Raw genomic sequence first — 144,179 nt, forward strand, 5'->3', positions numbered from 1 at the left:
GATAACAGGGGTTACATACCAGATAATAACACAGGGGTTACACACACAAGATAACAACACAGGAGTTACACACATGAAATAACATGGGTTACACACACGAGATAACAAGGACTCGAACTAAACTAGAACCTAGTTCTAGTTTGTTTAGAAAACAAAAGCAAAGAAGTGATTGACAGATGGAGAGGGGCTAAATGTGACACTGGGGTCTGTATCAAATTTGAATATACAAAATAGTTTAAAAATAAGAACTTCAAACAAAGTAGTGGCAGATTGCTTAATGAGATTAAATTCATTCAGATAAATGTCATTGTGTATTAGTATATATCACAGTTTGACACTGTGTCTGTGAAGCTGAATGTGTTTTTTAAAATTACTTAATTTCTGATTGAGTACATTACATAATACATACATAATTTGAATTAAGCACACCTACTATTATTATATTAGTGGTAGAAGAGACATTATTCTTTAGCACACCTATTAGTATTGGTGTTGTTGTTGTAATTATTATTATATTAGTATTAGTATTATTTTTTAGCACACCTATTGCTGTTTCTCACTGAGGTACGCAAGGCCATGAATGACGAGACACAGGATGAATGGAAGTCTCTCAAACTCCCGTCTTATAACTGCCCACAGTTTTCCATCTTCAGTCTTCAGTACAACATTGGATGAGCTGAACAGCTGCTCCACCCTCCTGAGCAGGTCCTCACTCTGCAGGGGAGCAGGCAGGTGTGTGAGGAGGAGGGGCTGGGAGTGGTGTGTTAGGAGGGTTACCTGACCAGAGCACAAACACATAAACATCACTTCATTAAGGGTGTCTATGAAGGACAATCCTCTGAATCACTTTACAATCACAAGAACAGTAAAAACCTTAGACTGCACACAATGTCTGCTGTCTAATCCACAAGGAACTAAAGATCAAAACATTTCCAAGGAAAACTGACATTAGAGACTTGGGGCCGGGAGATGGAGTACTGCAGCAAACAAAGGTGAACACAGACGGCTCACAAAAACAAACAAAAAGCACAAGTACTTTGGCAGGCCTGCCCTCTGATGGCCAGGTGCATTGCAGCATCTACAGGGAGAGCTCTGAAAAACATGCGGCCTTAGAATATGGTGTCCAAGAGACATGAGACTTACTATGTAGTTTAACTTATTGAATTCTTGTGAAGAGCAGAAGCCTTCTAGTAAGAGGAGTCCATCATCTGTCAAACCTAATCATCAAACACACAAGAATAATACATCACGGACTGTGTGATGACACAACTGTCAATAATACAAGGACAGAGCAGTGTTAATTTTGTTGACAAATAATTTGTCATAATTTTTGTCAACGCACATTTTTTAATGCCGAAAACGAAACTATAATTAAATAAAAACTACAAACCTTGGCAAAAAGTATGGAATCACCAGTCTGGAATGAGCACTCATTCAGACATTTTATTCTGTAGAACAAACTCACATCAAAAACATGATGCAATAATAAGGTCATTCCAAAGTGGCTTTCAGAAACAAAAAAATAATTAAAAAAACATTGCAGAAACAAAGTAAATGTTTCTTTTATTGAGCAAGCACAGGGAAAGAAAATATGGAATAACTCAATTCTGAGGAAAAAAAATGAAATATTTGAAAAACAGATAAACAAAAGAACATTCAAAATACATCACTAGTATTTAGTTGCACCACCTTTGGCTTTTATAATGGCTCACAGTCTCTGAGGCATGGACTTGTTGAGTGACAAACAGTATTCTTTATCAATTTGGTGCCAACTCTCTTTGATAGCAGTTGCCAGATCAGCTTTGCAGGTCAGAGCCTATGGACCATTTTTTTCAATTTCCACCACAGGTTTTCAATTGGGTTGAGAGCTGGACTATTTGCAGAACATGACATTGACTGAATGTGTTTTTCTCCAAGAAATGCCTTCACTGTTTTGTCCTATGGCATTGTCATCTTGGAAAATTATTTCATTATCTCCAAACATCGGTTCAATTGAAGGGATGAGAAAACTGTCCAAAATGTCAATGTAAACTTGTGTATTGATAGAAGAATTAACTATAGTCATCTTCCCAGTGCAGCACCATATCAAGGACTGTGGAAATTTGGTTGTTGTCTTCAGGCAGTCCTCTTTATAAATCTCACTGGAACGGCACCAAACAAAAGTTCCAGCATTATCACCTTGTCCAATGCAGATTCTTGACTCATCACTGAAGATACACTCCTGATCAAAATCTTAAGACCAGCTAAAAATTGGAAGAATTTGCATTTTGCACCACTGGATCTTAAGAAGGTTGTAAGTAGAGGTTGTAAGTAGAGCTTAATTCAATGCTAAAAGAAGAAATGGGACCAAGAGCCAAAACATTTTGAGCAGCCAATTTCTTGTAGACTGCATTTACACTCAAACGTGTTTTTCAGCTGATCAAAAGTTTAAGACCACAGCCTTTAAAAGCCAAAATCTGCCAAAGATTTTGAATCCATGTCATTTTTTGTCAAGTATTCCTACTGTCAAGACCTCCTGATGGCAAAAGCTAAAAAACTCACTGACTTTGAGCGTGGTAGGATTGTTGAGCTGCATAAGCAAGGCCTCTCACAACGTGCCATCGCTGCTAAGGTTGGACACAGTAAAACTGTAATTTTGCATTTTTTAAAAGATCCTGAGGGATATGGAACAAAAATGTCAAGTGGTAGACCCAAAAAAATTTCACCAGCGCTGAGCCGCAGGATCCGACTAGCTGTGCGTAAAGACACGGGACAATCCTCGACACAGGTCAAGGCCATTACTGGAGCTGACTGCAGCCCAATAACCATCAGACGGCATCTGCGAGAGATGGGCTTCAGAAACAAAAAACGTCTTCAAAGGCCACGTCTCATTCAACGACACAAAACTGCCCGTTTGGACTTTGCAAGGGAGCACCAAACATGGGACACTGAAAGGTGGAAGAAAGTTTTATTCTCTGATTGTTACGCGCGTTGGTATAGACGTGATTAGGACTCAAACGCTACCCACTAAAAGCAAAACGGCAAAAAACAGCCAACTGAAACCTCCACGACTGCGGGAAAACGAAAACAAAAACCCAGAGGGAAAACAGCAGAACGACACGGAGTAAACAAACAAAAAACACGCGGAAAAGAAATCAACACGTCACTGAAGAAAAGGCAGGGAAAACGAAAATCACACGGAGAATGGCTCAACATGTCAAAAAGGGAAAATAATAGAGATGACGCTCAGGTGGCAAGACCTAAAGCTTCTACCAGGATACCTGTCAGCCTGTCCACCAGAACACTGGTAGACAAACCAACATAGAACAGAGAGGGAAAAAATTACAGAATGCAAGAAAGACAAAACCTGAGAACACTCAGGGGGGAAAATGGAAAAACAAGAGAAATGAAGTCACTGCACGAGGGCAAGAGTAACTGGCTTAGGCTGCGAGTGAAACAACAACTAACAACTTCAGCAATGGGTTGCTGAAGTCACTCGTCTTAAATAGGCTGCCGACAGCTGCAGCCTATTGGGCTTGATTGCCCCTGGGTCTAGCTCGCGTGCTCCGCCTAGTGGCAGCAGGAGGCACGTGCCTGGGTCTAACCCTGACAGAACCCCCCCCTCTAGGCCCGAGACCTCGCGGGCCCAGGGCAACAGCCCTGTCACGATAAAAGGAAGTGATCAGGGAACGATCCAGGATGCGTGCCCTGGGGACCCAAGACCGCTCCTCAGGCCCGTAACCCTCCCAATCTACCAGGAACTGGTCCCGCCCCCGGACCCGACGGACGTCCAAAAGGCGTCTCACCGTATAAACCGGACCCCCACCAACCATACGTGGCGCAGGAGGAGCCGGGGCGGGAGAAGAACCACACAAGAATGGCCGGAGATGGGACACGTGAAACACCGGGTGGACACGCATGGACGGAGGGAGAACCAAACGGTAGGTGACCGGGTTGATGCGACGGTCGATCTTGAAAGGGCCCAGAAAGCGAGGAGCCAGCTTCTTGGTGCCACCCCGAACAGGTAAGTTACCCGCCGCCAACCACACCCGCTGACCAGGACAGAAGGACAGCGCAGGGAGACGGTGTTTGTTGGCGCTGCGGCAATAGGCAGAGGAGGCCTTCAACAGGGCCGAGCGGGCACGCGACCAAGCCTTGTGGCAGCGCCGGAACTGAGCCATAGCGGAAGGCACAGCCACGGCCTGCTCGTGGTCAGCAAACAGCGGAGGGGCATACCCGAACAAGCACTCAAAGGCCGACATTCCCAGAGCCGAATGCCACAGCGTGTTGTGGGCGTACTCAGCCCACAACAGGTGGTCGGCCCAGGACGCAGGGTTAGTGGACGCCAGGCACCTGAGGGTCTGCTCCAGGTCCTGGTTAACACGCTCGGTCTGTCCGTTAGACTGGGGGTGGAAACCTGACGACAGGCTAACGGAGGCACCGAGGAGGGTCAGGAAAGCCTTCCAGAAGCTGCTAGTGAACTGGGGTCCTCTATCGGACACCACGTCTTGAGGAAACCCGTAGTTGCAGACGATATGACCCAGCAAGAGGGACGCAGTCTCCCGGGCGGAGGGCAGCTTGGGCAAGCCGATGAACTTGCTAAATTTGGAAAACCTGTCGACAACCACTAGAATGGTGGTCAACCCTTTAGAGGACGGAAGCCGGGTGACGAAGTCTAGGGAGATGTGAGACCACGGTCTGGAGGGTGTGGGTAATGGACGCAACAACCCTCTGGGCTTACTACGAGGCGCCTTGCTGTGGTTGCACACCTCGCAGGAGGCCACGAAGTCGCGGATCTCCTGATCAATCGCGGGCCACCAACCTCCTCTTTATGAGCTCGGCGGTCCGCCTAGCACCGGGGTGTGCCGCATAACATTCGGTGTGTCCCCACAAGAGGACCTTACGCCGGGCGGTTGAGGGAACATAGAGACAGCCAGGAGGAACACCGCTAGGGCCGGGTTCGTTGGCGAGTTCATCCTGCACTGTCTTTTCGATTCCCCACCGGATAGGTGCAACAACAACTCCCAGGGGAAGCACAGTTTCAGGCGGACTGTCAACGAGAGGTGGCTCCCACTGACGAGATAAAGCGTCGGGCTTCGTGTTCTTAGAGCCAGGACGGTATGACAAAGTAAAATCAAAGCGACTAAAAAACAGAGCCCATCTGGCCTGTCTGGCGTTGAGACGCTTGGCCTGCTGGAGATACGTCAGGTTTTTGTTGTCCGACCAGACCAGGAAAGGGTGGCGGGCTCCCTCCAGCCAGTGCCGCCACTCCTCTAAGGCCATTTTAATGGCCAGGAGGTCTTTGTTCCCTACGTTGTACCGCCTTTCCGTAGGGATGAACCGGTGCGAAAAATAGGTGCAGGGATGCAGCTTAGGTGGTTCCCCGACCCTATGCGAGAGAACAGCCCCAACGCCTAGATCAGAGGCGTCTTTTTCGACAATGAAAGGGAGCTCAGGGTCAGGGACCCGCAGTACCGGAGCACTGGTGAAGAGACCCTTCAGCGTCTCAAACACTTTCTGGGCTTCCGGGGTCCACGTGAACTTCCCCAGTTTTTTGCTGGTGAGGGCAGAGAGCGGAGCAGCAAGGGAGCCAAAATCCCTGATAAACCGCCTGTAAAATTGGCAAATCCCAGGAAGCGTTGGACTAAATGAACGGACGTGGGCACGGGCCATTGAGTTACGGCTTTGATCTTGGTGGGGTCCATTGCCAGTTGACCCTTAGCAACGATGCACCCCAAGAAGGCCACCTCGGAGACGTGGAACAGGGACTTCTCCAGTTTTACGTAGAGGTGGTTCTCTAGTAACAACTGGAGGACGCGGCGTACATGTTGCTGGTGCTCTTGGACGGTACGGCTATATATTAAAATGTCGTCAAGGTAGACGTAGGCGTAGTCGTCCAGAGCCTCCCTAAGGACGCCATTTACAAACCGCTGGAAAGCAGCGGGTGCGTTCATGAGTCCAAAGGGCATAACTAAGTACTCGTAATGCCCAGAGGGCGTATTGAAGGTGGTTTTCCACTCGTTGCCTTCTCTCACACGCAACAGATTGTACGCACTTCTGAGATCTAACTTAGTGAAGACCGTTGCCCGTTGAAGGGCCTCGAAGGCGGAGGACATAAGTGGCAAGGGGTGACGGTCTTTGATGGTGATCTTGTTAAGTCCCCTGTAATTTATGCAAGGGCGGAGACCCCCATCTTTCTTCCCCACAAAGAAAAACCCAGCACCTGCGGGAGAGGTAGAGGGACGGATAGTACCAGCAGCGAGCGCCTCCTGAATGTAGGACTCCATTGCCTTGCGTTCAGGCAATGCTAAGGAAAACAAATGTCCCCTAGGGGGAGTAGTACCGGGTAATAGGTTGATAGCAATGTCACAGGCTCTATGCGGGGGTAGGAAGCCTGCTTTGCGCTTGCTGAAAACGTCTTTAAGGTCGTGGTAGACAGCAGGGACTTTCTCTAGGCCTGCTATTTTTTCTTGGCTTTCCCCGGATTTACTGCAGCGGGGCGCCAAGCACGACTGTTCACAAACTCTGCTCCATCGGTTGATGGACAGATTGAGCCAATCTATGTCAGGGTTGTGGGGTTGGAGCCAGGGAAACCCCAAGATCAGCTGCAGTTTGGGCGCCGCGATGACATAAGGGGTGAGGGTTTCATGATGGTTCCCTATAGTCACGGTCAGAGGGACAGTTTGGTGGGTTATATCCCCGGAAGTGAGCAACCTGCCGTCCACAGCGGACACCGAGAGGGGTTTTTCTAGGGGAACCAGAGGTACAGAGAGAGAGGCTACGAGGGTGGAGTCAATGAAATTGCCAGTAGCCCCTGAGTCAATGAGAGCCAAAACCCGGTGTTTGTCTGAACCCCTCCATGAGACCACTAAGTGGGGCATCAGACCGCAGGCGGGGAAATAAGCGCCATGACCCGTCGGTGCAACCCCATTCACCGACGGGTCTGCCCTTTTCCCTGTAACTCGGGACACTCGGCGATTCTATGGTCAGCCCTGCCGCAATAAAGACATTTGCCCTCCCGTAAGCGGGTTTGTCTTTCCTGACGGGAGAGGCGGGTGTGCCCTAACTGCATGGGCTGTTCTGACGCTTCGCCTTCCCTGTGAGTGGTCTTGCACACAGGAGACACCGACTTAGCACTGGGTGGAGCGAACAAACAGCGGTGTTGTTTGCGGTCCCTTAACTGATCATTTAACCTAATGTTGAGTTCTATGGCATCGTCCAGACCGCTGGGTGGCTCTCTGAGGGACAGTTTGTCCTTTATCTCTTCACTCAATCCTTCTAAGTAATTAGCCCCCAACGCCTCTGAACCCCAATCACTCTCTGCCGCCAGTGTGCGGAAGTCTAGGGAGTACTCTGCCACAGTCGATCTGCCCTGTCGTAAACGCAACAGTTTTGAAGCGACCATACCCCCAGAAGCCAGATGAAAAAACGACTGCCGCATAGCCCGAGAAAACCGCTCAAAAGAGGAACAGAGTTCCGGTTGGTTTTCCCACACCGGTGTAGCCCACCGTAATGCTTTTCCCGAAAGCAACGCCATGACATAGGCCACCTTAGCGCGCTCAGTGGGAAAATGGGATGGCTGCTGCTCAAAGATCAGGGACCACTGCAATAAAAACCCCCTGCACTCGTTGGGATCCCCACTGTAACGCGCCGGAGCGGGCAATATGGGCTCAGCACGGGAGTCGGCAGGCAGCCCAACAGCCCCGGAGGAAACCAGAGGGCTGGGAGCCGCATTAGGCGGATCGGGCTTTTGAACCGCGAGGGCGATAGCCTGGAGCTGGGTATGTATTTCCTGTAATGCCTGCTCATGCCTGCCGCTAGCCTGCCCTTGTATGGCAAGGGCATTTCACATCTCATCGGCGGCTGGGTTAGCTGAGTCCATAACTGGCTGAAGTTGTTCTGTTACGCGCCGCCTCCGGTCACGGCGGTGACGCGTTGGTATAGACGTGATTAGGACTCAAACGCTACCCACTAAAAGCAAAACGGCAAAAAACAGCCAACTGAAACCTCCGCGACTGCAAAAACCCAGAGGGAAAACAGCAGAACGACACGGAGGAACTCGACATGCGTTAAAAACCCAGGTAAGTAAACAAACAAAAAACACGCGGAAAAGAAATCAACGCGTCACTGAAGAAAAGGCAGGGAAAACAAAAACCACACGGAGAATGGCTCAACATGTCAAAAAGGGAAAATAATAGAGATGAAGCTCAGGTGGCAAGACCTAAAGCTTCTACCAGGATACCTGTCAGCCTGTCCACCAGAACACTGGTAGACAAACCAACATAGAACAGAGAGGGAAAAAATTACAGAACGCAAGAGAGACAAAACCTGAGAACACTCAGGGGGGAAACGGAAAAACAAGAGAAACGAAGTCACTGCACAAGGGCAAGAGTAACTGGCTTAGGCTGCGAGTGAAAAAACAACTAACAACTTCAGCAATGGGTTGCTGAAGCAGAGGTGGGGACTCGAGTTTTTGATCTGAGTTTGTTCTACAGAATAAAATGTCTAAATGAGTGCTCATCCCAGACTGGTGATTGCATACTTTTTACCAGGGTTTGTATACAAAAGGATAAAAATGATGACAAAATTAATGGATATTTTCAAATAAAAACAAGACGATAATATTGGCCAGGGATGATATCCAATCAGACCTGATTTAGTTTTGTTTAGCTAAGAGACCATAGCTACTTTAGCGTACACGGAGAGGCAGGACAACCCGTGTAACCGTACAATCAGTACTAATTTCTTCACATTGCACAGAACCCAGGAAAACCATACTAGCCTGTGAACTGTGGTTACTCATGAAATTCAAATCGAAGTGACACCCTTTATATTTTAGATGAGTATAGGGTGACCATATTTTTGTTTGGGAAAACCAGGACATGGGAGGGCGGGTGGCGAACGTAAGTTGTCGAGCGGGGGGAGGTGGCGAACGTAAGTTGTCGGGGGGGGGGGGTGGGGGGGGGGGGGTGGGTGGCGAACGTAAGTTGTTGGTTCTCCGCCAGGTGAGTATGATGAGGCTCAACTGATGAGGCTCAGGGATTCCGTGTCATACAGCGCCGTGCTCAGGGTCCTAGTGCCTGTAGAATTAATGGCCCGATTAACGTAATTTAAAAACCAGGACATTTCCACAGTTTTAAAAAATATCCCGGGACGCCCGGGACAGGACGTGAAATACGGACATGTCCCGGGAAATACGGACGTTTGGTCACCCTAGATGAGTACATTTTTTGATAATTAGTCTACTAAATTCTAAACCTAAATGAAATTTTAGTCAAAAGACTAAGACTAAAACTAAACAAAAAATTGTCAAAATTAACAGTGGGCCAGAGTGTAAGTTTAGGTCCACCTACCCATAGCTGCACTCACGAGGTTGTACATGGCAACCAGGACTGGCTGATTTTGCTTGGACAACCTCATTGAAGCTCCAGGATTGGTGGATTCTGTGGACAGACTAGTTTCACTGGTTGTGTCAGACTGTATCAGCAGATCCAAGAACGTGTCAATAATCTGATGAGGAGAGTGAGAGCAGCTGCTGTGGTAAAGGCAGGGAGCATCATCATAGACCATCTCCTCCAGTCTGTCCTCCAAAACAGACAAATGTTCACGGTCCAGTAGAATCTGTCGGAGCTGCAGTAGCAGAGGGGAGCGAGACTGATGTGACAGACCAGCCAACACACACAAGAGAGACTTTACTTCCTCCAAATCTGCAGCAGAGAGAACACACACACACACACACACACACACACACACACACACACACACACACACACACACACATACAAAAGAGAGACTTTACTTCCTCCAACTCTGCAGCTGTCAGGGCTGGCTCGGATGCCGTTCCTCCAGCCGCCACTAGAGGCTCCCGAGTCAGTCCCAGACTTAATAAGCCTAATCAGTCTCCCTGGCTACTTAATTAAGGAAGCTTGTTGTGACGGATCACTGCTGAAATGTTTTGGTCATGCCGATACGTTTTCTGCCTTTCCCTGCTTTCTCGGTTGTTGACATTTGTTACAAGGTGTCTCACCACCTTTTTCTCTCTTATAAATCTTTCACTTATTCAAGTCTCTTTCTCCTGCATCGCTTCCTGATCCATCACAAGTTTTCCCACACCTGTTTTACTTCCTATCCATTATACCTTTATTTTGGGAAGGGTTTTGTTTTGCTGCGGCATTTTTGCCTGTTGCCAGTTACTTCCCCTGGCGTCATTGGTTTCATTTTACGCATTGTATTTTGTATTCTGCGTCCTTTTTAGTTGTCTTTGTTATTTTGTTTCTTTCTCCCATCTCTCTGCAGTTGAGCTTTGTTTTACAAGTGTTGAGTTTTCTGCGTTGTTTTGCGTTGGTTAGTCTGTGCTGTGATACGCGTTTCCTTCTCACACTAGCATTGGCTCTGCCAAACTTACTGTCAGCGTGAGCCGGTACTTGAGTCCACCATTCTCTCTGTTTCTATACGCGGTGTGTACATTCCTGTACTCACCGCATTACAGCAGAAGAGAGAACACACACACATGCATACACAAAGATACACACACACACACACACACACACACACATACACATACACACACACACACACGCATACACACAGATACACATACACACACTGGACACATTAATGTAAATCTTGGTCATGTGTGTTATACAGAAAGATACTTCATGAATGACATCAACTGGAAAGCACTGAGAGGAGAAGATGAGTCATTGGCCCATGACATAATATTCTGCTGTTCACACACACACACACACACACACACACACACACACACACACACACACACACACACACACACACACAGAAACAAATGTGCACATACACACCTTTCATCAGAGTACTTAGGAGGAATTCCTCCTGTCTTTCTAATTCTTCAATGAGAGACTTGTTCTGAAATACATCAATGTCTGAAAACAAAAACAGTTTGTGTATCTATATATATACATGTGTATGTATCTATTCTTTACTATAATACATATAAAAATATTTAAATTGTGAAAAAAAAACAGACACTCACAGAGGTGATCGTCAGTTTCGATGCACAGCTCTTTAACACTGTAAGCTACAACAGTGTTGGGTGGAATCTCCATAATAACATTTGTATGTACACGTCCACTCATCTGAAGGAACATATACAATATAAAATACACTAACTAGCCACTTTATTAGGTACACCTGTGTAACTGCTCATTAACGCAAATGCAACTTGATGCATTTAGGCATGTAGACATGCCCAAGATGATCTTCTGCAGTTCAAGTATCAGAATGGGGGAAAAAGGTGATTTAAGTGACTTTGAACATGGAATGGTTGGTGCCAGACGGACTGGTCTGAGTATTTAGGAAACTGCTGATCTACTGGGATTTTCATGCACAACCATCTCTAGGATTGACAGAGAATGGTCTGAAAAAGAGAAAATTTGTTGATGCCAGAGGTCAGAGAAGAAAAGCCAGACTAGTTCTAGCTGATAGAATGGCAACAGTAACTCAAATAACCAGTCGTTACAATTAAGGCATGCAGAAGAGCATCTCTGAATGCATAATAAGTTGAACCTTGAGGTGGATGGGCTAGCAGCAGAAGACCACACCTGGTGCCACTCCTGTTAGCTAAGAACAGGAAACTGAGGCTACAATTTGCACAGGCTCATCAAAATTGGACAGTAGACACCCCTTCACAGACCCACTCTGTTCATATACACATCCATACACAGACCCACCGTTGCCTTAGCTGTCTCAAATAATTTTTGCCCGATGTCACAGGTGCCTTTCATCAGACTACTGCAGTCGATTCTGCATTGAGAGGTGGTGAAAATACTGTCCAGCACCACAAAGAGCTTCCATTTGGGATTATTCTTCCACTCTTTGAGCTGAAACTTCTTAAGGTCCACTGTCCTGTAGGACCCGTCAAAACAAGGAATCACACAGCTACTACAAGCCAAGCAGTGGAAACAACTCACACACAGGCATGTTTGCAGTAACCACTGAGTTAAAGGTGATGTTGTGCGTTTGCATTGTACATTGACATCATCAGTACTGTTTCATTCTGAGTTCACTGGACTGGATTACAGAACCTCAGCAATAAAACCTTCCAAGTACAAACTTCCATTTTGACTAAAATTCATGATACTATACACTTTACTGGGACACATTATACACGTCAGTGTGTGTATTTCTTTCTGACCTGTCGTTGAACTGTAGAAGTGTGCTCATGTTCACAGATTCTTTACGAAGTGTCCCTAAAGAGACGGAATGAGCAGACCCTCCACTGCCCTCTACAGACACACTGAGAGCACTCAGTCCTGCCTCCAGAGATCCAGACATGTTGCCTTGGTGTGTCTCCTGGTACGTCACCAGCTCAGTTTCATACAGCTCTGATAACAAAAGACACACAGAGAAACACAATAACTGTCCGACTATTGGTTCTGCAAATAATTCCCGTATTAAGGGCAGATGGTCAGTGCTGGGGCATTTATTGGTGGGCTGTGTCCTCTACTGGTTCACTAATATGTACTAAAATAAATACACAAGTGCACTTGAAAAACTACAACATTCAGGTATGAAGCACATCAGATATTGTAAAATCATGAAAGTTGATTAACTAGATGTGTGTGGTTATATATTAACAGTATGAATTAAAAGTATTCATGTTGTTTTGTGGTCTCCCTGATGTTATCAAGCAGGCTTAAGAGATTGAAACCTGAACACTGGAACTGAGATTAATGCTCTTCCTTCACTCTTCCATACATACCTCATTGATATTAATTACTTAATGTACGGTATGAAGTCTTCCTATGCTGTTCTGCCTCTGTGCCATCCCACAACATAGTTAAATGTTAACTTGGCTAATAGGCTACTTGGTTACACTGAAGTTGACCAGAAACACAATTTTTAAACTAATTTTCCTCAAAGATTTCTGGGCGTCCTACAGCTGTGGAGCTGTGTGAACTGAATGTGATTTCTTCACCAACTGCATAGTGGTGCCACTGTGACAGAGAGAGAGAGGGGAGGGGCAGGGAGTGGGCAGAGCCACAGCAGAATTCCCATTATACTATGTGTCTCCCCACTGCTTCCCAGTGTATCTCGCAGTTGCTTCAAAATTATCTGAATTGAATGGGTGGCTTGGTGGGTGGGTACCTGGCTGAATAGGATCCCCTTGTAGCAGGTCATTGAGGGTGAGTCCTGTGGGTCTGTATTTCGTCTTCTGCCATTTTAGCCACATAGATGGACTCTTGATTATCACAGCCAGTGGCTTCAGATTTGCTGAATCGTTTAAGCTGGAAACAGCAATCAGGTCACTATTTGGAGCGATCTGGTGAACAAGCCTCTTTGTAACCTTCTTAAACATGTCTCCCCACAGTGTGACCTGCAAATGATGAAGTGGTTGAGTATATTTACAAATGAAACATAAACAAGTATATGCAGTGTGTCATTCCGAATGGTTATAAAGTAAAGTTTACATTGTTTCTGATCCTCTATCCAATAACCCTATACCCTAGACCAGTGGTTCTCAAACTTTTTAGACAAAGTACCACCAATTGTCAAACTAAAACCTCCACGTACCACCACCTGGTGGACGGGTGGTAGCGAACATAAATTGGTATGGGGGGGGGGGGGGTGGTGTAAAATGGACACAAATTAAGTGTTATATCTCGATCGATCACCAGTGGTTGGCGCCAGAGCGAACTAGTAACTCATTGAATCATAGATATGGTTTTTTTTTTCTCAGCGTGAGAAATTGGATGTGTGGCGTGAGAGCGTGTGAAGACAGTAAAATGCGTGTGTCTCACGCTCAATGCGCGAGAGTTGGCAACCTTGCTCATTACACACATATGTTATAATGTAGTTCTCCTGTAGTTCATGTTGTTAGTGGTTTACAGAACAAAAAGTCTTCGTGCGACATGCCCTCATACTCATCGCACGTAAATGAGCAAGTTTGCTAAATCTGCAAAATCTATGCATTCATCTAACTGCAGTGAGAAGCATTTACTCATTTTAATTCTCTCTGTCAATGTTTGTCTGACGTTGTGCGCCATTTCATCAATTCTGCAAGTGACTGTGTCATTTGAAAGAGGCACCTGGTCGAGCTGTTTAGCTACATTTTCTCCGCACATAATACGAGTCATCTCTTTTGCCAACGGTAAACAAAGTTCCTCACCAATTGTGTGGGGCTTACCCGCTTTGGCAATCCGCAAACTAGCACGGTAGGAGGCTTCCTGTGCCTTGGAGACTGGGCTCGCTGTATTCTTTATTGTGGATTTGCGCTGTTTCAGATCTTTTAGTTTCTGAATTTCAGGACTTGTCATAATTCTGTTTAAAAAAAAATAATAATTGTGTAAAAAAAAAAAAAACTCAAAGCATTTTCCGAGCTCACCGAGCTCACCACATCACCGAGCTCATTTTCCGAGCTCACCACAGTTTGAGAACCACTGCCCTAGACTACTGAATCAGACCCATGTGTTCATTCATGCTCACTTCTGACAACTGAATGTATTATTCAGAACAAATATTATTCTCTTAAAATAAAATATATTCTCTTTAATTGTTTTTATAGTGACTGGCGTCGTCCAGAGGAGGATGAGTTCCCCCCACTGAGTCTTGGTTCCTCTCAAGGTTTCTTTGTAACGCGTGGAGGAGGAGGCACGACGACGAATAATGTAGTCAAACACAGAACGTTTATTAAACAAAAAGACTAGGGGTGGGCATAGATTAATTTTTTTAATCTAGATTAATCTCACTGAAATCTTGAAATTAATCTAGATTAATCTAGATTAAAATGGCTCATATGCATGCTACCCAAGTAATGACTAAAAGTCCGTTTTTGAGATAGGGTTTCTTAATACAGAGGGTGCATTAGACCAGGGGCTCATCTCCTGTTTCAAAAATGCATCACCATCCAAACCTTTCGAAAAAATAATGCGCAATTTCCAAGTTTCGGCAGAAAAAAATGCGAATTAAGCCTTGTATCCATTCATTACAGTTATGCAAATAAACTTTAGATCACGTGAGAGGACGCCAAACTATAGTGGTTTTACGTCCATCTGGCAGTTACGCATTTTTGCACGTTGAGGTTTTGAAACATTTTTTTTTTCTTTTCTATACATGGAGAAGTTAAATTCAATTTGCTCTCTCCAGAACTGTTTTTGTATGCATTTGCCATCTTTACATCGCGATCATGTACAGAACCACATGACTTGAGGCATGATACGTCATCGTTTATGCGAAAAACCCTTTTCCATCCAGTTTTTCCGAATTTTGGCGATGCGATAGTCTAACTTCTCCACCTCCTCCTAGCGTAAAAATCTTTTTGCGATATTTGGGGCTTTTTTCAAATTTTGGTCTTTTTCCATTCAGTTTTTTTCATGCGCATTTTCAAAATGCGCAAAAACTCGGTGGATGGAAAACCCTCTAATGACTGCTTGAGGAAGCTGTTCTACTTTGATACTTGAAGAAAAAAAACATGCTCAATAAAATGTAGGTTAGTCGTGTTCAACGGTTTATTCAGTTAAACATGAATTTGTAAGCCTACATACTGTACATCAGGGGTGCTCATTACGTCGATCGCGATCGACCGGTCGATCGCGAAGGAAGTGTCGGTCGATCGCGAAGGAATGTGCGTAGATCGCGTCACATAAAATAGTAGTAGATGAATCGCACATCTGCACTGATGGTTGTATTTTGATTGACATTCACGGTAGCCAATCTGCAATCCACTCAACAAATTACGTTCGCCACCCCCCCCACTCAACATATTAACATATTACGTTCGCCCCCCCCCCCCCCCCCCCCGCTCAACAAATTACGTTCGCCGCCACCCCCGGTAGATCTTTCTGACTGGGTCATCTTATAAGTAGCTCGCAAGCTGAAAACTGTGGGCACCCCTGCTGTACATTAAAAGGAGTTGATAACATGTTTATTCAGCTAAACATGATATTTGAAATGTAAGCCGACATTTAGTACATTTAACACTAGAAGTCCCTGAAATTTCAACCACCCCCCTGAAGTCCCTAAAGAGGGTCCAAAGAACCTTAGTCCAAACTGACACCTCTGGTGGCTCCAATTAACATCCATTCATTTGCAAAAGTGCCCATTGCCTGAGGAATCAGCAGGGGGGAGAAGAGCTGAACTTGCCTCCAGTGTTATGTAAATGAGGCGTGTGTCAGGTATGGGTGGTTGCTGCTGAAAGCTTGCACCTCCTTGGCTACCATATGAGACTGTGCAAGATCTCTTGCAAGAAGTCTCCTCATCTACAGAACCATATGTTTGAGATTTGATTTGTGAAAGGTTGAAATAATGTGAAATTGACACAAACATAATATTTGAATTATAATGGCATATAAGTGGCATATTGATTAGTCAAAATGGCTCTGATATTTTTAACCTTATTTTAAGTAGTTTTGTCTTTTGAAAAACTGCTAATAGGTATAAATGTTTTTACATAAATGTATACAAAAAACCCTCAGCTACTTAAAATAGAATAATATTATTGAGCAATTTTAACTTATCAAGATCAAGATTTTGCAGTGTGTCTCTTCCAAATACAGCCATAACCAGCAAACAAAAATAGGAAATTTAGGAAATCTTACCAAAAGAGATTTCACTACTACAGATTTTCACTACTCTCTGAAAACTAACAATGTGTTGTGTGTGACGTTTGTGACCCTAGGCTTTAAAATTGCTTCATATGGGCTTTTCAAACTTTTTTTTTGGCCCACCTCCACCCTTTCACCTTTGAAGGACAACTTTGTTTTCATGTAAGGATCAAAAGAAAACAATTTTGTATAATACAGTACAATAGTGATAAAAACAATTGGGGTTAGGTGAACCATACAGGACAGGAGAGAAAACAGGAGGAGAGAAAAGAAGGGGAGAGAAAGTAAAAAGGGAAAAGACAGAAGAGCAGAAAAAACAGCTCAAATGACCACTGCAATGATTCACCAACTGCTGCTACTAAATGAAGAGCAGAAAGTAAGACATACAGCACAAATGACTGATGTATGTGTGTGTGAGTGTGTGTGGTTATGTAAGTGCAACATAGGATAAATGTACATAATGTACTTATTAGCAAGGCCCCAGAGGCCAGAGGCAGGCAGAGAAAGACCAGGGAACCCCACCCGCCCACGGCCCCTCCAGGATCATGTCCAAAGCCTGCTGTGTACTGGAAACCTTTGCTATCCTTGCTTCTCAGTCAACAGAGTAAGTGAAATGTGTGGTGACATGGATTTTCATCCACATGTAGGTGGCTACAGTCATCTTTCTCTTTATTATAAAACTGACAGACATTATTTGAACTATAATTCCAAAACATATCAAGTCTACCTCCTTTGTACTAATTTTGGATTTTTTTCTCACTGCAAAAGGTGACAAGATTATTGGTCAAAATAGCTAAAGTTCAGATTTCTCTGAAAGGGTCTTTTCTTCTCCGTCTGAGTCAATGGATCAACATAGCTCACACTATCACCCATCCCCCCGTCTACCTAGAAATGGCTGCATGACAAAGGATGGCCTCATGGGATGCAAAATACCTCAGCACTGGCTTTGGCAGGCTCAGGTAGAAATGTAGTAATGTTAGTAATGTTTTTCTTCTAAAAAACATAAGTGGGTTCAAAATAACAATTTTTGAAAAAAATGACCAAATTAATTGTGATGATCCACCTCAAAAAAGGTCATGCAAAAGTCTGTAAGCTGGTCCTGAGTGTGTCTGCCCATCCCCCAGCTGCATTGTTGTGCAGGGGACATGCATAAGGTGAGAGAGGCAGTCAGAGGGCCTGGCTGAGAGCAGCAGCTACAGAGGACATGATGTAAGTTTAGAAATATATACAATAAAGTTGAAATGTTCTCAACAGAGCACTCACATACAATTATCCACTCAGTCCGCCACTCCCTCATTTGGGGAGAAAGCTACACTATTGTGGCTATTCCCCACTTTAGACAATTTAGACAATTTTTAATCATGGAGGGGTCTGAAATTTTCGTCTTAGGTGCATGTCCTCACTGTATTGGAGTATTTTATTGTCTGAGTGAAAGAGAAACAAAATGGGGTCACTAAAGTGGGAATAGCCACAATACTGTAGCTTTCTCCCCAAATGAGGGACTGGCAGACTGGGTAGATAGTTGTACAGTATGTGAATGCTCTGATGAGAACACTCATGAACAATTGTGCAAATGTGAGATGTGTCGACTGCTACAGATACACGTGTGGCAAATGTACCAGGGAGATACCCTGGCAGTGCCAGGCATGTTCTGACAGACTGCTGAGTGACTGCTGAAGTGCTAGTCACACAAGAAGGACATGCCACTCACACACACACACACACACACACACACACACACACACACACACACACACACACACACACACACACACACACACACACACACACACACACACACACACACACACACACACACAGAGCCCTGCACTGCAGCCTATTGTAAATATGTGTGGAATTGTTTTATTCCTTGAATTTTTTGTATAATTTTATGGCAATAATAAAAAGCATGGAACATAAAAAAGCATGGAAACATAACAGTTGTTCTTTTGTATGTTTCTCATGCTGAAATTTCAGTCCTCCTGACTTAGACACAAATGCTTCTGGTCATTACTCACATGTACCCACGGACGTAGTTTTGGGGGGGGGGACGGGGGGGACATGTCCCCCCCACTTTTTCAAAAGCCGGTTTTGGTCCCCCCCAGTTTTTACAGTTAAAACCAAATATTTAAGTAGTGACAAAGTCATGTCCCCCCCACTTTTTAACGGTAAAAAAACCAATATCCAAATAGCGACAAATCTAGCACTAGGATCATGCAGCACCCCCCCCCCCCCCCCCGCTTAACAGTTCGCCACCCCAGGTTGTGTCCCCCCCACTTGTGAAATCAAAACTACGTCCATGCATGTACCTGGCTATAAAATTTCTAATTTTCTATTTAAAATATAAAAAAATAATTTATTGTTTGTGCTTTGTTGCTCAGATAAAACTAAACTAAATACAATATATAACCTTTATATTATAAAATACAATAAACTAAATAGAACTAACTAGAAACTAAATGGCTAAACTCAATGGAAAACAACAATTAGTTGTGAGCTGAAGCATGCCCCCTCCTGTGGTGCGCCAGTAATGGCCTTATTTACAGGACAAAAGTGCCTGCTTACAGCTGATAATAGGGTGTTAGCTAAAATCCTTCAGTTCTCTCGACCCTTCTCTGGGTTCCGATGGTAGAAGTGTTGAAAGACCCTTCTCTGGGACTTCTAGTGTTAACCTCACGGACGTAATTTGGGGGGGACTTTTTCAAAAGCCGGTTTTGGTCCTCTGCAGTTTTAACGGTTAAAAAGAAATATTTAAATAGCGACGAATCTAGCGCTAGGACCATGCAGAAAACGACCGCTCCAACCTCCGCTCCGTTAACACTTTACGTTCCTAAAAATGAATTTTCCATGAAGCAAACCTGGCGACTTCGTGGCCATGTAATCACACGAACGATTTGTAATTCACGTTTGAAAACTCGTTCTCGCCCCTACTGTGCAATTTGGTTAGGAATACAGCCGAGCTAAATTATCAAGTTGAAAGTCATCATAGTTTGATTACCTATTTGACCCAGTTCCCAACCCAACTTTAAGAATAGATTAACGGCGATAATTTTTATATCGCCCGATAAGAGTATCAAATTAACGACCGCCGTTAACGCCATTAACGGCCCACCACTGAAAAAGACGTTAAGTTTTACCCTCGTGATCTCGAGACAAGGCACAGGTGAGACTACGAACACACTCACAGACGACCCACACCCACGGAACTACAAACATGGACATAACGGCACGCAGACAACGTAGTGACATGCCCACAAGGAGGGGTCCGGAGCTGTCACCGTGACATTCTTCCTCATGTTCTTAGGGAGTTTTTCCTTGCCACTGTTGCCCTTGGATTGCTCACTGGGGGCTTGGACTCAGACACTTGTAAAGCTGCTTTGTGACAACAACTATTGTAAAAAGTGCTATATAAATACATTTTGATTGATTGATATTAACAGGGGAGGCACGGTGGTGTGGTGGTTAGCACTGTCGCCTCACAGCAAGGCGGTCTGGGTTCGATTCTCTGGGCTGTTCTGTGTGGAGTTTGCATGTTCTCCCTGTGCCTGTGTGGGTTTCCTCCGGGTACTCCGGTTTCCTCCCACAGTCCAAAGACATGCGTGTTAGGTTGATTGATCACTCTAAAATTGCCCGTAGGCGTGCGTGCGTGCGTGTGTGTTGGCCATGCGGTGGACTGGCCCATGGTGTACCCTGCCTTCGCCCGGAGATGCTGGGATTGGCTCCAGCCCCTCCGTGACCCCGACTAGCGGGATTAAGCGGTTCAGATAATGGATGGATGATATTAACAGAACTCTTCCAGTTCATCCAGCACTTCTGCCCCTTAAACACTGTTGTGATGCTGAAAACATCAAGTAACAGTAACACATAAAAATTATGTGATATATGACATATTATGTGGCTCAAAATAAATAAGCAAAATACAAAATTAAAAATCCTCTGATAATAATAAACAAAATGTTATTCACCAAAAGCACTGAAATGAACTGATGATGGCAGAATGCTTTATGGAGAAACAATTGCTGAAAAGTGTTAATACATTTACGGCATTTTGGCAGATGCCCTTATCCAGAGCGACTTACATTTTTATCTCATTTTTTATACAAGTGAGCAATTGAGGGTTAAGGGCCTTGCTCAGGGGCACCTCAGTCATGGCCTCAGGTCTGGGAATTGAACCCACGACCCTCTGGTTACAAGACCAGTTCCCTAACCACCAGGCCATGACTGCCTGTTAATATTTTACCTGCCTGATCCACCCCAGGTACATTACGTACATAATGTATAATAAATAGTTATTGAGAACTGTCACAATATATCGTACAATTGTGACAGCTGTAGATTTGCTTATTAGAGTTTAGGGAGCCAGTAACAGTTCAGTAGTTCAATAAGAGGAGTAGGGCGTGAGGTTTTAGTTGGGATAAACTCTCCTTCAGCAGTAACACAAACTTTCATCCTGTTTAATTTGCTCCCTTGTGTGATGGTCGGAGGAGGCAGGCACGACGAAGAAGTTTGTGGTGAACATATACCTTTAATCGACACAAAAACAGTAAAGTTCAGTGTGGAATGCGCAAGCACTCTCATTCACTGCTTACACTGGCACGAACTTTAGACAAAGACGAGGATGAGACATTGCGCAAACGCACATTAAATAGGTGAATAACAAGTTCCCCAGTGATCATGAGACAAGGCACAGGTGAAAGCAATGAACACTCTCACGAACTACCCACACCCACGGAACTACAAACATGGACATAACTAGACACAGACGACGTAGCAACACACCCACAAGGAGGGGTTCGGAGCTGAACTGTGACATCTTGACATTTAGCACATTGTCTATATCTATGTCTGTATGTGAAATAGTCTAGTACATACTGTAAACTGTAGTCTGCACTAAGTATGTACTGTATATAATGTACACAGCATTAAAAACAGTACATACTGTACACTGCATATTGGTTCCTGAAGTAATACATATAATAGTATTGTAGGGAAGTATATGGAGTAGATGGACTGTATATTAATCTAAATAGGTTGCACTGTTCTGTTTGTCATCGAACACAACCAAGGAATGCCGGTCAGAGCATTACTGATAGCGTGAAGATGGTGAATGGGAGTTTAAATGCAAATAACGACGCCAGACAGGTTGAAGTAGAACTTGGTTTCTTCTATTAAACTTTGCAGTTACATTTCACAGGGTACTGATCAACATTCATGCATTTGTGCGTGTGTTAGGAGTTGGGTGAGGTCGTATGTCGTGTCGTGTGATCGTTGCTCATTAATGCACACAGAACACTGAAACGGTTAAGGATGACTGTGCGAACTCTCAAAAAACAACAAAGTCGAGGCGTACGTAGTTACGTCTCGTGAGCCTACAATATCAAATAAAAGCTCTCAGGTTAAACGTAACGGGTACGTCAAACGAAGAACCACTCGCTAAACATACAAGTCCGTAGTCTTTTCTACAAGTATCCAATATGCAGTAACACAAACCATATACACAATAAAATAAACATATGATAGTTCGGCTCACTCATGATAACTGAACATTGGTTTGTTTTAATTTTCATAACTTATTTTAAACACTGAGTTAAATAGCTGCTAAGCTCCTCTCTTTACCTGAGTGTCCAAGACACATACACACAAATCCAATTATATAAACTGTGTCCTGCAAACATGCCAGGTGCACTTAAGTACACCTTTGGCAAGAAGGTTTGGCAAGCATTAATCAAAGCCAACTACCAGGGAAAAACAAGGTCTGGAGCTACCCATCATGCCTAGCTCCGCCCCTTCTGTCACTCCAGTTTGGTTCCCTTTAGCTCCGCCCAGCCTTTTCCTTAGCACTTCCTTATTTGTTTCCTGTCAGTCCCTCCTACTAATATGTGTCTCATGATCATCCTTCCCACCTGTTTCTTGTTAGTTTCATTGTCTGCGTTATTTAAGCTATGTTTCTTCCTCTGTTCAAAACTGGTCTGTGTTAGTGGTCTACAATTTGTGAGTGTTTTTGGATATTCCTGGTTCTTTGCATTTGTGTTTTTTGTCAGGTAACATTTTGTACTCTTTTTGTTATTTTTTATAATTTGTCTGTTAAATCCCTTCATCTTGGTTTTGTTTCTTTGTCTGACTCCCCTGGTATGACTTTGCATCTGCCTTTTTGCTCCCCCTCACCCCCAGTCAGAGGGCCCCGGAATTGGACATGAAACTCCCGGGCTGAAAAAGTGGCCCACTCCGGCCCTGCCCCCAGTGTTACATTAACAATTTACACTGTACAGGAGGCTGTGGCCACTGGAAATTTGTGAGATCTGCTCATCTGGCGCAAGTGGAAGGAAAAGCCAACTAATCCATCCAAAAGTGTTTGAGGTTGCCACGGTGCCCCTCCTGAACCTCCTTCCACGTGGCAAAATGGGCAAGTCTTGTCCCCTGTAGGGAGTGACCTTGACTAGTCACAATAGTGTGTTAAAGAAGGAAAATATCTTTCTTGTTATTGTCTTTACAAATATAAAAAGTACAGTGCCCGTTTTACATTTATGTACATAAAAATATTGCTTAGATTAAAAATCCAGATTTTTAACTGAGATTATATATAAAACCCATTTTATAAATTTTATTTGTATTCGACCAATACAAATAGACCAATTTGTATGACTAATAATCCCATTTGGAGTTACGGCCAATCTGTTTGGAGTTGGTCCAATTTGCAGGAATACACATCAAGATGCCTTATATGGTGATGAGTAATCAGCAGGTGTTCAAGCTGCCTTCAGTTTCACACACGCTAACCTCTTGCTGCTCCATACTTCAGCCATTTCTGTTTCATGCATATGGAGGTCTGAAACACTTTTGTCTTTTACCACTGTGCCAATTGTCCTCCATTACAGCATATCTGACTTTAACACATCAGATACAGAATACAGTATTAACATTAGATTCATATTAGCAAGCAACAAATTGAACCAATAAAGCTGGGGACATAAAATGCATGTAAATGCATGAGTAAAATGTGGTGGCATATTTGTTCTATACAATTATGTACAGTTTTACATTTATGTACAATCCTACTACAGTTCCTACACGTATGCATACTGTGCATCATGTGGCTTTTTCAACATGTATATTTTGAACAGATCGAAAACAGTTTTAGCAGAACTCAGACTGTAACAGGAACAGGAGACTGTAAAACATTACATTTTGGATTTTTACAGTCCAAAATTCTTAAAATTCTTACAATCTTACAAGTTTTTTCACTTATTTTTACTATTTTCACTTATTTATTTTTGTCTAGCATGTTTGAATGTTTCACCAATTCTATTTGGATTTGAGCAATGTACATTAAATATTTGTTTTTATTGAATGTCCTAATGACAGCATAGTTAATGTACATGTATTGTTTACCTTTAACCTTTTGTTCAGAATCTGCCGTTGAGCGAAAAATTACACTTCAAAACAGAAGAGGGCAAATCAGGAGCTCCAGCAATGTATCCAGTAAACAACTCAGTTCTCTTCTCTACAGAATGCAAGACCTTCTTATGACGTGGCGGAATGGTTGTAACTTTATTCAGTGAAGCTATGAACAAAAGAAAGTTGATGCATCAAAACTTTAAAAATTCCAATACCCCTGTTCTCCCCCCCATGCATTGTACAGAGCCATATACCAACTTTTTCATTATAAGGTAAATCTCTGTGACCCTTTATCCTTGACCAAAAACAAACAACGGCATGGTGAAGTTATAGCACTCACCGACAGGGTGTATGTGTTTACTCAGCATAAACCATCTCTACAGAAGGACGTCCAGACATAAACTTTTAAAGGACCTAACATGGGTGTTTTCACCCTTCATTGGTCACCAGAGATGAAGAAGGTTTCTCCTATTGGACACAAAAGTGAAAAATGATCCACCACTTCAGCACAGTTATAGGTGGTTGCTTCCTGCTTCCTTCAGTTGCTATCAAAGTTTGTGTTATCTCTGGTCCAAAGATCTCTTTTAAAGGTTTTTTAAACCAGATTAATTATTAAAACAAAGTTTAATACTGGGTGCTCACACCTTATGGACAGGTCACTGTGATAAAAACATAAAAACTCTTTATAACACTCAAGATAAGACAGCTGAAAACATTTTCTTTCAACAATTCTGCCCTGCCTACCACCACAGTGCAGAGTGCTGAACATTTGTAACTTGTTGATTATGAGGCGTCAATCTTAGGTAGTGTGCTAAGTGACTGGATGTGACAAAACCCCAGGAACCGTTGGAGCTGACGATGCCTCTGTGGTATAGTCCATCTGATCACAACCTCCACCTTGCCTGGCTGCAGGGTGGTGGATGATAGGCAGTATGTTACAGGTAGGTTGTTCTGAGTGTTGCTGAACAGATAAACAGACAGTTTATCGGGACAGTAGAGATGCCTGGCTCACACCTGCTTGTGTCCTCAGGTACTCCTTCCCACTTCCATCACCCAACACCCATCAGGGTTGAATCATTTCGATATTTCCATGTCTAGTCACCAGCTCTCAGGGCCAGTTTGTATTGATTTAAATGGAGTATTCCTTTGTGCAGCAGTCTTAGACTCTGAAGCGGTGGGAACCTTCCCAGATAAGAACTTGGCTGAGAGTCCTCTGTGTGCCCTTGTCTAACAGGCTTAATATCCATATTGTTAATATCAAACCAGTAAACCTTCCCCTTATGGAAGCATATGTTCTGAATAGACAACCAATAACATAAAAATGAACAAAAACAAAAAAGAATACGTTTTTACTGGCATAGAGGCACAAAGGTACAGAGGATACAACTAATTCATTCCACTCTCAACTGTTAAAACATAAAACATTGTGTTTTCTAGGTACACAAAATACATTTTCTCAGTAAACAGGGATGCAGGCAGAGGGACAGGATGGAGCTTGTGTTTTTTATGAGATTTATTGAATATGTGAAATTTATTTATATAGTAACTAGGGGTGGGCAATATGGGCAAAAAAAAATCTCAATATTTTTTATGATTTTCTGTGACGCTGGAAGGAGGAGGCACGATGAGCATCGAACAGTGCAACATGAAACGTTTAATATGAACAACAACACGTGAGGCTCCGTGCGGAGGGCAAGCATACACAGATAACACTCGCACAGGCACGAAACTTTAGACAAAGACGAGCACAAGACATTGCGCGAACACACATTATATAGGTGATTAACACATACCCTCGAGCTTACCCGCAGGCAGAGTGTGTGGAACCTTGCAATGCGCACACACCGCGCAGGACGCCACCTGCTGCAGTACGTCCCTGTGCAGCCCCGGCCACCAGTAGCGAGCTCCCAGCAACTGAGCCATTTTCGACACCCCTGGGTATGAGTCCAGCTGATGAGGGCGCTACGATGCGCGGGGGGACGTACTTACGGTGTGGCGGGTAACCGGGATGCGGGTTCGGTGCCTCTATCTCCCGATCTTCCACTCCAATGCTCCCACGAAGCACTCAGGTGTTAGCACAGGCTCCTCGCTCGTGGACTCCGTACTGCCAGGAAAGGACCTGGACAGCGCATCCGCACGCTGAGGGAGCTATGCTTCTTCGGTCGCTGGGAAAGCACCGCACCTACTCCCACGTTAGAGGCGTCCACCTCCACTAAAGAGGGACGGTTAGGATCCGTTTGATGTAAAACCGGCGCCTCGACAAATGCTTGCTTCAGCTGGTTTAATGTTCTCGTAGATCTCTCTGTCCAGTGAAGCTTGGTACCTCCCCCTCGCAGCATATCGGTAAGGGGCTCTGCGATCTGGCTATACGCGCGTATGGACCGCCTATAGAAATTCGCAAAGCCCAGAAACCTCTGTAGCTCACGTCATGTGTGAGGCTGCATGCATTTCACGACCGCCTCCACCTTCCCAGGCTGCATGTGCATGGAACCTGGCCTGATGGTGTAACCCAGGAAGTTCACCTCGCTGAGATGGAACTCGCACTTCTCCAGCTTGCAATACAAACGATTGCGCAAGAGCGTGCCCAGGACAGCCCGTACATCACGCACATGTTGGTCTAAGGAGGGTGAACAGATCAGGATGTCGTCGATATAAGCGACCACGCATCTATTCAGATACTCCCTTAAGACCTCATTAATGAACGCCTGAAAGAACAAAGGAGCAGAGGCCAAGCCATAAGGCAAGACACGATACTCATAGTGACCATAGGTACTAAACACTGTCTTCTTGGGCAGTCATGGCCTGGTGGTTAGGGAACTGGTCTTGTGACCGGAGGATCGGGGGTTCAATTCCCAGACCTGAGGCCATGACTGAGGTGCCCCTGAGCAAGGCCCTTAACCCTCAATTGCTCACTTGTATAAAAAATGAGATAAAAAATGTAAGTCACTCTGGATAAGGGCGTCTGCCAAATGCCATAAATGTAAATGTAAATGTCTTCCATTCATCACCCTCGCATACGCGAATAAGGTTGTAGGCGCTGCGTAGATCTAGTTTAGTGAAGACTTTAGCCGACTTCAACTGCTCCAGTGCCGAAGGCACTAGCGGCAGCGGGTAGGCAAAGTTCATTAAGAGGGAATTGAGCCCCCGATAATCCACGCATGGCCTCAGACCCCCGTCCTTTTTTACAAAGAAGACGCTGGCTGAGGCGGGAGAGGTGGAGGGAGTTATATAGCCCTGAGCGAGAGCCTCCTTTATATATTGACTCATAACCCGCTCTTCTTCCTGAGACAGTGGATAGACTTGGCCACACGGTGGCGTCGTACCTGAGTTGAGGGTGATGTGACAGTCCCAGGGTCAGTGTGGTGGTAGCTGGGTGGCCTTGGCAGCACTGAACATCTCCGCTAGATCTTGATACGGGGCCGGAATAACCGGAGTGGTACTGATGTTGGGGCTCTCTACGCTGGTGGACTGCGCGAACACACGGGGGGGGCGACCGAGAGCCCTGAAGGGGCGCTACCCACTTCAGCAGCCTACCTGTGGACCAGTCGATGACGGGGTTGTGAAGCTTGAATGAAGGAAGACCTAACGTGAGAGGATAACATGTGGAAGGGAGGACATAAAAACTAATTTGTTCCCTTCAGCCCTGAACATGTAAGGTGACTGGTGCAGTGCGGTGATAAATAAAACCCCCGCCCACAGGCCGCCCGTCCAGTGCTTGCACGCGTTGTGGCTCCTCCAGACGTATCAGGGGCACCCTCAGCTCCTCTGCGACACTTCTTCTCATTATGTTCCCCGAGGCTCCCGAGTCCACTAGGGCAAACACGGATAAAGACATTGCCCCGTAAAATAGACACCTCCCACGTCAGCAGTTGTCCCATCAGAGAGATACTTACCCTAGCCCGCCCCCTCCTTGGACCGGAGGTCTGAGTGAGGGGGGGGGGTGGCACCCATCTCCATGGGCTCAGCTGTAGTGGTCTCACAGGGCGGCGTGTGTACGGGAGCCTGCGGGGTAGTAGGGAGCGCCGCTCCTCCTCTTCGCTCCTGCAGCAACCTGTCTAGGGTTATTGCCTGGTGAACCACCTGGTTAAAATTCTGCCGATCGGGGCGACAGGTCAGTTCTGCCTTCAGGTCAGGATTCAGTCCCGCCAGGAAGACGTCTGTCAGCACGGCTTCACCCCATCCGGTCCTGGTGACCAGAGTCCTGAACTCCAAGGCGTAATCGGCGGTGCTACGGCATCTCTGCCGTAGCTGTAACAAACTCTGGCCGCAGAATCTCCCGCAGCTAGGGTGGTTGAAAACCGCCCTCAACTCGCGGACGAACAGCTCGTACCCTCGATTGCACGGGGTCTCTCCGCTGACCTGGGCCGCTCCCCAGTCCAGTGCCTTACCCTACAGGCGATTTACCATGAACGAGATCTTCTGTCTCTCCTCGAGATGAGGCATGCTGTCAAAATACAGCTGGCACTGCACCAGGAAGCCCTCGCAGCGCTCTGGGTCCCCTCCATAGGATTTGGGGAGAGGAATCGGTGTCCGCGGTGTCGGAGGTTGTGCAGACGCCTGCACCGTCAGAGCCTGTATGCAGGACGTTAACGTGGTCACCAGCGCACGGAGTTCCTGGAGCGCCTGCTGCTGTTTTCTCAGGACGATTCCCTGGTGAGCCAGTACCTCCAGAGGTGAGGCTCCCTCGCCTCAGGCTGCTCCAGGCTGCACATTCTGTGACGCCAAAGGCGTTGGGACAGAGGGAGCCGGAGATGTGGGTGAAACAGAAGAGAGTTTATTCTCCATGACTCAAACAACAATACCAAAGTAATACTCGTAGCGCATTCACAGGAAGTTGATCTCTTGAGGAATGCTCGCTGGATACAGAGACGCTCGTAGCGGCAATGTGCAGCACTGGACCGGACGACCTGCGGGCTTAAAAAGAGCAATGTAATAGAAAACAGGTGCATCAGTATTCTGGTGATTGTGATGGTGGGAGTGGTTGCGTGCTCGGGGGTGTGTGCTGGGATCGGCTGCTGGCAGGGATGCGCGGCCTCCTGTGGCGACCCAGCCCCCTCACCGTGACATATTTTATATAGTACAGCAGGCATATTGTTTGTCAGTACCCTGCTCAACACATCTTAATAATAATAATAATAATAATAAATTTAAAGGTACAAATATAAAAATGCATTATAGTATATTTCCATTTTCGTTGACACTCAGAATTAATTAAATGCACTAATCATTTGAACTCACCGATTGCGATATGAAGCCGGTGCCCAAAGCCTCTTCCAGTTGTTAATTCGGAGTGCGCTGACTACGTTGGCTCTGCTGTCTGTGGTCATGCACACGATGGCCTCTTCTTTCATTGACCAGGATGCGAGGGCATCTTTCAGCCCAAGAGCAATTATCTCGCTTGTGTGGCACTCTGGGAAATAAGACATTTGCAAGCAGTAGCTCCGAAGTCGGCAAAATTCGTCAATGAAATGGATAATCAGTGAGAGATATGGCTCCGATTTTTGGTGATTTTTTTCCGATATTTGGTGATTTTATTGCGGAATATTTGTTCTTGGGCTGAACCCAGGACCCTGCACAGTCTAGGAATGCCCTGCTTACCTAAACCACATGTAGCTGCTAATTTCCCCAAAGATCTCCTCTTGCAGAAGATGACCAATCCTGAAGTTAAAGCTGTCACAAAGCTCTTTGCTTTTGGTTTGCCCCAGATTAAATGTAGGTTACTTGGTTTTTTTTTATAACAAAATCATAAAAAAAATCTGCAATGCTTTTCAGACACTAAAATTCTGAAGTAATTCAGATACAGCATTTGTATTAATATGAAATGGACACATTTACTTAAATATGTTTATTGGACAAGAAGTGGATTACTTCTATAACATAACTAGGGTCCTTTAGTATTATACAAGGCATTAATATTTCACATAACTATTACTGGATCTCACTCAGGTACACTAGGCCATGAATGACATAGTAGTACATAGTAGGTAGGGGAGGACTTCACTACTGCATGTAATCTCTGTCCAGTTTTCCATCTTCAGTCTTCAGTACAACATTGGATGAGCTGAACAGCTGCTCCACCCTCCTGAGCAGGTCCTCACTCTGCAGGGGAGCAGGCAGGTGTGTGAGGAGCAGGGGCTGGGAGTGGTGTGTTAGGAGGGTTACCTGACCATGCAGAGCACAAACACACAAACATCACTTCATTAAGGACATCTATGAAGGACAATCCTCTGAATCACTTTAGAATCACAGGAACAGTAAAAACCATGAAGTCATCACAATGCTTGCTGACTAATCCACAAGGAACTAAAGATCCAGACTTTTCCAAGGAAACAGTGTAACTGACATTAAAGACTTGGGGTCAGGAGATCCATTCACACATTTTATGAAGAATGTAAGACATGGGCGTAGTTAGCAAGTGTGTAATCAACAAGGGTGTAGTCGGCAAGGGTGTATTCAGTAACGGTGTAGTCAGACAAAGCAAACAGGTCAGGTCCCAAGGGACAGTCCAAGCTTACATGCAAAAGACCAATAAATAGATAAAATACCAATAGGAAATAGTACAGTACTATAAAACAGACCCAAGGTGGCAGCACTTTCCAAAGCACTCAGGTAGAGCATTGTAGATATTAAATGGAAAGCTCTGATGGCCCTACAGTGAAGAATGCAAGAGACATGAGACTTACTAATTCATTTAACTCATTGAGTTCTTGTGAGGAGCAGAAGCTTTCTAGTAAGAGGAGTCCATCATCTGTCAAACCTAATCGCCAAACACACAAGAATAATACATCAAGAATAATACATCAACGACTGTGTGATGACACAACTGTCATACATACAAGGCCAGACCACGGTACTTTTTCTGCACTTTATTTCACACTGCACTCCTGCACAGTTGGATTATTGGACTTTATCATGCCGACCCAAGACAATACTCTACCCCTGCGCTTCCACAAACTCATTCTATACCTTGCACTGACATTACTCTAGAATCATACTCACTGTGATACTGCCACCTCTACACAGCATTGTAATACCCATAGTTTTACACTCATCTTACATTCTCTGTGCAATATCACACGTCTAAAGATATCTAAAATGTGTAACAATACAATCTATTTTTATGGTTACAAAGTAAGTTTTTATATGTACATACACTAATTAAATTGTTTGTAATTTATACATCTTATTGTAAATATTGTCGCTGCAAATTGTGTGACTCGCACACAAGTTTTTCATTCACTGGTGTCCCTGTAATCTGGTGATGTGACAATAGGCCCTTTTCACACTTCCGCATTTTTTCTTCCGGAAGCTCTCGTTGCAGGGTAAAGTTACTTCCGTTACACATTAAACAATGGCAGAGTCTAATAACAAGAGCTTTTGCAGTGCACCAGGGTGCTCGATCTCGAAGCAAAAACAGTCGTATCTCAGTTTCTACGGTTTTCCGGCTGACGACGAGCAGAAATGAAAATTGGTTTGTGCAATTAGGAGGGATGAAGGGGAAAACTTTGTGATACGGAGCATCTTTGTGTGTAGCCAGCATTTCACTGCTGCAGACTACATAGCAGGAAGCTCGCGGCTAAAAGTTGGTGCTGTTCCCTGTTACTGTCCCCAGTACTGTTACTGTTCCCAGTACTGTTACTGTTCCCAGCCGGTTTCAGTGGAACAGTTGCTGTCCGCGTTTGAAAGATCAAGCTCTCGGCTGGGAGTACACGTACGTCCGCTAGCATCTAGCCCCGGTCCAATAGCATCTAGCCCCGGTCCGATAGCATCTAGCCCCAGTTCGCTAGCATCTAGCTCCAGTTCGCTAGCATCTAGCTCCGGTTCGCTAGCATCTAGCTCCGGTTCGCTAGCTTTTAGCCCCGGTTCGCTAGCTTTTAGCCCCGGTTCGCTAGCTTTTAGCCCCGGTTCGCTAGCTTCTAGTCCCGGTTCGCTAGCTTCTAGCCCCGGTTCGCTAGCTTCTAGCCCTGGTTCGCTAGCATCTAGCCCCGGTTCGCTAGCTTCTAGTCCCGGTTCGCTAGCTTCTAGCCCCGGTTCGCTAGCTTCTAGCCCCGGTTCCTTCTAGCCCCGGTTCGCTAGCTTCTAGCCCCAGTTCGCTAGCTTCTAGCCCCGGTTCGCTAGCTTTTAGCCGTGATCCGATAGCATCTAGCTAGAAAAGAGCAAGCTCTCGGCTGGCAGTACACCACGAACATCTACTAGTCGAGAGTTTGCTCTTTCAAATGCGGACAGCAACTGTTCCACTGAAACGGCTCTGAAACTAGCTGTGATCCGCTAGCATCCAGCTCTGCTCGGTAGCATCCAGCTCTGACCATCACTTTGCTGTCGACTATATTGGACACTGAATAAACAATAACACGTAATAACTTGGTGTGTGTCATGAACTTTATTGATACTGATGTAAACCAAACAATCAATAGCTGACGTCCCTTGGCTTGCTAAAGCTGGGCGTACACTGTATGATATTTTAAATCGTGTACTCGGCTCCAGCTCAAACTGTACGACTAAATCGCCGGGAGAGTCGGCTCGTGGAGCTGCTTCAACAGTGCGATACTCTCACGAGAAGCGATTTGAATTTCAAACATGTTTGATATTCTTGCGACGCTGCAATTTCTGATGGGGAGTTGGTCGTGAGCAGTGATGTCAGTAACGCGTTACTTAGTAACGCGTTACTCTAATCTTACCACTTTTTTCAGTAACAAGTAATATAACGCGCTACTATTTCCAGTCCAGTAATCAGATTAAAGTTACTTATCCAAATAACTGTGCGTTACTATTTTTATTTTCCCTAGTAAAAATATATATTTTTGCTTTCTTCTTGGCTCAGTTCTACTTTTGCGTCTGACCATAGTGCTCGACTCCGCACGCTGCGCGCGACCCTGTGAGAGCGCGAGCCCGTTTTACAAGTCATTTTTTGCAGCGCCCTCCCGTAACGATGTGTGGTAGTATAAAGAAACACCCCTCAAAAACAGGGGAAGGAACATTTACCTGAAGAATTTTAATGTTGCACTGTGTTCCACTTTTGAAAAGTGCTGGAATTTTGACTAACGTCGCCTACTTTAAAATACTTGAAATTGTAATGGTATTTAGTTTCACAAGCTGTCTGACTGAACAGGGGTGGGTTTCCCGAAACGTTCGTAGCGCTAAGTACTTCTTAACCTTGTACGTTTCATACGAGGTTACGAAGTACTTGGCGCTATGAACGTTTTGGGAAACCCACCCCAGTTCGCTTGTGTTACGTTTACAAATAAATTTACAAATAATACCGCGCAGCTACACAAATGTAATGTCAGGAGATACTGTAGCGACTACTACTCCTCACGGCGAGTCTCGCCCTTTAAGTAACACTGGGGGAGGGGGGGGGGGGGGGGGGGGTTCTGCATCGGTTACCGAACCTGCTTCAATACATTGTTACTGTTAAAAATGCACTTCCAATAAAGTGAGTATTGGAAAAATTTATTTTGCTGCTGAATGTAACTACTAAAGTAACTTGTAATCTAACATAGTTACTTTTAAAATCAAGTAATATGTAACGTAACTAAGTTACTTTTAAAAGGAGTAATCAGTAATCAGTAATCGGATTACTTTCTCAAGGTAACTTAGCCATCGCTGGTCGTGAGGTGTGAATCGCTCCTCGTTTACCTGTGTAAACTATACGATGCACGACACGCGATTGAGCCGAAACTCGGCCCGATCACAAAAATAGTAGCACGAGTGAAAAATCGGCTGAAAATGGGCCAAAAATCGCACAGTGTACGCCCAGCTTAACCTAGCTAGATATTGTTAACTAAAGCTGTCAGTATCATTTGAAATATTATAATGTATATCATAATAATATAGACTGTTTTACCACTCCGTAGGATGACTAATGGACCCAGCTATACGTTGTATAATAGTTAGTTACCTAGCTAGTGCTAGCTGGTGTTAGCTTACCCTGGTATAAGTGAATAAATAATTCTACAAACAATTTGTAGCCTCTATTTAACTTGGAACCGTTCGTTGTTGAATGTTCTCCAACGATACTGGAAACGTATTTAAAATTCAGTCTCGGCAGCGACGACAGGGATGAAGTAAACACACGCTCCATGCTGAGGTGAATTGACAACAACTATCTTCTGCGAGTACCGGAACTTGTTTTACCCGGCGGTGACGTATTTCCGCTTTGTTGTGAAAAGGGCCTATAAATCTGATTTGATTTGATTTGATTGCGAAACACCAGAGGGCGCTAGTGAGAGTGTACTCATAAAGCGGTGGTGAATGGAGCTAAACGGCCAATAACTAAAAATATTTCTCACGATATAGCCAGGATCGAACTTTAATGTTGGAAAGTAGAAGAATGTATTACATAAAATAGCAAAGAAATGTTTGCTTTTAATGTGTCATTATAGGAAATAAAGAATTACAAACTCAGATTATCACCGTTTCTTTTTTTCATTTTCGCTTAAAACACAAGCATCAGACGGGACCAGCTCCAAATGGGAGGTTTGTTTATATTAAAAGTGTTTTATTCATTTGCTTGAATACAAAACCCCGCGCCGCCTTTGCCACAATGTCTGGCTCCGAGCACTTCGCGCGCGCAGCTCCGCGGACTCCCCGGTCATGGGAAACCGACCATCGACTTCCTAGCCCACGTGACCTTGCACGTGGCTAGTGTTAATTTTCCTACTTATTTGGATGCATGTCATTTCTCTGTTTGTATTCTATGCTATTTTGCATAAGTACACTAAAATATGGGTAATTAAACGGACAGAATGAATGATTTGATCAACATCCTAGTCTTACGTAATTACTTCATTTTTATGTTTCATGTCAACTGTCAACAGACAAATCAAGACACAGGATGTTCTGTTATAGGAGATAAGGCGCTTGAAGTAAGATATGCTGATCTCATGTGGGGTCAGCAGAAGGGACCATTAAAAATATCTTACAACACTCAACTCAATATTTACAATATGAGGAACTTAGAATATTGCCGAAGCCATCTGTAGAATGTGCAAAATGATTCCATATTTGGTATTAAAAAGATTGTACACAGCATCGAGTGGCACATGTGATATCAACAATTGATGAACTAACCCGACCGTGCACCAATTTTGACCATTCGATTGTGTTCAATGTACAGATGTTACCGTAATTCGGGTCTGTACTCTGTCGGAACAGAGGCTACCAGAGGTATGTCATCGCCAGAATTTGAGTGAATCGCTACTCAGCTGTAGTACATTTTCCCAGACTGCATTCCTTATATTACAGACTCTAGGAACGTCTAGAGTCTGCCAACTCTTTAGAGAGCATATCGTTCCGCCTTCTGTTTGGACCTCTGCTTGGATGGTTTTGGAATTCTCTGGTTCAGACCCTGGATTGTGTTCCTCACCCTGATTCCTGCCTTTCCCCTCTGGACCTCTGCCTATTGACCTAGACCACATATGTAAAAGTCAAGACCCGCGGGTCAGATCCGGCCCGCGAATTGATTATGGCCCCCTGGATGATATTTATTTACTATTAGAACCGGCCCGCAGGCCACAGCCACCCGCTGGTGTTTTGCACGCACAAACACTACATTCCTCACAATGCAACGGTAGCCCATGGCAAAAATTACGTAATTGCAGTGGCTCCGCCCGTGCGCGAGGGCCTCGCGCGCTGTCGATTTGCGGCACGCGCGCCACGCCTCAGCGCAATGAAGAAAGTCATGTTTGCAGTAGTGATGGGATTTTCGGCTCTATTTTGAGATGCGGCTCTAATGGCTCTTCTTACTGTGGAGAGCCGGCTCTTTTCGGCTCCCAAACGGCTCCCCATATATATTTTTTACATTATTAATTAATTAATAGCTTAAACCTAATTTTATAACATTTTGTTTCATTACTGACATTGTTAAGCAATTGTGATCAGTAAAAATGCTGCATAACAATGCTTTATAAATGAAACTTTTATTATAACCAATTATTAAATTATCACAAAATAGCACCAAAATAGAACGCAATACAGCTTGGCCAATTGCCTGCCGTTTCCACAAAAAAAGTGGAAATAACTTTTTTTTTCAGTGTTTTCCCACCACATTATTAACTGAAAGCTTCGTGTGATTGGTCAGATGTGTGGAGCACACGCTTGACATGCGGGCAGTGGAGATATTCTTTGCAGTGTTGTCCGAAACAATATGTGGTAGTATAAAGAAACACCCCTCAAAACAGGGGAAGGAACATTTACCTGACGAATTTTAATGTTGCTTTGAGACCTCGGGTCCTCACGCAGGGGCGGAGCCACCGCGATTGCATCATTTTCGGCGCACGGACCCCCACGCTGGTCGCAACGCGCCAAGTAGTATAAACTTAGCTTAGGCACCGACTGAGGAAATAAACTCTCCGCTCTCTACCACTGGCAGAAGCAGAGGAGGGAGAGGGAGAGAGCGAGGCACCGAAGGACAAATAAAAACGATGTTGGAAAAAAACTGTGGCACTTGCAGAGCACAAGCGCAATACTGAAGGAAAAAGCGGCTCCCAAATAGGATCCTAAAACGGCTCCCATTGTGGAGCCGGTTCCAATCGTTCACTTCAAAGAGCCGGCTCTTAGAGCCGGATCGTTCGCGAACGACACATCACTACTGCTAAGCTCCTCTCTTTACCTGAGTGTCCAAGACACATACACACAAATCCAATTATATAAACTGTGTCCTGCAAACATGCCAGGTGCACTTAAGTACACCTTTGGCAAGAAGGTTTGGCAAGCATTGATCAAAGCCAACTACCAGGGAAAAACAAGGTCTGGAGCTACCCATCATGCCTAGCTCCGCCCCTTCTGTCACTCCAGTTTGGTTCCCTTTAGCTCCGCCCAGCCTTTTCCTTAGCACTTCCTTATTTGTTTCCTGTCAGTCCCTCCTACTAATAAAATAAAAACGATGTTGGAAATAAAAACGATGTTGGAAAAAAACTGTGGCACTTGCAGAGCACAAGTGCAATACTGAAGGAAAAAGCAGCTCCCAAATAGGATCCTAAAACGGCTCCCATTGTGGAGCCGGTTCCAATCGTTCACTTCAAAGAGCCGGCTCTTAGAGCCGGATCGTTCGCGAACGACACATCACTAGTTTGCAGGGTTCATACACCTTTATAAGGTGGAATTCAAGCACTTGTACGTCACTTTCAAGGTCCATTTCAATATTTCCCATCACGTTACATTATTTAATGGTGGTTTATTTTCAAAACCCCAATCTTAACGTCTTCACGTTCTCTCATGTTTCGCCCTGGAATTACAAGAGGCTCGTATTTATTAACATAATACAAGAGAACAGGGGAGTATTCCACAAACTTAACTGAGTTAAGTTTGTCAAAATGCAAACGAAAATAAGTTTCAAATAACCAATTATATTAAAAATATATACTTTTGATATATTTTTTTCTGTTTTGCATTCATAACATATACTTTCTGCTCTTGGATTTACTTTTGCTTTTGTGGAACTATTGAAACAAAAATCAACACCATACGAACCTCTCCTTCCATCTGACTTTGGCGCCGCAGAGCAGAGATGACGTAACCGCTTAAGAAACGTGTAGCCAAAAAATAAGAATGAATAAATATAACCTACGTTCCCCCGAAATGCAGAAATAGTAACGCACGATGTTTTAGATAAGTACCTTTAATCTGACTACTAGTTTTTAAATAGTGGCAGTACTGAAAAAAGTAGTCCGACTACAGTAACGCGTTACTAAGCATCACTGTATATATATATATATATATATATATATATATATATATATATATATATATATATTTAAATAGTGAAAACAAACACACACTACAAAAGTGTTGGATGGAATCTCCTTAATAACATAATAACATTAGTATTTACACGTCCTCTCATTTGAAGGAACATATACAGTATAGAATGATATAATACAATTATCTTACAAATGCAAAATTCCATTTACAGGGCCAACCATTCATTGAACAGTCAATACACAGACCCAGTCTGTTCATATACACATACACACACACACACACACACACACACACACACACGGACCCACACTGGTCATATATACACCCACACACAGTCCCACTCTGTTCATATATACATCCACACACAGATCCACTCTGGTCATATACACAAGGGCAGTCATGGCCTGGTGGTAGGGAACTGGTCTTGTGACTGGAGGGTTGTGGGTTCGATTCCCAGACCTGAGGCCATGACTGAGGTGCCCCTGAGCAAGGCCCTTATCCCTCAATTGCTCACTTGTATAAAAATGAGATAAAAATGTAAGTCACTCTGGATAAGGGCGTCTGCCATAAATGTAAATGTAAATACACCCACATACAGACCCACTCTGTTCATATATACACCCACACACAGAACCACTCTGTTCATATACACACTCCCACACAGACCCACTCTGTTCATATACACAGACCCACCGTTGCCTTAGCTGTCTCAAACAATTTTTCCCAATGCCACAGATGCCTTTCATAAGACTACTGGAGTCAATTCTGCATTGAGAGGTGGTGCAATTGGAGGTGCAATTGGTAGAGCAAAATGTAATGACAATGAATTTGTGAAACATTCCTCAGGAATTAGAGGACGCTCTGTCAGTCCCTACGTCTAGCAGTTTATTCGGGTCTTCTCACCCCTGTGCTGCTCTCTTTGGCCTAGCTCAACTTTTCATTTGCTATTTGTTCCTTGTTTAGTTTTTGGTTGTTAATTTTTCTCTCTTTTGAGAGCCAGATACGTCCCCTGGTGTCCTTAATTCGTTTTCTGGGATTTGTTTCTCACCTTGAGTTTTTCGCAATACTTACGTTGCTTCTCTGTTTTTCTGGTAGCAAGTTCGGCATTTTGGTTGTGTCACGGTGACAGCTCCGGACCCCTCCTTGTGGGCGTGTCGCTACGTTGTCTGCATGCCGTTATGTCCTGTGTGGGTCGTCTGTGAGCGTGTTCGTAGTCTCACCTGTGCCTTGTCTCGTGATCACGAGGGTATGCGTTAATCACCTATTTAATGTGCGTTCGCGCAATGTCTTGTGCTCGTCTTTGGCTAAAGTTTTGTGCCTGTATGAGCGGCGAATGTATGTGTTTGCGCTCCGCACTGAGCTTAACGTGTTTTTAGGTTATTAAAGTTGTATGTTGCACCGTTCCTACGCTCGTCGTGCCTCCTCCTTCGAGCATCACAGGTTGGTATCTTTTCCTGCATTGTTTTGCCGGAGGTATTGGTTGTCTGTTCTTTGTGGTTCGGCTCTTGGGTTTGTCTGTTAAGATTAAAACCTCACAGCAGTTTTCTGTGCAACCGTGTTACAGCCAAGATGAAGATGAGGGAGTTTTGGTGAATCTATCTGACCTACAAGAAGAAGATGAGTCATCTAAAGAGAAAACTTGGATGAGTGTATTAACGAGGCTTTACAATAACGTCTTAGTCAGCTCTTCTATCCACATTTTTTTTTTGTATGGAGAAACTCTCTAAAAATATATGGACCACTACTACCTTAGTGGATGTAACGATTCACACTTAAAACAATGTGTTTAAAGCAGTTTTAATAGTGAATAGAGACAGCCAATACAAGAAATATAAGCCAAAACTAAAAAGAATAATTTTTTATGGGTGAAAAAGGTACAGAGGATAAAACGAATTCATTCCACTCTCCATTGTTAAAACATCCTGTTTTCATATGTGCAAAAAATACATTTTCTCAGTAAGCAGGGGGACAGGATGGAGCTCACAGCAGAACATGTTGGTGTGCTGCTTGTGTTTTCACATATTCAATAAATCTCATTAAAAAATGCTTATAGTACATATAGTTATAGTAACCCATAAAACCCCTTAAAAGAAAGATCTGATCAAATTCTGGGTTTGACCTCAGGAACACTTGGTAAAGATTGCTTTGAATGTTTGTTCTTGGGCTGAACCCCAGGGCCCTGCACAGTCTAGGAATGCCATGAACCACAAAACCACATGTACCTAAACCTTACCTTACCTAAAACCACATGTAGCTGCTAATTTCCCCAAAGATCTCCTTTTGCAGAAGATCACCAATCCTGAAGATAAAGCTCTCACAAGGTTCTTTACTTTTGGTTTGCTCCAAATTAAATGTAGGTTGCATGGTTTTTATAACATTAAAAAATCTGCAATGCTTTTCAGACACTTTGCTGAAATTCAGAATTAATTCAGATACAGCATTTGTATTAATATCAAATAAAGACACATTTAGCTAAATATGTTTCTTGGACAGGAAGTGGATTAACTGTACTACATAACTACTAGGGTGCTTTAATATTGTACAAGGCATTATTCTTCAGCACAACGATTACTGGATCTCACTCAGGTACGCAAGGCCATGAATGACAATGCATAGTAGGTAGGGGAGGACTTCACTACTGCATGTAATCTCTGTCCACAGTTTTCCATCTTCAGTCTTCAGTACAATATTGGATGAGCTGAACAGCTGCTCCACCCTCCTGAGCAGGTCCTCACTCTGCAGGGGAGCAGGCAGGTCTGTGAGGAGGAGGGGCTGGGAGTGGTGTGTTAGGAGGGTTACCTGACCATGCAGAGCACAAACAAAAACATCACTTCATTAAGGACATCTATGAAGGACAATCTTCTGAATCACTTTAAATTCACAGAAACAGTAAAACCATGGACTGCACACAATACCTGCTGTCTAATCCACAAGGAACTAAAGATCCAAACATTTCCAAGGAAAATAGTATAACTGACATTAGAGACTTGGGGTCAGGAGATGGATTCATTCACACATTTTATGAAGTTTAAGACACAGGTGTAGTGAGCAAGGGTGTAGTCAACAGGTGTGTATACAGTCAAAGCAAACGGGTCAAATCCCAAGGGGCAATCCAAGCTTACATGCAAAAGATGTACATAGGATCCCCCAATAAATAAACAAAATACCAATATCAAATAGTACAGTACAGTAAGACAGACACAAGGTGGCAGCACTTTCCAGAGATCTCAGGTAGAGTGTTGTAGATATTAGATGGAGAGCTATGGTGGCCATACAGTGAAGAAACCAAGATACATGAGACTTACTAATTCATTTAACTCATTGAGTTCTTGTGAAGAGCAGAAGCTTTCAAGTAAGAGAAGTCCATCATCTGTCAAATCTAATCACCAAACACACAAGAATAATACATCACCGATTGCGTGAGGACACAAATGTCATAAATACAAGGCCAGAGTGTAAGTTTAGGTTCACCCACCCATAGCTGAACTCACGAGGTTGTACATGGCAACCAGGACTTTCTGATTCTGCTTGGACAACCTCATGGAAGCTCCAGGATTGGTGGATTCCGTGGACAGACTAGTTTCACTGGTTGTGTCAGACTGTATCAGCAGATCCAAGAACGTGTCAATAAGCTGATGAGGAGAGTGAGAGTAGCTGCTGTGGTAAAGGCAGGGAGCATCATCATAGACCAGCTCCTCCAGTCTGTCCTCCAAAACAGACAAATGTTCAGGGAACATTAGAATCTGTCGGAGCTGCAGTAGCAGAGGGGAGCGAGACTGATGTGGCAGACCAGTCAACACACACAAGACAGACTTTACTTCCTCCAACTCTGCAGCAGAGAACACACACACACACACACACACACACATACAGTCAGAGCCACTCAACACATTAATGTAAATCTTTGTGTTAAACAGAAAGAGATACTTTCACACACACACACACACACACACACACACACACATACACACACACCTGAACTGAGCACGCTCAGTGAGGACCCTTCTTGTATTTCTGGTGCTGCCAGTAAGCCATCCACTTCATCATCACTATAAGACTCTGTAAATTCATCCGCATCTAAGCCCTCAGGGTACATGCTGATATCTGAAAACACACACACACACACACAATCTACATATAGTTCAATAGTAGTCTGTATATAATAATAATAATAATAATATTTATTTGTATAGCACCTTTCATACATACATGCAACTCAAATGTAATGGTTAGTCTAGAGCAGGTTAGACGCAAATGCGGGAGAGGTGGGTTTATTTAAACATATGCTAATATAACACAAGTAGGGACACGAAAATGCAGTAATGAGGTACAAATACAACGAGAGACTAACAAAATAACCTTAACCTAGAACAAGGATGCAGGGTTAGCGGAGGGAACAAAGAATAACCAAAACATGCAAGCATAGGGGAGATGGACCTGAACAAAATACCTGAGAGCAAAGTAGCGACACCAATCAGGAAAAACAAATAATATTTACAGAATAAATAAAAAGAAACATTAAAAGGAAGCAAAGATAAGACAAAAGAAAATGTTAAAAGAAATTAAAGATAAAAAGGAAACAAACATAATAAAATAATGACAAATTATAAAATAATAATAATAATGTAATAAAATAAATATTAAAATAACAAAATGTAACTAAATAAAATAATGTAAAAAAGTAAAGTGAATAAGAATAATAATCTGGAAAACTATTAAAATAATTAGAACCGAGTTAGAGTTTCTTAACTAAAAGCACATCTAAACAGGAATGTTTTGAGTCTCTTCTTGAAGCTGTGCAGGGATGAAATGCCTCTGAGCTCCTCAGGAAGAGAGTTTGAGAGCTTTGGGCCATAGTGGCTAAAATCACCCTCACCAATCTTTAATTGGCTTTTAGGAATCACCAGTAGATTACTGTTTGAAGACCTGAGAGACCTGATTGGAACATATCTAATCATCATTTCACTGAGGTAAAAAGGAGCAAGACCATGAAGACATTTAAGAACCATCACTAGAACCTTAAAATCTATTCTAAAGCTGACAGGTAACCAGTGTAGTGAGTGGAGTGAAGGTGTAATATGATCTCTCTTTCTCCTGCGGGTCAGAACCCTTGCAGCCGCGTTCTGAACTCACTGTAGGTCAGGGGTGGCCACAGTTTTCAGCTTGCGAGCTACTTATAAGATGACCAAGTCAGAAAGATCTACCGGAGTGGCGGCGAACGTAATTTGTTGAGCGGGGGGGGGGGGGGGGGGGGGGGGGGGGGACGTAATTTGTTGAATGGATTGCAGATTGGCTACCGTGAATGTCAATCAAAATACAACCGTCAGTGCAGATGTGCGATTCATCTACTACTATTTTATGTGACGCGATCTACGCACATTCCTTCGCGATCGACCGACACTTCCTTCGCGATCGACCGGTCGATCGCGATCGACGTAATGAGCACCCCTGCTGTAGGTGATAAATAGAGCTCTTTGGAAGAGCAGATAGAATAGTGTTACAATAATCTAGCCTTGATGTGATAAATGCATGGACAAGTTTTTCACTGTCAGCAGGACAGAGCAAATCTCGGACCTTAGCAATGTTTTCGAAGCAATGTGTCTTGCATGTAGTCATGATGTGTGATTTGAAGCTGAGCTCATTATCAAAGGTGACACCCAGGTTCTTACAGTTTTTCTCAGTCGATTCGGTTCATTTCTCAGATCAGAATTGAAATTCTCAAAACAGTTCATTCAGTCACCACATCTCCTTGTCACTTGTGCACATCATAATTGCATTTCTCCTTGTGTTTAACATTTTGCAAATGCTTTTGTACATATTGCAAATTGACATGGACAGTTGTCTGTTGTTTTTTACATTATCAGTTGCTTATGACATGTTTATCAAAATATTTGTATGGATTGTCTGTTGAATTGTCTTGCCCTCCCACACATTTAGTCTTTAGGTCATCACCTAGGTCATTATATGCAAAAGTGCTGAACATGTTGTCATAATCTCTAAGGCATCATTTTACATTTATTTATTTAGTTTATTTTTTTGTTACATTTTGGTAATTTATCCTAATTTGATTAAATTGTTTGCAAGTGAACATTCAGTTACAGTAAGAAAGGGAATTGGTGAAGGCTTAGTTCAACCAATGGTCTCAACCATAGGTCAGGGGTGCGTCTCATGAACCTTTACTGTAATTGGCAAACATTTATAGATGCTAAACATGGCAGTATCACAAAGTCTCATAATGGAAAGACAAGGCCATGTATAGGGTGAACAGCCAATAGGAGAAGTAAAACTGTGTGGTGTAGAGGGGTAAGACTGTGTGGTGTAGAGGGGTAAGACTGTGGTGTAGAGAGGTAAGACTGTGTGGTGTAGAGAGGTAAGACTGTGTGGTGTAGAGGAGTAAGACTGTGTGGTGTAAGGCTGAGGGGACAAAACAGTGAAATACAGTAAGGGCAAGAATTGTGGACCATGTTTTACATCTAAGTCATGGTCTCACAATGGCTGAAGCTGGTTGCAGCTGAATATTGGAAGAACTGTGTCTTCAATCGTTCAAAAATTTCATAATGAAAACATGTAGCCTATGTAATTCAGAAATGTGCTCTCTGCAGTAATGCTGCACATTGACATACATTCTGACATGTTACGTATTCAATTTATTTTTATTTTTGGATTCTTATACCATATAGGATATCAAGACTAGCTCATAGGGGGAGGGGCAGAGGTTCCATTTTCACACAGCAAGAGGAGGCTGTATGTGCTCAGGTTGTTTTGAATGTGTAGAATAAGTTTCTAATTTTGCAGTTTTTCCAGTCAGTCTTTTCTGAATTTCAATCAGATTTGTTTTTGTCAGCAAATTGCAGTGCAAACAATACAGTCAAACAATATTGCTGCACAAATTTGATTACAGTCCAATTCCTTGCTATCAGTCTCCCACATACAGTCATGTGTAACTTTGTGTTCCATGTAAGTTTGTATGTGTGTACCATGTTGTAACGTTTCAAGGGGGGCGGGTGACGCAAACGCAAGTTATTCAAATAATTTATTAAAGAAAGGAAACAAACACTAAACAAAAGCCAACAAGTAAGGAGGTGAGAGGACCGGGGAGAACAAGCAAAAGACTAGACAGAAAAACAACTAAACCTACTGAGACTGACTATACCCATACTACGACAAGACTGATGATGACGTGAACACAATACAAACAGGATAAAGATTACTGAATAAATATACAACTAACTAGTACAAGAATAAAGCACAAAAACCAGAACCGTTTAAGACGCTATAGCAAAACAATACGGAGCAACGACAGAACATGGACTAAAACACGCAGATGTAAAACACTAACCAAGGAGACAGAGAGGGAACCACTAAGGAGAAACAAAACTAACCGGGGAGACACGTAGGAAGGAATAACTAAACGAACAGCTAAGAGAAGTGAGTTAGAAAACCAGAAAGACAAAACGGGACAAACCGGAACAGCGCGCGGAAGGAGTCACAGGGAGGAGCAGACAACTGAACGAGGAACCAGCATGGGGCAAAAGGAACACGTAGAAACACAAAGACCGACACAGGGGAGTAAAACTGAGGGGAATATATACTGTGAACAGGAAGGAGAAACGAGACGCAGGTGAAACCATTTGGGCAGGGGTGTGACAAACAGAATGGAAAACAAGGTAACAGGGCGGGGCTAGGGCAGACAACACAGGACTGGGAAGGAGGGCGGAGCTGGACCTGACACATGTATTTGATATACCACAGAATATGCAGCATTCTTGAAATCAAAAGCTTAGCTATTTTCCATCAGAATATACAGTCTACACTGACTGTGACTTATAGTTGCACTGACAACATGACTAATTATTTTGACTGCCTTGTTCATAGGCAATGGCATACAGACTAGATACTCTGATGGCGCTGACAAATTGACTGACCTAAATATTTGATTTTGGGGCAAAAACAAATAATTTTGAGTGAAGTATCTGCTTTTGTAGGTATTTCATTGAGTTTTGCTGTTTGCACTAACTGTTTTGAGAAAAGCACTAGTTGTGATGCCAATGTAAAGCATGATGTGAGAAATGAACCAAACCCATAGTTTGGCATTCAGCTTAATTTGATTTAAATAAGTCTGGAAATCATTCCTTGGTGAATCACTACCAAGAACAAGAACCTCTGTCTTCTCTTTATTTACAGTTTTTGGCGACTGCTAACATGCGTTTCCCAATACTTGTGATACATTGTCAAAACTCTAAACACAGCAACACATTGACCTCACACAAATAGCTAAATAGTTAATATAGTGTTCAAAAGCACATTTTCTTAACTAAATAACAACTCTGCATTTCACAACGCAAACAAAGTTTTCTCTTTATACACCAACTTTGTTAAAACACAGCAAACCTGGTTCAGTATCCAATCATTCTTTCAAACACTAGCACATATTCTCTATTTGAGATTAACATAGTTAATCACTGCACAACCACTGTAAAAAAAACAGTGGTAATTTGATGGCAATACAGAAACAGTATTACATGTAATATTTTACTCTCTCCCAGCAAACAACAGACATTTTACAGTAACATCTGTTGTTTTCTAAGTCAGTTCATTTTTACTGTAATCCGCTTCATTTGGACTTTTTTTTTCAAATGTGTGCATTTTTGGCAACATACTGTCTACACAATGAGTGATATTTACTGTTAGGTACTATATGGAATGTAGATTAGACAAAAAAGGAGTCAGTAAGTTTTGCAGTAACGGGTATATTTTACTGTATTAGGGACATTACTGTAAATTGGGGACTAAGCCAAAAAATTATTACCATAATTGTAAACATAATTAGCTATGGTCCCATATGTGTAAAAATACACATATACAAAAAAACCACACAAGGGGGAAAAACAGGATACAAAACTGAACAGTCTTGTTACGTGTAATCTAAATGGACTTCAGCAGTTGGCCACATGTTTTCATCCTCATCACATCTGATGTTGGCCCTTGCCATGCACCTGGAATAGAAAAGCTTGGTATGCCTTATTCACCCCTGGCAGTCTTCAGTCTGCAGCCGGGATCCATTGCATCCAGGAGGGACATTTGGTCATGGGGCCGATGATCATACACCTTCCACCTTCAGACTGAAAAAAGTTCCTTAGTGGGGTTGAGGAAAGGTGAGATGGGCGGGAGGAAAAGGGACATCACTCTTGGATGGTCTATAAACCAGTTTGTGATGACATGAGAATGACAGAATGCTACATTGTCACATCACAAATGTCCTTGTGTTTCCTCCCAACTGTTCCCTTTCTGCTTCTGGAACCAGTTGTTGGTAGAGTTAATTCAAAAACGAACGAAGGAGGTCACTTTTATAAGGACCAAGCTGGCATTTGTGAAGGACCAAACCAGCACTTGAGATTGCAGGACAAATTGTTATATTTGCTCCTCTCTGACCTGGTACATCATTTTATTTCATTGATCTATATGTGCAAAAAAATTATTACAGTAATAGCTTTTCAGCTGCCTTTGTTTTTGCAGAACTTTGCATTTTATACAGTATTTAAGGTTTGGAACCTTAGGTTTTCATTTTTGAAATGCTGTGTGCAAGCAATTGTAAATAAGGCAAAAATGATCCAGAATTTTGTTATTGGAAAACCTTGTGTGTATAGAAAATTTAAGCATTATAAAAACATGTAAAATGACTGCATTTTGTGCCATAACAACATGAATTGAACTAATAGTATAGCCACTGAAGACTGATGTTGTGTTCAATGTGTTTAGAGTTTTGAAAATGTGACTACAGATTGGACAAACGCACATTAGCAGTCGTCAAAAACTGTAATTGCAGAAAATTGTCAGACATCCATGTCTGTATATCATCTATGCAGTCAAACAGTGAGCAAATTGATTTTAGGGCTTGAGGTTCTAGAGAAATGTAAAGTTGAGAGTCATCTGCATATTAATGATAACTAATACCATGTTTGTTAATGATATGTGGTAACGGAAGCATATATAGGTTGAACAGTAACGGCCCAAGAATTGATCCTTGGGGGACGCCAGAAGTTATTATATGTTCAGATATGTTTAAATGATACACACTCAAACAGAATTACACACACCCTAAAGTACACACTAAAGTACACACTAACCATAGTGGCTGTCGTTTTGGATGTTCAGCTCTCTGACACCATAAGCCAAAACAGTATGGCTTGGTATCTCCATGATAACATCAGTATCAACATCTAGAGATCCACTCTGTTTGAAGCTCAACACCATCTGCACACACAGTATTCATCATGTAAATGCAAAAAAACCTTTGCAGGTCCACTCCATATTTACATATATATAGGCAGCCATAAAGAGTCCCACCTCTCCCAAGAGGGAGTTCAGCGCCTTCAGGTGGTTCAGGCTGATTTTGGAGCTCCCTTTTCTTATACTGTTGTACTTGATTGTGCAATTTGAGGTGGTGAAAACACGCTCCAGCACTACAGTGAGCTTCAGCTTAGGTAGGTTTGTCTTCTGCTTGAGCAGAGGATGGTGAAGATCTACTGTCCTGTAGAACCCACCAAAACAAGGAGATACACAAACACTACAATAATAAACTCAGGCACAGGCATGTTTCCTGATGGTGTAGCAAAGCTGAACACTATCAGAGTTGTGAAATAATTAGTAATGAAGTAGTTGTGAAGTCCAAAAATCCCTGTCAAATTTAGTAGCATATTAGGGGTGTGGACAAAACGGAAGCACATGAGAAATAAACCTCTGAAACAGAGTTTCCATTAACAAATGTTTCTGGTTCCACAGTGTTCGTTTTTAAGTCCCAAACAGAGAGCAACAGTTCAGGTCAGTGCTTCTCTACGCTGGGTTTAAAGTAATGACTCAGTTAAAGTTTGGACTGTTAGTCTTCACTGGAGCTCTGGTGCATCCATGCAGTGTAAATAATGTAGAGAACTAAAAAGAGGACAAAAAATATTCCTGTGAATCAGTGACCATTATTTCATACTTGAATTGAATAAGATTGAGTGGATTTTAGATTCATGTGGAGGTTCTGCTCTCTAGGAATATAGTTGAATCTAAACTCTAGATGTGAGGTTGATTCAAGAGTTTGGTTGATTTTGTATAGGTGCAGAAATGTCTCTTGGTTTTGCATAAAAGAAAAGTTAACAGCAGTGCCATTGTAAATACAACCTTTCTTTGGAGTCCTTAACGAGTTTTGATAAACTGACGTTTTCTTTACGAAGTGTCCCGAGAGGGGAGTTTAGAGCAGACTCGTCACTGCCCGATGCAGAAATGGTAAATGCATCTCTTCCTGCCTCCACAGATCCAGACATGCTGCCTTTATGTTTCTCCTGGTACGCCACCAGCTCAGAGTTCTCCAGCTCTGATACACACACACACACACACACACACACACACACACACACACACACACACACACACACACACACACACACACACCCACACACACACACCACAATCACACACACACACACACACCCACACACACACACCACAATCACACACACACACCACACTCCCCCAACACACACACCACAAACACACACACACACACACACACACACACACACACACACACACACACCACACACCCCCCCACACACACACCACAATCACACACACACACACCACACTCCCCCAACACACACACCACAAACACACACACACACACACACACACACACACAAATCCACTGTTTTAAATATGAAACACAAGTAACCGCCTGAATGAAGATTCTGTAAATTGTTCCTGTATTAAGAGCAGATAGTCAGTGTTGGGGCATTTATTGGTGGACTGTGTTCTGTACTGGTCCACGTGTAGTAAAATAAATATGCAAACCCTGGAAAAACTGAAACAGACATAAATGTATAGAGCACTTTGTATATTGTTAAAGAGAGATGATTAACTAGATGTGTGTGGGTATATAGTAACAGTATGAATCCACATTGTCTTCTGGTCTCTCTGGGGTTACCAAGCAACCTGAAGAGGATGTATGTGTGGTATACTCTTTCTATCCTAAGCCTAAACTGTGTGTGTGTGTGTGTGTGTGTGTGTGTGTGTGTGTGTGTGTGTGTGTGTGTGTGTGTGTGTGTGTGTGTGTGAGAGAGAGACTACCTGGCTGAACAGGCTCCTCCTGTAGCAGGTCATTGAGTGTGAGTCCTATGGGTCTGTATTTTGTCTTCTGCCAAATCAATCTAGATGGACGCTTTATTACCACAGCCAGTGGCTTCAGATTTGCTGACTGTGGCAGGCTGGAAACAGCGATCAAATCACCATCTGGATCAATGCTTTTAAGAAGCTTGTGTGTAACCTTGGCAAACATGTCTCCCCACAGTGTGACCTGCAAGTGATGAAGTGGTTGAAAATATTAAAAAATTTGCAGTGTGTTCTTTTGAATGGTTAAATAGTTCAGTAATGTTTACACTGTTTCTGATCCTCTCCCCCCTAGACTACTGTATCACACCCATGTGCTCATTCCTGCTCACCTCTGATAACTGAATGTATTACAGTTTTTGACGACTGCTAACATGCGTTTCCCAATACTTGTGATACATTGTCAAAACTCTAAACACAGCAACACATTGACCCCACACAAATAGCCAAATAGTTAATATCATGTTCAAAAGCGCATTTTCCTACCTAAATAACAACTCTGCATTTCACAACGCAAACAAAGTTTTCTCTTTATACACTAACTTTGTTAAAACACAGCAAACCTGGTTCAGTATCCAATCATTCTTTCAAACACTAGCACAGATTCTCTATTCGAGATGAACATAGTCAATCACTGCACAACCACTGTAAAAAAAACTAACATTTGATGGCAGTACAGAAACACCATCACATGTAATATTTTACTCTCTCCAAGCAAACAACAGATATTTTACAGTAACACCTGTTGTTTTCTTAGTGAGTTCATTTTTACTGTAATCCAATTCATTTGGACTTTTTTTTCAAATGTGTGCATTTTTGGAAACATACTGTATACACAATGAGTGATATTTACTGTTAGGTACTATATGGAATGTAGATTAGACAAAAAAGGAGTCAGTAAGTTTTGCAGTAACGGGTATATTTTACTGTTTTAGGGACATTACTGTAAATTGTGGCCTAACCCAAAAAATAATTACCGTAATTGTAAACATAATTAGCCATGGTCCCCATGGTAAAAATACACATACACAAAAAAAGCCACACAAGGGGGAAAAAACAGAATACAAAACTGAACAGTCTTGTTATGTGTAATGTAAGTGGTCTTCAGCAGTTGGCCACATGTTTTCATCCTCATTACATCTGATGTTAGCCCTTGCCATGCACCTGGGAAAGAAAAGCTTGGTATGCCTTATTCACCCCTGGCAGTCTTCAGCTGAAATGTCTCTGCAGCTGGGATCCATTGCATCCAGGAGGGACATTTGGTCATGGGGCCGATGATCATACACCTTCAACCTCCAGACTGAAAAAAGTTCCATAGTGTGGTTGAGGAAAGGTGAGATGGGCGGGAGGAAAAGGGACATCACTCTTGGATGGTCTATAAACCAGTTTGTGATGACATGAGAACGACAAAATGCTACATTGTCCTATCAAAAATATCCTCGTGTTTCCTCACAACTGTTCCCTTTCTGTTTCTGGAACCAGTTGTTGGTAGAGTTCATTCAAAAACGAAAGAAGGAGGTCACTGTTATAGACCAATCTGGCATTTGTGAAGGACCAAACCAGCACTTGAGATGCAGGACAAATTGTTATATTTGCTCCTCTCTGACCCAGTACATTACTGTTCTTCATTTTATTTCATTGATCTATATGTGCAAAAAAATTATTACAGTAATAGCTTTTCACCTGCCTTTGTTTTTGCAGAACTTTGCATGTTATACAGTATTTAAGGTTTTGAACCTTAGGTTTTCATTTTTGACATGCTGTGTGCAAGCAATTGTAAATAAGGCAAAAATGATCCAGAATTTTGTTATTGGATAACCTTGTGTGTATAGAAAATTTAAGCATTATAAAAACATGTAAAATGACTGCATTTTGTGCCATAACAACATGAATTGAACTAATAGTACAGCCACTGAAGACTGATGTTGTGTTCAATGTGTTTAGAGTTTTGAAAATGTATCACAAGTATTGGGAAACGCACAGTAGCAGTCATCAAAAACTGTAATATTGTGAACAAGAATCAACAAAAATCTACGAAGGAATCAGTGCAGCAGTTGTGTCCCCTTGTGTCTCTACTGGGATTCACGAAGGGAATCAAACCAGTAGAAAATGCTCAGTATGCTGTAAACAGCAAACCTAATCAGCATATCCGAGAAAGCTTCAGACAGGATGAATAAGAGGGGCGTGGCTTGTTGGTTGATGGGTTTTGTCGATAAAGGGACATGAGAGGTTTGTATGTGTGATGGATGGCTGAAAATTAACTAAAAGAATAAATTTAAAATGTTCAGTTTTGTATATAATATCATAAATATTAATCACCTGTAGTATGCAACACCCGTAGTATTCTAATATTGGCAGTTTGTCTATATGGAACAACAATTGCTCTGAAAAGAATTTTGAACTTTAGAACATAGTCACTGTACATTCTTCAGATTTTGTTGTTTGAAGCTGACAAGTTTTTCCTTTTAACCACTTGGTGTGTATCACACAAACACGTGGGGTTGGTTGGTCCTGGTTGGTCTTGGTCGGTCTTGGTCACATGTCGGTGGATTTGGTGCTTGTTCTTGTTCACTCAGCCATTCTGATTGTGTAGTTTCGCTGGATGAATGTCCAACTCCAGTCGAAATTATGGGAAGGCTGTTAATTTTAGACTAATTCATGTTCAGCTTGTTCTTTATAAAGAAAGATTAAATCTCTACATGTAATGTCTGAAATGTAAGAACTGCTGTCTGAGACAGGAGGGTGGCAGCTGTTATCATAATGAAATGTTTCCATACAAATCCTATTGAACACAGTACACTGCCGTACATTTCCCATAACGAACAGTGATTTAGTGAGAGGGGCTTTACCAGAGCTGCGCTAAGAGGAGACTGGCCACCCCCTATTTCTCCTTATATGAAAATTGATTGCGAAACACCAGAGGGCGCTAGTGAGAGTGTCCTCGTAAAGCGGTGGTGAATGGAGCTAAACGGCTAAAAACTAAAAATAATTCTCACGATATAGCCAGGATCGAACTTTATAATGTTGGAAAGTAGAAGAATGTATTACATAAAATAGCAAAGAAATGTTTGTTTTTTAATAAGAATTGCAAAATCAGATTATCGTCGTTTTTTTTTCATTTTCGCTTAAAACACGTATTCTGCTATTACTTCCTACTGGAAGAGCTCCAAATGGGAGGTTTCTTTCTATTAAGTGTTTTATTAATTTGCTTGTATACAAAACCCCACGCTGCCATCGTCACCACGTCTGGCTCCGAACATTCTATGCTACTTTGCATAAGTACACTAAAATATGGGTAATTAAATGGACAGAATGAAGATTTGATCGACTTGATCAAAAGATTTGATCGAAGATTTGATCCTAGTCTTACGTAATTACTTCATTTTTAAGTTTCATGTCAACTGTCAACAGACAAATTGCATCAAAACACAGGATGTTCTGTTCTATGAGATAAGGCGCTTGAAGTAAGATATGCTGATCTTATGTGGGGTCAGCAGAAGGGACCACATTTGGGCGTCGGCTATCTGTTTGTTGTTGCCATAGAGGCAATCGTCTTGAGATCGCGGTGCGCGATTTCAAAATAAGAACGGATAGCGCGATTGAAAAAAAAAAATCATTAAAAAAACACTTTTCAAAAAAACAGCTCGCGGGCCAAAAATAGATGATTTGAGTATGGGGGGGGGGGGATCTAGAGTGTGCCAACTCTTTTGAGAGCATATCGTTCCGCCTTTTATTTTGGACCTCTGCTTGGATGGTTTTGGAATTCTCTGTTTTTTTTCTCTGGAATTCTCTGGTCCCTGGATTGTGTTCCTCACCCTGATTCCTGCCTTTCCCCTCTGGACCTCTGCCTGCATTTCAGATTGCTCTCTGACTTGACCTAGACTGTGCCTCGTGCCATTCGTCTCCTCTCTCTGTTCTATTCAAATATATATTATCTATCTCAGCCTGCGAATCTTCACTCAGTCTGCGCCTCTGTCGCGTCAAGCATTTGTGAACTATCATATAATCTACTGCATCTGGTATTTAAGCAAGACGAGTGTTCTTCACCGTTGCTCCTTGGTAAGAGTATGTTCGAATAACGACTACGACACACTTAAAATGTGTGGGCTATAGTGAACGTTTAATCTTCAGCTGTATCGAACTAATCTGGCTACAGAATAAAATTGAAGATTTAATAGTCAAATATTCTACATTTATGTTTACAACGAATTTCTTAATTAATTAACTTTTTTGTTAATTAATACTAACAAACGGATTACATAATCTTCTTACCTTTAATTAGATGGACGTTCAAAATCTACTGTCGAGCAACAAATACGGCATGAAACAGAAAGGAGTGAATCAAGAGATGTGTCCGACGAACTTTCTCTTCTAGAACAAATGCGTCCTCAACACGCCATAGTGTTGTGAACACAAGTCAAAATCTTCGCGTCAAAACTAAAAATTCCAACGTCTGTCTTTTTTGCAGACTGCTGAGCACCCATTGGCTGTTTAAGCTGCCTATCAAACTGAGGATACGGGTTCTTAAATTACGAATCGGAACCAAACCTCTCACGCAATCTAAAAATCTCTGATTTCATATATACTGTATCAAGACGTGGACCTTTATACCCAGTACACGGATAAACACTACTTTGACCTCAGCATCGTTACTCCACGAAGCTTTGGACGGGTTTTTTCGGAACCACGAGGGTCATGTTAGATAGGTCTAAGTTAGAATAATATTAATTACTCACGACTGGTATTCGAATGCTTGTATTATAATAGCAACGATTAGATGGTGTAAATGTCTCACTACCACACTTCACAAAACCAGATAAAAATAAAAACTCCTGTGGTTTGACTTTTTTATTAACATTCTAATGTATCTTTAACTATATGTGCAGAAAATCTTAATGTTCAAACCCACCAGGAGTTCATTCTACTTCAGACACATTCAGTGTTTCATATTTTTATGTCTCTGCCACTAAACTGATTGTACTTCTCATTTGCATGAAGCTGAGAGATTCCTTTGACATACCATAGTCCTCTGTGCACAACCACCACATCTCTCTATAGAGCTCAACAGAAGCAGATGAAAAGTAACCCTGTCTTTGCTGCGTACATGTACTGTCACATGTAGTCATGCCACAGGCTGAAATCAGATCTGTGACAGTATGGAGTGGAGAAGAAGCAACGCTGTGTCAGGTTATGAATGCTATATGAATGCATAGATGTATATTTAATTACATATTTAATAATGAATAAGTTGTCAGAAATAGCTGGTGATCCTGGATAGATAACAATGGTTTGTGTTTGTAGTGATGTCCCCAAAGTGGTCAGCAGGAGGTGATGTAAAATCACCATTAACACATTGTGGTTACTCTGAATTGATTGCTGTCTGTTTTTTATTGCACTGTGGAGAAATGTGGTTGAAAATGTCACTCGCTGCCTCTTCTACGTGAATGTTTCTGAGGATGTGCAAATCAAATGTACACTACACTGTACTGAGCACAGGCACTGTAGGAAAAACCCCATTATAAAAACAAGCATAGAAATGCAGAGTGTAATTTGAGTTACTGTTGCATTAATGAGGCTTTACAATAAGGTCTTAGCCAGCTCTTCTATCCATATGTTTTTTGTATGGAGAAACTTTCTCTGAAAATGTATGGACCACTAATAGGTCCACTACTACCTTAGTGGATGTAATGATTCACACTTAAAACAACGTGTTTAAAGCAGTTTTAATAGTGAATAGAGACAGCCAATACAAGAAATATAAACCAAAACTAAAAAGAATAAAATTTTATGGGCAAAAAGGTACAGAGGAAACAACTAATTCATTCCACTCTCCATTGTTAAAACATCCAATTTTATAGGTGCACAAAAAGACATTTTCTCAGTAAGCAGGGATGCAGGCAGAGGGACAGGATGGAGCTCACAGCAGAACATGTTGGTGTGCTGCTTGTGTTTTCACATATTCAATAAATCTCATAAAAAAATACTTATATAGTAACCCATAAAACCCCTTATAAGAAAGATCTGATCGAATTCTGGGTTTGACCTCAGGAACACTTGGTAAAGATTGTATTGAATATTTGTTCTTGGGATGAACCCCAGGGCCCTGCACAGTCTAGGAATGCCCTAGCTGATAATTATTATCTAGCTGCTAATTTCCCCAAAGATCTCCTCTTGCAGAAGATGACCATTCCTGAAGATAAAGCTCTCACAAAGTTCTTTACTTTTGGTTTGCTCCAGATTAAATGTAGGTTGCATGGTTTTGATAACATTAAAAAATCTGCAATGCTTTTCAGACACTTTGCTGAAATTCAGAATTAATTCAGATACAGCATTTGTATTAATATCAAATAAAGACACATTTAGCTAAATATGGATTAACTGTACTACATAACTCTACTAGCGTGCTTTTGTATTGTACAAGGCATTATACTTCAGCACAACTATTACTGGATCTCACTCAGGTACGCAAGGCCATGAATGACAATGCATAGTAGGTAGGGGAGGACTTCACTACTGCATGTAATCTCTGTCCACAGTTTTCCATCTTCAGTCTTCAGTACAATATTGGATGAGCTGAACAGCTGCTCCACCCTCCTGAGCAGGTCCTCACTCTGCAGGGGAGCAGGCAGGTCTGTGAGGAGGAGGGGCTGGGAGTGGTGTGTTAGGAGGGTTACCTGACCAGAGCACAAACACACAAACATCACTTCATTAAGGACGTCTATATAGGACAATCCTCTAAATCACTTTACAATCACAGAACAGTAAAACCATGGACTGCACACAATGCCTGCTGTCTAATCCACAAGGAACTAAAGATCCAGATATTTCCAAGGAAACAGAGACTTGGGGTCAGGAGATGAATCCATTCACACATTTTATGAAGAGTGTAAGACACGGGTGTAGTCACCAAGGGTGTAGTTAGGCAAAGCAAACAGGTCAGTTCCCAAGGGGCAGTCCAAGCTTACATGCAAAAGATGTACATAGGATCCCCCAATAAATAAATAACCAATAAGAAATAGTACAGTACAGTAAGACAGACCCAAGGTGGCAGCACTTTCCAGAGAACTCAGGTAGAGCGTTGTAGATATTAGACGGAGAGCACTGATGACCCTACAGTGAAGAATCCAAGAGACATGAGACTTACTAATTCATTTAACTCATTGAGTTCTTGTGAAGAGCAGAAGCTTTCTAGTAAGAGGAGTCCATCATCTGTCAAACCTAATCACCAAACACACAAGAATAATACATCACAGATTGTGTGATGACACAACTGTCATACATACAAGGCCAGAGTGTAAGTTTAGGTCCACCCACCCATAGCTGCACACACAAGGTTGTACATGGCAACCAGGACTTTCTGATTCTGCTTGGACAACCTCATGGAAGCTCCAGGATTGGTAGAGTCTGTGGACAGACTCGTTTCACTGGTTGTGTCGGACTGTATCAGCAGATTCAAGAACGTGTCAATAATCTGATGAGGAGAGTGAGAGCAGCTAGTGTGATAAAAGCTGGGAGCATCATCATAGACCAGCTCCTCCAGTCTGTCCTCCAAAACAGACAAATGTTCAGGGTCCAGTATAATCTGTCGGAGCTGCAGTAGCAGAGGGGAGCGAGACTGATGTGACAGACCAGCCAACACACACAAGACAGACTTTACTTCCTCCAACTCTGCAGCGGAGAGAACAAACACACACACACACACACACACACACACACACACACACACACACACACACACACACACACACACACACACACACACACAGTCAAAGCCACTCAACACATTTATGTAAATCTTTGTGTTAAACAGAAAGAGATACTTTCACACTCACACTTACACTCACACACACGCACACATACTTGGAGCTCATCAGATCAACAAGTGTGTTGTGTTCTCTCCTGGAGTGTGTTTGGTTAAGGTGAGATCTGACTTTAATGATTTTTGCCCAAGATTCTGTTCAATTAAAGAATTCTTGTCAGGAACTGGTTGCTTGTTAGCTGAAAGTACTCACTGCTGGTCTTGGCTTGGTCTCTTAATTGGACTAAGGACACAGTACTTAACTGAACACTCTTGGCACTTTTTTTTCGAAGTCTCAGCATTATCTTGCAGTATCCTAGTTCAGTGCTACCTGGGCCTCTAACCTCTTTTACTGGCTAAAATTCACTTTTATGGTGACACTATTTTGTAAGTTGCTCTAGAAAATGCAGCTGCCAATTGCCATAAATGTAAATCTCTGTTATGTGCATTACACAGAAAGACATTATAGAATTCACTTTTGATTGGCGAGGGTGCTTTTAGCCACTATGGTCGAAAACTCTGGAACTCTCTTCCTGTGGAGCTCAAAGGAATTTCATCCCTGTACAGCTTCAAGAAGAGTCTCAAAACCTTCCTGTTCAGATCTGCTTTTAGTTAAGAAATTCTAACTCTGTTCTTATTATCTTTTAATAGTTTTCCATCTTATTTACTTTTTTTTTAGTTCCATTTCAGGTCTGTTCTATTATTTTAATAATTTAGCCATCTTATATACTTACATAATTTTATTATGTTTCTTTCCATTTTATCTTTAATTTATTTTAATATTTTCTTTTTGTCTTCTTATCTTTGCTTCCTTTTAATATATTTTTTTTATTCTGTAAAGCACTTTGAGTTGCATGTATGTATGAATGGTGCTATACAAATAAAGATTATTATTGTTGTTGTTGTTGTTGTTGTTGTTGTTGTTATAAATTGTGGATCCTACAAAGCCCGACAGTAATGAAAAGGGAAGAGCAGTCATGGGTCCATTTAGTTCTTCTGTTTTCTGATTAACTGAACATTCTTGGCACTTGTAGTTTTTTTCAAGGTCTCAGCATTAACTCCTTTATCTGGCAGTATCCTAGTTCAGTGCCACCTGGGCCTCTAACCTCTTTTACTGGCTAGAATTCATTCTGCTATATGTCATAAATGTAATTTTTTGTGATGTGCATTACATAGAAAGACGTTATAAATGATGCGGATCCTACAAAGCCTGATGGTAATGAAAAGGGAAGAGCAGTCACAGGTCCATTTAGTTCTTCTGTTTTCTACTTATACACACACACACACACACACACACACACACACACACACACACACACACACACACACACCCGAACTGAGCGTGCTCAATGAGGACCCTTCTTGTATTTCTGGTGCTGCCAGTAAGCCATCCACTTCATCATCACTATAAGACTCTGTAAAGTCATCCGCCTCCAAGCCCTCAGGATACATGCTGATATCTGAAAACACACACACACACACACACACACACACACACACACACACACACACACACACACACACACACACACACACTATATAGTTCAATAGTAGTCTTTATATTCAGATATGTTTAAATGATACACACTCAAACAGATTCACACAAACACACTTAAGTAAACAATAAAGTACACACTAACCATAGTGGCTGTCGTTTTGGATGTTCAGCTGTCTGACACCATAAGCCAAAACTGTGTGGCTTGGTATCTCCATGATAACATCTGTATCAACATCTAAAGATCCACTGTGTTCGAAGCTCAACACCGCCTGCACACACAGTATTCATTGTGTAAATGCAAAAACACCTTTACATGTCCACTCCATATTTACATATATATACAGTGGGGAAAATAAGTATTTAGTCAGTCACCAATTGTGCAAGTTCTCCCACTTGATGAAAGATGAGAGAGGCCTGTAATTGACATCATAGGTAGACCTCAACTATGAGAGACAAAATGTGAAAAAAAATTGAGAAAATCATTTTGTCTGACTTTTAAAGAATTTATTTGCAAATAATGGTGGAAAATAAGTATTTGGTCACCTACAAACCAGCAAGATTTCTGGCTGTCACAGACCTGTAACTTCTTTTTTAAGAGGCTCCTCTTTCCCCCACTCATTACCTGTATTAATGGCACCTGTTTGAAGTCGTTAACAGTATAAAAGACACCTGCCCACAACCTCAAACAGTCACACTCCAAACTCCACTATGGTGAAGACGAAAGAGCTGTCGGAGGACACCAGAAACCGAATTGTAGACCTGCACCAGGCTGGGAAGACTGAATCTGCAATAGGCAAGCAGCTTGGTGTGAAGAAATCTACTGTGGGAGCAATAATCAGAAAATGGAAGACCTACAAGACCACTACTAATCTCCCTCGATCTGGGGCTCCACGCAAGATCTCAGCCCGTGGGGTCAAAATGATCACTGGGAAAAATCCCAGAACCACAAAGGAGGATCTAGTGAATGACCTGCAGAAAGCTGGGACCAATGTTACAAAGGCTACCATCAGCAACACACTACGACGCCAGGGACTCAGATCTTGCAGTGCCAGACGTGTCCCCCTGCTTAAGCCAGTCCATATCCAGGCACGTCTGAAGTTTGCTAGAGAGCATTTGGATGTTCCAGAAGAGTATTGGGAGAATGTCATATGGTCAGATGAAACCAAAGTAGAACTATTTGGTAAAAACACAACTCGTCGTGTTTGGAGGACAGTGAATGCTGAGTTGCATCCAAAGAACACTATACCAACTGTCAAGCATGGGGGTGGCAACCTCATGCTTTGGGGCTGTTTCTCTGCAAAGGGACCAGGACGACTGGTCCATGTACATGAAAGAATGAATGGGGCCATGTATTGTGAGATTTTGGGTGCAAACCTCCTTCCATCAGCAAGGGCAATGAAGATGAAACGTGGCTGGGTCTTTCAGCATGACAATGATCCCAAGCACACTGCCAGGGCAACAAAGGAGTGGCTTCGTAAGAAACATTTCAAAGTCCTGGAGTGGCCTAGCCAGTCTCCCGATCTCAACCCCATCGAAAACCTTTGGAGGGAGTTAAAAGTCCATGTTGCCCGCCGACAGCCCCAAAACATCATTGCTCTAGAGGAGATCTGCATGGAGGAATGGGCCAACATACCAGCAACAGTGTGTGCCAACCTTGTGAAGACTTACAGAAAACGTTTGACCTCTGTTATTGCCAACAGAGGATATACAACAAAGTAGAGATGAACTTTTGTTATTGACCAAATACTTATTTTACACCATTATTTGCGAATAAATTATTTAAAAGTCAGACAAAATGATTTTCTCAATTTTTTTTTTTCACATTGTCTCTCGTAGTTGAGGTCTACCTATGATGTCAATTACCGGCCTCTCTCATCTTTTTAAGTGGGAGAACTTGCACAATTGGTGACTGACTAAATACTTATTTTCCCCACTGTATATAAGCAACTATACAGAGTCCCACCTCTCCCATCAGGGGGTTCAGCGACTTCAGGGGGTTCAGGTTAGATTTGGAGCTGCCTTTTCTTATACTGTTGTACTTGATTGTGCAGTTTGAGGTGGTGAAAACACGCTCCAGCACTACAGTGAGCTTCAGCTTAGATTTGTCAGTCTTCTGCTTGAACAGAGGATGGTGAAGATCTACTGTCCTGTAGAACCCACCAAAACAAGGAGATACACAAACACTACAATAATAAACTCAGGCACAGGCATGTTTCCTGATGGCGTAGCAAAGCTGAACACTATCAGAGTTGTGAAATAATTAGTAATGAAGTAGTTGTGAAGTCCAAAAATCCCTGTCAAATATTGTAGCATATTAGGGGTGTGGACAAAACGGAAGCACATGAGAAATAAACCTCTGAAACAGAGTTTCCATTAACAAATGTTTCTGGTTCCACAATGTTCGTTTTTAAGTCCCAAACAGAGAGCAACAGTTCAGGTCAGTGCTTCTCTACGCTGGGTTTAAAGTAATGACTCAGTTAAAGTTTGGACTGTTAGTCTTCACTGGAGCTCTGGTGCATCCATGCAGTGTAAATAATGTAGAGAACTAAAAAGAGGACAAAAAATATTCCTGTGAATCAGTGACCATTATTTCATACTTGAATTGAATAAGATTGAGTGGATTTTAGATTCATGTGGAGGTTCTGTTCTCTAGGAATATAGTTGAATCTAAACTCTAGATGTGAGGTTGATTCAAGAGTTTGGTTGATTTTGTATAGGTGCAGAAATGTCTCTTGGTTTTGCATAAAAGAAAAGTTAACAGCAGTGCCATTGTAAATACAACCTTTCTTTGGAGTCCTTAACGAGTTTTGATAAACTGACGTTTTCTTTACGAAGTGTCCCGAGAGGGGAGTTTAGAGCAGACTCGTCACTGCCCGATGCAGAAATGGTAAATGCATCTCTTCCTGCCTCCACAGATCCAGACTTGGTGCCTTTATGTTTCTCCTGGTACACCACTAGCTCAGAGTTCTCCAGCTCTGATACACACACACATACACACATACACACACACACACACACACACACACACAAATCCACTGTTTAAAATAAGAAACACAAGTAATTTTCTGAATGAAGATTCTGTAAATTGTTCCTGTATTAAGAGCAGATGGTCAGTGTTGGGGCATTTATTGGTGGGCTGTGTCCTCTACTGGTCCACGTGTAGTAAAATAAATATGCAAATACAGGAAAAAACTTAAACAGATGTATAGAGCACTTTGTATATTGTTAAAGAGAGATGATTAACTAGATGTGTGTGGGTATATAGTAACAGTATGAATCCACATTGTCTTCTGGTCTCTCTGGGGTTACCAAGCAACCTGAAGAGGATGTATGTGTGGTATACTCTTTCTATCCTAAGCCAACTGAAATTTTAGGATAGTCTAGTTCCCAAACTGTGTGTGTGTGTGTGTGTGTGTGTGTTTGTGTGTTTGTGTGTGTGTGTGTGTGTGTGTGTGAGAGAGACTACCTGGCTGAACAGGCTCCTCCTGTAGCAGGTCATTGAGTGTGAGTCCTATGGGTCTGTATTTTGTCTTCTGCCAAATCAACCTAGATGGACGCTTTATTACCACAGCCAGTGGCTTCAGATTTGCTGACTGTGGCAGGCTGGAAACAGCAATCAGATCACCATCTGGATCAATGCTTTTAAGAAGCTTGTGTGTAACCTTGCCAAACATGTCTCTCCACAGTGTGACCTGCAAGTGATGAAGTGGTTGAGAATATTTATAAACGAAACATAAACAAGTTTATGCAGTGTGTTATTCTGAGTGGTTATATAGTTCAGTAATGTTTACACTGTTTCTGATCCTATCTCCCTTAACCATAAACAATAACCCTAAACCCTAGACTACTGTATCACACCCATGTAGGCCTACTCATTGCTGTTCACCTCTGACAACTGAATGTATTAATATTCTGAACAAATATCACCAGAACTCTATGAAGGAATCAGTGCAGCAGTTGTGTCCCCTTGTGTCTCTACTGGGAATCACAAAGGGAATCAAACCAGTAGAAAATGCTCAGTATGCTGTAAACAGCAAACCTAATAAGCATATCTGAGAAAGCTTTGGACAGGATGAATGAGAGGGGCGTGGCTTGTTGGTTGATGGGTTTTGTTCCGTTGATAAAGGACATGAGTTTGTGTATGTGTGATGGATGGCTGAAAATTTACTTTAAAATATAAATTAAAAAATTTCAGTTTTGTGTATAATATCATAAATGTTAATCACCTGTAATATGCAACACTGATGGGAAGGCTGTTGATTCTTTCTTATAAAGAAAGATGAAATCTCTACGTGTAATGTCTGAAATGTAAGAAGTGCTGTCTGAGACAGGAGGGTGGCTGGCAGCTGCTATCATAATGAAATGTTTCCATCTTATTGAACACAGTATATTCACTACCGTACATTTCCCATAACGAACAGTGATTTAGTGAGAGGGGTTTTTTTTACCAGAGCTACGCCAAGAGGAGACTGGCCACCCCCTATTTCTCCTTATATTAAAAAAATTAGTGAGAGTGTCCTTGTAAAGCGAGTGGTGAATGGAGCTAAACGGCTAAAAACTAAAAATAATTCTGACATTAAATAATAATAATAATAATAATAAATAATGTGACATTATAGGAAATAAAGAATTACAAAATCAGATTATCATAGTTTTTTTTCCTTTTCCCTTAAAACACAAGCATCGTATTCTGCTATTACTTCGGACTGGACCAGCTCCAAATGGGAGGTTTGTTTATATTAAAAGTGTTTTATTAATTTGCTTGAATACAAAACCCCGCGTTACCACGAGCACTTTGTGCGCGCAGCTTCGCGGACTCCCCGGTAACCGAAAACCGACCAGCGACTTCCGAGCCCACGTGATCTTGCACGTGGATAGTGTTTATTTTCCTACTCCTTTGGATGCGCGTCATTTCTCTGTTTTCTATGCTACTTTGCACAAGTACACTAAAATATGGGTAATTAAATGGACAGAATGAAGATTTGATCGACATCCTAGTCTTACGTTTTAGGTTTCATGTCAACTGTCAACAGACAAATTGCATCATAACACAGGATGTTCTGTTCTAGGTGATATGGCGCTTGAAGTAAGATGTGCTGATCTCATGTGGGGTCAGCAGAAGGGACCATGAAAAATAACTTGCAACACATCAATATTTACAATATGAGGAACTAAGAATATTGGCGAAGCCAACTGTAGAATGTGCAACATAATTCCTTATTTGGGATTTAAAAGAAGATTGTACACAGCATCAAATGCGCATGATGGAGTGACAAGATGTGACTGTTTAAACTGTTAATGTTCAGATCTTGCTAGAGGAGCACACTGCGCTGTGCTGTAAGATTTCCAAAGATATCTTTGCTTGAGAATAAAGTTTTGGTGATTTGAAATAACCACTCGGATTGGTTGTCTCTCTAGACATCAAAGAGCACGTGAAGTGTGTAGCACTTCAACAATTGATAAACTAACCCGACCGTGCACCAATTTTGACCGTTCGATTGTGTTCAATTACGATCCCGCACTGTCGTCCCAGTACAGATGTTACTGTGATTCGGGTCTGTACTGTCGGAACAGAAGCTACCAGAGGTCAGGGGTCATCGCCAGAATTTGAGTGAATCGCTACTCAGCTGTAGTACATTTTCCAGACTGCATTCCTTATATTACAGACTCTAGGAACGTCTAGAGTTTGCCGACTCTTTTGAGAGCATATCGTTACGCCTTCTGTATGGACCTCTGCTTGGATGGTTTTGGAATTCTCTGGTTCGGACCCTGGATCGTGTTCCTCACCCTGATTCCTGCCTTTCTCCTCTGGACATCTGCCTGCATTTCGGATTGCTTTCTGACTATTGACCTAAATTGTGTCTCGTGCCATTCGTCTCCTCCCTCTGTTCTATAATAATAATAATAATAATAATAATAATAATAATAATAATCTTTATTTTTGAACAAAATCTGAACAAAATCATCAAGAAGTCCAGCTCTGTCCTGGGGGGGCCATCTTGACCCAGTGGAGGTGGTGGGAGGCAGGAAGACAAGGACCAAACTCAAGCACATGTTGAAGAACCTGTCCCACCCCATGCACCACTCCCTGTCAGCACTGAGCAGCTCCTTCAGTGCCCGGCTGCTGCACCCGCGCTGTGTGTGTAGGTCCTTCCTTCCAGCCGCTGTCAGACTGTACAACAGCCCTGCTCTCCATAGCTCATCTGTACTGTACAACAAACTGCTCATTGTACTTTACTGCTCTTACTGTTCTACCATGTGCAATATCTAAATATACCATGTGGAATATTTAATCTACCATGTGCAATAACCATAACTGTTTAAGTCAAGTCAAGTCAAGTCAAGCTTTATTTATATAGCACATTTAAAACAACCGAGGTTGACCAAAGTGCTGTACAAATGAGAAGCGATATCAAAGCTAAGGTAAATTCAGCAGTATTACAACTTTCAAGTAGTTAAAATCAATGAACAAAAAAGAATACAATAACAATAACAGTAGCATAAAATACATGAAATACAATAGCCCAAATAGGCAGAGTTAAAATAAAATAGAATCTATTAAAAATGTACTTAACTATGATTGTATGCCAATGAAAATAAATATGTTTTTAAAGAAGATTTAAAAGTCTCAAGGGAATCAGCAGATTGAATGTGCTCAGGTAAATTATTCCAGAGCCTAGGAGCTACTGCTGCAAAGGCTCTGTCACCTTTGGTTTTAAGTTTTGTTCTAGGAGGGACCAATAGAAGCTGACTTGATGATCTCAAGAGTCTAGCAGGAGCATGAATATGAAGAAGCTCTATCAAATATTGAGGGGCTAGTCCATTAAGGGCTTTAAAAATAAACATTAAAATTTTTTAATCTATTCTAAAAGCAACTGGAAGCCAATGAAGAGAGGCTAGAACCGGGGATATATGATCCCGTTTACGTTTACCAGTAAGGAGACGGGCTGCTGCATTTTGCACAAGCTGTAAACGGCGCACCAATGACTGGTCAAGGCCAGAATAGAGAGAGTTGCAATAGTCCAATCTTGTAGTAATAAAAGCATGAATTACAGTTACAAACTCTCTATATGGCAGATATCCTTTAACTTTAGATAAAATCCTTAAATGATAAAAACTATTTTTCACAACTGAGCTAACCTGGCAATCAAATTTCAGCCTGTCATCCAATATCACCCCAAGATTTTTAATGGAAGACTGTAGCTTTGCTGATAGGGGGCCTAACGAGCCAGCGGCTATATCTGCTGGGCCACAGCCAAACATAATAATTTCAGTCTTATTATCACTGAGGTTCAAAAAATGTGCAGACATCCAGGCTTTAACATCAGTCAAACAATCAAGTAATGTCTGTACAGGGTTAACAGATTGAGAATTCAAAGGCAAGTAAATCTGGACATCATCAGCATAAAAATGGAAAGAAAGATTATATTTCTTGAAAATTGACCCTAATGGTAACATATAGAGTAAAAAGAGAATCGGTCCAAGGATAGAACCCTGGGGGACCCCAAAAGTAAGGGGAGCGGTGGATGAAGTGAATTCCCCTAACTGCACAGAAAAACTACGATCAGTTAAATAGGATTTAAACCAAAAAAGAGCAGATCCCGTAATACTCACCCACTGCTCTAGCCGTGATAAAGGATCTCATGATCCACTGTATCAAAAGCAGCTGTCATATCGAGAAGCACTAACATAGTTGGGCTACCTGAGTCAATAGTTACCATTAAGTCATTACAAACTCTCAATAGTGCTGTCTCAGTGCTATGTAAAAGTTTAAAGCCAGATTGAAACTTCTCGTAAATATCATTAGCCGCTAGGAATGATTGAATATGATTAAAAACCACTTTTTCTAAAATTTTAGATAAAAATGGTAATTTAGAAATGGGCCTAAAATTAGACAACACAGAGGGATCAAGGTTTTTCTTTTTAATAAGAGGCTTACAACCGCATGTTTGAGAGCAGCTGGAACACATCTGGTACTAAGAGAAGAATTAATAAACAAAAGTATATTGGAGGACACTGTACTAAATATTTCTTTAAACAGACGAGAAGGAATGCTATCTGTAGAACAATTTGTAGGTCGTAAATGCTGAACTACATTGGTCAGTGAGGATAGAGATACTGGCTCAAATTGATTAAATAAATTATATGAAGAAGGGATGGTAAAATCAGAGATAATGCCTGCAGATAGATAGATAATTTGGATAGATAGATAAATTTTTTTCAATAAAAAATGTAAGAAAACTATCACAGAGCGTAAGTGAAGGTACCACTGGAGAGTTATCACTGGGATTAACAAGAGAGTTAAAAATATTAAAAAGAACTTGGGGCTTGGAAAAATATTGCATTTTAGCAGCCTTAACAGCATTCTGATACGCCAACAGGCTTTCACAAAGAGCGTCTTTAGAAACATGCAACTTATCTTTCTTCCAGCTCTTCGACATACGCGCCTAGAACATACATTGCATATGTATTTATACTCTTTATTTAATTTTCATTTATATCTGAATATTCATATTCGGATCTTATATCTGTGTATTTCCTGACACTATTCTCTGCTGCTGTAACAATGCAAATTTCCCTGCTGAGGGATTAATAAAGGATTATCTTATCTCTTATCTTATCTTATTTGTATAGCATCTTTAATACATACATGCAACTCCTGTAATATGCAAAAGTGTTTTACAGAAATAAATAAATAAATAAAAAGAAACATTAAAAAAGCAAAGATAAGACAAAAGAAAATGTTAAAAGAAATTTAAGATAAAAAGGAAACAAACATAATAAAATAATGACAAATTATAAAATATTAATAATAATTTAATAAAATAAATATTAAAATAACATAAAATGTAACAAAATAAAATAATGTAAAAAGTAAAGTAAATAAGATAATAATCTGGAAAACTATTTAAAATATTCTATTCAAATATATATTATCTATCTCAGCTTGCATATCAATCGCGTCAAGCATTTGTGAACTATCATATAATCTACTGCATCTGGTATTTAAGCAAGACGAGTATGTTCTTCACCGTCGCTCCTTGGTATAAGAGTATGTTCGAATAACGACTACGACACACTTAAAATGTGTGGGCTAGTGAACGTTTAATCTTCAGCTGTGTCCGAACTACTCTGGCTACAGAATAAAGTTGAAGATTTAATAGTCAAATATTCTACATTTATGTTTACATCGAATTTCTTAATTAATTGACTTTTTTGTTAATTAATATGAACAGACGGATTACATAATCTTCTTACCTTTAATTAGACGGACGTCCAAAATCTATCGTCGAGCAACAAATACGGGATGAAACAGAAAGGAGCGAATCAAGAGATGTGTCCAACGAACTTTCTCTTCTAGAGCAAATGCGTCCAAAGTTTTGTGAACACAAGTCAAAATCTTCACGCGTCAAAACTAAAAAGTCCAACATCACTGCCTGTTTTGCAGATTGCTGAGCACCCATTGGCTGTTTAATCTGCCTATCAAACTGAGGATACGGGTTCTTACATTAGGAATCGGAACCAAACCTCTCACCCTAATCCAAATATCTCTGATTTAAGATACATTGTATCAAGACGTGGACCTTTTTACCCAGTACACGCACAAACACTACTTTGACCTCACCATCGTTAATAACACTCCGCGAAGCTTTGGAAGGGTTTTTTTCGGAACTACGCGGGTCATGTCAGATAGGTCTAAGTTAGAATAATATTAATTACTCACGAGTCACGACTGGTATTCGAATGCTTGTTTTATAATAGCAGCGATTAGGTGCTGTAAATGTCTCACTACCACACTTCACAAAACCAGATAAAAATAAAACTCCTGGGGTTTGACTTTTTAAACAATTAACATTCTAATGTACCTAATGTCTTTTTAATTACATATTTAATAATGAAGAAGGTGTCTGGTGATCTGGTGATCCTGGATAGATAAAAATGGTTTGTGTTTGTAGTGATGTCCCCAAAGTGGTCAGCAGGAGATTATGTAAAATCACCATTAACACATTGTGGGCACTCTGAATTGATTGCTGTCTGTTTTTTTATTGCACTGTGGAGAAATGTGGTCTGACATGTCACTCGCTGCCTGGCGGTTAGGGGACTGGTCTTGTGACCGGAGGGTTGTGGGTTTGATTCCCAGACAGGCCATGACTGAGGTGCCCTTGAGCAAGGCACCTAACCCCAACTGCTTCCTGGGTGCCAGGGCTAGGGCTGCCCATCTCTCTGGGCATGTGTGATCCACAGCCTCCTAGTAACCACTAGTGTGTGTGTGTGTGTTCTGACTGCACAGATGGGTTAAAAGCGAAGGACAAATTTCGATTGTGGTGTAAAAATCACAATTGGCAAAGTATCGCACATTTCAAATGTACACTACACAGTTCTGAGCACAGGCAGTGTACGAAAAACCCTATTATTACAAAAAACAAGCAAATGCAGAGTGTAATTTTAGTTACTGTTCTATCCGCTTGATGCAGTCTGGCTACCACTGCGTTACAGCCAAGATGAAGATGAGGGAGTGTTGGTGAATCTATCTGACCTACATGAAGAAGATTCTTTTTATGACACAGAGAAAACATCTGATGAGTCATCTGAAGAGAAAACTTGGAGCTAGTCTAATTCTAGTAAGAGCTAGTAAGAACTAGTAAGAGTTAGTAAGAGATAGTAAGAGCTAGTAAGAGCTAGAAAGAGTTAGTAAGAGCTAGTAAGAACTAGTAAGAACTAGTAAGAGTTAGTAAGAGCTAGTAAGAACATGGATGAGTGTATTAACGAGGCTTTACAATAACGTCTTAGTCAGCTCTTCTATCCACATTTTTTGTATGGAGAAACATTCTCTGAAAATGTATGGACCACTAACAGGTCAACTATTAAGGTAGTGGATGTAATGACTCACACTTAAAACAATGTGTTTAAAGCAGTTTTAATAGTAAATAGAGACAGCCAATAAAAGAAATATAAAGCAGTTTTAATAGTGAATAGAGACAGCCAATAAAAGAAATATAAACCAAAACTAAAAAGAATAACATTTTACTGGTGAAAAAGGTACAGAGGATATATCTAATTCATTCCACTCTCCATTGTTATATCATCCTGTTCTCTAGGTGCACAAAAGACATTTTCTCAGTAAACAGGCATGCAGGCAGAGGGACAGGATGGAGCTCACAGCAGAACATGTTGGTGTGCTGCTTGTGTTTTCACATATTCAATAAATCTCATAAAAAAATTACTTATATAGTAACCCATAAAACCCCTTAAAAGAAAGATCTGATCGAATTCTGGGTTTGACCTCAGGAACACTTGTTAAAGATTGTATTGAATATTTGTTCTTGGGCTGAACCCCAGGGCCCTGCACAGTCTAGGAATGCCCTGCTTACCTAAAACCACATGTAGCTGCTAATTTCCCCAAAGATCTCCTCTTGCAGAAGATGACCATTCCTGAAGATAAAGCTCTCACAAAGTTCTTTACTTTTGGTTTGCTCCAGATTAAATGTAGGTTGCATGGTTTTTATAACATAAAAAATCTGCAATGCTTTTCAGACACTTTGCTGAAACTCAGAATTAATTCAGATACAGCATTTGTATTAATATCAAATAAAGACACATTTAGCTAAATATGTTTCTTGGACAGGAAGTGGATTAACTGTACTACCTAACTCTACTAGCATGCTTTAGTATTGTATAAGGCATTATACTTCAGCACAACTATCACTGGATCTCACTCAGGTACGCAAGGCCATGAATGACAACGCATAGTAGGTAGGGGAAGACTTCACTACTGCATGTAATCTCTGTCCACAGTTTTCCATCTTCAGTCTTCAGTCCAACATTGGATGAGCTGAACAGCTGCTCCACCCTCCTGAGCAGGTCCTCACTCTGCAGGGGAGCAGGCAGGTCTGTGAGGAGGAGGGGCTGGGAGTTGTGTGTTAGGAGGGTTACCTGATCAGAGCACAAACACACAAATAACACTTCATTAAGGACGTCTATGAAGGACAATCCTCTGAATCACTGTACAATAACAGGAACAGTAAAAACCATGGACTGCACACAATGTCTCCTGTCTAACCCACAAGGAACTAAAGATCCAGACATTTCCAAGGAAAATAGTGTAACTGACATTAGAGACTTGGGGTCAGGAGATGGATCCATTCACACATTTTATGAAGAGTGTAAGACATGGGTGTAGTCAACAAGGGTGTAGTCAACAAGGGTGTAGTCAGGCAAAGCAAACAGGTTAGATCCCAAGGGGCAGTCTAAGCTTACATGCAAAAGACATACATAGGATCACTCCAATAAATAAATAAATTACCAATAAAAAATAGTACAGTGCAGTAAAACAGACCCAAGGTGGCAGCAATTTCCAGAGAACTCAGGTAGAGCGTTGTAGATATTAGACGGAGAGCACTGATGACCCTACAGTGAAGAATCCAAGAGACATGAGACTTACTAATTCATTTAACTCATTGAGTTCTTGTGAAGAGCAGAAGTTTTCTAGTAAGAGGAGTCCATCATCTGTCAAACCTAATCACCAAACACACAAGAATAATACATCACCGATTGTATGATGACACAACTGACATACATACAAGGCCAGAGTGTAAGTTTAGGTTCACCCACCAATAGCTGCACTCACGAGGTTGTACATGGCAACCAGGACTTTCTGATTCTGCTTGGACAACCTCATGGAAGCTCCAGGATTGGTGGATTCTGTGGACAGACTCGTTTCACTGGTTGTGTCAGACTGTATCAGCAGATCCAAGAACGTGTCAATAATCTGATGAGGAGAGTGAGAGCAGCTGCTGTGGTAAAGGCTGGGAGCATCATCATAGACCAGCTCCTCCAGTCTGTCCTCCAAAACAGACAAATAGTCACGGTTCAGTAGAATCTGTCGGAGCTGCAGTAGCAGAGGGGAGCAAGACTGATGTGACAGACCAGCCAACAAACACAAGAGAGACTTTGCTTCCTCCAACTCTGCAGCAGAGAGAAACACACACACACACACACACACACACACACACACACACACACACACACACACACACACACACACACACACACACACACACACACACACAGTCAAAGCCACTCAACACATGCCCTTGTGTGTCTTGAAAAGCACATATATTAACTGCTACAGTTAAGTGGCTGCTCGGGTGTTCAGTGCTTTACTCCACTTCCACTTCCTTTTCATATCAGTTTTAAAATCCTGATGCTGGCCTACAAAGCAAAAAATGGACTCGCCCCTCTCTAGACCGTGGCAATGGTTAAAGCCCGATCCAAACCATAAGCACTTCCAACCGCAAGGATGGCTTGACTTGAAACACCATCCTTCAAGTCTCATGGAACACAAACATGAAGGCTCTTCTCTGTCTGGGCTCTCACCTCCACCAACTACCTGAACAGCTGAGTGTCCTGCAGTTTTCAAACACAGACTGAACACTCATCTATTTGTGGAGGAAATGATCACTAATATTGTACATCTATTCTACTACTACTGATTAACTGAACACTCTTGGTACTTGTATTTTTTTTGAGGTCTCAGCATTAACTCCTTTATCTGCCAGTATCCTAGTTTAGTGCCACCTGGGCCTCTAACCTCTTTTACTGGCTAGAATTCATTCTGCTTAATGTTATGGTGGGCAGTCATGGCCTGGTGGTTAGGGAACTGGTCTTGTGACCGGAGGGTCGTGGGTTCGATTCCCAGACCTGAGGCTATGACTGAGGTGCCCCTGAGCAAGGCCCTTAACCCTCAATTGCTCACTTGTATAAAAAAAATGAGATAAAATGTAAGTCGCTCTGGATAAGGGTGTCTGCCAAATGCCATAAATGTAAATGTTATAAATGTAAATCTCGGTGATGTGCATTACACAGAAAGATGTTATAAATGACGCGGATCCTACAAAGCCTGACGAAAAGGGAAGAGCAGTCACAGGTCAATTTAGTTATTCTGTTTTCTACTTACATACACACACACACACACACCTGAACTGAGCGCGCTCAGTGAGGACCCTTCTTGTATTTCTGGTGCTGCCAGTAAGCCATCCACTTCTTCCTCACTATTAGACTCTGTAAAGTCATCCGCCTCTAAGCCCTCAGGATACATGCTGATATCTGAAAACACACAGACAGTCTAAATATACAATATAGTTCGATAGTAGTCTTTATATTCAGATATGTTTAAATGATGAGAACACTCACACATAGATTCACACACACCCTAAAGTACACACTAAAGAACACACTAACCATAGTGGCTGTCGTTTTGGATGTTCAGCTCTCTGACACCATAAGCCAAAACAGTGTGGCTTGGTATCTCCATGGTAACATCTGTATCAAAATGTAGAGTTCCACTCTGTGCGAAGGTCAACTTCACCTGTGCACACACATTATTTATCATGTAAATGAGCAGTTGGACATATATATATATATATATATATATATATATATATATATATATATATATATATATATATATATATATATATATACACCTTTCAACCTTTTTTCCACATTTCAGGCTTCAGACATAAAGATATTAAAATGTTCTTTTTGTGAAGAATCAACAACAAGTGAGACACAATTGTGAAGTGGAACAAAATTTATTGGATATTTTAAACTCTTAACAAATAAAAAAAAAACAGAAAAGTGGAGCGTGCAATATTTTTTGGCTCCTTTACTTTCAGTGCAGCAAACTCACTCCAGAAGTTCAGTGAGGATTTCTGAATCATCCAGTGTTGTCCTAAATGACTGATCATGATAAATATAATCCACCTGTGTGCAATCAAGCAGTGGAGAATCGTCAGGGCCCTCTACGCCCTCTCAGAGGGCCTAAAATATTCTTAAAACATAAATATATATAATACAATTTATCCAATTTTTTAAATCTACTTACAGTTTGACAATCGACATCTAAACAATTACAAAAATATAAGCAAATAAATTATTCAACCATGTCTATTCAATCTGTGTTGGAAGGTGAGGGGTTAAGTGGAAGCCTGTGAGCCTGTGTCTCCCCCTATCAGAACTGTGATGCCTCCGCAGAATGTTGGTGATTGGTGGTCCCGCTGTTCGTTTACAGAGGGCCTGGCAGTTATAATTCAGCGCAATAGGCCCTTTTCACACTTCCGCATTTTTTCTTCCGGAAGCTCTCGTTGCAGGGTAAAGTTACTTCCGTTACACATTAAACAATGGCAGAGTCCAATAACAAGAGCTTTTGCAGTGCACCAGGGTGCTCGATCTCGAAGCAAAAACAGTCGTATCTCAGTTTCTATGGTTATCCGGCTGACGACGAGCAGAAAAGAAAATGGGTTTGTGCAATTAGGAGGGATGAAGGGGAAAACTTTGTGATACGGAGCATCTTTGTGTGTAGCCAGCATTTCACTGCTGCAGACTACATAGCAGGAAGCTCGTGGCTAAAAGTTGGTGCTGTTCCCTGTTACTGTTCCCAGTACTGTTACTGTCCCCAGTACTGTTACTGTTCCCAGCCGGTTTCAGTGGAACAGTTGCTGTCCGCGTTTGAAAGATCAAGCTCTCGGCTGGGAGTACACGTACATCCGCTAGCATCTAGCTGTTACCCGCTAGCATCTAGCCCCGGTTCGCTAGCTTCTAGCTCCGGTTCGCTAGCTTCTAGCCCCGGTCCGATAGCATCTAGCCCCGGTCCGCTAGCTTTTAGCTCCGGTTCGCTAGCTTTTAGCTCCGGTTCGCTAGCTTTTAGCTCCGGTTCGCTAGCTTCTAGCCGTCATCCGATAGCTTCTAGCCCCGGTTCGCTAGCTTCTAGCCCCGGTTCGGTAGCTTCTAGCCGTCATCCGATAGCTTCTAGCCCCGGTTCGCTAGCTTCTAGCCCCGGTTCGCTAGCTTCTAGCCCCGGTTCGCTAGCTTCTAGCCGTGATCCGATAGCTTCTAGCCGTGATCCGATAGCATCTAGCCCCGGTTCGCTAGCATCTAGCCCCGGTTCGCTAGCTTCTAGCCGTGATCCGATAGCTTCTAGCCCCGATCCGATAGCTTCTAGCCCCGGTTCGCTAGCTTCTAGCCGTGATCCGATAGCATCTAGCTAGAAAAGAGCAAGCCCTCGGCTGGCAGTACACCACGACATCTACTAGTGCGGACAGCAACTGTTCCACTGAAACGGCTCTGAAACTAGTTGTGATCCGCTAGCATCCAGCTCTGCTCGGTAGCATTTAGCTCTGACCATCACTTTGCTGTCGACTATATTGGACACTGAATAAACAATAACACGTAATAACTTGGTGTGTGTCATGAACTTTATTGATACTGATGTAAACCAAACAATCAATAGCTGACGTCCCTTGGCTTGCTAAAGCTGGGCGTACACTACGATATTTTAAATCATGTGCTTAGCTCCAGCTCAAACTACGACTAAATCGCAGGGAGAGTCCGCTCGTGGAGCTGCTTCAACAGTGCAATACTCTCACGAGGAGCGATTTGAATTTCAAACATGTTTGATATTCTTGCGACGCTGCGATTTCTGATCGGGCGTTGGTCGTGAGGTGTGAATCGCTCCTCGTTTACCTGTGTAAACTATACGATGCACGACACGCGATTGAGCCGAAACTCAGCCCGATCGCAAAAATAGTCGCACGAGTGAAAAATCGGCTGAAAATGGGCCAAAAATCGCACAGTGTACGCCCAGCTTAACCTAGCTAGATATTGTTAACTAAAGCTGTCAGTATCATTTGTAATATTATAATATATATCATAATAATATAGACTGTTTTACCACTCCGTAGGATGACTAATGGAACCAGCTATACCTTAAATAATAGTTACCTAGCTAGTGCTAGCTGGTGTTAGCTTACCCTGGTATAAGTGAATAAATTATTCTACAAACAATTTGTAGCCTCTATTTAACTTGGAACCATTCGTTGTTGAATGTTCTCCAACGATACTGGAAACGTATTTAAAATTCAGTCTCGGCAGCGACGACAGGGATGAAGTAAACACACGCTCCATGCTGAGGTGAATTGACAACAACTATCTTCTGCGAGTACCGGAACTTGTTTTACCCGGCGGTGATGTATTTCCGTTTTGTTGTGAAAAGGGCCTATACCAGTTTCAAATAACAGTAAAATTGACCAATCATATCTTCCCTCTTAGTGGGTGGGCTTAACTGTATGATAATTTTCGCCCGCTGTGGCGACACTAGCTGGCGTTAGCAAGATAGCTAGTTTCGATTCATTCCTTTTGTAGTATAGTTGATGTTTTGGAGTTATCGCGAGAGCGGGAGAACGAGATGAACGATAATGGCGATCAGTAGTTACGTGCACATGTGTTAATAAAACAAGCATAAAACAGGAACCAAAGACTGTTTATTTTAAGCAACACGACATTTGGCGACGAGGACCCGATCTGCCAGGAACCCACAGGCAAAATAGGAGTACCAGGCATTATAGGAATACCGATAAATTAAAAAGAAAATGTCGGATAACGAGCTACAGCAAGGAGCAGCACGTGCTGCGCCAGGACCCGGCTACGCTCAACTGGTTCCGCCCGCCCCACTGAACCTGGGTGCGTCTGATTTATTTACCGAGTATAACCTATGGAAGGACTCTTATAGCTTTTTCGAAGTTGCCAGTGGAACTATTAACGCGCAGGATTTGGTAAGGAGAGCCACTCTTTTGCATTGCATAGGAGCGCCTACGCAGAGAATTTTTGCTAATCTACCTGGAGATAAAGGTACATATGCACAGACTGTTGCTGCTCTAGACACATATTTTACTCCACGAAAGAACGTCGTCTTAGAAAGACACAAGTTTAGACAGAGAGCTCAGTGCCCCGATGAGTCAATAGATGCTTTTGTAAATTCATTAAGAGAACTAGCAAAGTCGTGTGATTTTGGCACGCTGGAGAACGACATGCTAAGGGATCAGATAGTGGAAAAATGTGCCATGAAAAAACTGCGACACAAATTGTTGCAGGAGGAGGGGCTGAGTTTAGATAAAGCATTGTCAACTGCAAGAGCTTTTGAAGCAGCACAGACAGAATCCAAACTTTTCACAGAGAGTGTTGCTCACAGAGCAAGTGACAACCAGGTTCATTTTACTAGGAAAGGTGCACGTTCTGACCGCGGACGGAAACCCAGAACTGGTCGAGGAGGAAAGAGCAGCCAAGAGCAAGCCAACAGCGACACCCAGTGTCACAGATGTGGAATGAACACTCACACAGCAGATGAATGTGGAGCCAAGTCAGCGACCTGTCTTTACTGTCAGAAAACGGGACATTACGCACGCATGTGTTTTAAAAAGAAAAAGAAAGTACAGCCAGAAAACAACGGTGACAAAAGTAAAGACAGATATAAGGATAAAGAAAAGACAAAGTCAGGAAAACCTGTGAGAGCAGTACTACAGGAGGATTCAGATTCTGATGAATTCATCCACGCAGTGGATCCTGAAGGTACTGAAAGAGTCAAGGTTAATGGACAATGGCTGAAAATGGTCATAGATACAGGAAGTGGAAGAAACTTTATAGGACAAGACCTGTATAAAAGAACAATGTCCACTAGAACAAAGCTGAAACCAACTAAAAAAAAAATTTATGCCTATGCTCAAACCACTCCACTTAAGTGTGTTGGATACTTTGAAGCAGAAATGACGTGGAAAGATAAAGTAGTCAAAGATGATATATATGTGGTAGACGGAAATGTAGAAGCACTGCTGGGCAGAAAAACAAGCTTTGAATTAAATATACTTAACACTGGAGAAAAAATTAACACAGTAGGGTATACAGATAGATTTGAGGAACTTGTTAAAGAGTACTCGCTGATCTTCAAAGGACTAGGTCAGATTAAAGGTTATAGTCACAAGGTCACAGTGGATGCCAAAATCCCACCTGTAGCACAGGGTTTAAGGAGAGTCCCTTATCCCATGATGGAAGCTGTAAACCAGGAGCTAGACAGGATGCTTGATCAAGGTATCATAGAAGAAGTGAATGAAGGATCAGAATGGATTTCTAATATCCTGATTGTACCTAAGAAAGATACAAAAGAAGTGAGGCTATGCATAGACCTTAGAGAAGTGAATAAAGCCGTGATCAGGGAGAGGCATCCAGTGCCAACGGTGGACAGCATCTTACAAGCAGTGCAGGGAGCAAAAGTGTTTGCTAAACTGGATGCACGGAAAGGGTTTTGGCAGTGTGACTTAGCCCCAGAATCCAGACCTCTAACGACATTCATCACACACAGAGGGTGCTATCGCTTCAGAAAAGTTCCATTTGGATTATCGAGCGCACCTGAAGCCTATCAGAAGGCTATGGACTCGATGTTATGTGGAATGCCTGGCACTGTCTGTTATATGGATGACGTTGTGATCTTCGGTGAGAATGAAGAGCAGCTTGAACAGAGACTGAGACAAGTCTTTCAACGATTCAAGGACAGAGGTTTAACCCTCAATAGAAACAAGTGTATCTTCGGTCTACAACAAATTGAGATACTTGGGCATGTGATCACTGCAGAAGGAATTAAACCCGACCTGAGAAAGGTAGAAGCCATCCGCAAAGCACCAAGACCTGAAAATGTCCAGTTACTCCGCTCATTCCTAGGCACCTGTGGATTTCTAATGAAGTTTATACCAAATTATGCAAACTTATCAGAACCACTACAGAAGCTAACTAGAAAAGGACAAGCATGGGACTGGACAAGTGAAACAGAGAGATCATTCAAAGCAATGAAAGAAGCTCTGGTAAGTGAGCCATGTCTGGCTTACTTTAAACTAAATGCTCCTACAGTCGTCATTAGTGATGCGAGTCCAGTAGGACTAGGTGCAGTTTTATTACAGACCCAATCAGATGGACAGAACAAGCCAGTGGCGTACGCAAGTCGTTCACTGACCCCAACAGAACGTCGCTATTCTCAGATAGAACGTGAGGCTTTGGGATGTGTATGGGCTGTGGAACATTTTAGAACGTACTTATGGGGGGCCAAGTTTACTTTACAAACAGACCACAAACCCCTCATTTATATGTTTAACCCAGAGAAAGCAACGCTGTTACCACCACGAATACAAAGACTTAGCTTGAGACTACAACCATATGATTACAAGATAGAGCATATTGGTGGAAAGTCTAATGTAGCAGATTCACTCTCACGACTCCCTTTACCAGAGACAGAGTACAATGAGTATGTGGACACTTATGTGGACAGAGTGTTGTCAGTGACAATGAATGAGGTAAAAGCCATGAATCTTGAGGACATCAAACAGAAAATGACAGAGGATGACACTCTGAAACAACTAAAGACAATTGTGGAGACAGGAAAATGGCCAAATCCTGTTCCAGAGGAACTTCAGCCTTACAACAGATGCGCTGGAGAGTTGTGCACATATGATGGACTTGTGCTGAGGGGACACAGAATAATACTACCAAAAACAATGATAAAACAAGCACTTATGGTTGCACATGAGACTCACCAAGGGGTGGTCCGCACAAAACAATACCTAAGAAGCAAATTCTACTGGCCAAATATGGACCTAGATGTAGAAAGACTAATTAGAAACTGTGTGCATAACCAACAACTACATGAAGATCAACCTCTTCAACCACTGGAGCTACCACCAAGACTATGGACCAAGATAGGTATTGATCTAGTGGGTCCTATCCAAAACAAGTATGTGCTAACTGTGATAGACAACTTTACGTCCTTTCCAGAGGCCGTAGTTATTTCAGATATCTCTTCAGCTACTGTGATCACAGAGCTGACAAAAATATTTGCTAGGTTTGGTTATCCGTTAGAGGCTGTTACTGACAATGGAAGGCAGTTTGTAGGACAGTTTTTTGAGTTATTTCTTAAGTCAAGTGGCATTAAGCACATCAGAGCATCACCGTATTACCCAAAAAGCAACGGAAGAATTGAAAGATTTCACAGATACTTGAAGAAAGCCTTCAGAGCAACCAAGTGTGAAGGAAAAACATGGCAAGAGGAACTTCCAAAGATCCTAATGGCATATCGCTCTACACCACACAGAGCATCAGGAGAAACACCAGCCATGCTCATGTTTGGACGAGACATCCGCACAAAGTGTCCTATCCTGGAGAAGAAAAGAGAAAATCCAAAAGAACAGGAAAGAGAAGCAGATGTCAGAATCCATCACGATAAATATAAAACTAAAATGAAACAGTATGCTGACCAGACCAACAGGGCAAAGGAACACAACTTTAAAGTTGGTGACGTGGTCTACATTGCCAGTCTGGAGAATGGAAAGTTGGATCCCACGTACAAAGATATTCGCTATGTACTACTGAGAAACACAGCAGACAACTCTTTTGAACTGGTCAACACAGAGGATGGATCAAAAGTGATCCGAAATGTCAAACATCTTCGACATACACCTGTGGTAATGGACTTTGACACTTTTGAACATCCTTTGGCACACCATACTCAAACTAATAATGACACAGAGGATACGCCTATTGCTGAGACTGCTCCAGTAGATGAGACCCCACCTGAAACTGAACTAGCTGTTCCTGAGGTCATTACTACCAGGAAGGGCCGTGTTATTAGAAAGCCCATCAGATATAGAGAGACATAAAAAAAAATTAATAATAATAGTAATAATGTCTTGTTTGATTGGAGATTTTTGGAACAATATGTGTTGAGCTGTATAAGAAAATATGTTTGTTAGTTACAGATAGACTTTTGTTCTAAACAAGGGAGGAATATGTAGTATAGTTGATGTTTTGGAGTTATTGCGAGAACGTGAGAGCGGGAGAACGAGATGAACGATAATGGCGATCAGTAGTTACGTGCACATGTGTTAATAAAACAAGCATAAAACAGGAACCAAAGACTGTTTATTTTAAGCAAAACGACACCTTTGATGCACTCGTGTGCGTTGTTTACATATTCCGCTTCCGAGGAACACGGAGCTATGGAACCTTATTTTGTTGGAACCTTATTTTGCTTAAGAAGTTATCTAGTACAGATATTATTGTGTATTGCGTTTCTAAAACTATACTGTCATCTCAGTTTTTTTATTTATTGCAGTTAATTAGGAAAGGAATCAAATTATTTTCGGGGGGGGGGGGGGGGGGGGGGGGGGGGCCTAGGTTTAATTGTCACGGTTCACTACTGCAATCACGTCTCCATATAAATGCACCTGCTCTGTGATAGTCTCAGGGTTCTGTTTAATGTGCAGAGATAGGGTGACCAGACGGACATGTCCTACTTTTGAGACCTAAAAAATGTCCGGGGGGGGATTTCAAATTAGTCCGGGATTTTGTGAAGGAAGTGTGGGTAGATCGCATGACATTAAAAAGTAGTGGATGAATGACAGGCTATCGTCCATCAGCACTGACGGTTGTATTTTGATTGACATACATGGTAGCCAATCTGACGTCTAGGGTTTGACACACTTCCACCCCCCACTGAGCACTGTGATTGTAGCATATAAAGTGGATCTATTTACTTCAGCGGAACCACTCCCCTAGCTACTGAGTTTACCTATAGGTTATCTGCCAGTGCAGTGATATATGTGCAAAATTGAGACTACCATGAAGCTAACTAGAAGTCATGTTCGTTCTACCTCTAAGTTGAATCATTTATTCATATTTACTATGTTGTAGTAAAGACACAACAGTGATCATATTGAAATGGAAGGAGTATCAGACCACTGCAAATCTTCCAAGACCCGGCCATCCCTCTAAACTTTCATTTCAAACAAGGAGAATACTGATCAGAGATGCAGCCAAAAGGTCCATGATGACTCAGGATGAACTGGTTAGGTAAATTGGCAGTCCAAGACAAATTCTCCCTGAGTGTGTCTGTGTCTCTCCCTGAGTTTGTGTCTATGTCTCTCTCTGTTCAATAAAAACAAGTTGTTGTCTGAGTGTGTGTGCTTGTGTGCCCAGTGGTGGATGGTGCTCTGCCACTAAGGTCTGTCCTCTCTCTCCCCTTCCTGCACCCCATTCAGTCCCCCAGGGGGCTGTGGATCCTGGTAGAGAGTACGCTGTGCGCAATTGGCTGCCGCTTCTCGCCGGTGTGTGATTGGTTGTCTGTGACGTAGCTGTGTTTACAATTGTAAAGCGCCTTGGGTATCCTGATAAGGCGCTATATAAATTGAAACATTCATTTATTAATTCAACTGCAGAGCTCTACAGCTGAGGTGGGAGAGTCTGTCCATAGGACAACAATCAGTCATACACTGCACTAATCTGGCCTTTATGGAAGAGTGGCAAGACAAAAGTCATTTCTCAAAGATATCCATAAAAAGTCTAGTTTAAAGACACACCAAACATGTGGAAGAAGGTGCTCTGGTCAGATGAAACCAAAATCTAACTTTTTGGCCACAATGCAAAACAATATGTTTGGTCTAAAAACAACACAGCTCATCACCCTGAACACGCCATCCCCACGGTCAAACATGGTGGTGGCAGCATATAGATTCACAAATAAACTTATCCAGGTGTTAGAATTGCCAATTCAAAGTCCAGTCCAGAATTCAATCAAGAATCTGTGGAAAGAGATGGAAACTGCTGTTCACAAACGCTCTCCATCCAACCTCACTGAGCTCGAGCTGTTTTGCAAGGAAGAATGGGCATGAATTTCAGTCTTTCGAAGTGCAACACTGATAGAGACATACCCCAAGCGACTTGCAGCTGTAATCATAGCAAAAGGTAGCGCTACAAAGGGGGCCAAATAATTTTGCACACTCAATTTTTGTTTCTCATTTGTTAAGAAAGTTTAAAATATCCAATAAACTTCATTCCACTACACAACTTGTTGATTCTTCACAAAAAACAAAAAACTTTCATATCTATCTATCTATCTATATATATATATATATATATATATATATATATATATATATATATATATATATATATATATATATATATATATATATATATAGGCCATACAGAATCCCACCTCTTCTATCAGCGCCTTCAGGGGGTTCAGTTTGATTTTGCAGTTGCCATCTCTCGTACTGTTGTACTTGATTGTGCAGTTTGAGGTGGTGAACACACGCTCCAGCACTACAGTGAGCTTCAGCTTAGATTTGTCAGTCTTCTGCTTGAGCAGAGGATGGTGAAGATCTACTGTCCTGTAGAACCCACCAAAACAAGGAGATACACAAACACTGTAATAATAAACTCAGGCACAGGTATGTTTCCTGATGGCGTAGCAAAGCTGAACACTACCAGAGTTGTGAAATAATTAGTAACGAACTAGTTGTGATGTCCAAAAATCCCTGTCAAATTTAGTAGTATATTAGGGGTGTGGACCAAACAGAAGCCATCCATCCAACCATACACTGTCATCCGCTTTATCCGGGTTTGGGTCGCGGGGGCAGGAGCCTAAGCAAAGAGTCCCAGGTTTCCCTCTCCCTTGCCACCTCTTTTAGCTCCTCTGGTAGGATACTGAGGCGTTCCCCGAACAGCCGAGAGATATAATCTCTACAGCGTGTCCTGGGTCTTCCCTGGGGCCTCCTCCCAGTTGGACATTCCTGGAGCACCTCCAGGTGACATCCGGACCAGATGCCCGAACCACCTCAACTGCCTCCTCTCTACGTAGAGGAGCGACTCTACTCTGAGCCTCTCCCAGATGACCGTGCTCCATACCTTATCTCTAAGGGAGAGCCTGGACACCCTGCAGAGAAAACTCATTTGGGCTACTTGGATTCGCGACCTCATTCTTTCGGTCACTACCCAGAGCTCGTGACCATAGGTAAGAATCAGAACGTAGATTGACCAGTAAATCAAGAGCTTTGCCTTTTGGTTCAGCTCTCTCTTCACCACAATAGTCCGGTACAGCGTCTGCAATACTGTAGCCGCAGCACCAATCCACATGTCAATCTCTCGTTCCATCCTTCCCTCACTTGTGAACAAGAACCCGAGATACTTGAACTCCTCCACTTGAGGCAAGGACTCATTCCTGACCCAGAGAGGGCACTCAACCCTTGACCAACTGAGTACCATGGTCTCAGTGTTAAAAGGTGCTGATTCTCATCCCAGCCACTTCACACTCGGCTGCAAACTGATGCAGCGAGAGCTGTAGGTCCTGGCCCGATGATGCCAACAGGACAACATAATCTGAGGCCAGCAAACTGATCCCCCTCCGCCACTTGGCTACGCAGAGAAAATCTGTCCATAAAAGTTATGAACAGAATCAGTGACAAAGGGCAGCCCTGGCGGAGTCCAACTCCCACCGGGAACCAATCTGACTTACTACCGGCCATGCGAACCAAGCTCCTGCGGGCTCCGTACCCTATACTCCCAGAGCACCCCCCAGAGGAATCCCCGAGGGACACGGTCAAATGCCTTCTCCAAATCCACAAAACACATGTGGACTGGTTGAGCAAACTCCCATGTACCCTCTAGGACCCTCGCAAGGGTGAAAAGCTGGTCCAGTGTTCCACGATCAGGACGATCAGGTGTTTGTTATGGACAGACTGTGACGAGCACAGACAACATTCCCCAACCAGGGAAGCGACCCTCTTGTCTACCGGGGAAAACCCCAACACACAGGCAGTGAGCTGGGGAGCTATGAGTAAGCCCACTCCAGCCCTCCGCCTTTCACCCTGGGCAACTCCAGAAAAGAATAAAGTCCAACCTCTCTTGAGAGGATTGGTTCCAGAACTCAAAGCGTGTGTCGAGGTGAGCCCAACTATATTTAGTTGGAATCTCATCCTCGCACACCAGCTCAGGCTCCTTCCCAACCAGAGAGGTTACGTTCCATGTCCCAAGAGCCAGCTTCAGTAACCAAGGATTGGTATGCCAAGGCCCCCGCCTTCAGCCACAGCCCAATACACAATGCACCGAACCCCTAGTACTACCTGTCCCACAGGTAGTGGGCTCATGGGAGAGCAAAACAGAAGCACATGAGAAATAAACCTCTGAAATAGAGTTTCCATTAACACATATTTCACAGTGTTTGTTTTTAAGTCCTAAACAGAGAGCAACAGTTCAGGTCAGTGCTTCTCTACGCTGGATTTAAAGTACTGACTCAGTTAATGTTTGGACTGTTAGTCTTCACTGGAGCTTGGGTGCATCCATGCAGTGTAAATAATGTAGGGAACTAAAAAGAGGACATGAAATATTCCGGTGTATCAGTGACCATTATTTCATACTTGAATTGATTGAGATTAAGTTAATTCTTGACTTCATGTGGAGGTTCTGCTCTCTGGGAATATAGTTTAATCTAAACTCTAGATGTGATGTTGATTCAAGAGTTTCGCTGATTCTAGATATGTGTAGAGATTTCTCTTGGTTTTGTATAAAAGGAAAGTAAACAGTGGTGTCATAGTAAATACAACCTTTCTTTGGAGTCCTTAACGAGTTTTGATAAACTGACGTTTTCTTTACAAAGTGTGCCGAGAAGGGAGTTTAGAGCAGACTCTCCACTGCCCTGTGCAGAAATGTTAAATGCACCTCCGCCTGCCTCCACAGATCCAGACATGTTGCCTTTATGTTTCTCCTGGTATGTCACCAGCTCAGAGTTCTCCAGCTCTGTTAACACACACACACACACACACACAAATCCACTGTTTTATATATGAAACACAAGTAACTGTCTGAATGAAGATTCTGTAAATTGTTCCTGTATTAAGAGCAGATGGTCAGTGTTGGGGCATTTATTGGGGGGCTGTGTCCTCTACTGGTCCACGTGTAGTAAAATAAATATGCAAACACTGGAAAAACTGAAACAGACAAAGATATAGAGCACTTTGTATATTGTTAAAGAAAGATGATAAACTAGATGTGTGTGGGTATATAGTAACAGTATGAATAAAAAAACAAGAATCCACATTTTCTTCTGGTCTCTCTGAGGTTACCAAGCAACCTGAAGAGGATGCATGTGTGTTATACTCTTTCTATCCTAAGCCAACTGAAATCTTAATCAGTCTGGTTTCCATGCTGTGTGTGTGTATGTGTGTGTGTGAGAATACCTGGCTGAACAGGCTCCCCCTGTAGCAGGTCATTGAGGGTGAGTCCTGTGGGTATGTATTTCGTATTCTGCCAAAACGACCTAGGTGGACGCTTCATTACCACTGCCAGTGGATTCAGCTTTGCTGAATGTGTCAGGCTCGAAACAGCGACCAGATCATTATCCGGATTAATGCAGTGAAGAAGCTTCTGTGTAATTTTTTCAAACATGTCTCCTCGCAGTTACCTGCAAGTGATGAAGTGGTTAAGTATATTTACAAATGAAACAGTATATGCAGTGTGTTATTCTGAATGGTTATATAGTTCAGTAGTGTTTACACTGATCCTCTCTCCCCTAACCCTAAACACTAACCCTAAACCCTAGACTATTGTATCACACCCATGTGCTCATTCCTGCTCACCTCTGACAATTGAATGTATTAATATTTTGAACAAATATCAACAGAACTCTACCAAGGAATCAGCGCAGTGGTTGTGTCCCATTGTGTCTCTACTGGTAGTCACGAAGGGAATCAAACCAGTAGAAAATGCTCAGTATGCTGTAAACAGCAAACCTAATCAGCATATCTGAGAAAGCATTGGACAGGATGAATGCGAGGGGCGTGGCTTGTTGGTTGATGGGTTTTGTCGATAAAGGGACATGAGTGGTTTGTATGTGTGATGGATGGCTGAAACTTAACTAAAAGAATAATAAAATAATAAATAATAAAAGAATAATACATTAAAAATGTTCAGTTTTGTATATAATATCATAAATATTAATCACCTGTAGTATGCAACACCCGTAGTATTCTAATGTTGGCAGTATGTCTATTTGGAACAATAGTTGCTCTGAAAAGGATTTTGAACTTTAGAACATGCTGTACATTCTTCAAATTTAGTTGTTTGAAGCTGACAAGCTTTTCCTTTTAACCACTTGGAGTATCACACAAACACTTGGGGTTGTATTGGTCCTGGTTGGTCTTGGTCGGTCTTGGTCACATGTCGGTGGATTTGGTGCTTGTTCTTGTTCATTCAGTTGTTCTGATTGTGTAGTTGTGCTGGACGAATGACCCACTCCAGTCTAAATGATGGGAAGGCTGTTGATTTTAGACTAATTCATGTTCAACCTGTTCTTTAGAAAGAAATATTAAATCTCTACATGTAATGTTTGAAATGTAAGAACTGCTGTCTGAGACAGGAGGGTGGCAGCTGCTATCATAATGAAATGTTGTGATTTAGTGATAGGGGTTTTACCAGAGCTGCACTAAGAGGAGACTGGCTACCTCCTATTTCTCCTTATATGAAAAATGATTGCGAAACACCATAGTACGCTAGTGAGAATGTCCTTACATAAAACAGCAAAGAAATGTTTGCTTTTTAATGTGACAGTATAGGAAATAAAGAATTACAAAATCGGATTGTCATCTTTTCATTTTTTTCATTTTCGTTTAAAACAAGCACCGTACTATGCTATTACGGTGGCGAATGGAGCTAAACAGATAAAAACTAAAAATACACTCACCGACCACTTTATTCTTTAGGCCTACACCTTGCTAGTACCTAGTTAGACTCTCTTTTGATTTCAGAACTGCCTTTAATCCTCCATGGCATATATTCAACAAGGTACTTGAAACTTTCATCAGAGTCTGGTCCATATCAACATGATAGCATCACACACGTAAACCCTAGAGATGGTTGTGCATGAAAATCCTAGTTGATTAGCAGTGTCCACATGCCATGTCTACATGCCTAAATGCATCGAGTTGCTGCCATGTGATTGGCTCATTCGACATTTGCGTTACTGAGCAGTTTGACAGGTGCAGGGGTGGACTGGCATACAGTACTACCGGGGATTTCCTTGGTAGGCCGATGGGTTAGTGGGCCACCGGACGCCGGTGGTTTAACTCAGCCCGTGGAGGAGCCATTGACGCGCACTACGGCCCCGGCCTGTAGTCACGCTGCTGTTTAACGGTGCCTATTACCTCTCCCTCGCAATAGTCAGGCAAACCTGCTCAGGGTGCAACCGTGGACTGAGCCTGTAAACACATGAACGAGTTGGACCGCGGCCGCGGACTAGGCCAGCTGGTGCCGGCTGACGGTATACAGCGGAGATTGAGTTTTTTTTTTTTTTTTGAGTTTAGAGTTTTTAGAGAAACATATATATAAACACATATGTGTACACAAATATATTTACATGAAAAGAAAAAGAAAGTAAAGTAATATTTAATAAATAATAATGGTTATTGTTACGGTAACAGCTCCGGACCCTTCCGTGTGGGCGTGCCGCTACGTTGTCTGGGTGTCGTTATGTCCATGTTTGTAGTTCCGTAGGTGTGGGTTGTCGGTGAGCGTGTTCGTAGTCGCACCTGTGCCTTGTCTTGAGATCACGAGGGTCTGTGTTCATCACCAATTTAATGTGCGTTCACGCAGTGTCTTGTGCTGGTCTTTGTCTAAAGACCCCACCGAGCGCTTCGGTGAGGAGGAGGAGGAAGAGGTCAGCCCTCCCCCTTCCGTTTACTCGGCGCCCACCAAGTATTACAGGGAGGGAGAGGAAGACGTCAGTCCACCTCCATCCGTCCACTCGAACCCCGCCGATCACCACGGTGCGGAGGAAGACGTCAGCCCTCCCCCTTCCATCTACTCGGCTCCCACCGAGTATTACGTGGAGGAAGAAGACGTCAGCTGCCCTCGGAGCTCAGCGACGAGAGCGAGGAGGGAGACAGCGCCTCTGGTTGTTCGGGGGGCACCGTCTACTCAGGGAAGGAGGTTCCTCAGTCCCCATCAGCGGGGAGCAGTATGGACTGTTCCCGCTGCACGACCGCCGAGGAACCAATGTCCCTGGGCCGGAGTGTCTCGGAGGACGAGGAGGAGATGGAGACAACGAGGGGTGAAGCACCGGTGACTGCGGGAGCATGAGAGGGACTCGGCCTAGCCAGCGGTCCGAGGTGGGGGTTCGGTGTGCCTTCGGTGACGCCGCAGATACCCGCCAGCGCGCAGCGTCCGGACTCCGGTAGCGCCCAAGAAGGCGGCCGAAGCTCTCAGAGGGAGGCCACCGGGTGCAAGGTCGATGGGGGCACCGGGCAGCGCAACGCGCGCTAGAAACGCGGCTCCAAGGACCGGCGGAGATGGCTCTCGGAGGCTCGTGATCCCGGCGGCTCCGGACCTGCCCGTCGGTGTGGGTTCGGGGCTTTCTAACTGTGCGGGACGCTCCGAGAGTAGCGAGCCCCTTGCGGGGGGTTCTGTTACGGTGACAGCTCCGGACCCTTCCCTGTGGGCATGCCGCTACGTTGTCTGCGTGTCGTTATGTCCATGTTTGTAGTTGCGTGGGTGTGGGTTGTCGGTGAGTGTGTTCGTAGTCGCACCTGTGCCTTGTCTCGAGATCACGAGGGTCTGTGTTCATCACCTATTTAAATGTGCGTTCGCGCAGTGTCTTGTGCTCGTCTTTGTCTAAAGTTTCGTGCCTGTGTGAGAGTGTCCGTGTATGCTTGCACTCCGCACGGAGCTTACGCGTGTTTTTTTGTACACATTAAACGTTTTATGTTGCACTGTCTGACGCTTGTCGTGCCTCCTCCTTCAGCGTCACAGTTATAATAGTGAAAATAATGATAACAATAACTGAAAAAGGTAAAGTCTGAAGCATTAGCTTATATTGACTACCCTTTTTAATCAAATATATATTTTTTCCAATTGTTATTAATAATACACTTTGCTCATCTCCAGAACAATCATACATTACTATTAAAAATCAATAAAAAGCTATACATATATAAAATTATTTCTCTTTATTATAAGTTTCTATTACCTTATTTTTAAGCATGTTTTTACATTTGAAAAGTGAACTGCACATTTTTATGTCCTTGTCACAACTGTTCCACAAGTTTACACCTTTGACAGATATAAATATACTTTTTGCATTAGTTCTTACTCTTATTTTTTTAAACATACCTGTTCCCCTGAGTTCATAAGTAGTCACTTTAGTTTCAAAACAATTTCTGAATATTGGTCGGAAGCATATTTTTTGTGCTTTGTACAGTATAAAAGCTGTATGGAAGTCAACTAGATCAATGAATTAAAAAGTTTTTAAATTAATAGTTTGTTTGTTGATTCATGATAATTGGATCAGTTTATAATTCTTATAGCTTTCTTCCAGTGGGGAACCGTCAGGGCCCTCTACGCCCTCTCAGAGGGCCTAAAATATTCTTAAAGCATTATATATATAATTATCCAATTTTATTTTGTCTACTTACAGTTTGACAATCGACATCTAAACAATTACAAGAATATAAGCAAATAAATTATTCAACCATGTCTATTCAATCTGTGTTTGGAAGGTGAGGGGTTAAGTGGAAGCCTGTGAGCCTGTGTCTCCCCCTATCAGGACTGTGATGCCCGCTGTTCGTTTACAGAGGGCCAGGCAGTTATAATTCAGCGCAATACCAATTTCAAATGACAGCAAAATTGACCAATCATATCTTCTCTCTTAGTGGGCGGGCTTAACTGTATGATAATTTCCGCCCGCTGTGGCGACGCTAGCTGTTGTTAGCACCACCGCTAGCTAGTTTCGATTCGTCCCTTTGACGTCCTCGTGCGCATTGTTTACGTATTCCGCTTCCGAGAACCACGGAGCTGTGAACCTTTTTTTGTTTGGAAACTTATTTTGCTTAAGACGTTATCTAGTACAGATATTATTGTTTATTGCGTTTTTAAAGCTGTACTGTCATCTCAGTTTTTCTTTATTGCAGTTTATTAAAAAAGGAAACAATTTTTTTCGGGGGGGGGGGGTTGCGGGCCCAGGTTTAAAGGTCACGGTTCGCTACTGCTTTCTTCTGTAACATGAATATTGGTTTAGTGTTGGTTTTATATGCATTTCCCCATATCTCCACACAGTAGGTCATGTATGGGATTATGAAAGAACAATATAGCAAATAGAGTGATGATTGATTTAAATATCTTTAGTTTTATGTAGGGATGCACCGAAATGAAAATTCTTAGCCGAAACCGAAAACCGAAAATGAGGAAACCAAGGCCGAAAGCCGAAAACCGAAACACCGAAATACATAAAGCACTTTGAGTTACATGTATGTATGAAAGGTGCTATACAAATAAAGATTATTATTATTATGCCAATTATTAGTAACATTGGATTTATGGCTAACCTCACTAAAATCAAGGCATTGCTATTCAAAGAATAAATCAACTACAAAATTTGATTTGTATATATTTATTTAGCACTGACATTACAGTAATGCATATTATAAAATAAAATTAGTGGTGGGCCGTTAACGGCGATACCGCTGACAACGGCCGACCACTAATTAAATTAAACTCGCTTGCAGACCGTTTTTATCTTAGAGGATAAATATATGTATTTTATACGAGTTAAATTTAGTTATAACTGACTGGCCTGAAAGATAAATATAAATTCTCTCATAAAAACGTGACGTGAGTTGCAACAACATTAAACAGCTCGGGTAAACACACTTCTGAGAAATGTCGTCTGCTCGGCAAAACATAACGGGGCTCAATGTGCTCTATTAGCCTACGAAATCCCTACGACAGAGAACGGCTGATCGTCTAAGGCAACGAGTTCCATAATTTTTGGTGTAATGTCTTTTGCCTCGGCGCCATCACTGGAAAACTTTTTTGCTAGCTTTATCCAAATAAGCGCGTGCAGGTGGCGATTTTTGCTCGCGTCATCACAGCACATTGTTTCGGCCGTGTTGTTTCGGTGATGAAAGTATTTCGGCCGAAAACCGAAAATGCAAATTTAAGCCATTTCGGCCGAAAATTTTCGGTGGCCGAATTTTCGGTGCATCCCTAGTTTTATGTAATATTGCAATAGTTTTAGCTAGGGCTGAACGATTTTGGAAAATAATCTAATTGCAATTTTTTATCTATAAATTGCGATTGCGATTTAAAATCGCGATTTTTTCCCATTGTTCCACTTCAGGAAACTCTGTTTCGGCATTTTTTATACAGCTCAGATACAGGGTTGCGGGGGGGGGGGGGGGGGGGGGGGGTGTAAACAGAGGCGGTCTTTGCATAGAGGCGTTGCTAGGCAATTGCCTTGGGCCCCTCCCACTGTAGGGCCCCCTTGTCTAGCTAAAGCCAGGTTCACACTACACGACTTTTCAGTCATCAGGTTTTTGTGCCGTTCGCACTACACGACTGGTTGTGCTGTAATCGCAAGTCTTTCAGTTGTGGCTTTCACACTACATGACTGATCGGTGACGTGGGCTCACGAATTAAACGACTGGGGAATCGCCGACTCATCTGGCTGCCGTCCAAAAACACGAGAACATGAAAATGAAACACTCGCGAGAACCAGCAACACCACGAAGAAAATAAAAACACCGTACATGTGCTCCACGTTTTCGTTATTATTATTATTATTATTTTACCGTTTAACCACTCCATAGTCCCAAATTGCCAGAATTATTTCATCTCTCCGTTGCAGTGAACATATATATAGTCAATCGCACTATTTCTCCAGTGCTGTCACAATAACTTAAACACAGTGTTGTAGTAAAGTTGTATGAAGCTAGACGCTGCTGTTGACTCACAGTCGCCGACTGGGCTAGATATGAAACATGCTAGATATTAAACATGCTAGATATCTGCCGGTCGTCTGCGATGAGTTGGCGGCCACTCGGCGAGCGTCTTTCAGCAGTTCACACTACACGACTGAGCGAGCGCCGAATGATCCCCGATTTGCGTCCGACCACAGTTTCTGTCGGCGATCTACAAAAACAGTCGGCGACTGAAAAACCAGCCTAAAATCTTGTAGTGTGAACCTGAACTTATTTCTCGCATATTAATGTTGATGGGCCCCCTAGCTAAATTCGCATTGAGCCTCCAAATTGCTAAGTCCGCCACTGGGTGTAAAATGGACTAAATTTTATTATTATTATTATTATATCGTGATCGATCGATCGCCTGTGGTTGGCGCCAGAGCGAACTACTAATTTTTTAGTCTAAGACGCTCAATGCGTGAGAGTTGGCAGCCCTGCAGGTATAGCAACTTGGCTAAAATATGTGCGTGAGGGCGTTTGGTAGCGCATATCCAGTGTGTTTAACAAAGCCATGAAGCCGGGCTTGTTCACTATATTAACGGGCATCATGTCTTTCACTATGAACTCCGTTACTGCCCGAGTTATTTCAGCGTGCCGCTTCGAATTACATCCATAAGGAGTTACACTTTCAAACGGTTCGGTCAGTGAACCCTGTCTGCTGGACCGCGGTCAAGCTATCCGCGCTTTCGCGATTCATCCGTGCTTTAAATCTTATTGCGCCTATATGCGTGATTTTACGGTATTTCGCTGCTCACCGCATACTAAAGCTGTATAAGCGCAGAGAATCACTTTGGCGTATTTGAAGATGCAGCACTGGTCGTTGGCATTTTAGCCTTACAAATATCATACGAGGCTTTGTGGTGTTTTTTTAATGCTGAAGGTTTGTAGTGTTACCTCGCGTCGTAGCAACAGTAGCAAGGCATGTTTTGCAGGGTACCTGACGTTGAGCAGCATCTTTTTAAAAGCCAAAGTAATTTCACACAACTTATGTGCTGCCCCTCTTTGGTAATTAGACTTTCAGTTGTGTCAGCTTCTGTCGAGCCTGAAGCCGTTGTGCAACAAGTTAAAGTGCGCTGTGTTAACTTCACTTCTCCACCTCCCTGCCTCCTGCTCGGGTTTGCTCCGTTCGTCCTCGGCTCGGCTCGCTCCCAAGTCACGTGACCAGTTTAAATCGCAGCCTGTGCGATTAGACAATCGCGTTTTTAAAAATCGCGAAATTATCGCAAATGCGATTAATCGTTCAGCCCTAGTTTTAGCCATTTTTGTTTTTACATAGTTTATATGTTGTTTCCAGCATAATTTGTGATCGATTATAACACCTAGAAATTTGTTTTCATATTTCCTCTCTATATTAACATCATCAATCCTAATTTTTATATTATTCTTGATTTGTTTATTGCCAAATACCATAAAATTTGTTTTACTCAAATTCAGTAACAATTTGTTCATATCAAACCATTTTTTAAACTCTTAATTCCTGTTCCACTGTATTCAGAAGTTGTTCTAAACTTTGTCCAGATCAAAATAAACTTTGGTATCATCAGCAAATAAAACACAGTTCATACATTCAGATACTTTACAGATGTCATTTATGTACAATATAAACAGTTTTGGTCCTAAAAACAACTTGTCCCAGAAAATCCAGTTCAGATTACGACAGGAGTGCCCACAAGTTTTAAGCGTGCGAGCTACTTATAAGATGACCAAGTCAAAAAGATCTACCTATTTATCTAAGATCTACCCGGGGGGGGGGGGGGGGCGTGTGGTGGCGATGTGTGTCAGAATGTGTGTCGATCGTCAGACCCTACGTCAAACGTCAGATTGGCTACCATGTATGTCAATCAAAATACAACCGTCAGTGCAGATGGACGATAGCATGTCATTCATCCACTACTTTTTAATGTCATGCGATCTACCCACACTTCCTTTGTAATCGACGTAATGGGCACCACTGGACTACGAAAACATACAGCCGCTGTGTCACTTATTAATACAAGTAGTCACAAACTGGAAAAGCCTTGTCCATACTAATGCCACATTACAAACATCTCCCTGTTTTTATCCCACGAATGACAAGTCAAGAGAGAGACGCCAGTTGCACACTGACACTGCTGAGGGTTTAACTGAGACGGCCTGAGAATTGCTGGGGGCGTCCTGCACAGAACTTGGGAAGACCCGAGCACTGGGGGCCGCTTGACTCAAGCTGTGGTACCGCAGGGCCTGCGTGAGACTGTTCTGCAGGCCGTCCACGGTCTGCCAGGCTCAGGCCACTTTGGCATCATAAAAACTCTCTACAGACTGAGACAGAGATTCTGGTGGCCGGGCTGCAGGGCCGGAGTTGAACTGTTTGTCAATTGTTGTGACACATGCGCTGCCAAGAAGGGACCGGCGAGAGTCTCACGTGCGCCCTTCCACCCCATGCCATCCGGCTGCCCCATGGAGAGGGTGGCAGTAGACGTGCTGGGGCCGTTTCCAGTGACGGAGTCGGGCAACCGCTACGTGCTTGTGGCCACTTCACGAAATGGCCCGAGGCATATGCGGTGCCCAACCAAAGCGCCATTCCTATAGCAGAGATTCTGCTCCATGAGTTTTTCTGTCGTTTCGGCATCCCAGAGGTCCTGCATAGCGACCAAGGCCAACACTTTGAGTCAGACGTCATGGCCGAGGTTTGCCGCCTGCTGGGGATGCACAGGACTTGAACGACTTCTCTTCATCCACAGAGTGACGGCCTGGTCAAGCGGTTCAATCTGACCCTGGCTACTCAACTGGCCATGGCTACCCGGGAGAACCAGCGCGACTGGGACAAACAATGTCCTGTTGGCATGCCACTGCCATGCAGGAGACTACTGGTTTCACCCCCTCCATGCCTATGTTCGGCCGTGAACTGCGGTAACCTGTGGACCTGGCATTCGTGGCACCTCCAACAGATGATAATGTTGAACTTGGCCCTGTGTTCGTTTCTAGGCTGCAGACAAGACTGCTCGACGCTCACATGCGAGCCAGGGGTAGCCAGACGGGGGCCGGACTGCGCCAGAAACGCACCTATAACATGCGTTGCTACGGCGAGCCCCTGACCATGCACTCGGAGGTTTGGTTGTACAACCCCCGTCGGAAGAAAGAGCTGTGCCCCAAGCTGCAGTCTGCTTGGGTGGGGCCTTGCACTGTGCTCGCTCATGTCAGTGAGGTGGTCTACCGAATCCACTGGGGCCGGTGACGCCTCGTGGTGTACCGCGACCGCCTTGCCCCATACCGGCCTAAGGTGCAGGGCGCTGGACACTGCCCGGACTCTTCATCACCTGTTTCCCCTGTTGTTGGTCCTGCTACTTCCCCCGTGGCCCATCCAGCCAGTCCACAGCGCACGCGGAGGCTACCGCGGCGCCTGTAGGATTGCGTGACATAAATTGTTCTGTGAACTGCCTTGTTAACGTTCTCATGCCGTGTTATGGACTGTTCTTTTTTTTATTGTGTCTGTATCTATTGATTGCTTTACTTATGCATACACTGGTTATGTGCACTGTTCTCTCTCTGTTTGTTATGCCAAGTCTGTTCTGTGCCAGGTGTTTATTGTGCATTGTGGTGATGCCTGACCTTTTTGATGCCACCTTTACAACGTTACCATACTGCTGTGCTCAGTATGTTTAATGCCGGGAGTCGGTATGTTAATGCCTTGTATGCAGTGATGTCAGTAACATGTTACTTAGTAACGCGTTACTTAGTAACGTGTTACTAAGCGTTACTCTAATCCAGGGGTAATCAATTAAATCTTTCCGCGGTCCAAGGGGGGGGGGGGGGTGGCGGCGAACAAAAGTTGTTGAGCGTTGGGGGGGGGGGGGGACGTAACACTCAAATGGGTGGTGAACGTAACACTCGTCTGAAAATAAATTCTCCGGTTTAAAATATAGTCTCCCGTTAAAATTTTTTTGGCATTTGGGTCCGTATCCAGTTAATCAGGAATGTGATTGGGTCCGGACAGGACGGCGGTCCGCCATTTGGTGATACCTGCTCTAATCTTACCACTTTTTCCGTTAACGAGTAATATAACGCGCTACTATTTCCAGTCCAGTAATCAGATTAAAGTTACTTATCCACGTAACCAGTGGCGGACTTAGCAATTTGGGGGCTCAAGGCGAATTTAGCTAGGGGGCCCATCAACATTAATATGCGAGAAATAAGTTAGCTAGTCAGGAGGCCCCTACAGTGGGCTGCAGTGGGAGGGGCCCAAGGCAATTGTCTAGCAATGCCTCTATGCAAAGACCGCCTCTGCACTTAACTGTGCGTTACTATTTTTATTTTCCTTAGTAAAAATATATATTTTTTCTTTATTCTTGGCTCAGTTCTACTTTTGCGTCTGACCGTAGCGCTCGACTCCACATGCTACGCGCGACCCTGTGAGAGCGCGAGCATGTTTTACAAGTCATTTTTTGTAGTGTCCTCCCGTAACAATATGTGGTAGTATAAAGAAATACCCCGCAAAAACAGGGCAAGGAACATTTAACTGAAGAATTTTAATGTTGCTTTGTGTACCAGGTTTGAAAAGTGCTGGAATTTTGACTAACGTAGCCTACTTTAAAATGCTTGAAATAGTAATGGTATTTAGTTTCACAAGCTGTCTGACTGAACAGTTCGCTTGTATTACGTTTACAAATAAATTTACAAATAATACCATGCAGCTGCAGCTACACAAACGTAATGTTAGGAGATACTGTTGCGACTACTACTCCTAACAGACAGGCACTTGGCCACTCAAGGAGTCTTAGCCCTTTAAGTGACACTGGGTGGGGCGGCGCCTGCACGCGCCAGGGTTGCGTTATCAATAAAGTTTCACTCCTCTGGATTTTTGGATTAAGCAGTTTCTGCCTCAGTTACCAAACCTGCTTCAATACATTGTTACTGGTAAAAATGCACTTCCAATAAAGTGAGTATTGGAAAAATTAATTTTGCTTCTGAATGTAACTACTAAAGTAACTTGTAATCTAACGTAGTTACTTTTAAAATCATGTAATCAGTAACGTAACTAAGTTACTTTTAGAAGGAGTAATCAGTAATCAGATTACTTTTTCAAGGTAACTAAGCCATCACTGCTTGTATGCGACATGCGTATGTGTTGAGTTCTACTGCCCTTGCTGTTTCTTTTTTTTCCTCCAGGATTGTATTTGCGCTTTACCTGCACATTGAGTAGGATCTGCCTCATCCAGCTGTAATTCTGTGTTGACTGTGCCTGGAACGATGTTCATGCCACCTTGTGCTCTTTGGTTTGGATGTGTTTGATGCTCATTGTGTGTTTGATGCCATGTTTCTGCCCTTTTACGCTACTGGACTGTCCTGTGTGTGGTAGCCAGGACCCCCCCCCCCCCCCCAAGTTGCAAAAGTTGATTTCAGGGAGGTTATCCCCCCCGGAGGTTAAGTTGTTGGGCGGGGGGGGGGGGGTAATGGGTGGCGAGTGAAAGTTTTTAAACGGGGGGGGGGGTGTGTCGAGTGAAAGTTGGGGGGGGGGGGGGGGTGGCGGCGAATGTAAGTAAGTTGTTGAGCGGAGAACAGGCCAATCAGAACCCCCTCTCTCTCCTTCCCACTCGCAATTTGAGAAAAAAAAAGTCTGTCGCCTGTGTGCGCGTTTGTGTGGGTCACTCGTTCTGAATTCCGGGAGATTATATGTGACTCGCGGGTATCAGGGAGACACTACCGAAATGCGGGAGACTCCCGTAGCTTCCGGGAGACTTGGGATGTCTGCCGTTGACTCCCATTGTGAGTTTTTGAAGCAACCAAGATGGCCGCACAGACGCTGCCATCTTGAAAATTGGAGCCAGAGCATGCGCATTAGAACCGGTAGGCAGGACAGTATCTCCGCCAGACATTCGTTAGGATACGCTCACCAGTATAGAAACTTTTGATGTTTTACAAAATAAACAAAGGTAAAAGGCTTTAATACTGCTCTCGAGAGTTTTGCTGTCGAGAGTTTTGATGTTGAGCGCGTTCACGTTTGAGCGTCTGGTATTAGATGTCAACCAACGCAGCTATTTATGGAAAAGAAACAGTGCCCATTCGAAATGTAATCGCTACTAGGCAAAAATGGAAATGCAATCCACAAAATGCATTGCTTTTCCATACAAACATGCAGAATACGTGCCACAATGAAATGCAAAATCACTATTACATTACGTTTCAATGCACTTTATCTCTTTATTGAAAAACAATACACAATAATTACCATTCAAAACCAAAACGCTGAATTTGTGCCAGAATTGAATATAATACAGCTCGAAATGTAATCACGGCACCAAGGTATTGCTTTTCACCGTACGGTATTTCTGACATAAATGTCTCCTTTAAATGTAATGATCACGAGATTGATTTAAACACTGATGTGATGAAAACATGCCACAATGAAAAGTAAAAGCTCCAGTGTGTGTGGATTTGTATTTAAAGAAAGAAACGCTGAATTCGTGCCAGAAGCCACCTTGAAATGCAATTGACTGAACGTCATTGTATTCCACTGTGTGTCTCTGCGAAGCTGTGTTCGTGCCAGAATGAAATCTAATCACTGTCCAATAGGAACGCTCGCCTGAATGTGGGGTGGGGCTTAGACTCCAGTCAGAAGCAATCGCTCGTAGTTGGACTTGAAAGCAGCAGAAATGTCTTTTCATGACAGAATAAAAGAGGAAATAAACAGTCTAATTGGACAAATTGAGGCTGGTGCAGTTATAGATGACTACGTGCTTAACTTAATTAAGCTGAAGGTGCTGGACAATATTGAAAATGGATCTTGAAAGTGTCGTACATGTGCTTGAATTCCACCTTGTAAAGATGGATGAACCCTGCAAACAGAGCTGAAGAGCGGACCGTGACCTCGACCCGCCACAGCGGAGCCCCCGCGATTGCTACCCGTATTTTCCAGATTATAAACCGCTACTTATTCCCTCACGCTTTGAACCGTGCGACTTATAATGAGGTGTGGCTTTTCTGTGGATGTTTCTTCACCCGTCAGGGGTGGAACAGAAAGTTAATCAGGTGGTAGGACAAAGTGGTAAATCAAAGACGAAAGTGCTCATTTTCATTTAACACATGCAAGCAGCAGGCATGACGGAGAATTTTTTTCAAACGAACTTGTTGTGCCGAATTCTGACACCCCTCGTTTGCACATGCATAAAAACACTACAGATGATATTCCGGAGTTACAGTGATTTTAACTTAGTTCATTGAGCACTCTAGTTTTGTCCTAACTAGATATTTAGTAGGGGTGGGCATAGATTAATTTTTTAAATCTAGATTAATCTCACTGAAATCTTGAAATTAATCTATCTTGAGATTAATCTATATTAAAATGGCTCATATGCGTGCTACCCAAGTAATGACTAAAAGTCAGTTTTTGAGATAGGGTTTCTTAATACAGAGGGTGCATTAGACCAGGGGCTCATCTCCTGTTTCCAAAATGCATCAATGACTGCTTGAGGAAGCTGTTCTACTTTGATACTTAAAAAAAAAACATGCCCAATAAAATGTAGGCTACTCGTGTTCAACGGTTTATTCAGTTAAACATGAATTTGTAAGCCTACATACTGTACATTAAATAACAAGTTTATTCAGCTAAACATGATATTTGAAATGTAAGCCAACATTTAGTACATTTAACCTCACGGACGTAATTTTCAAAAGTCAGTTTTGGTCCTCTGTAGTTTTAACGGTTAAAAAGAAATATTTAAATAGCGACGAATCTAGCGCTAGGACCATGCAGAAAATGACCGCTCCGAGCTCCGGAAATTTTTATTTTTTTCCTAAAAATGAATTTTCCATGAAGCAAACCTGGCGACTTCGTGGCTGCATCCATGTAAAAACACGTACGATTTGTAATTCACTAGGTTTAAAAACTCGTTCTCGCCCCTACTGTGCAATTTGGTTAGGAATACAGCCGAGCTAAACTATCAAGTTGAAAGTCATCCTAGTTTGTTTACCCATTTTGACCCAGTTCCCAACCCAACTTTAAAAATAGATTAACGGCGATAATTTTTATATCGCCCGAATTAACGACCGCCGTTAACGCCGTTAACGGCCCACCACTAATATTTAGACATAATACTGCTGTAATACTGCAAAGTCGGGGTCAGAGGTGAACTTCGTATAGCCAGTGTGTATTTTATTTAAAATAATTAACACCCTTGAGCTAGTGTGGCTTTGGACATAGATAATTCCGTGCCGTTTGCTGTGATGGATAATTAAAGTCTAGCTCTTATTTATGCACAGAAACATAAATCGACAATATAATCTGTAGCGTCTTTATGCGCGGATAAACGAATTCAACACAACACCGGCCGAAAGACCTTAAAGGCATGAACTCTGAACTGTCAGGCACCGTTCAGAAACTGATATGGGGTGGGTTTCCCGAAACGTTCGCAGCGCTAAGTACTTCTTAACCTCGTACGTTTCATACGAGGTTACGAAGTACTTGGCGCTACGAACGTTTCGGGAAACCCACCCCAGTTCAGTTAAATGTACAATGAGTCCCCGCTTAACGATGGGTTTAGAGACTGAAATGTCCGTCGTAAAGCAGCTTTCGTTGTTAAGCGTGACCCTAGATTTAGATACGCTTTAATTTTTACTCATAAATACAGTATAAAAAAACGAACAATGTTCTCGTGCGTACAGCGTGAGAAAGAGCGATCGCGTTGCCGAGATGAGCTTATCGTACACAACACTCCACTACACTCCACAATCTTCGCAGTTTGAGATTCGTTTGGTTACTTATTCGCAGCTCCTTATTTGGCGGCTGAAGTTGGTTCCTTATTCAAAAAGGTTGTGCTCACGATGCGTGTTTGCTGCGCGCTTTGTTTAAAAGAGATAGATTAAACAAACGAGCATATGAGCATACATTTATTGTTTCCGATACTGATTTTGTGAATGTAGAAAAATATATATATAATGAAAGCATTCCTTATGTAAAATGGTTTCTATTTCAAGTTGTTCCAATTGTATGCGATTTGTACATGATGATTGAATTCGTCAGCATTTCTAACGTAAGGAAACATATTCTTAGATTTGAAAACTAAAAACACAGAAATGCTAATCTAGAACACAAATTAATTGGAAGAAGAAATACCAGCACACAACATGGCATATTGAGCAGTGGGCATATAAGTGAACGGATTTAAATGGTCAGGTTCAGAAGCTTATTGAAGGCCTTATTGATGGTGGACCAGAGAAATAACAAATGCATCATGAAGAACAGGTCACTCCTTAAGAGAGGAACCTGATTTTAGCCTGATCCAACATCAATCAATCAATCAATCAAAGTTTATTTGTATAGCGCTTTTCACAACACGTTGTCACAAAGCGCTTTACAGGATTTAAAAGGTTAACAATACTATGGGTCCAGAACCCTAATGAGCAAGCCAAAGGCGACAGTGGCGAGGAAAAACTCCCTATGATGGTGGGGAATAGGAAGAAACCTCGGGAGAACCAAGACTCAAAAGGGAACCCATCCTCCATTTTATACCTCAAATATATCTGGAAACAGCATATTGAGTAGGTAAGCGCACAGAAAGCGCACTGAAATGATTCAGAGGGGCAAGTTCAGAGGCCTGCTGTATGCCTATAATGCGTTGGGCCAGACAAACAACACATGCATCATACGTAAACGGTTACTATTTGTAAGAGAAACCTCATTTTGGCCTGGCCTGACATCATTTTATGCCTCAAATCTAACAGGAAACATGGCATATTGAGTAAAGCGCACAGGTGAAATGGTTCAGAGGGGCAAGCTCAGAGGTATGCTGGATGCCGGTAAGGTCTTGGGCCAGGCAAACCTCAATTGCATCATACATAACTAGTTATATGTATGAGACACCTGACTTTGGCCTGGCCCAGCATCACTTTATGCCTCAAATCCAACAGGAAACATGGCATATTGAGTAAAGCGCACAGGTGAAATGGTTCAGAGGGGCAAGCTCAGAGGCCTGCTGTATGCCTGTAAGGCCAGGCAAACCTCAAAACTCCCCTTGCCCCTCTGAACCATTTCCACGTGCACTTTTTAGCGCACGTGGAACACTTCATTATTTAAAACATTACAAACACATGTTGAATGAAATTTGACTTTTATTTGTAACATTCTCTAAACGTGAGTTTTCAATGGAAAAAAAGTCACACCACCAACTGATAAAATCCATATCCAATATATACAGTCCTTCAGTTAACTTCTGTTTACCCTCCACTGTCTGCAGGCCTTGTTGCATATATTTTGCAATTAGTAAATCTATAATATAGGCCTACAATTAAGACAGTAAAAAGACCAAAAAGTACGAGAAGGAGTTATAGGCTACTGAGTGTTTTCATTACACGAATGCAGATGGGCATTTTTCACAGGTAATGAGGAACTTCCCGTTTCTTCTTTCACAAACGAATGTGTTAATTTATGTTGCCTAACAAAACCTATACAACAGAAAACGTTCAGCTTAACACATAGATTTGCAAACTCTAACTTAATTATTTGTGTGTGGTCGTCCTCACGTTATCTTTCATTGATTTGGGCTAGAGCGACTAGTTTATCAGGTGACCAGTCGGCTAAAAATGCTTAGTAGTTTGGTGCTGTATGAGACATTTTACAGCACAAGAAAATGATTTCACGTTGGGCTTAAGCTGGGCGTATACACTGTGCGATCTTTGGCCCATTTTCAGCCGAGCGACTATTTTTGCGATCGGGCCGAGTTTCGGCTCAATCGCGTGTCGTGCATCGTATACGAGGAGCGATTCACACCTCACGACCAACTCCTGATCAGAAATCGCAGCGTCGCAAGAATATCAAACATGTTTGAAATTCAAATCGCTCCTCGTGAGATCGCATGAAAGCGTCGGCTCGTATAGTGTGAGTATATGAATCGTGAGCTGTGAACTTTTAAACCCTGCGATTTAGTCGTACAGTTTGAGCTGGAGCTGAGTACACGATTTAAAATATCGTACAGTGTGGGCAAACGGTAGATTTGACTTGATGTGTATGTGACCTGGCTGGTGGGGCACGGGAGAAGAAGTCTATCTGTGACCGTGCGTGCTGTGCTGAAGACGCTTCCTTCACCTCGCTGAACTGAACTGCAGTGTTAAAGGAAGAGAGAGGTCGGGTGTGTGCGAGGTGGTGGCTCATTTTAGGGCGTTGTTTTTAATCGCTCAGGTTTTCAAAAGATCATTTCAAACCGACCTCAGTAAAATGATGATGATTATGATAATAACTATTATTATTATTAAAAAACGAAGTTTCAAAAGGGCACTTTCGTTGATAAAGGGCAGAGTTGGTGGTGCTTTAGCTCTGACCACAACTTTGCAGTATTACAGCAGTATTATGTCTAAATATCTAGTTAGGACAAAACTAGAGTGCTCAATGAACTAAGTTAAAATCACTGTAACTCCGGAATATCATCTGTAGTGTTTTTATGCGTGTGCAAACGAGGGGTGTCGGAATTCGGCACAAGTTCGTTTGAAAAAAATTCTCCGTCGTGCCTGCTGCTTGCATGAGTTAAATGAAAATGAGCACTTTCTTCTATGACTTACAACTTTGTCCTACCACCTGATTAACTTTCTGTTCCACCCCTGACGGGTGAAGGAACATCTGCAGAAAAGCCACACCTCATTACAAGTCGCATGGTTCAAAGCGACAGGGAATAAGTAGCGGTTTATAATCTGGAAAATACGGGTAGCAATCGCGGGGGCTCCGCTGTGGCGGGTCGAGGTCGCGTTCCGCTCTTCAGCGCTGTTTGCAGGGTTCATCCACCTTAACAAGGTGGAATTCAAGCACATGTACGACACTTTCAAGGTCCATTTTCAATATTGTCCAGCACCTTAAGCTTAATTAAGTTAAGCACGTAGTCGTCTGTAACTGCACCAGCCTCAATTTGTCCAATTAGACTGTTTATTTCCTCTTTTATTCTGTCGTGAAAAGACATTTCTGCTGCTTTCAAGTCCAACTACGAGCGATTGCTTCTGACTGGAGTCTAAGCCCCGCCCCACATCCAGGCGAGCGTTCCTATTGGACAGTGATTAGATTTCATTCTGGCACGAACACAGCTTCGCAGAGACACACAGTGGAATACAATGACGTTCAGTCATTGCATTTCAAGGTGGCTTCTGGCACGAATTCAGCGTTTCTTTCTTTAAATACAAATCCACACACACTGGAGCTTTTACTTTTCATTGTGGCATGTTTTCATCACATCAGTGTTTAAATCAATCTCGTGATCATTACATTTAAAGGAGACATTTATGTCAGAAATACCGTACGGTGAAAAGCAATACCTCGGTGCCGTGATTACATTTCGAGCTGTATTATATTCAATTCTGGCATAAATTCAGCGTTTTGGGTTTGAATGGTAATTATTGTGTATTGTTTTTCAATAAAGAGATAAAGTGCATTGAAACGTAATGTAATAGTGATTTTGCATTTCATTGTGGCACGTATTCTGCATGTTTGTATGGAAAAGCAATGCATTTTGTGGATTGCATTTCCATTTTTGCCTAGTAGCGATTACATTTCGAATTGGCACGGAATCTTTTCCATAGCTATTAACTGTCAATGACCTTATCGCCACACCCATTTAAATAACTCTTAATAACTTCTATAAAATATGTTTATCGTAGAGAAAAACACTGGGAGAGATACTAACGCAATGGGGTGTTATAGAATTGACTAAATATAATTGCTCAAAAAACTTATTTTACGTGTAATAAAAATTCAAAGTTTCTCGTCCGGCTCGTTCACTTACATGGGAATGGGCGGGGTTAAAAGTTGTACTGCAGCCAGCCACTAGAGGGCAGCTGACTCACGGAGCTTCACTTTTCACTCGTGTCGTCCAGTCCACTTATATATACGGTCTCTGGTCAGGACAGTGGCTATTTCAACCTCTGGCCACCAGAGGTTCCCATCACCAGAATATGAGTGAATCAGGACTCAGCTGTAGTGCATTATTATTCCAAATTGCATTCCCTATATTACAGACTCTGTGAACGTCTCGTTCGAAGTAAGCTATTGCAAACACTTTTGAGAGCATAAACCGAGCGTTTTTTAAATAATTCTGTTTGTTTGACTGTGTACCGATCCGCCTTCTGTTTGGACCTCTGATTGGATGGTTTTCATTTCAGATTCTGCATATGAATCTTCGCTCTCGTCCTGAGCAGTCAGTGTTTCAGTCTGCGCCGCTGTCGCGTCAAGCATTTGTGAGCCATCATAGAATCTACTGCATCTGGTATTTAAGCAAGACGAGTGGGTTCTTCACCGTCGCTCCTTGGTATAAGAGTATGTTCGAATAACGACTACGACACACTTAAATGTGTGGGCTATAGTTAACCAATAATCTTCAGCTGTGTCCGAACTACTCTGGCTACAGAATAAAGTTGAACATTTTATAGTCAAATATTCTACCTTTTATGTTTACATCGAATTTCCTTATTAATTGACTTTTTTGTTAATTAATATGAATAGACGGATTGCATAGCCTTACCTTTAATTGGATGGACGTTCAAAATTGACTATCGAGCAACAAATACAGGATGAAACAGAAAGGAGCGAATCAAGAGATGTGTCCGACGAACTTTCTCTTCTAGAGCAAACGCGTCCTTAACACGTCAAAGTGTTGTGAACACAAGTCAAAGTCTTCACGCGTCGAAACTAAAACGTCCAACATCACAGTCTGTTTTGCAGACTGCTGAGCACCCATTTGCTGTTTAAGCTGCCTATCAAACTGATGATACATTAGGAATCTGAACCAAGCCTCTCACGCTAATCCTAAAATCTCTGATTTAAGATGTATTGAGACGTGGACCTTTATACCCAGTACACGCACAAACACTACTTTGACCTCACCATCGTTCATAACACTCCAGGAAGCTCTGGACGGGGTTTTCGGAACCACGCGGGTCATGTCAGATGGTCTAAGTTAGAATAATATTAATTACTCACGACTGGTATTCGAATGCTTGTGTTATAATAGCAACGATTAGGTGGTGTAAATGTCTCACTACCACACTTCACAAAACCAGATAAAAATAAAAACTCCTTTTAAAAAATCTATATTCTAATGTATCTTTAACTATAGGCTATGTGCAAAAAATGTTCAAACCCACCAGGAGTTCATTCTACTTCAGACACATTCAGTGTTTCGTATTTTTATGTCTCTGCCACTAAACTGATTGTACTTCTCATTTGCATGAAGCTGAGAGATTCCTTTCACATGCCATAGTCCTCTGTGCACAACCACCACATTTTTCCATAGAGCTCAACAGAAGCAGAGGAAAAGTAACCCTGTCTTTGCTGCGTACATGTACTGTCACATGTAGTCATGCCACAGGCTGAAATCAGATCTGTGACAGTATGGAGTGGAGAAGAAGCATTGCTGTGTCAGGTTATGACTGAAATAGCTGGTGATCCTGGATAGATAACAATGGTTTGTGTTTGTAGTGATGTCCCCAAAGTGGTCAGCAGGAGGTGATGTAAAATCACCATTAACACATTGTGGGCACTCTGAATTGATTGCTGTCTGTTTTTTATTGCACTGTGGAGAAATGTGGTCGAAAATGTCGCTCGCTGCATCTTCTATGTGAATGTTTCTGAGGATGTGCAAATCAAATGTACACTACACTGTACTGAGGACAGCCAGCGTAGATAAAACCCCATTATAAAAACAGACATAGAAATGCAGGAGTGCAGATGATGCAAATATAATATTATGATAAGCAGTCTACTTCATAGAGAAAGTGTTCAGCTACAGAGTTTCTCCTTGCAGGAAATTCAACAGGCAGCATGAGTGAATCCAATGCAAAGACTGAAGTCATTAACTCTGAATGGGGGACTGGCAGATGAAATGTAATCTCACTAATAAGTTAGTGGTGAAGAGAGTTGAAAGGCTTTAAAGGGTGAGCAAAATAAATGCAAATAAACAACTTATAATAGAGGAGAAAGTGACTGTGTGCTTGGCTAAAGCGAATGTTCTCTGCTTCGCACCAGTCTGCTGTGAGATGTAACAAACACACAAAGGATTAATGGTGCTCACTCAGAGAGGCAGTATTAACACGGAAAGGCATCGGCATCTTACGTAAAGGTTACGCTGGCATATGCCATTGACATCGGCATCTCACGTACAGATGTCAGTGGCACATGACATCGACATTTTGTTTTCAGACACTGGCATGTGCCTATGCTTTTGTCATTTGACTTTGTGCCTACGTTTAGCTTGCACACAGATGTTTACGCTGCTGAAAAGTTTTGAAAACTACTGAAAGTCATTTATAGGTGCCAGTAGAAAGTAAGTCGCCACATTGTTTTCCTCTTGGGAAAGACCTCCGGGACCATATTAGATGATGCCGGTGTTGTGCCGAATTCATACTCCTCTGCAGAGTCCGTCTCCCCTCGTTTGAACGCACTTAAAGACGCTACAGATGATATTTGCGATTTACGTTGTTTCTTTGCATAAACCTTAACACGGACGAAAGTGGCGGTCGTAAAGGCCCCAGAGCACTGCGTTTTTTCATTAGCTTTTAAACCGTCTATCATAAGACCACCAAACAACTTGTTTTAAATTATGTACATCCTAAACAACAACCTTTTGAATTGGTATTAATAACTTATATCTCTATTTGTGGTTGGCAGTTTTTGTTAAATTTCCATTGCCATTGATTCAATTCAACACACATTCTTGCCTATGGAAAGTAGTCCCCTTTAATATAAGTATGAGCTCAACATCACTACCATATTTTCAATAAAAATACAAACATTCAAAGCAACTGAAATGTATAAATAAGGTATACATACACACCAAAGAGTTGTAGGTTGTTTAAGATGCACTTTATGTAGTCTAATACAATTTGTTTGTGGACTTATGACAGACCGTTTAAAGGTTATTGAAATAGATATTAACTGACTGTAACGTGGCTCGCGCCACGGAGCGAGAGGACGGACACAAGTGCTGAGAAGAGCGAGATTTATTCAAGGGAATACCGTAATCATCATCCGAAAGCCAGGCAGGGTCGATAACAGGAGGGCAGTCCGTGAAACATGCAAAGACAGGCATTACAAAGACAGGGAGCACGGGTAACAGGGGAAACACGAATGCGGTCAGGTACAGAGAAACAGCAATGAAACAGACACGATCACAAATCAAAATACCGGACGAAGGACAAGGGAGACTCAGGGGCTTATATACACTGACATTAAACAAGGGGCAGGTGACGGTAATAACAAGGGGCGTGGGAACAAACGAGGTAATCACAGAGACAAACGAGCGGGGCGGGGTAAACAGGTACGGAACACAGACACGAGGGGTTCGGAGTGACAGCTAACGGAGGGGGGCACGGTCATACGTGACAGTACTCCCCCTCAAGGCGTGCCACTCCGGGGGCACGCAAGGGCAGACAGGGCAGGGGACCACGGGACACAGGACAGACCGGAGGAACAGACCAGGACAAAACAGGACGAGGGACCTGGGGCATGGCAGGGACCGGAGACAGGGGAGCAGAGACTGGCCAAGGGCCGGGTCGGGGCACGGTAGTACAGGCAGGGCCAGGGGGAGACACGGGAGCAGGGCCGGACGGGACAGGACCGGGAGTAGACACGGGAGTGGGGCCAGGGAACAGGGTGGAGGCAAACACAGAGGCAAAGACACCATGGACTACGGAGACAGGCACAGGCACAAGGTGGGTTACAACTTGGGGAACAGACATGGGGACAGGGACAGAGAGGACACCACGGGAAACAGACACGGGAACAGGAACACAGACCTTGACAGACACAACCACGGGGACAGGGACCAAAACAAAACCAGGGATGGGACCAGGGAGCAAGGGGAACATGGGCAACAGAACATAGGAGGCACAGGGCGGAGCAGGGGGCACACAAAGTCCATGCCCAACAGGGGGCAGCACAGTCTCAAGGGCAACCGGCGGGGTCCGCTGGCGTGCAGCGGGAACAGGCGGGGTCCGCTGGCGGGCAGCGGGAACAGGCGGAGTCCGCTGGCGGGCAGCGGGGACAGGCGGGGTCCGCTGGCGGGCAGCGGGGACAGGCGGGGTCCACCGGCGGGCAGCGGGAACAGGAGCCGGCAGACAGGCAGCGGGAACAGGAGCCGGCGTGGGCGACCTCTCCTGGGTCGCGGAGACAGGAACCGGCGTGGACAGGCGACGGGCAGCGGAGACAGGAACCGGCGTGGACGACCCCTCCTGGGTCGCGGGGACAGGAACCGGTGTGGACGACCTCTCCAGGGTCGCGGGGACAGCAGCCGGCGTGGGCGACCTCTCCTGGGTCGCGGAGACAGGAACCGGCGTGGACCGCCGACGGGCAGCGGAGACAGGAACCGGCGTGGACGACCTCTCCAGGGTCGCGGGGACAGGAACCGGCGTGGACGACCTCTCCAGGGTCGCGGGGACAGCAGCCGGCGTGGGCTACCTCTCCAGGGTCGCGGGGACAGCAGCCGGCGACCTCTCCAGGGTCGCAGGGACAGCAGCCGGCGCGGACGACCCCTCCTGGGTCGCGGGTACAGGAACCGTGGTAGACCTCCTCCGGGTCATGGGGATAGGCCGCTAAGGTGAGGAGATGCGTTCGGGGGGCGGAGCCACCAAGCCGACATCCTCGGGGGACGTGTCCGCCGCTCTGACGTCCTCGAGGGGCGTGTCCGCCGCTCTGACGTCCTCGGGGGGCGTGTCCGCCGCTCTGACATCCTCGGGGGCGTGCTCTGACGTCCTCGAGGGGCGTGTCCGCCGCTCTGACGTCCTCCCGGGTTTCAGCCTGCCACTCCTTAGCTGAGTGGCTTGTACGACCCCCCAAAAAATTCTTGGGGAGCCTATGGGGCGTGGTTTCCGGGGTCGGCGGAGGGAAGTCCTCATCCTCTGGGTCCTGGGTGAGCCTGGCAGAACACACAGACACACAAGCTCCTCGGTTGCTCTCTCTGCTGCGGCTCCGCCTCCCTTGAGGCGCCGGGAGCTCGCGGTGGTCAGAGAGAGTCAATCGAGGGTTAAGCGAAAACTTGTCTGTGCGCTCAGACCGTCTGCCCGCTGCTTGCACTACAGGAAGTTTTTCCCCATCGTGTTCGCAAAAGACACACAGAGCTCAGATGGAGACTTCCTTGTACCCGCAGCGCCAGGGGTATTCCTGTCTCTGGTTTGTTCGCACTGAAATACCGGAGAGTCGAACCGGATTAAACCAGCCGACATCCATTCACAGTGTTTGAACTCACCAGAGTCTCGCTCTCTCGCTGTGTCCTTGATAGGTCCGGTATTATGTAACGCGGCTCGCGCCACGGAGCGAGAGGACGGACAAAAGTGCTGAGAAGAGCGAGATTTATTCAAGGGAATACCGTAATCATCATCCGAAAGCCAGGCAGGGTCGATAACAGGAGGGCAGTCCGTGAAACATGCAAAGACAGGCATTACAAAGACAGGGAGCACAGGTAACAGGGGAAACACGAATGCGGTCAGGTACAGAGAAACAGCAATGAAACAGACACGATCACAAATCAAAATACCGGACGAAGGACAAGGGAGACTCAGGGGCTTATATACACTGACATTAGGGTGTAATGACAAGGGGCAGGTGACGGTAATAACAAGGTGCGTGGGAACAAACGAGGTAATCACAGAGACAAACGAGCGGGGCGGGGTAAACAGGTACGGAACACAGACACGAGGGGTTCGGAGTGACAGCTAACGGAGGGGGGCACGGTTATACGTGACACTAACCATCACAAATAGGTGCAAGGTATAAATACCCAGCTAAGAGTTGGAGATTGTCGTACATCATGCACTTTATGTAATACAGCTTGTTTGGTGGTCTTATGAAGGACCGTTTAAAAGCTATTTAAATTATTGCAAAAAAAAAGAATGCGCAGTGCTCTGGAGCCTTTATGACCTCCACTTTCGTCCGTGTTAAGGTCATTTGTAGACGGTGCCTGGAGGCCACAAGGCGTTGCAGCGGCGAAAGTAGTGCATTTAAAACGTGTTGTCTACTATTTGAAATGCGTCTGTTTCTGACTTAAACAAAGTTGTATGTGTTTGTTTTGGTTGCCAGAAATAAAAATTTACATATTTTGGCACTTTTATTAATCTTCCGAAAGAATTCCGAATGTGTGAATGTGAAACCAACTTTACCGAAGTTTTTCAGAATGTTTTCATACGTTACATGTCGATGTCACACCTAAACGTAAGATGTCGATGTGAGTGTCATGTGCCACTGTCACCTGTGCCGATAACAGTGGCATGTGCCACTGACATCGACATCTTACATTTGTAAGATCTGTACGTAAGATGCCTGACATCTGTACGTAAGATGCCTGACATCTGTACGTAAGATGCCGATGTCAATGGCACATGCCACTGACATCTGTACGTAAGATGCCGATGTCAATGGCACATACCACTGACATCTGTACGTGAGATGCCGATGTCAATGGCATATGCCAGCTTAACCTTTACGTAAGATGCCGATACTTTTCCGTGTTAATACCGCTACTGGGGCCGGCTTTACAGACACCTTGTGTAGTCAGTCCACATCCAGTAATCCAGTAAACTTTGTGGATCTAGCATAATGTATATAAAATGTTCCCTCTAAGAACACTCATACTGTTATTTCCCAGTCTAGGTTTGGCACCTACCCACCATGCCGCTGGCGCAAACGACTGATCCGCTTTTATAGATGCTTTTCACCACATTCTAACAGTGTACACATTCCATTGATTTGTGCCTTCTGGGTCTTTGTTCCCCGCGGCACACGCTCTGCGAAAACAAGCCTCTGCCTGCAAACCCAGTGGGGAACCGTCAGGGCCCTCTACGCCCTCTCAGAGGGCCTAAAATATTCTTAAAACATTATATATATAATTATCCAATTTTATTTTATCTACTTACAGTTTTACAATCGACATCTAAACAATTACAAAAATATAAGCAAATAAATTATTTGCCCTTGTCTATTCAATCTGTGTTGGAAGGTGAGGGGTTAAGTGGAAGCCTGTGAGCCTGTGTCTCCCCCTATCAGGACTGTGATGCCCGCTGTTCGTTTACAGAGGGCCTGGCAGTTATAATTCAGCGCAATACCAGTTTCAAATGACAGTAAAATTGACCAATCATATCTTCCTTCTTAGTGGGCGGGCTTAACTGTATGATAATTTCCACCCGCTGTGGCGACGCTAGCTGTCGTTAGCCTACCACCGCTAGCTAGTTTCGATTCAGTCCTTTGACGTCCTCGTTTACATATTCCGCTTCCGAGAACCACGGAGCTGTGAACCTTATTTTGTTTGGAAACTTATTTTGCTTAACAAGTCATCTAGTACAAATGTTATTGTTTATTGCGTTTCTAAAGCTATACTGTCATCTCGGTTTTTTCTTTATTCTTTAATGCAGTTTATTAGGAGAGGAAAAAAAAATTTGGGGGGTGTAGCGGGCCCAGGTTTAATGGTCACGGTTCGCTACTGTGCAAACCCCTACACAGTCTAGAGAGAAAGACACTGAACATACATGCATAAGGAAAAGCACCAGATACATGTACCCATGGACATAACAAATTCCCCTTAATTCAGACAGTGTGTCAGATAATCAAAATATCTTGGACATAATGAGGAAGCAAACTGAAACAGACTTTTGGTTTACCAGCTATCCTCGCCTCCATGCCTAAAAGATCAAAGCATTAAAGCAGGGGTGGTCAACCCGTCAGAGATCAAGAGCCATTTTGTACTGTGTTACAGCAATGAGCAACATCTTACACATGGGCATGCTTGAACATCACCCATCCCTTTCTCTCTCTCTCTCTCTCTCTCTCTCTCTCTCTCTCTCTCTCTCACTCACACACACACACACACACAGAGAGAGAGAGAGAGAGAGAGAGAGTGAGGGACCTCTGCTCAGATTTATTATAAATGTCACACACTAACAGTGTCGAGGCGGTCATGGTCTGGTGATAGGGAACCGGTCTTGTGACCAGAGGGTCCTGAGTTCGATTCTCATGCCCATATCATAAGGCCATGACTGAGGTGCCCTTGAGCAAATCACCTAACCCCAACTGCTCCCTTGGTCAGGGCTGCCTACTCTGCCTACTGTTAAAAACGTCCTCTGTTCATCTTCATATTTCTGTTTTGCTGTGAATTTTTTCCCTAATTTTTTCCCTGCCATTTTGAGAGTAAACTTGACAAATTGTTTATTGAAATGATCTTGTCCTGACTGAGAAGCATTGTTTTCATCTAACGCACATGCGCGTTTGACATAAATACCAGGGTGTACTCAAGCTAAGCGAACAGCACAAGCTATCAAGTGGATACATGAAGATTAAGGCTTTAATACCAGAATATTCTGGTAATAAACAGGTATCTAACTATGTAGAAAAGGCTCCCATTATGTCTGAAATTATGCTCTGCTCCTCACAGGCTGTGTTCCTAACAGGCTGTGTTCCTCACAGGATCTGTTCCTAACAGGCTTTTACAGTTTTTCTGTCGATTACAGTCGATTTGGTGTATTTTGCATTTCAGAATTTAATTTCTCAAATATTACTTCAACATCATCTAGTCCAGTGGTTCCTAAAGTGGGGGGCGTGCCCCCTAGGTGGGGCGCGGAGCTTGGAAGTAAAACATGTGCACATGTGTCAATATGGGGGTGTGTGTGTAGGGGGGGGGGCACAAAAATATTCTCATCTACTAAAGGGGGGCACGGCAGAAAAAGTTTGGGAACCACTGATGCACATAATGAAGACAATTTATGATTTTATACAACTGTCTGTTTCCTATGTTTTCAATAACTTTTGTCATGTGGATCAAAATTTTGTGGCATGGCAGTAGATGAAAGAGTCAGACAGGTTCTGTGTACTCCTGCTCTGCTAAACACCTCGGCATTAGTTCATAGCATAAGTCATTACATTCAAGTGCTGTACCAGTTGTCATAACCTTTAAAGCAAATTTGAGACATATTTTTAGATGCTTTTGGTAAATTTCTCCTGAAGTGATGTTTAGGTGAATCATGACTTTCACTGATGGAGTAGTGTGAGAAGCTTTAGATCAATCTGAGCTGTTTTAAAGAATGTGCTGATCAGAGGTGCATTTTACAGTATAAAGGACTGTCGAGGTGTTACGTGCCAAGACCTGGTAAGCCCTTCTGGTATGGGTTGTGTGTGCATGCAGCTTGTGACTCCTATTTTGCAAGCTCATCTGAGTGGAGGCGGGGCTACAATTAAGACTAATGGATAAAAGCAGATGAAGACGAGGAGAGAGAAGAGGGCATGGGGGGAGTCATGGTGTTTGTGCTGCTGTGCTTCTGTGTGATTCCATGTACACTCCCATGTTTAAAGTGTCCCATGTTTAAAGTCTTTTTCTTTGGTTATGTTGTACTGAGTAGAGGTGATTGTTTGTTTGTTACTCTTTTGTCTGCTCTGGGTTGGGCAAGATTAGATGAGTGCACTCCTACATTTAACACCACGTAGGTGAACTCTTGTCTAGACACCTCAGGTAAGCAGCAGTGGTGTTTATTGTATTTGCATAGTAGGTTAATGTTGAGAGGGGTTTTGTCTGTTGTATGAGATGGGTTGTTTAGGAGATAAGGTGTAGGGCAGAGGTGGGGACTCGAGTCACATGACTTGGACTCGAGTCAGACTCGAGTCATTAATATTAAGACTTTTGACTTGACTTGAAAAAATATTCAGAGACTTAGACTTGACTTGGACTTTTACACCAATAACTTGGGACTTGAATTGGACTTGAACCTGTTTACTTGCAAAGACTTGATTTTTTTTTACCCCAAATCTAAATTTTAAAGCGCATATTAATATTTATAAAGTGCGCCCCATTAATTTCATTTCCGTCCTTCTGACGCAGACCGGTCCTCTGCTTTTCCACACTCTGTACGTGTGTGTGTGCATGAGCTGCAGCACAACCAATCAAATGGGGGGTTGGCGAACGTAAATTTTTACCGGGCGGGGTGTAAAATTGACACAAATTAAGTATTATATCGCGATCGATCGATCGCCAGTGGTTGGTGCCAGAGCGAACTAGTAACTCATTGAATCATAGATGTGGATCAGAGGTAAATAAACTAGATTAGTTTCCGGCGTGAGAAATCGGATGTGTGGCGTGAGAGCGTGTGAAGACAGTCAAATGCGTGTGTCTCACGCTCAATGCGTGAGAGTTGGCAACCCTGGGTTCTGTATCTGAACTCGGGGAAGAGAGCCTCTCTCTGTCACCATCATAATATCCAGTTCTATCTCAGCATGGATTGTGTATTTGAAGACATCTACGTTGAGAAAAAAATATATTGACAAAAGTGGAGCGAGTTTTCAGCTATGGGGACATCATTCATCGTGCACAAATGACATACAGACTTTTGGCCAGCAAATGCAATGCAGAATAGTTTACTGAAATGTCTAAAGTTGTAGATTCCTGTTAATTGTTCAGTTCTTATATTTGTTTGTCTTGTGTCACTCACACATGTTCTCCAAGAAACCAGATAAGAGAAGAGAGGGAAAATGCTGTTATGGTTCTTTGTATTGTACTGTGAAAATATCAGCACTTTTTATTTGAACATGGAGTTCTACTTATGACTTTTTCACAGAATATTTATTTCTGGAAAATTGTAGTTTAAAGTATGAATATTTTTGCAGCTAAGTTTAACAAATTGAACTGTGCAATAAAGAGGTGTAATTTTAATTTTTTTTATACTTCGTGTTTTCAGTTGCACATGTTTTTATCAAGATTTGAGGAGAATACAGATTTAAAAAAGAACGCATGTCTATTATTTACATTTAAAATATACCTGCAACATTGGTAAAAAAAAAAAAAAAAAGACTCGAAAGGACTTGAAATTCCAAGTTTCAGACTTGGGACTTGACTTGACTGTTGCCTGTCTTGACTCGAGACTTGACTTGACTTGAGTGTCTTTGCTTGAGACTTGACTCGGGACTTGAGGTATAAAGACTTGGACTTACTTGAGACTTGCAAAACACTGACTTGGTCCCACCTCTGGTGTAGGGTTTAAGATAGGTGGTTTTTGTTTTTGTTTTATTTCATCACCGCTCATAGCCCATTGCCCAGGGCTGAAGGGTTGTGTATTGTACTGGCTGTTATATGCCATACACTTGATCCCTCCAACCGTGGCTTCCGTGTCTTGCTATTATTTTGTGGACTCTCCGTCCGACATAACACAGGACATTGTAACAGTGTGACGGACGTGTACGTTGATGGCTAGTCGCCCACCCACGGACCATGTGCTCCGGTCAGAGAACAACAACAACAGCTGCAACTTCAGGTGATAACTTATTGAAAGGTTTATTTATTTCCAGGCATTACAGCGTGTGCGTGTGTGTGTGTGTATGTGGTCTATTATCATCAACGCACACGTGCACACAAAGAACATTCAATTTCAACAACGCGCTGGAGCAACACAGCAAGTATCCGCTAGCGAAACACACAGAAAGTTAGTCATGAAAGCACGCAAATGCGTGGTGCGTCACAGCTGACGTCACAACGCTGACTCCAGCAGGGAGTTTTCCACAGCCGCCCCCGGATTCGTAGAGCGAATACGTAGAAAAGGAAAGTCTCTGCTGGATCTGACAACCTACCTGGAGGAAATTAAACACCTGGAGGACTGGTGCCAGGGAAATAACCTCCTTCTCAACGTCAGCAAAACAAAGGAGCTGATAGTGGACTACAGGAAGAAGCAGGTGAGGACCTACCATCCTGTGGCCATCAACGGGACCATGGTGGAAAGAGTGGAGAGTTTTAAGTACCTTGGGGTCCACATCTCGCAGGACTTGTCATGGACATGTCATGCCAACGTCGTGGCAAAGAAGGCTCGTCAACGTCTCTTCCATCTGAGACGCTTAAGGGACTTCAGACTGCCCTCCAAGGTACTGAAAAACTTTTACACCTGCACCATAGAAAGCATCCTAACTGGGAACATCACAGCCTGGCTTGGTAACAGCACCCAGCAGGACAGACGAACTCTACAGAGGGTGGTACGTTCAGCTGAACGCATCATCCGAGCAGAGCTGCCTGACCTGCAGAACATTTACAACAACCGATGCTGGACCAAGGCCAGAAAGATTGTGATGGACCCAAGCCACCCCAACAATGGACTCTTCTCTCTGTTGCCGTCAGGAAGACGCTATCGCGCTCTGAGGACAAACACAGAGAGAATGAGGAGGAGCTTTTTCCCGCAGGCCATCCGTGCCCTGAACTCCAGACATTGACATTAATACAAACCTGCACTAATGAACAATTTAATTGAATGCACACACTTGCACATTTCTTAAATTGCACATTTTTAAAAAATTGCACATATATTTATATTTACACTGAAACGTTGCATATTTTTGCACTATTACATTTTTGCACTATTACACACTATTACACTATTTATATTTTTCAATTTTAAAGTATTCTATCCTGTTGACAATGCCCCCCCATTATTATTATTATTATTTTTATTTTTTTATTTTTTTCTTTCTCCCTAAAATGTGAACGGACAGTCTGCAAAGCATTTCACTGTTGAGCTGTACACAGTACGACCATGCATGTGACCAATAAAACTTGATTTGTTGATTTGTTGTTGTTTTTGATTAGCATGCGCTGGGTTTACTATCGTCCGGCATCTCCGGCAGCTCGACCAGCTTGGTGACAGGACGGGTGTAGGGATTACCCTTGATGTCCACCTCTGCAGCGCGGACTTTACCGTCATCGCTGAGAATGATACGGGTGATGCGCCCAATGGGCCACAGTGCTCTCGGGAGCTGTGGGTCGAGCACCATGACAATGGTGCCTACTGCTAAGTCTGGTGTAGCAGTTCTCCACTTCTGGCGGGGCTGTAGACTAGGCAGATACTTGTGGATGAACTGACCCCAGAAGTGGTCGGCAAGCACCTGGCTGTGTCGCCATCTGCGTCGTCCCAGCAAGTCACTGGAGCCGTAGACTGCCTGGGGCAGTGAAGCATCTCGCCGCCCCATGAGGAGAAGATTAGGGGTGATCGGGTCAAGATCGGCCAAGTCAGAGGATGCGTAGCCGAGGGGCTTAGAATTAAGGATGCCCTCAATTTCTATGAGCACAGTCATTAGGACTTCCTCTGGGAGGACTTGGTCCTTCAGGACAGTCTGGAGGGAGGCCTTCACTGATCTAATCTCCCTCTCCCACGCTCCCCCAAAATGTGGAGCGAGAGGGGGGTTGAATCTGAACAGGATGCACTGTTTGGCCAGCTGTTCCTTGAGCGATGTGTGTCAAGTGCTTCAAACGCTTGCTGGAGCTCCTTCTCGCCACCACGGAAATTGGTGCCTCTGTCGCAGAGTATCTCATAGGGCTTGCCCCTGCGCGCTATGAAGCGGCGGAGGGCAAGGAGAAAGGAGTCCGTGTCCATACTTGGCATCAGGTCGAGATGGACGCAGCGGGACGTGAGACATTTGAAAATGATGCCCCAACGTTTCTCTTGCCGCCGTCCTATCTTGACAATGTACGGGCCGAAGCAATCCACTCAGGTGGACCAGAATGGAGGCTTATTGAGTCGGAGGCGCGCCGCAGGTAGGTCAGCCATCTTGGGCGTCGTAGGCTTGCTTCGCCATCTGCGACACGCAACGCAGTGTCGTTGGTGCTTCCTGATGGCTTGACGACCTCTAAGGATCCAGTACGCTCTCCTGATTTCTGCAAAAACTCTCTCCGGACCGGCATGTAGGAGATGGTTGTCGTAGTCCTTCACCAGGAGTTCCATGATGGGGTGGTCTGGTGCAAGGACAATTGGGTGAATTGAGTCTTTGGGTAGATCGTCAGCTTTACGGAGGCGTCCTCCCACTCTGATGAGACCAAGAGTACAATCGTACTCCGGTGAGAGTGATATGAGGCGGCTGCTCGGTCGGATAGGGCAGTCATGTTGCAGGGCGCTGAGTTCCTCAGGGAAGCTGTCAGCTTGCGCTCGCTTCAGGAGAGCTACTTCTGTGTCTATGCGAGCTGAAGCGGACATGGAGGTCGCTGCCGCCCCGTGTTGAGACTGGTAAGTGGTGTCTACAAGGTCAGACCAACTATTGTACTGTAGTGGATCGGGACAGGTGTCGGACACTGCAAGCTGTCCGCAGAACGTGTATTTCCTGAGCTCTACTGTATCCCCCACTCTCTCCGCTAAATTCTCCGGCCAATGGCTAGGGGGTTCATACAGGAAAGCAGGTCCACTGTTCCAGCGGCTGGGTTGAGCTAGTTGATGAAGTGACTTCCCCCGAGTGATGTCATCTGCAGGGTTCTGGGCGGAGGGAACGTACCTCCAGTCACTGACATCGGTGTGCTCTTGGATTTCAGCTATACGAGTTCCGACGAACACCTTGTACTGAGCTGAGTCAGACCGGATCCAACTAAGCACGGTGGTGGAGTCTGACCACATGATTGTGGACCTCAGGGTTAGGGTGAGCTCAGAGTGTAGCAGTTTGGCAAGTTGAGCTCCGGTCAGCGCAGCACTGAGCTCGAGACGGGGCATGGAGAGCTCCTTCGCCTCCTTCTCAGACCGGAACGGTAAGGTATCAACTTGCCAGAGCATCTCAACATGCCTGAGTAGGTCTCGATTGAGAGTGGAACGCTGCATGGAGACATGACGTCTCCTTGGAGGGGGTTTGTAGGAAGTTGGTAGGTCCCTGTATGGTCCATCCCAGTAGGGTACACACAGCGACTGGACCGCCTTGAGGTCCACTCAGTACTGGACGTACAGGAGTGATCAGGTGTGGGTGATCGGAACCGATGAGGAGTGAAGGCTGGACTACGCTAAAGCCTCACACTGGAACACTAAGGAGGTAGTCAAACCTCTTCTTGAGCCTCTCTGCAGGGCAGGACTGCTCTGCAAGACTGAGCTCTTCTGCAGTGAAGGCGTGATGGCGTATTTCACCCGAGTGTCGTTCGGATTGCATACCTCAAATGACACTGATGCTCCATTAAGCTTCACCACATCTTGTCTGATGGTGTGGAGTGATAAAACTTCATCCTCCCTTTGCAGACCAAGATGCCTGGCAGCGGCGGGAAGAAGAATTGTTCTTTCAGACCCATCATCCAGTACGGCGTAAGTATCCAGTGTTTTGTCGCCGCTGTGCAGCTGAATAGGAATAACCTTTACCATGACGCGCCTGGAGTGACTGGACTGGCTTACATACACCATGCTGGAGGATGCAGTACTCGTGAAGGGGTCTGGCAGGCTTTGGTTGCCACTTCGTGCAGGACAAGAAGGTGTTGCTTGTTGCAGGCGGAGCATGGCTTCTTCAAGGTGCAGCTCTCCGGCTTATGTTCACGCCCACATCGCCAGCATTTACTCTTCTCCTTGATCAAAGCTCCTTTCTCAGCTGTACTGAGTTTGGCGAACTCTGTACAAGCACTGAGGTAGTGTTCTTGGTTTGAACAGTAGGGGCAATAAGGCTTAAAGCGCTCTCGCTTCTTGGAGGCCTGACCGGGGTTGGAACTGACTGTAGAGGTGACAGAACTTTGTGGTGACTCCGAGCTTTCAGGTTGGTTAGTCACGTAGATAGTGGCGGACTTAGACTGCTGGGGCTTGGCAGTCTTGTTCTTGCGTTCGGGCTGCGTGACTTCAGGTTTGGAGGCTTCAGTAGCACGTCTCGCCACCTGTATAGCTTGAGCCTTGCGTTCAAGCCAATGTGCAAAATCTGGAAGCGTGTATGTCTGATCACTGCCACTGCAGATGATCCCCTTGGATATGCAGTGCTCAGCAAACCGGTCTCTGTACGTGGCGGGTAGCTTACTCAGCAGTGTGTCCACGTGAGAGCCACATCTCAGCTCAGCTCGAGAGGGACCATCAATAGTGCTCAGCAGTCCCACTAAAGTGCTAACAGCAGATGAGAAGTCCTCTAAGGCCTGTGGGTCACCAGGCCTGATAGGGGGAGAGTTCAGGATAGCTTTCAGCTCTCCTTGGACAAGCTGGCGCAGTTGACCATAGCGCTGTTCGAGGGCATGCATGGCACTACTATATGGTGTTCACATACCTCTTGGCCACCTGATAGGCGTTTGGCAGTTTGAGAAGGTCAAGAAGTATTTGGTACTTGTAGTCCTCGGTTAAGTGTTTATGTGGACTTAACACACTGTCCAGACCTTTCTTCATCATGATGAAGTCACTCTCCTTGCCAGTGCTGAACGGGATAAGCTTGGGCTTTGGAATGCCGTAGGAAGAAGCAATGGCCATTTCCAGGATGCCTGGAGCTGTTGGGCCCCGTGGTGGGACAGGTTGCCCGTAGGGTGCTGGTGGTGGCATCTGAAACATGTGAGTAGCTGGCGGGAGTGATGTATAATAAGGGTAGTACCCTCCAGATGGGTAAACTTCAGGAGGATAGGCAGGGTACTGAGGGCATGACTGATATTGTGTTGATGGAGGAAGTGAATGCTGAGTAGGCCGAGGAATAGGATCACGCGGTGGGACAGGAAGTGGATGGTTTACTGACTGTGCTGGCAGAGCCTGAGGCATAATGGGCTGTGACACAGGCCATGGTGGACATCCATCCTGTCGATGTGGGGTATAAAGTGCAGAGTTGAAGTGGGAGATCCATCCATCCTCCATGGGCACTTGTGCCGAGGCCTGGTGGACTGGCTGGGTGAGCATGGCTTGGTCTTGTGCACGTGGCTCTCCAGTCTGAGGCAGAAAGCCGGGCTGTCCTGACGGGGAACCACCCTGTGACACTGGCTGCTGAAGGGGTTCTTCCCTGGCTGCGGTAGTGTAGCAGGCGGGGGTGTGCACTGGTATTGACCGATGGCTGCCAGCAGGGCTGTCTAGGGTTAGCCTTGGCAAGCTAGTGTACTGTGGAGGATAATGATGGTAACATGGAGGATAGGAGGGCTGATACGCTGGAGCACTTTGTGAATAGGGCAGGTGTTTGGTGCTGTCCATCACAAACCGCAACTCCTGTAACTGTTAGGTAAGGTCGTTGCAGCGGGCTTCAATACGATGCAATTGCTCCTCTTTATCTGTCCTCTGCAAAGTTGGAACAGGCGTGACGAAGTCGGCAGGCACTAGCTGGCTAGCAGATTGACTCTCTGTAGCCTGATGGAGGTGTCGCTCAAAGGGAGGCAGCTGTTTGGCTGGGAAAACAAGTTCGTAGTCCCCAAGATGCCATGGGAGCTGTCTCACTCTCTGGGGACGGGCTTGGACGTCGTCCTCTCTGTCATCACCTTGGAAGGTCGCCATAGTGCCGTGGGTGGAGCTATCCGGCTCGAAGGACCACTTGTGACGGACGTGTACGTTGATGGCTAGTCGCCCACCCACGGACCATGTGCTCCGGTCAGAGAACAGCTGCAACTTCAGGTGATAACTTATTGAAAGGTTTATTTATTTCCAGGCATTACAGTGTGTGTGTGTGTGTGTGGTCCATTATCATCAACGCACACGTGCACACAAAGAACATTCAATTTCAACAACGCGCTGGAGCAACACAGCAAGTGTCCGCTAGCGAAGCACACTGAAAGTTAGTAATGAAAGCACGCAAATGCATGGTGCATCACAGCTGACGTCACAACGCTGACTCCAGCAGGGAGTTTTCCACAAACAGCATATGTGCGACCCCTGAGTTCACCTTTGTGGTGTCACAGGTCGTAGTACGAGGCAAGGCAATTTTATTTCTGTAGTTGTTATTACAACCCGAGGTCTATCAGCTTTGGGAGGATCATTGCCAACAAAATATAATATAATTCACTACTGAGGGGCGGGGTAACAAAATACTGGAATGGACTAGACTGACAGCACGGATATGGTTACATAAACAACAAAACTGACACTCGGGAGGAGTCATGACAGAATGATTTTAAAGAAAACAAATAAGATTAGGATAAAATAATGAAGAATTAAAGAAGAATAAGTAAAAAACTAGAAAACATTCAATTGAGAGAAAGTAAAATAAGAAAATAAGAATAAAAGAAAATAAAACAGGCTACATTTACGGAACCTACAAAACAATGTCTAACCAAAATCCTGGCCAAATACATGTGTTTTTATCTTGGATTTATCTTGGAACACATCCAGCGTTTGTCACGTCCAGCCCCTCCCTCCTCCCTGGTCCCGCCTAGCTCCCCGCTCCCATTCGTTCCTCCCTCTGTCTGTCACGCCCCCTCGTTAGTGCCCACACACCTGAGTCTCATTTCACCGTCTTGTCTCGGTGTATAAAGAACCCCGAGTGTTTCATTCCCTTGTCGGTCATTCCCTGTACGTAAGTTCCTCATTGTTCCTCAGTTGTACCTTGCTTTCTGTTCATGCCTTTGCCCTTGTACCCTCTCTGTTTTGTTTCTAGTCTTTGTATGTTGGTTTGGTTCCCCCCCGTGTTTCATGCTTGTGTTTATTTCGTGCTTGTTCTTCGTCTTAGGTAATCTCTTGTAGTTTATATTTCCTTGTCTGTTTAGTTCATAGTCTACGCTATTGTTGTCCCAGCATCATCGCTCCCCTCATTGTATACCTCCCCTCACATATGTTTCGTAGTTCTCGGTCCATTGTGGTTTTTGCGTTTACGTTTCTCTGTAGTTTAGCTTACCCGTGTCGTTGGTGTTCTCTCCCTATCGTTAGCCTAGCTCCCTCTGCCTTCTGTGGTTAGTCGTGTTTGTCTCTCTTTTCATTAAAACCCTTTAAATTCTGCAATTGCGTCATGCCTGCCCGTCACAAACGTTACAGAATGACCGACCAGTTTAACGCGACGCAGCAGAATGACAACACGGTGGTTCTGTCAACACAACCGTTTGACCGAGATGCTTTCAACGAGCGGTTGGATTCTATCCAAGCTATGCTTGGAAAGGACGCTGAGGGGAAACCGGTGGCGCTACCCTCTCTCTGTCTCGTCCCTGAGGTATACGACGGGGAGAAAGGATTAGTCAGGAGCTTTCTCCTCCAATGTGAGGGTTACTTGCGATTCCTCACGGTACCCCCACCACCCGAGAGCATACAGGTCGTATTCATGCGGTCACTATTAAAGGGAAAAGCCCTAGAGTGGGCTAACATTGTCCTAGCGCACCGGGTTACGGATGCATGGACTGTGAAGGGATTTTGTCGGACGTTATGTGAAAGGTTTGGTGGAGGTGTGTATGAGTCTGCCCCTCAGTGTCGACGGGAGATACCTGCTGACCTGTTGGTCAGTAGTGGGATCGAGACCTCCACACCTCCCGACGACGCCTGCACAGCCGCCCGGCCTCCCGACGACCCCTGCACAGCCGCCCGGCCTCCCGACGACGCCTGCACAGCCGCCCGGCCTCACGACGACGCCGCCACGGCCGTCCCAGCCTACGATGACCGCATCCTGGAAGCCACTCCCCAACGGCCCCCCAAGAATTTTTTGGGGGGACGCAGTGGCCACTCACCCCAGGAGTGGCCAGCTCGGGCCCGTGATGACGTCAGCCCGGTGGTCACGCCCCCCGATGACGTCAGCGTGGCGATCACGCCCCCCGATGACGTCAGCATAGCGGATACGCCCCCCGATGACGTCAGCATAGCAGATACGCCCCCCGATGACGTCAGCATGGCGATCACGCCCCCCGATGACGTCAGCGTGGCGATCACGCCCCCCGATGACGTCAGCATAGCGGATACGCCCCCCGATGACGTCAGCGTGGCGATCACGTCCCCCGATGTCGTCAGCGTGGCGATCACGCCCCCGATGACGTCGGCCCGGTGGACACGCCCCCCGACGACGTCGGCCCGGTGGACACGCCCCCCGACGACGTCGGCCCGGTAGACACGCCCCCCGACGACGTCGGCCCGGTAGACACGCCCCCCGACGACGTCGGCCCGGTGGACACGCCCCCCGACGACGTCGGCCCGGTGGACACGCCCCCCGACGACGTCGGCCCGGTGGACACGCCCCCCGACGACGTCGGCCCGGTGGACACGCCCCCCGATGACGTCGGCACGGCGGCTTCGCCCTCCGATGACGTCTGCACGGCGACCCCGCCTGTTCCCGCTGCCCGCCAGCGGGCCCCGCCTGTTCCCGCTGCCCGCCAGCGGCCCCCGCCTGTCCCCGCTGCCCGCCAGCGGACCCCGCCGGTTCCCGCTGCCCGCCAGCGGACCCCGCATGTTCCCGCTGCCCGCCAGCGGACCCCGCATGTTCCCTCTGCCCGCCAGCGGACCCCGCATGTTCCCTCTTCCCGCCAGCGGACCCCGCATGTTCCCTCTACCGGCCAACAGGTCCTGCCGGTCCCTGCGGCCCGTCGCCTGGCCTTCCAGGCCCCTGCGGCCCCTCCGCCGGCCTCCCCGGTTTCCGCTGTCCCTCAGCTGAACCCGCCAGTACCCATGAACCCTTCCCCGGCTCCCCTGGACCCTCCTCCGGCTCTGCTGGTTCCCCAGGACACTCCTCAGCTTACGCCAGCCCCCACAGTGACTGCCTTGCCCGCCTGTGGGCCTGGGGCTGGTCCCATGCTGAACTGTTCAGACACTGACACTCATGTTAACCCTGTTTTACACTCGCCTGTGTTCCCTCTTTTGCCCTGTCCCCTCCCTGGTTTCCTGTTGGTCCCCGTTCCTGTGTGCGTCTCTGTCTGCGTCCACGTGCCTGTCCCTGTGTCCGTCCGTGGTAGTGTCCTCCATGTCCCTGTTCCCGTCTCTGTTCCGCAGATCGTCACCCACTTTGTTCCCGTCCCTGTCTCTGTCGTCCTCCACCTGTTTGCCTCTGCATCTCAGTCCTCCCTGGTGTCCGGTCCTGTGCCCTTGACCCCATCTTGTCCAGCTCCCTTGGTCCCGCCTCCTGTGTCGACCCCCTGTCCTGTGCCGTCTGGTCCCTTTCCCACGTCACCGCCCAGTCCTTGTCCCGGTCCTCCCATACGTCTGGAGTCCGGGCCGTTGTCTCCATCCTGCCCCGTGTCTGTTGTCCCTGCCCCGGCCTCGCCCGTTCGTTTCCCTCTGTGTCATGGTGTCTCTGTCCCCAGCGTCTGTCCGGCCCTCCCTGGTTGGCGTGCCCCGGAGTTGCACGCCTTGAGGGGGGGTTATGTCACGTCCAGCCCCTCCCTCCTCCCTGGTCCCGCCTAGCTCCCCGCTCCCATTCGTTCCTCCCTCTGTCTGTCACGCCCCCTCGTTAGTGCCCACACACCTGAGTCTCGTTTCACCGTCTTGTCTCGGTGTATAAAGAACCCCGAGTGTTTCATTCCCTTGTCGGTCATTCCCTGTACGTAAGTTCCTCATTGTTCCTCAGTTGTACCTTGCTTTCTGTTCATGCCTTTGCCCTTGTACCCTCTCTGTTTTGTTTCTAGTCTTTGTATGTTGGTTTGGTTCCCCCCCGTGTTTCATGCTTGTGTTTATTTCGTGCTTGTTCCTCGTCTTAGGTAATCTCTTGTAGTTTATATTTCCTTGTCTGTTTAGTTCATAGTCTACGCTATTGTTGTCCCAGCATCATCGCTCCCCTCATTGTATACCTCCCCTCACATATGTTTCGTAGTTCTCGGTCCATTGTGGTTTTTGCGTTTACGTTTCTCTGTAGTTTAGCTTACCCGTGTCGTTGGTGTTCTCTCCCTATCGTTAGCCTAGCTCCCTCTGCCTTCTGTGGTTAGTCGTGTTTGTCTCTCTTTTCATTAAAACCCTTTAAATTCTGCAATTGCGTCATGCCTGCCCGTCACAAACGTTACAGAATGACCGACCAGTTTAACGCGACGCAGCAGAATGACAACACGGTGGTTCTGTCAACACAACCGTTTGACCGAGATGCTTTCAACGAGCGGTTGGATTCTATCCAAGCTATGCTTGGAAAGGACGCTGAGGGGAAACCGGTGGCGCTACCCTCTCTCTGTCTCGTCCCTGAGGTATACGACGGGGAGAAAGGATTAGTCAGGAGCTTTCTCCTCCAATGTGAGGGTTACTTGCGATTCCTCACGGTACCCCCACCACCCGAGAGCATACAGGTCGTATTCATGTGGTCACTATTAAAGGGAAAAGCCCTAGAGTGGGCTAACATTGTCCTAGCGCACCGGGTTACGGATGCATGGACTGTGAAGGGATTTTGTCGGACGTTATGTGAAAGGTTTGGTGGAGGTGTGTATGAGTCTGCCCCTCACAAACGTTACAGCGTTGGAGGTCTACTAATATCCTCTGACCTCTGGTTTCATTTAGAAACAGCATAATGGCTAAATGCTGCCTCTCCATGCTTAGTTCTTACCTTGGGCAGGACTAACTGATTAGTGACCTACGATTCCTGCCTGGCTCATAGCTCTACAGCATGTCAGATAGATACACTGGACCTACACCTTAAAATGATTTTTAGACCAGTAATAACACCTTGAAGTCTATCCTGTATTGTACTGGTAGCCAGTGTAAGAACGTAAGAATGGGGGTGATGTGATCACTTCTTTTGCCCTTGTGAGACACTTGCAGCTGCATTTTGAATGTAGCTATTTGTTCATTTTTTTGGGAGATATGTTCGGAGGCCATTACAGTAATCAACAAAAGCATGAATGAGTTTCTCAAAATCTGGTTTCATCAAGAAATCTCTAATCTTATTGATGTTCTTAAAATGCCGACTTAGTTACTGATTTCATGTGATTGCTATCACAATGCCAAGGATATGAGCTCTTTAGAGTGTAGAGTGTTTGAGTCCCAGTAGGCAGCTAGTCTGTGCTTTTCATTGCTATTACCAAATATAATATCCTCTATTTTACCTTTATTCAAATGTAGAAGGTTTTGACCCATCCAGTTAGTGATGTGCTCAAGGCACTTGCAGAAAGAGTTACAGGGACTGTAGTTGTCTGGTGAAAGTGCTGTGTTGTCTGTGTAGCTGTGGAACGACAGTCCAGTGTCTAGTATGATCTGTCCAAGTGGAAGCATGCTTAAATTAAATAGGAGTGGCCCAATAATCGAAACTTGTGGAACACCACATGTCATTCACACTCATTCAGAAATCTTATTTTCTGTTTCAACAAAATAATTCCTGCCTTGCAGGTAAGAAATGAACCATTGTAGGACTGTTCCTGAGAGACCAACCCACTTCTTTAGTCTATCTATAAGAATGTTCTGGTCTACAGCATCAAAGGTCAAGCCATAACAGAACAGACAGCTTCCCTGTGTTCAAATGAATGTAGAATAGAATAGCTTTATTGATCCCAGGAGTGGGAAATTCAGTTCAGCCAGGGCCACGGTGTAAAGCACCAAGATCCCAGATTGGCCACTGCATCAAGAAAAGCGCCGCCGTTCACAGATTGGGGGGGAGAAACATAGAGAGATAAACATTAGGAGGAGACAAAAATATGACCACAGATTATTCTCACAACAGGACAACATTCTGTGAGCACGCAAAACATCCCCATAGCACATACAAGCATTGATAACACAGTCAGTCAAGCAGAGAGAGGTGTTATTCATCTAGACGGGGGGAGGGGGGAGCCAGAGGCCTGGCCCACAGTTTTTGTGTCAAAGTTTGTGGTGGAGAGCAGGAACCATCCTCTGACAGTCTGTGTGTCGGGGAAGGAGTAGGTTCTTAATGTCATTATTTAACTTAGAGTCATCTGAGTACTGTGAGTAGGTTGACAAAAAATTTACAGCCACTTGCGGATAAAAAATCAGTGAGTTGCTCGAAGACAAGTTTTCTGAATTATTTTCCCAATAAATGGTAGAGATAGTTATGTAGTTACTTAGCACAGCCAAACACATGGTGAATAATAAGATAATATTTGTTGTAGTGTAGCACTAAAGTGGTGTATTTAAGAAGTGGATTACATTTTACAGTTTTGATACTGAGATTCTCTGAGTATGAATCTTTCAGATACATGTGTACTGTGTGTATTGAGATTCTTTATGAATACTAATCATTCAGATACATGTGTACTGTGTGTATTAAGATCACAAACACTTATTTGCAGCACACATAATTATTATATTAGTATTAGAAGATACATTATTCTTTAGCACACCTGTTATTATTATTGTTATTATTATATTAGTATTAGAAGAGACATTATTCTTTAGCACACCTGTTGTTATTGTTGTTGTTATTGGTGTTGTTGTTATTATTATTATATTGGTATTAGAAGAGCCATTATTATTTAGCACACCTATTGCTGTTTCTCACTCAGGTACGCAAGGCCATGAATGACGAGACACAGGATGAATGGAAGTATGTCAAACTTCTGTCTTATAACTGCCCACAGTTCTCCATCTTCAGTCTTCAGTACAACATTGGATGAGCTGAACAGCTGCTCCACCCTCCTGAGCAGGTCCTCACTCTGCAGGGGAGCAGGCAGGTGTGTGAGGAGGAGGGGCTGGGAGTTGTGTGTTAGGAGGGTTACCTGACCAGAGCACAAACACACAAACATCACTTCATTAAGGATGTCTATGAAGGACAATCTTCTGAATCACTTTACAATCAAAGGAACAGTAAAAACCATGGCTGCTGTCTAATCCACAAGGAAATAAAGATCCAGACATTTCCAAGGAAAACAGTGTAACTGACATTAGAGACTTGGGGTCAGGAGATGGATCCATTCACACATTTTATGAAGAATGTAAGACACGGGTGTAGTCAGCAAGGGTGTATACTAGGGGTGACCTGCAATAGTCGCTGATTCGACTATAGGCCTATAGTTGACTATACCCCCTAGTCGACTATGAACGTCATAGTCAAATGTACCATTCTAACTGGGAGTTGGGAGTGCCCAGGATGCTGCTAAGAATTAGTTGTTAAATGAAATTAGAGGTGTATTCAACTAATGATTTTCATAGTCGAATCTGATTCGTCAGATTTTCCCTTTAGTCGACTAATAGTCGAATCGGGGATTTTTTTTTTATTATCTAGAGCACCTTAAACGGTTCTCATTCAGGACTTGTTTCCACTTCAAAGTAAATACATAAAACACTCAGATAAATGAATAAACATGGTAGGTTGGCTTTATTCACTTATTTATTTTTTAATGAAACGTTAGAGAACATTAACCGCCAGTGCGCAGTGCGCATATCGAACTGTCAGACAGGCACTGTGCAAAATGTCAAAAATATTTTAAATAAAATATGCCTGCCTGAAAACATAAAAAAAATTGCCACACAACGAAAACAAAAACATTTCATTTAACAACTAATTCCTAGCAGCATCCTTGGGCACCCCCATGCAGTTAGAATGGTACATTCGACTATGACGTTCATAGTCGACTAGGGGGTATAGTCGACTATAGTCGAATCAGCGACTATTGCAGGTCACCCCTAAATGAAATGTCTTTGTTTTCGTTATATAGAGCCTTTTGTCAAATAAAATCATCCTAATTTCTGTTAATAAATATTTTTAAATTATGTGTGCGTTAACATTAGGCATCTTCCTTACTACACATTAATAAATCACACCCTGCAGTTGCACAATCCAAATGAGCGGAGCTGAACACGCTACAGCATCAGCGTCTGCCGAGATTATAATGGCTACTAAAAGAAGTTCAAAAGTATTGAAAAAGATAAAGATGAATCAAACAAAGTAAAGTGCAAGTTATGTCATCAACGTCTTTCATTTCGCACGACAACAACCAACATGGCATACCATTCAGCCGTTTGTCGTTTTGGTCGTGTCGTCTCGTCGCGGTGGTCTCGGCCATGGACGTAATTTTGATTTCAAAAGTGGGGGGGACATGGATTCGTCGCTATTTAAATATTTGGTTTTAACCGTAAAAACTGGGGGGGACCAAAGCCGGCTTTTGAAAAAGTGGGGGGGACATGTCCCCCCCGTCCCCCCCCAAAATTACGTCCGTGGTCTCGGCAAATAGGCCTATAAACATTTTTTGTTGTTGTTTGCTTTTTAAACCCCGTTACTTGAACCTTTACTTATAATTTTTTTGCTGTTGTGTTGCAATTTTTTTTATATTTTCAGGCAGGCATATTTTATTTAAAATATTTTTGCCATTTTGCACAGTGCCTGTCTGACAGTTCGACATGCGCACTGCGCACTGACGGTTAATGTTCTCTAACGTTTCATTACAAGATGTGACGCTCGAGATATGAAGCACGACGAACGTCAACTGTGCAACACTGAACGTTTAATGAAAACAAACAAACACGTGAAGCTCCGTGCGGAGTGCAAACAGACAAAACACCTCTCACACAGGCACGAAACTTTAGACAAAGACGAGCACAAGACACTGCGCGAACGCACATTAAATAGGTGAATAACACAAACCCTCGTGATCTCGAGACAAGGCACAGGTGCGACTACGAACACGCTCACGAACAACCCACACCCACGGAAGTACATACATGGGCATAACGACACGCAGACGACATAGTGGCACGCCCACAGGGAAGGGTCCGGAGCTGTGACCGTGACAGAACCCTCCACCAGGGGCTCGCTACTCCCGGAGCTTCCCGCGTAGCTGGAAAAGCCCCGAACCAATACCAACGGGCAGGTCCGGAGCCGCCGGGTTCACGAGCCTCCGAGAGCCGTCTCCCCCGATGGTGGGAACCGCCGCGAACAGCTCTAGAACACCCTCCCTGGGAAGACAGGGGAGAATACGTTAAACAATGGCACAGTCACAAACATGCACACAGGGACGCTGAACACAAAGGGCACAAATGGGAACAGTGGATTAGGGAGAAACACTGGGACTGACAAAAACACCGGTACATAAACATTCATCATCGGAGCCAAGCTCCCCGCCTTAGGCAAAGCCTGCAGCGGAGAGAAAGCTCCGGGGACTGGAGGCGCTGCAGAAGGCGGGTCTCCCCCCGCCTGTGCTGCGTGCTCACCGCCAGGTGACGCACGACCGGCGGACGCGCCAGGAGCAGCGCGACTTGGAAACCGCTTGGGGGCAGCGCGACTGGTGGCCGCGCGAGGCGCAGCGCGACTGGTGGCCGCGCGAGGCGCAGCGCGACTGGCGGCCGCGCGAGGCGCAGCGCGACCTGTTTCCCGCCTGGAGGCGGTGCGACCAGCGTGTCTCGCGGCAACTGTCCTCCCTGGTCCGTGGCTACCTCCTCCGGGAGTTCCGTAGGGGCTTGCCGCCCTATAAGCCTGCTGGCGCTCCTCCACCCTCTCTGGGAACCTCCCGTAGGAAGCCCTTCCTCTGCCAGGCCAGCCTCCCCTGGTTCCGGTATCGGGGGTGGTGTCCATCGCCGGCTCCTCCTCCTCGGCCACGCTCCAGTCCATGGACCGTGTGGGGGTCTCACAGCGAGCGTGCTCCATGGGCTCCTCACCGCAGGAGTCTCCACTGTCTGACGTGGGCGGACTGTCCGGTCCGCTCCTACCCCCTTTGCATACGGTCGAGAGGGAACTCACCGACCGAAGACTCTCCCCCTCGCTCTCCTCGCTCTGCCCGTCGGTTCCCGACAGGGCTGGGTGCAGCGACGAAGGGGGACTGAAGTCTTCCCTCTCCTCGCCGTAGTCAGACGGTGGAGGACTGACGTCTCCCTCGCCGTAGTAGACCGTGCTCTTTGAGCACACTGACGGGGAATACTCCTCCACCTCGTAGTCCGTCCCCTCCGCCCCGCCTTCAAACGGTGGGAGACTGCCCCCCTTCCCCCCGTAATACACAGTGCTCCTTGAGCAAACTGAGGGGGGATACTCCTCCTCCTCCGAGCCGTCCTCCTCGGACTCGTCCTCGGGAGGATTGGCACGTACCATCCCCGCATAGACGACCAGCGGGTCCTCCGTGCCTTCTCTGGTTTCGGCCAGGGGGTTGGTCTCGCGCGTCATCGCGCGGAGTCCCTCTCTCCACGCCGCCTGGAAAAACACCTCCTCTCTCCTCTCCTCGGCGCTCTCAGGAACTCGCTCGGGAGAGGGCGCGCGCCGGGGCATGTTTCTCTCCACCTCCGAAACACACCCGCCCACAGCCCTGGGTGGTGGCTCTAGGGACGCGGTGGGGTGTTGGTCCTCCCATATACGCACCGCGGACTGACGGAGGTGTTCGGCCATCTCCGCGTCTTCCGCACTCCGAGCGGCGCAGAGTATGTAAGCGCAGATGGGGCTCTGCATCATCTCCTGCTCGGAGATGGGGGCTTCGGGACGTCGGACTGGAGAAGAGCCATGGTGACGTCGGCTCTTTCTCCTACCTTTAGGCGCCCTGGTGACATATCCAGGCATACCTTCTTTTATTAGGCTCGTCTTTCTGTGACGCTCGAGATATGAAGCACGACGAACGTCAACTGTGCAACACTGAACGTTTAATGAAAACAAACAAACACGTGAAGCTCCGTGCGGAGTGCAAACAGACAAAACACCTCTCACACAGGCACGAAACTTTAGACAAAGACGAGCACAAGACACTGCGCGAACGCACATTAAATAGGTGAATAACACAAACCCTCGTGATCTCGAGACAAGGCACAGGTGCGACTACGAACACGCTCACGAACAACCCACACCCACGGAAGTACATACATGGGCATAACGACACGCAGACGACATAGTGGCACGCCCACAGGGAAGGGTCCGGAGCTGTGACCGTGACACAAGATAAATAAGTAAATAAATAAAAGCTGAATAAAGCCAACCTACCATGTTTATTCATTAGCTGAATACACCTCTAGTGTATACAGTCAAAGCAAACAGGTCAGATCCCAAGGGACAGTCCAAGCTGACATGCAAAAGACGTACATCCCCCAATAAATAAATAAAATACCACTAAGAAATAGTAGAGTAAGAGAGACCCAAGGTGGCAGCACTTTCCAGAGAACTCAGGTAGAGCGTTGTAGATATTAGACGGAGAGCACTGATGACCCTACAGCACATATGTCAAAGTCAAGGCCCGCGGGCCGGATCTGGCCCTCGAATTGATTATCTATGGCCCCCTGGATGATATTTAATTACTATTAGAACCGGCCCGCAGGCCACAGCCGCCCGATGGTGTTTTGCATGCACAAACACTACATTCCCCACAATGCAACGGTAGCCCGCGAAGTCACTGCAACGCACACAAGCGGCGAGGGTCTGCGCGGCGAAAATGATGTAATCGCAGTGGCTCCGCTGTCGATTCGCGAGGTCGTGCACCTCTCGAATTTTGTAACTGCGCGCACCAGTTAAACCTAATTAAGTTAAATATTTATACATATAGTTGAAATAATTCGAAATAATTCGCTTTTTTATTCACATTATTTAATGGTGGTTTATTTTCAAAACGCCCAATCTTAACGTCTTCACGTTCTCTCATGTTTCGTCCTGGAATTACAAGAGGCTCGTATTTGTTAACGTAATACAGGAGAACTGTTCAGTCAGACAGATATTTGTTGTGAAACGAAGTAGTTACAATTTCAAGCATTTTCAAGCACTTTAGCCTAAATTCCAGCACTTTTCAAACCTTTATTACTTTATTCATTTAATGTACAGGACATGTTTTCTTTGAAGGAAGTTTGTTTTTATCTGTTTGCTTGTTGAAAAATGTTTTCCCTTGAAATTACTGACAGATCCATAACAAAATATTGCTTTATTCATTTAAGCATAAATAATATACACTGTGTTAGGTCTTGGTTCAATAGGCTATGTGCAATCATTTCAATATGTTTTTGTCCCGGTGAGGCGGCCCCCTACCGGCCACCTCCGTCCACAGCGGCTGTTGTTGTTGTTGTTTGGTGACGTCATGTGCGTCCCTCAGGTGGGCGGAGCCCGTGATCCGTCTCACCTGAGGGTCGTTTGTTTGCCTATATATGTCTTGTCTTTGTACCAGTTGACCGCTGGTCATTATATCCTTAATTTGGAGATATTGCACGGGTTTTAGGTTTGCACACGTTCTATTAACCATCCTTTTTCCCTGAGACTTGGCGTGATTGCTTCCTTTTAGTTGCTCACCCCCGCCCGTCACAGTTTTAATAAAAATTGAACCAGTCCGGCCCTTGGCTTGTAGCAAATTTGGTTTTTTGGCCCTTGGTGTATTTGACTTTGACATTCCTGCCCTACAGTGAAGAATCCAAGAGACATGGGACTTACTAATTCATTTAACTCATTGAGTTCTTGTGAAGAGCAGAAGTTTTCTAGTAAGAGGAGTCCATCATCTGTCAAACCTAATCACCAAACACACAAGAATAATACATCACCGATTGTGTGATGACACAATTGTCATAAATACAAGGCCAGAGTGTAAGTTTAGCTCCACCCACCCATGGCTGCACTCACGAGGTTGTACATGGCAACCAGGAGTGGCCGATTCTGCTTGGACAACCTCATGGACGCTCCAGGATTGGTGGATTCTGTGGACAGACTAGTTTCACTGGTTGTGTCAGACTGTATCAGCAGATCCAAGAACGTGTCAATAATCTGATGAGGAGAGTGAAAGCAGCTGGTTTGATAAAGGCTGGGAGCATCATCATAGACCAGCTCCTCCAGTCTCTCCTCCAAAACAGACAAATGTTCATGGTTCAGTAGAATCTGTCGGAGCTGTAGTAGCAGAGGGGAGCGAGACTGAGGTGGCAGACCAGCCAACACACACAAGAGAGACTTTGCTTCCTCCAACACTGCAGTAGAGAGAACACAGACACACACGCACACACACAAACACACACACACGCACGCACAGATACACACACACACACAGGGATGAGGAATCACTGGCCAATGACATTCGGTTCTGTTATTTACACATATACACACATATACCCTCCTACACACACACACACTCACTCTTCATCCTGCACACACACACCCACACACACACACACACACACACACACACACACACACCTGTCTTGAGAGAACTTAGTAAGGATCCATCCTGTATTTCAGCCAGTAAGCCGTCCACTTCCTCCTCGGTGTTATCTGGATTCACACTCAGGTCATCTGCCTCCATTCTCTCTGGCCATATTCTGATATCTGAGGACACACACACGCATAATTCACGTATGTATTATGGTCACACTCTAATATCTGAGGACACACACACATATACACACACAGACACACACACACTCCACAAATGTATTATGGTCACACTGTAATATTTGAGGACACACACACACATATTTCACATATGTATTATGGTCACACTCTAATATTTGAGGACACATACACATAATCCATATATGTACACTGCTCAAAAAAAATAAAGGGAACACTTAAACAACACAATATAACTCCAAGTCAACCACACTTCTGTGAAACCAACCTGTTCAGTTAGGAAGCAACACTGATTGTGAATCAATTTCACCTGCTGTTGTGCAAATGGAATAGACAACAGGTAGAAATGAGAGGCAATTAGCAAGACCCCCCCTATAAAGGAGTGGTTCTGCAGGTGGGGACCACAGACCACTTCTCAGTACCTATGCTTTCTGGCTGATGTTTTGGTCACTTTTGAATGTTGGTGGTCCTTTCACACTCGTGGTAGCATGAGACGGACTCTACAACCCACACAAGTGGCTCAGGTAGTGCAGCTCATCCAGGATGGCACATCAATGCGAGCTGTGGCAAGAAGGTTTTCTGTGTCTGTCAGCGTAGTGTCCAGAGGCTGGAGGCGCTACCAGGAGACAGGCCAGTACACCAGGAGACGTGGAGGAGGCCATAGGACAACAACCCAGCAGCAGAACCGCTACCTTCGCCTTTGTGCAAGAAGGAACAGGAGGAGCACTGCCAGAGCCCTGCAAAATGACTTCCAGCAGGCCACAAATGTGCATGTGTCTGCACAAACGGTTAGAAACCGACTCCATGAGGATGGTATGAGGGCCCGACGTCCACAGATGGGGGTTGTGTTCACAGCCCAACATCGTGCAGAACGCTTGGCATTTGTCAGAGAACACCAGGATTGTCAAATTCGCCACTGGCGCCTTGTGCTCTTCACAGATGAAAGCAGGTTCACACTGAGCACATGTGTCAAACATGACAGAGTCATTTCTTTGGAGGGCCGCACAGCCCTCCATGTGCTCACCAGAGGTAGCCTGACTGCCATTAGGTACCGAGATGAGATCCTCAGACCCCTTGTGAGACCATATGCTGGTGCGGTTGGCCCTGGGTTCCTCCTAATGCAGGACAATGCTAGATCTCATGTGGTTGGAGTGTGTCAGCAGTTCCTGCAAGATGAAGGCATTGAAGCTATGGACTGGCCCGCCCGTTCCCCAGACCTGAATCCGATTGAGCACATCTGGGACATCATGTCTCGCTCCATCCACCAACGTCACGTTGCACCACAGACTGTCCAGGAGTTGGCGGATGCTTTAGTCCAGGTCTGGGAGGAGATCCCTCAGGAGACCATCCACCACCTCATCAGGAGCATGCCTAGGCATTGTAGGGAGGTCATACAGGCATGTGGAGGCCACACACAATACTGAGCCTCATTTTGACTTGTTTTAAGGACATTACATCAAAGTTGGATCAGCCTGTAGTGTTTTTTTTTCACTTTAATTTTGTGTGTGGCTCCAAATCCAGGCCTCCATTGGTTAATAAATTTGATTTCCATTGATGATTTTTATGTGATTTTGTTGTCAGCACATTCAACTTTGTACAGAACAAAGTATTCAATGAGAATATTTCATTCATTCAGATCTAGGATGTGTTATTTGAGTGTTCCCTTTATTTTTTTGAGCAGTGTATTATGGTCACACACTAATATCACACTAATACACTAATAACACACACACTCAAAAATCTATGTTCAGAAAAAATATTTTTTTATTTTAGGCGGTGCGCAGAGGAGCAGTGGCAGCACAGTGGAGTGTTGTGGAGTGTTGTGTACGATAAGCTGAGGCAGCGCAACCTCCACCGCAGCCCATCTTGGCAACACGATCGCTCTTTCTCACGCTGTACGCACGAGAATATTGTTCGATTTTTTTATATACTGTATTTACGATCAAAGCATATCTTAATCTAAAGTCACGCTTAACATCGAAAACTGCTTTACGACGGCTACTGTCTACAGTCTTGTGGTAGCCTATATATGAAACTACATTAAAATGGTGAATGCACACACACATATACACACACACACACTAACCGTATTGCCCGTCACTTTTGATGTTCAGCTCTCTGACACTGTAAGCCATGACTGTGTTGGGGGGTATGGCCATAACAGCATTTATATCAAAATGTATACTTCCACTCTCTTTTAGACTCACCTGAGGAAACATATACAAGTACATAGAAATACATACAAATACACACAGATGCATACAAATACATCTTATAAAGGCTACAAGCAATTGCAGGTCAATTTATATTAAGACACATACACAGACCCACTCTGTTCATATACACACCCACACACAGACCCACACGCAGACCCACACGCAGACCCACTTGTGTTGCTCCAATCTTCAAGGGTTTCAGGGTGGCAGTGCAGCTTCCTTCCTCCAGGCTGCTGTACTCAATCCTGCAGGTCGTCGTGGTGAACACACGCTCCATCACCAGAGTGAACACCTTCTTGTGTTTGGATTTGCCTGGTTGCTGCTGGATCACTGGGTGCAGAAGGTCCAGGGACCTGTAGAACCGGGCCAAACAAGTAATCACATACCAAGCAGCATTTTGAAGAGAAACAAAGGCTTGTTTCCACATGGCACAGCAAGGGTTAATAATGGGTCTCAGGTACTACTGCAGTCCAACAACATCCCTGTCAAATTCATTTTTCTCTTATGTTTATAAAAGTGCATGCTAACACTATTAGCATTAGCATATCTGTAACGTAGCATACGCTGCGGAGTGAGGAGGCAGACACAAACACTGAGGAGAGTGAGATTTATCAAGGGGAATTCCAGAATCGCGGTCGTAATGCCAGGCAAGGGTCATATCATAAGGGCAGTTCGAACAAGAATGGTAAACAGGCATACTGACTAGGAACTAGAACAAAACAAGGCAGGGACAAATGTTAGAAATAACAAAACTCACAACCGAACCAAACTCACAAAATAACAGACAGAGGGACACCATGGAAATAGACAAGCAGGGAACAACACAGACACGAGGAGCAGGAAACCGTTGTGACAGCTAGAAGAGGGGGCGTAGCCCTACGTGACAGTACCCCCCCTCTAAGCATGCCACTTCGGGGCACGCAAAGGCTGACAAAAGGAAAAGACAGACCACGGGGAACAAGGCACTAGGTCTGGCGAGGCATGGCGAGGGACAGGGACAGCGGACATGAGACAGGACACCACAGGACAGACCGGAAGGACAGAACTGAGAAAAACAGGGTGTGGAAACTGGGGCATGGCAGGGAGAGGAGATGTGGAGACTGGCAAGGAGCTAGGCGGGGACATTACACTATAAACAGGACCAGGGACAAAGGGAAACTGGACAGGACTAGGGCAAGGTATGAGAGCAGGGCTGGACAGGACAGGACTGGGGTTAGACACGGGAGTGGGGCCAGGGATCCGGGCTGAGGCAAACACAGAGGTCAGGATTTGGTAGATGACAGACACTGGAATGGGGAGAAAGTGGGTAATGATCTGTGGAACAGACATGGGGACAGGAACAGAGATAACACCACTGGACACTGACACAGGAACAGGTCGCAGAAACCGGCTGTGGCCTTTTCCGGGTCGCGGAAACCGGCGGTGGCCTCTTCCTGGTCCCCCTCGAAGTGTTCACACGGTACCAAACAGCACAAGCATTACAAATTATAAGTAACTACAGCAAACACTAATTAATTTAACAGTTTATGTCCAATATGAAGAACACAACATACATACATAGTTACACATACTAGTTACTAGCATTAGCAAGATGAAAATTGGTTTATTATGAACTTTCACATTCGTGATTATTCACAAATGAACGCAAGTGAGTAAATAAGAATAGCAATTTAGGACGCCAACGGTGATTTGAAATGGCTGATCTGATACAACTCCTCCTGCGTAGTGCAATTACTTCAGACCAATGAAAACACGGCGGTGGGAGGAGTTGGATCTAGAGCCAGCTCCACCCCCTGGACTTCTGCTTCTGCAGCGAGGGGTATCTCCAAAAAAGGGAAACATAGGGACTATAAATGCACAACGCTAACAAGACACAGGTGGAAACACTAACGACATGGGCGTGGCAGACAGGGAAACCATGGAAACAAATAACAAGGCAGGATCAACAAGCAAGGCAAACACAGGCACATGGAATAAGGGACAAGAGTGACAGCTAGGAGAGGGGGGCATGGCCCTACGTGACAATATCTTCCTGGTTCCACATGGTGAACCTTTAAGCAACACCCAGTTTAATAGCCCACAATGGTTACTGAAAAGAACTACACAACAATATTAGCACCATGCAATTTCATTACATTACATTACAGGTATTACATTTCCCGTTATTACTCAGCATGTTTCCATACACGTGAGCAGCTAACACTTTCAGTCAGAACCAGATTTTTCATCTTTTCAGTTCCCCAAAGAACTTCCCATAAATCCAGCAATAGAAATGAACCTATTTGAGAGTTTCAACTAGTCAGAGTAACTAGTCAGAATAACAGGTAATGCTAGTGAATAAGTTTTAACACTATAGTCACACATAACCATTTAACCTGGTAAATGAGTTACTTTAGTAAGTAAAGGTGTTAGTTTTGTTACTAAAAGGAAGCTCATAATTATCTAGATATTATGAACTAATGATGCAAAAACAAAATTACAGAATTTTAAGTCTCAAAGGAATTATTTCACATGTAAACAAAACATTTACATTTTCTCATGACAGAAGTGAGAGAGCTGTGAGAAATGAGCAGGAAGCAGGAGTGAGACGAGAATAACAGAGAGGAATCATGAAAGAGGGCCTGTTCACATGACGCACAGGCTGCACAGGGAAGAGCAGAGGGTCTGTTCACACGACGCACAGGCTGTGCAGCATTTGACACAATCGAGCATTGTTTAAAATATTTGGAATGTGTTAGATTGGTTTACCTCCTACATGATTGACTGAACTTTTTAATTAGTAACTCTTGGTTATTCAATGCTCCCATCAAATATGGAAACGCCCAAGGAACTTTTTAAAAATGAAAACAAAGCTGAAATAATTATATTTGGTCCCCATAGCCCTAATTCTAACCCCATAACACTAATCCCATCCCAATCCTAACCCTAACCCTAAGACTATTCCAATCCTACTCCACCCCTACCTTAACCCTACCCCTAAACCAATCCTAACCCTACCCCTAATCTAACCTTACACCTACTCCTATTCCAATCCTACCCCTAGCCCTATTCTAATTCTACCCCTACCCCTATTTCAATCCTACCCCTATTCCAATCCTAACCCTATCCCTACACCTAATGCTAAACAAGTGAGTCAATGCTTCACGCTTAGCTCCTTTCTCATCCACATAAACTGTGATGAGTTTCCATTGTTACCCTAGAACTGTCACTTGTCTAATGGCGCATTTCCACTAGGGCCTGCTTGGCGCGGTACGGTTCGATTCGCGACGGTTTGTGAGTGTTTCCATTAGTACCACTTCCCTGTGAGCCGGCCCCTTTGGGTACTTTTTTCGTACCGACTCGCTCGAGGTTCTAACCGTTCCGAAGCGGTACAGTTCTGTGACGTGGAGGGACAGCATGACACTGATTGGCCAGGGAGTGTCGTCACAGGTTCCGTCAGGAGAGCGACTCCTCCGCTATGCTATGGACTCCTCAGCCATTTTTAAAACCCAAGGAGCGAAGTCTGTTCCCTGGTCAAACGCCGAGGTACAAACCTTTCTGTTAATAATCAGCGATCAAAAAATCCAGGGCGAACTGGACGGGGCCACTAGAAATGTTAAGGTTTTTAGCGAGGTTTCCGCGCTAATGGCCACTCATGGCTACCAGCGGTCCGTTCAGCAGTGCCGGTCGGTCCAAGCTAAAAAAGCTTAACGCGATTACCGGGCGGTGAAGGACCATAACGGACGCAGCGGAGCAAACCGCAAAGACTGGAAATGGTTCCAGCAAATGGATGTCATATACGGTCACCGGCCAGCCAGTAACGGAAGAGAAAGAGCTGGACAGACACGGCAATGTCGGTGCTGGAGGCCACGGAGAATGGTGAGTGTATTGTGATTTCAGTTTTACTACTAGGCTCGTAAAAGATGTAATATGAACGTAATTTAAACGCATCTATTGTAAACGCAGGAATTTAGAGCTGTGTTTGTAGTTAATGTTACCACCACAGTCACTACTGTACAATAGCTAGCTCTTAGCCTTGCTAGTTAGCTGTAGCCATAAACAAAGCATCAGCAGCGATGACGTGCTACACATTTTGTGCAGTTACGCTATATTGTTGTTGCTTTCACGGGAATACTTGTGTTTAATATTTGTTATTTTTTACGTTCAAGATTCCCCTTCCACTGACGAGGCGAGCGGAGTTGGCGGAAAATGTTTCCTTCAACCGGGCTTTCCTCGGGGTGCTTGGCGAACTTGTGAACACCATGCGAGACAGACGCCAGTAAAAGCACACAAAATGTTGCTTGTAGTACTATAAATATTTATTTCATATAAAGCTATACGTATATATTTGCTTTTTGCACTTTTTTTTAACTATAACTATATTATTTACATATGTTGTACTTTAAATATCTATTTCATAATAAAGTTTGATTTCATTTGATTGTATGACTGATGCTTTTTATGCAGGGTGTGTTCAGCCTGTTTGAGTAATACCAAAATATTATCAATAATTAGAGCAACCACATACAATAATGAAGATAAAGATAAATAAGATACAATAATGCTATGTGTTATGGGGCATCGACCGGTGTTGTGGTCGTATACAAATGATGTCACGACACTACAACCCGTGCGCCAACAGCGACTCCACCCACATTGTGTTGGTCCACCATTGTAATGGAAACACAACGCGACCGTACCGTTCCGTTGCGAATCGACCCGTATCGAACCGTACCGCGCCAAGCAGGCCCTAGTGGAAATGCGCCATAAGCACCAACACTAACCCTAACTCTAACTAACCCTAGTCTTAGTGCTATCACTACCCTAAGCACCAACACTAACCCTAACTGACTCTAACTCTAACTGACGCTAACTGTATTTGGTTGTCTGCCAGAACCAGACAGGTGGACACTTCATGACCACAGTCACTGGCTTTACCCAGAAGGTCCTATAGTGACGGGTAATGATGGTTACTTTTCAGTATGTTAGTGAATTAGATGTTAACACTGGTACCAGTGTAGCTACAACCTGTCTTTGGAGTGTTCCAGGAGTTTTTGTATCTTCACGTTTTCTTTACGAAGTGTCCCGAGAGAGGAGGAGAGGGCAGCCGTTCCACTGCCCCCTGCAGACACACTGAGAACACTGGCTCCTGCCTCCAGAGATCCAGACACATTGCCTTTACGCTTCTCCTGGTATGTCAGTAGCTCAGTTTGTTCCAGCACTAATTTAACAGACACACAGAGATAAACATCATACAATAACAGTATGAATAAAATTATAAGTATCCATATTGTCTTCTGCTCTCTCTGATGTTACTAAGTAACCCTAAGAGGATGAAACCTGAACACTGGAAGTGAGATGGACATTAAAGCTCCTTTGTTTAGTTTGTGTGTGCACGGGGGCTTGGGTACCTGGCTGAATGGGTTCTCCTTGTAGCAGGTCATTGAGGGTGAACACTGTGGGTCTGTATTTGGTTGTCTGCCAGAACCAGACAGGTGGACATTTCATGACCACAGTCAGTGGCTTCAGCTTTTCTGAATCCGTTAGTCTAGAAACAGCGATCAGATCTCCACCTGGATCGATCTGGCAGACTAGCCTCCGTGTAGCCTTGTCAAACATCTCTCCTGTGAGTTATGAAGTGTTGTTACAAATTAATCAAACAAGAAGTTCAAAATAGGGAGGGTCATGTTCTTTATGATGCATTTGTTATTTCTCTGGCTCACCATCAATAAGGCCTTCATTAAGCCTCGGAAATCACAACTTTG

At 44.0% G+C, this 144,179-nt stretch overlaps 5 protein-coding genes and 1 long non-coding RNA gene across 12 annotated transcripts in view; all 6 read right to left on the minus strand.

Annotated features, from left to right (window-relative positions):
• Positions 1 to 543: 543 nt before the first annotated feature.
• On the minus strand, positions 544 to 24,076 carry LOC143516352 (gasdermin-E-like). The gene is made up of 7 exons (XM_077007903.1): positions 23,949 to 24,076; positions 13,105 to 13,333; positions 12,152 to 12,341; positions 11,688 to 11,862; positions 9,333 to 9,735; positions 1,144 to 1,217; positions 544 to 777 (listed from the first exon to the last, which is right to left on the minus strand). The coding sequence occupies exons 2-7, from the start codon at positions 13,313 to 13,315 to the stop codon at positions 544 to 546; spliced, it is 1,287 nt and encodes a 428-aa protein (XP_076864018.1). The 5' UTR covers positions 13,316 to 13,333; positions 23,949 to 24,076.
• A 5,778-nt stretch (positions 24,077 to 29,854) lies between these two features.
• Positions 29,855 to 38,809, minus strand: LOC143516254 (uncharacterized). The gene is made up of 3 exons (XR_013131626.1): positions 38,727 to 38,809; positions 30,638 to 30,711; positions 29,855 to 30,116 (listed from the first exon to the last, which is right to left on the minus strand). It is a non-coding gene; the product is annotated as an uncharacterized LOC143516254 (long non-coding RNA).
• Positions 38,810 to 39,436: 627 nt separating this feature from the next.
• LOC143517188 (gasdermin-E-like) lies at positions 39,437 to 54,236 on the minus strand. Of its 2 annotated transcripts, none has more exons than XM_077009399.1 (9): positions 54,078 to 54,236; positions 49,767 to 49,992; positions 48,822 to 49,014; positions 48,003 to 48,186; positions 47,783 to 47,909; positions 41,631 to 41,786; positions 41,131 to 41,484; positions 40,961 to 41,034; positions 39,437 to 40,454 (listed from the first exon to the last, which is right to left on the minus strand). In XM_077009399.1, the coding sequence occupies exons 2-9, from the start codon at positions 49,972 to 49,974 to the stop codon at positions 40,224 to 40,226; spliced, it is 1,527 nt and encodes a 508-aa protein (XP_076865514.1). In that variant the 5' UTR covers positions 49,975 to 49,992; positions 54,078 to 54,236; the 3' UTR covers positions 39,437 to 40,223. The 2 variants fall into 2 exon arrangements, with proteins under 2 accessions (XP_076865514.1, XP_076865515.1); XM_077009400.1 differs by having other exon boundaries at positions 41,631 to 41,759; positions 54,078 to 54,234.
• A 1,278-nt stretch (positions 54,237 to 55,514) lies between these two features.
• On the minus strand, positions 55,515 to 68,509 carry LOC143517192 (gasdermin-E-like). Its single transcript, XM_077009411.1, has 9 exons — positions 68,360 to 68,509; positions 62,568 to 62,793; positions 61,884 to 62,076; positions 61,065 to 61,248; positions 59,244 to 59,370; positions 58,935 to 59,063; positions 57,120 to 57,473; positions 56,950 to 57,023; positions 55,515 to 56,479 (listed from the first exon to the last, which is right to left on the minus strand). Exons 2-9 carry the CDS (start codon positions 62,773 to 62,775, stop codon positions 56,249 to 56,251), a joined length of 1,500 nt encoding a protein of 499 aa, XP_076865526.1. The 5' UTR covers positions 62,776 to 62,793; positions 68,360 to 68,509; the 3' UTR covers positions 55,515 to 56,248.
• A 1,496-nt stretch (positions 68,510 to 70,005) lies between these two features.
• LOC143517193 (gasdermin-E-like) lies at positions 70,006 to 106,353 on the minus strand. 2 transcript variants are annotated; one of them, XM_077009413.1, is made up of 9 exons: positions 106,011 to 106,353; positions 85,990 to 86,213; positions 85,357 to 85,549; positions 82,971 to 83,145; positions 73,343 to 73,469; positions 73,079 to 73,207; positions 71,714 to 72,067; positions 71,544 to 71,617; positions 70,006 to 71,035 (listed from the first exon to the last, which is right to left on the minus strand). In XM_077009413.1, the coding sequence occupies exons 2-9, from the start codon at positions 86,195 to 86,197 to the stop codon at positions 70,805 to 70,807; spliced, it is 1,491 nt and encodes a 496-aa protein (XP_076865528.1). In that variant the 5' UTR covers positions 86,198 to 86,213; positions 106,011 to 106,353; the 3' UTR covers positions 70,006 to 70,804. The 2 variants fall into 2 exon arrangements, with proteins under 2 accessions (XP_076865528.1, XP_076865529.1); XM_077009414.1 differs by lacking the exon at positions 106,011 to 106,353 and adding an exon at positions 86,754 to 87,748.
• Positions 106,354 to 128,498: 22,145 nt separating this feature from the next.
• Positions 128,499 to 144,179, minus strand: part of LOC143517191 (gasdermin-E-like) — a 16,946-nt gene continuing 1,265 nt past the window's right edge. For 2 of the 5 annotated variants that reach the window (XM_077009407.1, XM_077009408.1), the window contains exons 2-11: positions 144,138 to 144,179; positions 143,826 to 144,038; positions 143,443 to 143,635; positions 138,608 to 138,788; positions 138,306 to 138,426; positions 136,067 to 136,195; positions 135,487 to 135,840; positions 135,317 to 135,390; positions 131,659 to 131,892; positions 128,499 to 129,716 (exon numbers count right to left, since the gene is read on the minus strand). The exon at positions 144,138 to 144,179 is cut by the window's right edge and continues 56 nt beyond it. In XM_077009407.1, coding sequence (XP_076865522.1) covers positions 129,483 to 129,716; positions 131,659 to 131,892; positions 135,317 to 135,390; positions 135,487 to 135,840; positions 136,067 to 136,195; positions 138,306 to 138,426; positions 138,608 to 138,788; positions 143,443 to 143,635; positions 143,826 to 144,033 — 1,728 coding nt within the window. In that variant the 5' untranslated portion in view covers positions 144,034 to 144,038; positions 144,138 to 144,179 and the 3' untranslated portion in view covers positions 128,499 to 129,482. Of the gene's footprint in view, positions 129,717 to 131,581; positions 131,893 to 135,316; positions 135,391 to 135,486; positions 135,841 to 136,066; positions 136,196 to 138,305; positions 138,427 to 138,607; positions 138,789 to 143,442; positions 143,636 to 143,825; positions 144,039 to 144,137 lie in introns of all 5 variants that reach the window. The other 3 variants (XM_077009405.1, XM_077009409.1, XM_077009410.1) reach the window with 3 other exon arrangements.

This window comes from Brachyhypopomus gauderio, chromosome 6 (assembly GCF_052324685.1).
Source record: "Brachyhypopomus gauderio isolate BG-103 chromosome 6, BGAUD_0.2, whole genome shotgun sequence".
Taxonomy (NCBI): Eukaryota; Metazoa; Chordata; class Actinopteri; order Gymnotiformes; family Hypopomidae; genus Brachyhypopomus; species Brachyhypopomus gauderio.

What these genes read in the sequence shown, in the direction of transcription:
- LOC143516352 (XM_077007903.1), bottom strand. Translation starts at nt 13,315, where the DNA reads ATGTTTAAGAAGGTTACAAAGAGGCTTGTTCACCAGATCGCTCCAAAT. An exon ending in AGGGGATCCTATTCAGCCAG is followed by an intron (nt 12,342 to 13,104) that starts GTACCCACCCAC and finishes TTTTGTTATCAG; the next exon opens with AGCTGTATGAAACTGAGCTG. An exon ending in TTGAGACAGCTAAGGCAACG is followed by an intron (nt 9,736 to 11,687) that starts GTGGGTCTGTGT and finishes TGTGTGTGTGTG; the next exon opens with TGTGTGTGTGTGTGTGTGTG.
- LOC143517188 (XM_077009399.1), bottom strand. Translation starts at nt 49,974, where the DNA reads ATGTTTGCCAAGGTTACACACAAGCTTCTTAAAAGCATTGATCCAGAT. An exon ending in TGAACTCCCTCTTGGGAGAG is followed by an intron (nt 47,910 to 48,002) that starts GTGGGACTCTTT and finishes CTGTGTGTGCAG; the next exon opens with ATGGTGTTGAGCTTCAAACA. An exon ending in TCAATGAGTTAAATGAATTA is followed by an intron (nt 40,455 to 40,960) that starts GTAAGTCTCATG and finishes CTGCATGGTCAG; the next exon opens with GTAACCCTCCTAACACACCA.
- LOC143517192 (XM_077009411.1), bottom strand. Translation starts at nt 62,775, where the DNA reads ATGTTTGGCAAGGTTACACACAAGCTTCTTAAAAGCATTGATCCAGAT. An exon ending in GTTAAGGACTCCAAAGAAAG is followed by an intron (nt 61,249 to 61,883) that starts GTTGTATTTACA and finishes TGGGTTCTACAG; the next exon opens with GACAGTAGATCTTCACCATC. An exon ending in TCAATGAGTTAAATGAATTA is followed by an intron (nt 56,480 to 56,949) that starts GTAAGTCTCATG and finishes TGCTCTGGTCAG; the next exon opens with GTAACCCTCCTAACACACCA.
- LOC143517193 (XM_077009413.1), bottom strand. Translation starts at nt 86,197, where the DNA reads ATGTTTGAAAAAATTACACAGAAGCTTCTTCACTGCATTAATCCGGAT. An exon ending in GGGGGAGCCTGTTCAGCCAG is followed by an intron (nt 85,550 to 85,989) that starts GTATTCTCACAC and finishes GTGTGTTAACAG; the next exon opens with AGCTGGAGAACTCTGAGCTG. An exon ending in CCTCGTGAGTGCAGCTATTG is followed by an intron (nt 71,618 to 71,713) that starts GTGGGTGAACCT and finishes TTTGGTGATTAG; the next exon opens with GTTTGACAGATGATGGACTC.